The 121,393-nt window shown below is 41.1% G+C and overlaps 5 protein-coding genes across 10 annotated transcripts; 2 read left to right on the top strand and 3 right to left on the bottom strand.

Annotated features, from left to right (window-relative positions):
• Window positions 1–10,978: 10,978 nt before the first annotated feature.
• Window positions 10,979–37,578, top strand: NUP85 (nucleoporin 85). The gene is made up of 19 exons (XM_060764706.2): window positions 10,979–11,106; window positions 12,841–12,934; window positions 16,346–16,508; window positions 16,906–16,976; window positions 17,530–17,573; window positions 19,147–19,216; window positions 19,678–19,799; window positions 20,304–20,438; window positions 21,559–21,681; window positions 22,531–22,662; window positions 24,138–24,244; window positions 24,517–24,600; window positions 25,490–25,555; window positions 30,941–31,092; window positions 31,188–31,305; window positions 32,628–32,728; window positions 35,007–35,158; window positions 36,042–36,128; window positions 37,380–37,578. The coding sequence occupies exons 1-19, from the start codon at window positions 11,074–11,076 to the stop codon at window positions 37,479–37,481; spliced, it is 1,956 nt and encodes a 651-aa protein (XP_060620689.1). The 5' UTR covers window positions 10,979–11,073; the 3' UTR covers window positions 37,482–37,578.
• Window positions 37,579–38,340: 762 nt separating this feature from the next.
• On the bottom strand, window positions 38,341–67,598 carry GGA3 (golgi associated, gamma adaptin ear containing, ARF binding protein 3). Its single transcript, XM_060764705.2, has 17 exons — window positions 67,517–67,598; window positions 56,406–56,490; window positions 54,940–55,015; window positions 54,245–54,343; window positions 52,794–52,917; window positions 52,013–52,116; window positions 51,215–51,295; window positions 50,273–50,410; window positions 49,735–49,816; window positions 48,408–48,524; window positions 47,110–47,394; window positions 46,224–46,291; window positions 44,819–45,135; window positions 43,914–44,179; window positions 42,187–42,356; window positions 41,833–41,943; window positions 38,341–40,514 (listed from the first exon to the last, which is right to left on the bottom strand). The coding sequence occupies exons 1-17, from the start codon at window positions 67,554–67,556 to the stop codon at window positions 40,404–40,406; spliced, it is 2,274 nt and encodes a 757-aa protein (XP_060620688.2). The 5' UTR covers window positions 67,557–67,598; the 3' UTR covers window positions 38,341–40,403.
• Window positions 67,599–70,755: 3,157 nt separating this feature from the next.
• Window positions 70,756–78,953, top strand: MRPS7 (mitochondrial ribosomal protein S7). Its single transcript, XM_060764704.2, has 5 exons — window positions 70,756–70,869; window positions 72,865–73,056; window positions 76,754–76,817; window positions 77,939–78,106; window positions 78,387–78,953. Exons 1-5 carry the CDS (start codon window positions 70,793–70,795, stop codon window positions 78,606–78,608), a joined length of 723 nt encoding a protein of 240 aa, XP_060620687.2. The 5' UTR covers window positions 70,756–70,792; the 3' UTR covers window positions 78,609–78,953.
• Window positions 78,954–79,973: 1,020 nt separating this feature from the next.
• MIF4GD (MIF4G domain containing) lies at window positions 79,974–97,931 on the bottom strand. 6 transcript variants are annotated; one of them, XM_060764700.2, is made up of 7 exons: window positions 97,603–97,931; window positions 95,599–95,654; window positions 88,473–88,601; window positions 87,278–87,387; window positions 85,194–85,349; window positions 84,281–84,373; window positions 79,974–82,563 (listed from the first exon to the last, which is right to left on the bottom strand). In XM_060764700.2, exons 3-7 carry the CDS (start codon window positions 88,552–88,554, stop codon window positions 82,336–82,338), a joined length of 669 nt encoding a protein of 222 aa, XP_060620683.1. In that variant the 5' UTR covers window positions 88,555–88,601; window positions 95,599–95,654; window positions 97,603–97,931; the 3' UTR covers window positions 79,974–82,335. The 6 variants fall into 6 exon arrangements, with proteins under 6 accessions (XP_060620683.1, XP_060620684.1, XP_060620686.1 ...); XM_060764701.2 differs by lacking the exon at window positions 95,599–95,654; XM_060764703.2 differs by lacking the exons at window positions 95,599–95,654; window positions 97,603–97,931 and adding an exon at window positions 93,507–93,759.
• Window positions 97,932–101,653: 3,722 nt separating this feature from the next.
• Window positions 101,654–116,314, bottom strand: SLC25A19 (solute carrier family 25 member 19). Its single transcript, XM_060764697.2, has 7 exons — window positions 116,230–116,314; window positions 113,982–114,168; window positions 113,140–113,295; window positions 111,292–111,462; window positions 106,435–106,618; window positions 105,659–105,789; window positions 101,654–104,603 (listed from the first exon to the last, which is right to left on the bottom strand). The coding sequence occupies exons 2-7, from the start codon at window positions 114,111–114,113 to the stop codon at window positions 104,403–104,405; spliced, it is 975 nt and encodes a 324-aa protein (XP_060620680.2). The 5' UTR covers window positions 114,114–114,168; window positions 116,230–116,314; the 3' UTR covers window positions 101,654–104,402.
• Window positions 116,315–121,393: the final 5,079 nt, after the last annotated feature.

A 121,393-nucleotide genomic window follows, 5' to 3' on the forward strand; every position in this document is an offset into this window, starting at 1 on the left:
TCGATGAAAAGCCATCCAAGCAGCCTTGCATCTTCATGCCCTTTTGCCATTTGCCAAATTATTTGACTGTACTTGTTGACCAAGATAAACATATTCAGTCACTTCCTCAATTTCATCTCCATTTATAACGATCTGGCCCTGGACACACTGCTCATATTTCATCCATTTCGTTTTCTTCAAGTTCATTTCCAGTCATGTTGGAGTTCATGTTGTAAATCTTCTGGATTTTTGACAAAAAGGACACAATTGTCTATGAAGAGGAGATTAGAAAGTTGTCCACCATCAATATCCCACCATATTTGTAGATCTCTCCAGCTACTACAAAAATAACTACCCGAAGCTTAACTGCCAAGACACAAGTGTGTGCTTTCCACCTACATAACCATGAAGCCAATTAAAAGTTACCTGGGAAGGCCAAGAGCTCAAACATTGTTCCACCTTAGATCAAACACTAACATTTGGGAAATACTGTATGAACACCAAGCACAAAGTAGCTACATGCAATAACATTCTGTGGAAACTTACTGGTAGCACATGGCGTGCAGACCCAAAATTAATAAGAACATCAGCCCTTGTCTTGTCTTACTCAACTGCTGAGTATGCCTGCTCTGTTTGGCACAAGTCTACCCATGCAAAGCAGGTATAGCACTGAATAAAACATGTAGAATAATCACAGAATGTCTCAAATCTACACCTGTTGACAGACTATAAGGTAGTTGGCACTGCCCTCCACCCCACCACCACCACCACCAATGTGCAATGGGAAGTTGTTGTCAACTGTGAGAGAAATAAGGTTGAACACTGAAAGCCATCCACTGCATGGCTATCAGCCTCCACCCAGTAGACTCAAATCAAGAAAAAGTTTAATGAGAACCACCACTCCCCTTAATGTTTCCCCAGCAACAACAAGAGTATCCCTCTGGGCAGCTAAACTCGAAAATCCCAAATGGCCCCCCAAGAGGGTCTGCTTCCAGGGGCAAACCAAAAATGGGCAACTTGGAAGTCCCTGAACAGACTCAGAAGTGGTGTTGGGAGATCAAAATACAACTTGGCTAAATGGCACTTCTTAGAGGAATCCCCCAGGAGCAGAACAAACAACTCAACATCTGAATGCTTGCCCACAATGTCCTGCCTCATGCACAGAGGAAGAACTGTTTAAAGGTACAGATGATGCGGTTGCTGTTGCCTGTTTTTGGTCTAAAATTATTTAGCCGCTTGTGTTCCTTCTATTTTATCAGTTTTATGCTTGTTTATTTATGCAGTGCTTTTGACAATAAATAAATAAAGTTAGGGTCCAAATTCTAACGCCCCCTCCTTCAAGCCATTGGCTTATCAGAACAATTGGACCACAAGTGTCCCTACTGGTTTCCTATATTTTCCAGAATCAAGTGGCTCAGGGACATGGAGTGGCTGTCACTGTCCCCCAACATGCAATCAGGAAAGGGAGGGGAAAGGGAATTCTCTCCTTTCCCTCAATGCTCTGACCAACATCACTGCAGGCAACAGCTGACCCATAGGCCCTACGGAAGCTGGAGTCCCCACGCCTAGTGGTGTATAACATGGTTTGGTGATGCTGTCCCCCTGCCCACCCCGTGTTGCAGTGGCAGCTGGGGAGTCCCTGTGTAACCAATCTGACATACAGCATGCAGAACCAGTTCCAGCCACTGTAAATTCTCCTATTTGATCTTTGCCTTCCAAGGGTAGAGTCTTGGCGAAGGGTCCATAAGTCACTGTGGAGACCTGTTCTGGATCCACATGGTCTTTTGCAATTAGGAAATATATTTCCGGCTGGAGGGCAGTCCCAACAAGGGCTTTGTTGACACACTTTGCTTTTCGCACAATTTCTCCCTTTCGCCCTCCATTTGTGCCTCTTAAAAATTCAAGCACTGTTGGTAACAGCTGACCTCTAGTTAGAACACTCAAGTGTCAGGGCTTCCCAGTTTTCAGTTTTAATTACACATCATTTAAAGCTTAGCTTTAAGCTCATCTTTAAATCTCTTTTGCTGTCCACCAACATTCCTTTTTCCGTTCTTGTGCTGAGAATAAAGTAACTGCTTTGGTTGGGAGACAGTGATTGAGCAGTCAGATAATGTGGACAGTCCAGCAAAGTTGATGGCAGAGGATCATAGTTTTAATGTTGGTGGTGGTTGCTTCTTCCAGAATACTGTCGTTTGTCCACCTTTCTTCCAAAGAAATTCGCAGGATTTTTCAGAGGCCACACTGATGGAATCTTTCCAGAAGCTGAGAGTGACATTTGTAGATGATCCATGTTTAGGAGACATATAGTAGAGTTGGAAGGACAATGGCTTAACAAATTAGCATTTTGGTATCCATTTAAAGTATGCTCAGTATTATTTAGTAATTAATCAGAATGAAGACTGCAATCAAGAAATCAAAAGAAGATTAGGGGTCCATCTATGCTGTAGAATCAGTGCAATTTAACATCACTTTGACTGATGTGGTTCAGTACTATGGAATCATGGGATTTGTAGTTGTACAACATCTTCTATCTTCTCTGTCAAAGGGTGCTGGTATTGTTGTCGAGCACAGGCACCCTCCCCCGAGGCTAATTATTAATTAAGTTGAGACTGCAGTGGAGCGTTCCATAGATATCCACTGCTTGCCATGAATTATGTGAACGTCTGGAAGCTGGAAAACTAAATGGACCAGTACAACCAGAGATATATCGGTATGCCATTGGAAGATGGGACTCCCAGGTCGGAAGATGGCCAAAATGCTACTGGGGAGGAGCAGAGGATAAGTTCAACTAGCCCCAGATGTGATGACGCAGCTAGCTCAAAGCCGAAAGGAAGGCTAGCGGCCGACGGTACTGGAGGTGAACGACGAATCCGATGCTCTAAAGATCAACACACCATAGGAACCTGGAATGTAAGATCTATGAGCCAGGGCAAATTGGATGTTGTTATTGGTGAGATGTCAAGACTAAAGATAGACATTCTGGGGGTCAGCGAACTGAAATGGACTGGAATGGGCCACTTCACATCAGATGACCACCAGATCTACTACTGCGGACAAGAGGAACATCGAAGAAATGGAGTAGCCTTCATAATTAATAAGAAATTCGCTAAAGCGGTGCTTGGATACAACCCAAAAAATGACAGAATGATCTCAATTCGAGTGCAAGGAAAGCCTTTCAACATCAAAGTGATCCAAATATACGCCCCAACCACAGCTGCTGAAGAAGCAGAAGTAGATCAGTTCTATGAGGATCTGCAGGACCTACTGGATAATACACCAAAAAGAGACATTATTTTCATTACAGGAGACTGGAATGCCAAGGTGGGAAGTCAAATGACAACTGGGATCACAGGCAAGCATGGGCTGGGAGAACAAAATGAAGCGGGACGCAGGCTGATAGAATTTTGCCAGGAAAACTCACTGTGTATAACAAACACTTTCTTCCAACAACCTAAAAGACGGCTTTACACATGGACTTCACCAGATGGTCAGCACCGAAATCAGATTGACTACATCCTTTGCAGCCAAAGGTGGCGGACATCCATCCAGTCGGTGAAAACAAGACCTGGGGCTGACTGTAGCTCAGATCACGAACTTCTTATTGCTCAATTTAAAATAACACTAAAGAGATCAGGGAAAATACACAGACCAGTTAGATATGATCTCACTAACATTCCTAGCGAATATACAGTGGAAGTGAAGAACAGATTTGAAGGACTAGATTTAGTAAACAGAGTCCCAGAAGAACTATGGACAGAAGTCCGCAACATTGTTCAGGAGACGGCAACAAAGTACGCTCCAAAGAAAAAGAAAACCAAGAAGGCAAAATGGTTGTCTGCTGAGACACTGGAAGTAGCCCAAGAAAGGAGGAAAGCAAAAGGAAACAGTGATAGTAAGGGGAGATATGCCCAGTTAAATGCGCAATTCCAGAGGTTAGCTAGAAGAGATAAGGAACTATTTTTAAATAAGCAATGCATGGAAGTGGAAGAAGACAACAGAATAGGAAGGACAAGAGACCTCTTCCAGAAAATTAGAAACATTGGAGGTAAATTTCAGGCAAAAATTGGTATGATAAGAAACAAAGATGGCAGGGACCTAACAGAAGCTGAAGAGATCAAGAGAAGGTGGCGAGACTATACAGAAGATCTGTATAGGAAGGATAATAATATTGAGGATAGTTATGATGGTGTGGTGAATGAATTAGAACCAGACATCCTGAGGAGTGAGGTTGAATGGGCCTTAAGAAGCATTGCTAACAACAAGGCAGCAGGAGACGACGGGATCCCAGCTGAACTGTTTAAAATCTTAAAAGATGATGCTGTCAAGGTGATGCATGCCATTTGCCAGCAAATATGGAAAACACAAGAATGGCCATCAGACTGGAAAAAATCAACTTATATCCCCATACCAAAAAAGGGAAATGCGAAGGACTGCTCCAACTTCCGTACAGTGGCCCTTATTTCTCATGCCAGTAAGGTAATGCTCAAGATCCTGCAAGGAAGACTCCAGCAATACATGGAGCGAGAGTTGCCAGATGTTCAAGCTGGGTTTAGAAAAGGCAGAGGAACGAGAGACCAGATTGCCAATATCCGCTGGATAATGGAGAAAGGCAGGGAGTTTCAGAAAAACATCTACTTCTGCTTCATTGACTATTCTAAAGCCTTTGACTGTGTGGATCATAATAAATTGTGGCAAGTTCTTGGTGGGATGGGGATACCAAGTCACCTTGTCTCTCTCCTGAGGAATCTGTACAAGGACCAAGTAGCAACAGTCAGAACTGACCACAGAACAACAGACTGGTTCAAGATTGGGAAAGGCGTACGGCAAGGCTGCATCCTCTCACCCAACCTTTTTAACTTGTATGCAGAACACATCATGCGATGTGCGGGGCTGGATGAATGCAAAGCTGGGGTGAAAATTGCTGGAAGAAACATTAACAACCTCAGATATGCAGATGACACCACCCTGATGGCCGAAAGCGAGGAGGAGCTGAGGAGCCTTCTAATCAAGGTGAAAGAAGAGAGCGCAAAAGCCGGGTTGCAGCTAAACGTCAAAAAAACCAAGATTATGGCAACAAGAATGATTGACAACTGGAAAATAGAGGGAGAAACCGTGGAGGCTGTGACAGACTTTGTATTTCTAGGTGCAAAGATTACTGCAGATGCAGACTGTGGCCAGGAAATCAGAAGACGCTTACTTCTTGGGAGGAGAGCAATGTCCAGTCTCGAAAAAATAGTGAAGAGTAGAGACATCAGACTGGCAACAAAGATCCGCCTAGTCAAAGCCATGGTATTCCCTGTAGTCACCTACGGATGTGAGAGCTGGACCTTAGGGAAGGCTGAGCGAAGGAAGATCGATGCTTTTGAGCTGTGGTGTTGGAGGAAAGTGCTGAGAGTGCCTTGGACTGCAAGAAGATCCAACCAGTCCATCCTCCAGGAAATAAAGCCTGACTGCTCACTGGAGGGAAAGATACTAGAGACAAAGTTGAAGTACTTTGGCCACATCATGAGGAGACAGAAAAGCCTAGAGAAGACAATTATGCTTGGGAAAGTGGAAGGCAAAAGGAAGAGGGGCCGACCAAGGGCAAGATGGATGGATGGCATCCTTGAAGTGACTGGACTGACCTTGAGGGAGCTGGGGGTGGTAACGGCCGACAGGGAGCTCTGGCGTGGGCTGGTCCATGAGGTCACGAAGAGTCGGAGACGACTGAACGAATGAACAACAACAACAACTGGAAGCTCAGAGAAGCCCAGCAGCACCTACTAGCATCCAGGATACTTTTAAATCCATTTCTCCCTTTTCTGAATAATTATATTGTCTTTAACCCCCAATAAACTGTGTTATCCTTAACTTCTGCCTCTATGTATCTCCTTTTGCCTCTCTGAGTGCATTTTATTTATATGTTATTGTGAAACAAAGTTGTTTCTTGTCTTGATCTTCCCAAAAATAAAAGGAGATAGATAGATAGATAGATAGATAGATAGATAGATAGATAGATGAAAACTTTGGAGACTGAAGCCACTCAGCATGACCTTGGTGACCTTTCATCAGCACCTCTTGACCTGGGAACTCTTTCTAGCCATTTTTTCCAGTCATCACCTAAGACAATGGACTCAATCACCCATCATCTATGACCCATACCACTGGCTGTGCAAAGATAACAGGCTTCGGAGATGGACCACCTGTTTATTGTACAACCACATGGACATTTCAAAAGACACTAATCACCTGGCATGGCAGCTCCCGATGGGGAGAGAATCATGCCCTGTTTTCCACAATGACATCGCCCCTTTCTCAGGAATGGGTTCATAATCCTATTATCATGAACAATATTTGCTGTTTGGAAATATAAAGGACACTGGTGCAGAGTCATCAGCCCGTGAGGTCGGGGTTCATAAAAACAATCACCAAGACAATAAAACTCATGGGACCCAAGCGCCCACATTGTTTGTCCCTGATGTTGGGACAAGGTAATCCAATCATAAAACTATATCTTCCTTTTTTGGAGTTTCCCCTGCCAACAATTGGAGAGTGCTCCAGCTGCATTGGAAGCAGGGAATACTCTTCCATTGGCCAGTGGATGCCACAGTCCAACCTCTGCAGGGAATCCTCCCTGGTGTCATCAGAGCTCAGTCAATTATGGTGGTGCTGGCCCATCTGGGGCAGGTGCAGGAATTTCAAAACACTGTATTGTATAAAAAAGTCTGCTGTTCACCGTAATGGTGTCTCAGCTTACTTTGGCAGATAACCACAAGTTGGCATCACTTTCAGCTGATTGAATAAAATACCTCAGTGGCTTCTTCAACTTGGTGAGCTTTCTTCAGGAACGTTGAGCTTCACTTGCCAGGCACACAGACTAACAGGGCAACCTGCAGCAGGTACCAGTATCCACTTATTAGGACTCCACATTTCAGTTATCCACATTTCAGGTTTTGCTATCAGCTATCTCACTATTCGCAGCCATTCTAAATTGCTCTAGTTCAGTGACACCACCAAGCTTCAGCTCCCAAGATTGATTCTACAGTATTGAGCCATGGCAAAGTGGGGTCAAACTGCATTAATTCTACAGAGTAGACGCACCCTGGGTGTGAGAAGGGCAACTGTGAGAAAACTAGACAAGATTGTGAAGTGTAAAGGTGTATAATTTAATTGTTTTAAACATCTAGGGAAACGTGTCAAATTATTAATGGACTATGTCTGATTTTTCCAATGACAAATGTCTTGACTAATTCAGATTATGACTCAGAGACCAGAATTCCAGGAAGTAGGAGACACTTGATCAAAATGGGGCCTATAAATACACCAATCTCTACCTGAATTATTTTATCAACAAGCAGTTAAAGTGAACTTAAAGTGCAGTGATGTACTGCATTGTTCACCAAGACCACAGTGCATTAAATTAATCTTATGACTTTCATCAACCATGTATGAAATATCTTAGGGAGATTACAAGCAATCCTGTTAGAAAGCTGTCTAAACTAATATCACAGGCTCATAAGCTAATTATATATGAATTAACTCTCAGACCTCCACCTACTGCTAATCAGCATTGATGAATGGCTGAAGTTCTAGCATGTTGAAAAGAAGTACATTATAATTAACTTTATTGTAAAGCAGGGATATGGAACTTCTGATTTGCCAGCCTCTATGAGCCTTATTTCACAGGGTGCACATACTGTAAAAATAATGTAGTTTGACATCACTTTCACTGCCAAGACTGAAAGCTATAGAACAATGGAAGTTGTAGTTGGGTGAGATCCCCAGCACTCTTTGGCATAATAATAATATTATTATTAATAATAATAATAATAATAATAATAATATATTTATAACCTGCCCTCTCTCCCTGAAGGGACTCAGGGCAGTTTACAGAGAAGGCTAAAGACCTTGTAAAACTACAATTCTGATTATTCTATAACACTGAGCCATGGCAGTTAAAGTGGTGACAAACTGCATTATTTCTGCAGTGTTGATGTGCCCACAACGTGTTCTCTTTCCTCTAATGCTGTGTAGGCATTTGATTAGCTATAAGAATTGTGTCTCATCAGCACTGAAGTAGGACAATCTTATTCAATCTAATGCAAGAAACTATCTTCTATTAATGAAGACAAAAGGCATTTAAAGTTGTCACTTTTCTTGCATTGCTTTCATACAATGGTTGAATCTCTCTCTCTCTCTCTCTCTCTCTCTTGGTAACTAGTGTGTTAAAATCCAGTAAAAGGAGGATTCCCTATTGATGTTTGTGTTATGCATGGGAGGCTTAGGGGCAGCCAAACACACCCCGAAATAATTGCATCACCTGACAGGACACATTTTATGATGTATCGTATTTTCCAACATATAAGACGACTGGGCATATAAGACGACCCCCAACTTTTCCAGTTAAAATATAGAGTTTGGGATATACTCACTGTATAAGACTACCTGTCTTCCAATGCACACCAAATAAAAATTTAAAAATCAGATTCAATTTCAATATGGTAATTTTCCTATTACTGTATCTCCTTCTCTGCCTCTCAGATCTTGCACATGCGCACTTCACTGCAGTCTTCAGGAGCGAGATCTGAGAGGCAGAGGACTGGTACGATAATAGGATACAAGGGCGAGCCAGACAGGTAAAAGAGTTGTGTTTTTCTGGGCCCAGAGCCACTCTATCACTTTTTTCCATACCCCGGGCACCCTGGACGCCTGCAGCTTGCTCTGCCCTTCACTTACATCTTCCCGGTGAGGTGCCCCTTCACCTCACCATTGGGACCACATTAAGTCCACGAATCCTGATGAATGTATTTTCTTCTACTGTACTTGTACAGCGTCGCCCTTAATGCGTTCATACAGTCGCTGCATAAGACAGGGACGCAGCTACTGCCATTTTTGAGCCCCCCCCCCCCCCCCATATGCGGCAACCACAGATTCTCCAATCTGGATTGGAAGTTTCAGCACCCGCTCTATAAGATGACTCCCGGTGTATAAGATGACCCCTGACTTTTTGAGAAGTTTTTTTGGATTTAAAAGGAGTCTTATACACCAGAAAATACGGTAGTTGAAATATTCCACCTCTTTATTTAATTTTAACTCTGTAGTGTGATAAACTGACACAGCTATGAGATGGAGGATGAGGGCATTGTTCCTCCAAATGTTTCAGCCTCAATAAAATGTTCCTTCCTTTCCAAAAATTCTAGTAGGTAAATCTAGAACACCTAGAATTCTTAAATGTACTGAGTTAACAATAACGACAATATTTATACACCCATCAGTGAATTTACTGAGTTTGCATTATCTTTTCCTTTAATGCTTTAAAATCTACGGTATTTCTGAATGGTTGACTTAAGTTTTAAGTTACTACAAAAACAGAAAAAATAATTTAGGATATGGTTTCTAATGAGGGAGGCAACTGGACTCTGATCATGCAGACCGGAGGAGTTTTATTAGCAACCGCCTGTAGCAAAATCCTCTTCCTGTGAGATTTTGCCTTATGAAGATTTTGCCTTTTAAATCCAAAAAAACTTCAGATACTTATTATATTTACTTTGTGTTGTCAAAGGCTTTAATGGTCAGAATCACTGGGTTGCTGTGAGTTTTCCGGGCTGTATGCCCATGTTCCAGAAGCATTCCCTTCTGAAATTTTGCCCACGTCTATGGCAGGCATCCTCAGCGGCTATGACGTCTATTGGAAATTAGGCAAGTGAGGTTTATATATCTGTGGAGTGTCCAGGGTGGGAGAAAGAACTCTTGTCTGTTTGAGGCCAGTGTGAATGCTGCAATTGGCCACCTTAATTATTTAATGGCCCTGCAGCTTCAAAGCTTAGCTGGTTGCTGCCTGGGGGATCCTATCTTGGGAGGTATTAGCTGGCCCTGATTCATTCTTGCCCGGAATTCCCGTTTTTGTTTGTTTGTTTGTTTTTAGTGTTGCTCTGTGTAGTATGACATGGATCAGGACAATAAATAAAAAGCAACACTAAAAAAAAAAAAAAAACCAGGGGAATTTCAGGCAAGAATGAATCAGGGCCAGCTAATACCTCCCAACAAAGGATCCCCCAGGCAGCAACCAGCCAAGCTTTGAAGCTGCAAGGCCATGAAATGATAATTTAATGGCCTTGCAGCCACTGAAATCCACAAGCATGTGGATAATAGCCACGAAAATGAACAAGATCTGGCCACCAGTATTAAAAAAACTCTGAAATCAGGAAAGTAAGTAAACATCAGACAGAATCTGCTGCCTTTACGATATTCAGTGTGTTCAGCCGTCTTGACTTCTGGAGAGAGTTCAGACTTGATTTGCCCATGTAATCGGCTTTTTGGCAACTCATGGCATGCGTAGAATTCAGTGGCTGCAAGAACAATGATAATTTAATGGCCTTGCAGCTTCAAAGCTTGGCTGGTTGCTGCCTGGGGACCCTCTAGTCCAGTGGTTCTCAACCTGTGGGTCCCCAGGTGTTTTGGCCTTCAACTCCCTGAAATCCTAACAGGTGATAAATTGACTGGGATTTCTGGGAGTTGCAGGCCAAAACACCTGGGGACCTACAGGTTGAGAACCACTGCTCTAGAGATACAGATGGACCGATCTTGAAATGAGCATTACATGCAGCTTTCTGAATAAAAGGTGGGGGTCCTTTTATTTTGTCGACTAGCCGAGTGCCTGATTCTAAGGAACTGCATGTATCGAACCGAAGCTATTTTAGAAGGGACCGTGCCGGTTCCCCTTCTCCTGTTTTTCACGGTATGAGGAGAAAATTAGCCTTGGGAACTTCGTTTCAAGAATCTGAGAAGTATAATTCTAACAGGCAATTTGGAAGACAGCCTCAACGGCGGGGAAAGAAAGGGTCCATATCTATACGGTCACACCTTCCCGAGGAAGAAAGAAGGGGAATATCAAAGGAATAGTGTGAATAGGTCTATATTTTTTCCTACCTCTCTGGGCAGGAACGGGGAGAGGGAAGAATGCGCTTGCGCGGCGGAGAACGTCCTTACGTCAATGTGCGCGCGGCTGACCGAGAAGGACGGCGATTGGCTGGCTGCTTTCCAAGCCTCCTCGCGAGAGGGAGGAAGGCTTGAGCGGCGGAGAAGCGCGAAGGCAGGCGGCCGGGAAGGAGAGCGATGGAGGAGGTGGACGAGGAGCCCACGGTCACGGTGCGGAGCGGGGCCTGCGGGATAAGTGCATGCAGTGGGACACCACTTTAACGGGCGTGTCACTGCTGTGGAATCCTGGGAAGTGTCTTTTCTTAGGGTCTTTAGCCGCCTCTGCCGAACAGTGCTGGGGCCTCCCCAAACTACAAATCCCAGGGTTGCCATAGCACTGAGCCATGGCAGTTGAAGTCATGTCAAACTGCATTAAATTCTGTGGTATAGATCCCCTTTGAGACAGAGTTTTTAAGGAAACTTCTGGGCTGAAAATGATGATAACAATAATAATACTAATAGTTGAAGTAACAATGAATTGATAGGAATGTTTCATGCTGACTCAAGGGATGAAATGAGGACAAAACCAAGGTACTCCCAACTTTGGAATATCCTTCTAAACCCTGACAATTGGGAAAAGGAATCAAAGGATCACTCACACAACAAGCAAGTAAGCACTCATGAAATGTGGCAGGCAATTATGATGCATTGGAAATTTCATGGTAAGGTAAAGGTAAAAGTTTTCCCCTGACATAAAGCCTAGTCGTGCTCATCTCCATTTCTAAACCAAAGAGCAGGCGTTGTCCATAGATGCCTCCAAGGTCAGCATGACTGCATGAAGCGCCATTACCTTCCTGTCGAAGCAGTACCTATTGATCTACTAATATTTGCATGTTTTCAGACTGCTAGGTTGGCAGAAGCTGGGCTTAAACGTGGGAGCTCACCCCGCTCCCTGGATTTGAAACGCCAACCTTTTGGTCAGCAAGTTCAGCTGCTCAGTGGCTTAACCTGCTGTGCCACCAAGGGGCCCTTTCACAGTAACAACAGAAGAAATAATGGATGCATCTACACTGTAGAGTTCAGGCAGTTTGACACCACTTTGACTGCCAAGGCTCAATGCTGTGGGATCCTGGGAATTGTAGTTTGCTGATGCACCAGTCCTCTTTGGCAGAGAAGGCTGGAGGCCTTGTAAAGCTACAACTCCCAGGACTCCCTGGCATTGAGCCAGAGCAGTTATAGTGCTGTCAAACAACATCAGTACTATGATGGACACAGTTTAATATAATCATAGAAAGATAGAGTTGGAAGAGACCGCATGGGCCATCTAGTCCACCCCCTCCCATGTAGGAAAAGCACAATCAAAATATCCCTGACAAATAGCCACCAAAAAGGAGCTTCCACCATACCCCAAGGCAGATAGTGAATGACAGGAAAATAATTTTATGTTGGGATATTATTTATTTATTTATTTATTTACTGCATTTGTTGACCGCCGTTCTCAGCCCTAGGGCGACTCACGGCGGTGTACAACATATAGAAACAGTTTACAATAAGGGATATAAATGTTTCCCTTCATAAATTAAGTTAGTTTAATTCAGACCTGTGTGTGCTTGTGCCAGCTAGCCTTGTAAATGTCTGCATCTACAGTAGTGGGAAACTATTGGAGCCATTAGCCTTCCAGGAGGCTTCCTCCTTCAACAACAACAACCACCATCATCATGAAGAAGCTGGGGCTTACAGTGGGAGCTTACCCCACTCCCCAGATTCGAACCTGCAACCTTTCGGTCAGCAAGTTCAGCCACTCAGTTGTTTAACCCGCTGTGCCACCACAGTACTTCCCTCTTTTCTGATTTTGTTTCCACCATGTATGTATTTCCAGTACTTTTGAAAAGTATATTTTTGTATGTAAATATCCTATGTCACTATGTTTCCCTGTGCTATCCTCTCATTTTCTTTGAAAAACAGCTGATTCCTGGAGTAAACTCAGACAAGAAACAGTTATGCTTTTCGTGGGGACCTGGGGAGATGCTGGTGTGTGAAACCTTGTTTAGATCTGCAGGTTGGCATTATGTTACTATCTTACAAGCTTTTGTTGTGTTTTACAAATTCATGATAGCAAATACATTGCAATGGTGAGCTGTATTTTCTTTTTTGCTTGCAATAAGATTTGATGGGCTTTCTGGTTCAAAGGGATATCTAGGTCCCTTTCACACAGCCATATAACCCCGAATATAAAGGCAGATAATCCACAATATCTGCTTTGAACTGGGTTATCTGAGCCCACACTGCCATATAATCCAGTTCAATGTAGATTTTATACAGCTGTGTGGAAGGGGCCCTAGTCTCTGAAACTAGATAGGCTCAATATGATCCATACCTGGATGGGAAACTTTTTGGGACATCACTCACAATGCAACTGGAGATATACCGTATAAGCTTTCTTCAGTAGATGAATAATTGTATGAAGAACTCCATTAACGATCCTCAAGAGCTGCTTTTGTAGAGTTCCCAAACAGAACTTCACAAAATATCCATTGAAATTAAGTCCTTTAAGTATTTTGGTTCCAAGTTGTTTTCTTATGACTTAAACAAAAACATCAAACTCTTGAATTTGACCAAGTTGCACATTAGCAACCAGTATGAATCCTTGAGTGCATCCCTTGTGTCCAGTTGATCACCCTTTCTTGTCAGTCAGTGAGCAGCTGCATTCTGCACCAGCTGCAACGTCTGAAGCATTTTGAATGGTTGACTTACATAGGAGGCATTGCAGTAATCTGATTTGCGGTTACCAGTTTCTGAACCACCATGATCAGGTTGAATTATCTGAAGCTCCTAATTACTGAGCTCAGTGGGGATTCAAACAATTTCAGTGAATGCAGGCACACACCCCTGAGTATAGGTATGGGAACCACTCATCACAGCACCTCCATCTTGTCTGAATACAAGGCAAAACAATGTTATTGCTTTATTAAGTTTATCTCTTTTTTAAATAGATGTTTTTATTGCAGACACAGGTAGAATGATATCACAATTCATCACCATTTCCGAATATATATCAAATATTGTTTTCATAGTGTTCTTATTCTTATCTATTCCACCTTTATCTCCCACTTGTTTCTATTGATTTTACACCCCTCTACTACTCCCCCCACCCCCTGGGAACAGTACTTGTATTCATTCAAATATTATTTTAATTGAACAATCGTGGAAAGAGAATGGTTCAGCTCTTTATATCTTTCTTTTCCTTTGACCTTTTCTATCAGTCTTCCCCATTTCTGAACCCAGGTCTTTTTGATTCGGCATGATGTATCTTTGGCTCTTCTTTCAGAGATGTAGTCCTGAAGCATAAAATCTAGGTAACCATACCATTTTTAACTTCCCACTTTCTATGTTCTTTCCACCCCAAGGCCACAGTTGCTTGGGTGGCAACTATCATATATTTTATAATTTCCCCCCAAGCTTTGATGTTTTTGTTCTTGTCTGATATCTGGGTGAAACATTCTTTTTTTATTCAAAACCAATTTATGCCCTATTAATTCTTCCATTTCCTTCTTTACCTTATTATAAAAATCTTGTACTTTGTCGCATTCCCACCACATATGTATATAGGAGCCAATTTTTCGACATCTGTGCCAACACAATTTTGCGGTTATTTTAGTTATGTGAGCTAGTTTAATTGGGGTTCTATACTATTTAGTTAGTATTTTCCTTTGTGTTTCTCTAATCTTTATATACTTGATATTTTTGATTGATTTGATCCAGTGTTCAGTGTCTGAATCATTGTTATTTATATCCTCTTTCCATATTTCTACCAATGCTTGTTTCAAATTATATTGAATTCCAACTAATTTTTTGTATATGGACCCCTCCAGGCCTTTCTCCTTTTCTAGTTTCCACTTTAAAATTCGATCAAAATCTGTGTCTGGGCTTTCCTTTTTCCTCCACTTCATGATCCTTTGTTCCAATCCATTCCAAAGGAGCCAGTTACATTGACCACATTTTTCCTTTATCGTCTCCCAATCCTTAATGGTCCCATCTGGGTTTAGGAGATCTTTTATCAATTTCATTCCATTTTGTTTCACATTTGTTATCACTTTGCCAAATATCTGTTCTTTTTTATTGTCTAGAAATCCTACTGGGAGTATATCTACTTTATTTATTGGGAATTTACCTTGCCATTTTTTCCAGCACTCCAAGGATGATATCATTGGCCCCCCTTTAATTTCTGTTAGAGTTTTATTGTCCATCCACCCTTTTAAGCACAAACAATGATCCCATCCATTAATTGTTTTTTCAGTTCTGGCCCATCTTCTTGAATCATCAAAATCTAATTCTATCAATCTTGTTAACTGGCAGGCCTCATAATAATTTTGTAAATTAGGTGCACCCCATCCTCCGTTTCCTTCTGGAGAGTAAAATATTGAATTGGCAATTCTATTTTTATTTCTAACTGCTATCCAAGTTTTTATTGATATTTTCCATTTCTTGATTATTTTTCTGGGAACACTATATGGGAGAACTTGGAGCAAGAATAAAAGTTTGGGGATAATCATCATTTTGACAGTCTTAATTTTTTACTTGACATATCCCAATTTTCCAAATATATTTTTTAAAAGGCATATCCCAATTTTGCTTTTTCCAATTGCACATTTGATTGTTTACTCCCCCCCCCATAAATTATTATAGTTTGATTGAGTTATGTTGGTAAATTTTTAGGAATATAAACGCCTAAATATTTTAACTTCTTCTCCCCTAATTTTATGCCTGTGATGGTCTGTAGTTCTTTTAAGTTATTAAGTTTATCTCTGCATCTACAACGGCATCTACACCACAGAATGAATGCAATTTGACACTTTAACTATCATAACTCAGTGCTATGGAATCATAGAAGTTGAAGTTTGATGGGGCACTGCCCCTATTTGGCAGAGAAGACTAAAGACCTTTTTAAAACTACAGTGCCCATGATTCCATAGCATCGAGTCACAGCAATTAAAGTGGTGTCAAGCTGCATTAATTCTACAGTGTAGATGCACCTTAGAAACAGTTCCGGGGCTTGCATGTCATCACTTGATGGAGAAATATTTCCATATGTTACCATGATCTCTTGTCCCAAATTTATAGATAACCACTCATCATTTCCTTTCAGGTACATATGCTCCAAGATAATCTTAGAATCCTCGTTGTTCTGTGCCTTTTAGGCGAACCTGGCACAGAACAGGTTTCTCTGCCTTCCTGTGAGGCTGAGAGAGTGTAATTTAGCCAAGGTCATCCTGTGGATTTCTTTTGCCATACAGGAAATTCAGTCCTTGATATACAGAATCATAGTGCAAGGCTTAAACCATTACACTGAAACCCCTTATTTGAATATTTATTGTGGCTTAATTTAGAAATATGGAGGTCACCTTTTTGTTTCCCTTTTAATTCATGTTGGGCTCTGTTGTTACACTAAAACATCTCTCCTTTGTTTCAGAAAATAAAGATAAAAGCCCAGGCTGTCCTTATGTCTACATTGTTCGCAAAGATCAAGACATATACTCTCAGACTTTGAGAAAGCTTTTCAATGAATCACATGGAATCTTTGTTGGACTCCAGAAGGATGAGAAAGAAAAGGCTGGGAAATGTAGGACTGCCCAGTAAGTGGTCTTTAAGATCTTGATTCTGTGAAATTATCCAAACGGGATCAGGAATCTATACTAAATCACTCCGTTTGGAACCCAACTTTCTACTTGTTCAGTCACATTTACATTTGACTACTTTGGCTAGGTTTTATTTCCAGGTGAAAGGATAACGAATTGAAGCCTCAGCATATCATTAGTTTGCTTAATATTGATACCTATGTCTATCCATAATAAAATCAAAACTGGCAATGTTGTTATTAGGACCAGCAAATGTCTGTGTAGTGTTTAGGAGTATGTAGCAACTGAATGCAAGATTACTGCTGTTGAAGCACATGGATTATGGCAAATGATCTTCATGTGTTGATTATTTTTTAAACCTTCATTCTAATAATGCTTTTCTATTTTTTAAAAGATTGGTTCGAGTGAGCAAAAACTACCGTTCAGTCATAAGAGCCTGTATGGAAGATTCACACCAGATGGCTAGTAAGTCATTCAGCACTATTCATGTGGAACTCATTGGTTTTGAATCCAAGACAGACTATTTTAGAAATAATTTGAACAGCTCATGAAATTTAATTGGAGTCTTCCTACATGTCTTACAGAAGTTATCAACTTGTAAATCAGTTAGAGTGGATTACATTATCACTTCACATATTCATCCATTGATATTCTGATAGTTGAGATGAGAGTGAGTTCTATAGGTATAGCAAAAGTTATGGTAGCATTTTGAATGTAGCCTATAAAAGTGGTTGTTAAGTGAAAAAGAACTTTACCTACAGAAAAGATAAGGAATATGTGGCCCATACATACTGCTTCTGTAGGCTGTTTCTTCAGTGGGCCTCACAATGTGTTTTTGAAAAAAAATGCAAACATTCTCCCCAGAACATACAGAAGACTCTTTTCAAAGGATGGAATTTGAAATTTGCTGACAAATTCTGCTCTAGAATGTTGTAGATTAGGAATAAAATTTATTTTTGGCTCTGAATTTTCAAGAAGGAAAAGATCTTGACCTCTAGGATTTTTTTTCCTTTGCAAGTTTCCACACGGGACCCAGCAATGCACTTACATCACAGTACACAGGTAACTGAAATATTATGCTTTTTGTTAAATTACTTCTAGTACCTTCTGTATATTTAGTATTCTGATTACTGGACTTTTTGGATTCTGTTGGTCTATATATAGTATCATTTGTCTGATTACAGTGGGCATAGTTGCCCTAAAAAGAATTGCATGGTGCTTGTTGCAGAATTTCTTTGCTATTTTATTACTAACACACCAATTGTTTCATTATTTGGGGGCATGTTTATTGTTAAAATACAATAACAACCAATATTTTAATCCACCCAAACTCTTCTGCATCTGATGTTTCCAACAACTGATGCTTTCTCCAGATTCAATATGTATGTAATTCTGAAAAGTGTTATCTCAAAATGTTATTTCTGGAAACATTTCAGTCTTGTGAAAACAGTAAAAAAGGAACTTGAGAGAAGATTATGGAGTAAGAAGCAGTGGAAGATGAAGACTGCTTCACATTTTCCCATTTGCCAATTTTTCACTCTGAAACCCTGATTCCAGTTGTAGGGTGGCAGGTTGGTGTAGATCTTTCAAAACATGGATCTGGACCTGATAGCTCCTTTTTCACTGTCCCAAATTCCACTCCTAGAGTCAGTTTTCTTAAGGGAAAGCAACTGTTAGGCTTTTGCTAGATCGGTATTCTTCTCTCCTGGTCTTCCTGCACTAGTGAAATTTTCTAGAAGTAGGTCTGTGGGAAGGTCTTTCTGCTATTGTTGGCAGTGTGAATAGTTGCTTCCAGCCAATCATAATTCTTGTATTCCAAGGATTATGATACATTCTGTACTGTAGGGTTCAGCAGGTTGTGCACAGAGTACAGCCTCTGGAGTTATTGGGTTGTAGGAAGGACTGGAGCTGTCATCTGTGTCAGAAGCAGAATCTAATGTAAGTGGGAGAAGCAATTCCCTTTTCCCTGCCACAGGGCCCCTTTCCCTGTTCTCAAGGGCTGGAAAACTCTCAAAAGCATGTTTTCCAAAATATTGAGTAATGGCTGTGAAGGGAAGGAGCTGACAATCCTGATAAGCATCATGAATGCCATATTGGATTAAGACATATTTTGAAATATTGGAGGATTTATCCCAATTCTTCAAGAAAGAGAAAAATCTGATACATTCTAGTGAAATCTCTGAAAAAAATCTACACTTTTTTGGTTTACTACCATGTTCAAAGGTCCATAAATGTTCACTTTCCTTGACTGCCATCAAAACAAGTTCTTCCAACTAATATCACTTCTCTGCCAAGAAATGTGTGTTTGTCTCATCCAGCATTAAGTTGGGTCTGAAAAGGTATCAAGAACAGCACATGAAGCTGTTTGCAGAGGAGGGCAGGGGGATATTCAATACATGCACAACTAAGTGCCATGGTGGGATTATCCTCAGGCCTGAAATTTTCTGAACCCTCACCTGTAAATAAGACAAAAGTCTAAATCTCATATTTTAACAGCCTCTTCTTTATTCTACATTAAAAATCTCTCGAGCACTTTTTCACAATTTCAAAGCTGATATGACTACTTTGCCGTCATCTTCAAGCTCAAAATATTAGAATGACTGTTGCCCTTTTATTGGTGTCTGTTTTTCCTCAGGTCTCCATCCTGTCTGCGATGGAATTGATATGGAATCTGTGCGAAATTATGTTTATTGAAGCAGCACCAGGTAAAAAGTGGAGTGTGGTGAATAAAAAGGACTGCTGCTTTTCTTCTTTCTTTAGCTGATCTAAGATCACTTTTGGCAACCAGACTTTTAACAAATCAGGTACTACATATATATTTCCCAGCCCCAACTTGGCTTCAAGATAATGATCTGATTTTTAAGTATTCAACAAAGCTAAAATTGTGCACTTGGAGCTTTCTGTAGTATTCTGGCCAGCAGTTCTCTTGCTTTGCAGCTATCTATTTCACATAAATCAGAACAGTGCCATCATAATTTGTGAGTCTTCAGACCTACTATAGGAAGTTTTGCCTTCAGTGTCAGAAATGCATCCTCAGCTGTGCAGCCTTCTTTAGCGAACCAGTATAAGCAATGTGCCAAAATAGTGACATCTTCCAAGAATAATATGAAAGACCAGAAAAGTTTGTTGAAATATTTCTCCCCCCCCCCCCCCCCGCCCCCCTCAGCTGGGCCTCTCCTGTGTCATCTCCTTGACTGGGTTCGGCTTCACGTGTGTGATGTGGACAACATGGTTTGTGAAGTTCTGAGGAATGAAAGTCCAGCAAAACATGAAAACTTTTGGAACGTGGTAAGTGAGAAATGTTGTCCAGAAACACATGTAAATAGGGATAATGACTTTTCAGTCAACATGTGGTTTTTTACATCAGTGTAACATGTGCTTGTCAAAATTAATTTGCATTAACTATCCTGTTAAAAATGTTGCTCTGAATATTATATTTCAGAACAACATCTTTTGGGTCCTCCATATCTGTGGGGATTGTGTCATGGACTCTCCCCTCCCTCCCACCATGATCTTCTTGTGAAGTTGTCAGGCAAGGGGTGTCGCATGGTGCTATTTGAGGGGGGGGGTTATTTTGAAAACCATATGTTTTGAATATTTTAAAATATTTTAATACTAGAATATGATGGCGGTTGTGGTAGTGTGGTTATTGGAATCAGTGGATCCAGACTTGGGGATATGAATGACCCAGCTGTATGATGTATACAGTTTTGGTTGATAACCATTCATACCTAGGTGGTATCACTGGTTTCATTCCATAATTGTTCACAACGATGTTTTGTTTTGTTGCAGGTGACTATCTTTGTGCTTCAGGGTCGGATGGATGAGGCTCGACAGCTGCTTTCTAAGGAAGCCAATGCAAATCCTACTTCAGTGAACATGTGCAAAATTTTGGACGAGTTGATGAAGAAGATGCCTGTTCCCAGTGTATGTAGGCTGTAGCTCGCCCACACCGTTCTGACCAGGGGAATCAGTGATGGATTCGCAATAGTGTATTCTTTTCCTTTGACTGTATTGTTGTTCTGACTATTGATCCAGATATCACAGTTTTGATCCAGATATCACAGTCAGGAATTCTTTGAGGTCTTCAGCAAACATTTCTCTCCTATCACATTACCTTGGATGATTTTAAACATGAGGTGTTAGCAGTTTAAATTTAGGCATTCTGCAAGCAAAGCTGAAATGTGGATGATGATGAATAGTTCACTTTTTGTTCTGTTTTTAAAAATATAAAATAGCATAGTTCATTGCATAATAGTTGTACCTTCTATCCTTTGTTAATTGAAAAAAAAAAGAGGTGAGGTGCAACTATTACACAATGAAAAAAAATCTGCCTGGGATTCTCCCGTTTCTGGTTGCTTTGTATTTAAATAAACTGCATTATCTCTTGAGACAGGAAGAAGAGGAGGGATGAGCCAGCCTCAGACAAACAGCCCCATTTCTGTTTGTTTGTTTGTTTGTTTTAACTGCTTTGCCTTGGAGAAAAGAGAAATGAGGAGGGAAGATTCCCCTCCCTTCCTTCTTTCTCTGGTGAAAGGAGAGACAGTCTGAGTTCCAGAGACCTCCATTTCATAGTTAGTAAACTGCCTTGTCTTCGGAGAAAGAAAGAAGGGAAAATCAGCCCCAAATGGCTCTGTGACTATTATGCGAGGAACTCAAAACTACAATTTTGCCACCCCAAAAATGGGGAGTACGACTATTATGTGATGAGGACTATTATGCAATAAAATACAGTATACTTCTTTTTTTGTCTGAAGAATAAGCTATTAGATATCTGTGATACCGCCTTGAAAAATGTTTGCTCTTCTGGTTCCGCTATGATTGTAAAGACACATCTGTGGTTAGAAGTCCAATTAAATGAGTGGAATTCATTCTGCTGTCCTTTTATAAAGCTATTTTTTGAGAAAGGATGCATCAGATGCAGTTTTTCATTAGATAAAACCAAAACATCAAAATGTTGCTTCTTTCATGAGAAGTGATTGGAAAGTGCTGTCAACTGTGAATTTTGAGATGAAATGAACTTAGCTGCCTTTGCATCTTTTCCCAGCTTAATAGCATTCAGACTTTGACGGAGCTGGAGCTGAAATGGCAGCACTGGCATGAGGAGTGTCAGCGGTTCTTGAAAGATGGCACATTTGCTTCCAACCCTCACATGGAAACCCTTTGCAAGGTGCGTGGGATCTGAGAACGATGGGTCATGGGGGAGCCAGGGAAAGGGAATATTTGGAGTCTGAGGATTTGAAGCCCAAAACATCTGGAGAGCCGAAACTTCCCTACCGCAGTGTAGAATACATCTGTGGGAATGCCATTGGCCTCTCCTGGTTAACGCTAATAATACCCCTGATACTAATGTGTTACGCTGTCTTCCTTCTTTCCTTTCTGACCAGGGCCTGTGATGCCTTAGAAAGTACTGGGTTTTTTGTTTGTTTTGTTTTAAGAGGCTCCAGAACACTTGTGCTTTTTCTTAAGTTAATGGGAGTGGGCAGGGTGAGGATGAACTTTGTAAACATCAACATGTTGTTGTGTGAACCTTAAAAATTGATGTGCTTCATCATTGAGAAGTAGGAGGGAACAAAACAGAGTGAAGCTTTGAAGGAAAGAGAACTAATTGATTAATGGTTATGGCTATTTATGGAAGTTGCATGAGCATAAAACATACCAACAGGTTCTTCAAAGGCTAGGATGACAAAAACACATAGTGGCTCCAGCCCATCACATTTCCTGGATGAAAAGATTAGTGTTCTCTAGAGCAGGCCTGCACAACTTGGCAGTTGTACAGGCCAGTATTTTTGTAAACAAACTTTTATGAGTCACTTCTCTTTCCCTCCATGCTTACTCATTACTGGAACTTGTCACAGGACCACCAGTTTAGTCTGCCTCTTGTCTGCTTCCCCCTCTTTGCTGTGTGCAGCTGGTGAAGGGGCTGGGCTTTTCCACTGCCTGCCTCCGGGAAACCCTTTGCGGGCTGTATGTTGTGCAGGCCTGATCTCCTGTGGTTGTTTCTTGCTTTGTCAATCAGATCTTGCTGGGAGATGAGAAAACCATTTTGGAGAAGAAAGACCTCATGACGACCTGGTACCACTTCCTGGTGACCCGTTTGCTGTACTGCCATCCTACTGTGAAGCACGTGGAACTCCATGTCTATGCCCAGGTGATTTAAAACCCACTTCCAAACAACAGCCAGTCTCATTACCATCCACGCCAAAAAGGGAACCAGATGTGCTGCTCTCTTTGATTTGCTTTATCTTGTCAGAGATGATGCCATTTTAGAGGGATGGATTGCAGGCAGTGTGGAGGTGCATTTACCACATCTCCTCTTGCCACCAATATTCATAAGAAGTTTAAACAGCAGTACATTTAGGAAAGCTTATTTTGCATCAGAATTGCAAGCGATTTTATGCCTCTGCTAGCCTTAAATTTGGGAAACTCAGATGACTCTGTCAATTTTGTTGACAGTAAATTGGCAACTCAGTCTAGGAAAAAGAGGACCTAGTGTACACCTACTGTAGAATTAGTGCAGTTTGATAGGACTAAATGCTAAGAAAACTTGGCAGTTATAGTTTGTTGAAGCACCAGCATTCTTTGGCAACAGAGGCCAAAGATTCCCTTGCATGGAGCCACGGCACTTAAAATCATGTCAAACTGCATTCATTGTACACTGTGTAGACCAGCTGTACCCAACTGGGAGTCCATGGACCACCAGTGGTCCCCAAGAACTATAATATGATCTGTGGCCTCACTGTTACTACATCATTGCAATGAGAGCAACTGGTCTAGGGAACCCTCTTATAGTGCTGAGGCTTATTAAATATGGTTTTCTGTGGGCGAGCAGATGGCAACTACTGGATGGCATATGTTCTGAAACTATGAGCTGATGTGGTCTATCCAAAGCAATTTTCTTAATCAGTACCCCAAAAAAACAAGCCAAATCTAAAGTTGACCAAAAACTGATTCATAACCTTTTTGGTACTAACGTTGGAGAGTGTTCTCTGGTCAAAGTGCTCCCTGGTCAAACAAAGGTTGAGAACCACTGGTGTAGACACACCCCTAGTGTCACCATGGAAGAGTAAAACTTATTATTAAGCATAAACATTTGTCAGCTGAGCTCATTTTATCAGGTGCAAATCTAGGAAAGTAAACTGCTCACCATATAAACCAGATTATTCATTTAAAACAGCACTTTAAGGTATCTTAAGAGGATTTCCCCCCATGCCAGTGTCAGTAATGTTAAGGATTTTAGATAACAAAACTTAATAAGGAATACTCTGAGTAAAGTGTTACTTATTTTTCAGCAACTCAGTGAATAACAACATTTTTCTTTACACATAAGCTGTAATAGGTAACAGAAATTAATCACTTTTGCAACAGTAAATTCCCCAACTCTGCCCTTGTTGGCTAGGGCAGAGTGCATGGTAGTCTGACATTTCATGGCCACACATTGGCTATATTTTCTTTACTATGTGTGTGTGTGTGTGTATGGCCTCTGTTTGGCATTTCTCAGTATTTGTTTGTGTGTTCTTAAATAACATCTGTGCCATATGGTTTATAATGGCATAACCCAAGGTTGATGCTGCAGCACATATCCTTGGCACTGAATATATGCTACCTTTTTTGGGTCTTCAACAGTCCAGCCTGGACCTATTCCTAGGAGGAGAGAGCTCCCCTGAGCCTTTGGATAGCATCTTATTGGCAGCCTTTGAGTTTGATATCCATCAAGTGATTAAAGAATGCAGGTAACTAACTTTACAGAGGGCTTCTTTTTTACAACCTTAAATATAGGGAAAAGGAGATTTTTGTAAATGTTGTGCATAAAGAAAGAAAAATATACAATCAGTCTAAAACCAAAATGGATTCCTAGATTGGGTTCTGATAAAATGTGATTCTGTTAAATGGAATAGTTTGCTAAATTGGGTGGAGAAGGTTGCTGTTTTTTCCCACGTAAAGTTTTCAGGGGTGTATTGATTATGATGTTATTTCTCCTTCCTTTTGTTCCTTGTTTCTGCAGCATTGCCCTGAGCAACTGGTGGTTTGTAGCTCATTTGACAGACCTGCTGGACCACTGCAGTCTCCTCCAGTCTCACAATCTTTAGTGAGTTGTCTTACTTCGCATGGGGTTGTGTGCATGCCAAATATGGTTGTTAAAGGGCACTTCAGGGTCTGGTGATAACCAGGGATTAAAAGCAAAAAAAAAAAAAAAAGTTTGGTATCAGGAAGCATTCACCAAAAGATGGCACCATATAAAACTAAACGTGTACTTGTTTTTAAAGGCTACTCAGTTTAATCTCTTTTTGAAAAAGAATGCATATATGAAGCACTTCAGAGTGCTTAAATATTTCATGTGCATTATTTGTACAGTTCTGCAACAGTTCTGTAAGTTGGCCAGTATTTTCAACATTTACAGATTTAAAACTGCAGCTAAGAAGCAGAAGCTTGCCTTATTCCATTTGTGTTCATAACTTTGTTTTAAATTGTAATTAGATTGTATAGTTGGTTGTTCCCCGCCTTGAGTCCCATGGGGAGAAAGGTGAGGTATAAATAAAATTGCTACTACTATTACTACAAATAATAACTGACTTGATGTTTGAATTAGAAACAGACAGCTTATGGTAAGTGGATAGGAATTGCATGGCTCTTCAGATGTCATTGAACTGTAATTGCTGTGTTGGCTAAAGGCGGTGGAAGCTGCAATTCAACAGCCTATGGTGGACTGCACAGTTTCCATCCTTCTTGTGCTAACTTTTGGTGACAGTACAATTGTTCCCTGCTGTTTAACAAAAATGGAAGATGTTTTGCAGTAATTGATAGCTTAAGTTCAGTTTAGCTTTACCTGTCATTGATGAAATGAAACTATAAATCAGATATGAATTCAGATATAATGGTGACAGAAGAGGAAACTGGGTTTGTGTCTCATAAAAATGGTATTAACTGGAATTGCTGTACATTAAAAGGAAGCTTATTACAATGTGTTCTTTTTTTAGTTTTGGTTCCAATATGCGTGAATACCTCCTACTGGAATATGCTTCTGGGCTCTTCTCCCATCATAGGTAACAATAATTTTGTTTAAATACATTTCAGCACTGTAAGGGAGAAGAAAATTTGTATTTAGTTATATCCAAATGGTTTCTAGTTGAGTAATGATACCCAAAGCAAATTTATTTGCCTTTTGTTGATGTAACCTTTAGCATCTAAATGTTTTACTTGTAGATACTCTTTTCCTTGTTTTTGTGGAACATTTTGCATTTCAAACTGGTGGGAACTCCTAATGTTACTTACATAAGGGATTCCAAAGTAGAGAAGAAGAAAGCAAAAAGCCAATTTCATGTCACCTCCATGACAGGCTAAGCAAGAAAAAGGGAGGGAAGAGTGGTGCTTCCTTTTGTCCAAAGGCATTTCACAATCTTAATCACTTAATGGCCACAGATCATGAAAAAATATGGGAAACTCGCTGAAGTTCCCAGTCAACTGATATTACTGAGAAGCCTTAACTCTGGTCTAAGCCTCCTGACCATAATGCCTCCAATTTAGTTTCACATTATTTGTGACTAAGTCTCCATTGAAACAAATGCTTCAAGTTATGATTTAGCTCAATCCCATTTGTTTAATGGGACATAGGTCCGACTGTTTTTACATGGATGGGGGCACTATTTTTATATTTCAGGATTTAAACATTAACAACAAATACAGCTTCTTGTGGTTCTCAACAGGCTTCTAATTTTTCTTGGGTGTTTTGGGGGATGTGATGCTATCAAAACTTATTGTTTGTTGTAACCAATAAAGTTACAACAGGGAGGGGGGCAAAAAGGGTGAGAGGAGAAGAAAGGAAGCTGAAGAGACAAGGGGGAGATACAAAAATGAAATCAAACAAAACAAATGTGTGATATTTCTATTCTTGCACTAAATTTGAATGGAAATGCAGATCTCAAGATTCATAGATTGTTGAAATTGGCAAGGGACTGTAAAATAAATGTGATGATGTTATCGGAAACTCATAAAAAGAGGGGGAGGGATAAATTGATTAAGGATAAAACATGGAATAGAATTTTTGAATCTAGGGGGACAGGGAACTCACGAGGGGTAGCGATTCTTATTAATGAAAATGTTCCATTTGAGGTGCTTGATGTTCAAAAAGATAGGGAAGGCAGAACTGTATTCGTGAAAGGGAAGATAAATCAGGTTAAAATAACATTAGCTGTGATGTATGCACCTAACAGAAACACAAAACAGTATATACTGAATACAAAAAAGAAGCTGGATAATTATGCGGAAGGGACATTGATTTGGGCAGGTGATTTCAATTTGGACTTAACTACTAAAATTAATAAAGCAGTAAATGTAAATAAGCTTAATATGGTGGATGCACATGCAAATCAGAGTATTAGAGATACTTATTACTCAGCAAGACATAATAAATTTAGCTGTATAGATTATATTCTAATAAACAAAGCAAGTAAAGCTCAAATAAAGAAGGTAGAAAGGAAACCAATATTTTTGTCAGACCATAGTCCCCTGATTGCAACTGTGGGATTGAGCAATGAGATAAGACAAAGAATTTGGAGGTATAATTCGGTGGTAATAGGAAAAGATGAATATAAAAGGAAGCTTCAGGAGGAGATAAAAGAATATTACAGAATAAATGATACTGGAGAATTATCTAAAGATGTGGTATGGGACTCATTTAAAAGTGTATTACGAGGACAATGTATTAGTATTGAGTCCCATATAAGGAAAAGTTGGAGAGAGAAAAGAGAAAAATGTATAAAAGAAATCGAATTAATACAGGAACAACTGAGAATAACAAGGAGAAAAAATATAAATAGTATTCTAAAGCAGAAAAAGAAAGAATTGGAATTAATGGATGAGGTGCAATGGAATAAAATGAGACAGTGTGTGAGACAACGAATCAATGGATGGGGTACAAAATCAATGAAACAAATGGTGAGATATTTAAAGAGGAGAAAGGAAAAGTCATGCATAACAAAACTTAAAGACAAAAATGGATTGGTGAAAGAAGGGAGAAAGGAACTAGAAAACATAATGAGAGAATTTTACAGGGATTTGTACCAAAAAGAACAGGTGAAAAATGAAGAAATAAAAATTGGGAATAAAGTAAATGAGGAGGATAAAAGCATGCTAAACGAAGAAATTACACAGGAAGAAGTAATTCAGGTAATTAAAGGACTGAAACAATTTAAGGCACCGGGTATAGATGGATACACAGCAGAATTTTATAAGACCTTTATGCATGAGTTGGTACCATATATGACAGCAATGTTTAATGAGGTATATTTGAGAGGTATTGTCCCAGAAACATGGAAACTTTCAGAAATTATTCCAGTTTTGAAGCCAGATAGACAACCAGAGCTCCCAGAATCATATCGTCCGATCAGTTTAGCAAACCAAGATTATAAGATATTTATGAAAATTATAGCCAATAGATTGGAAGTTATTCTACCAAAGATTATAGGAGAAGACCAATATGGGTTCGTTAAAGGGCGGGGAATCAATGAGCCAATAAGGAATGTTGTCAACGCGATTTGCCATTCGACAAAAATGAAAAGAAAACTGTCAATTCTAAAGTTAGATGTGTACAAAGCTTTCGATAAAGTAAACCATGTATATTTGTACAGATTATGTAAAGAACTAAATTTGGGAAATAACTTTTGTGAAATGATCAAAAATGTATATAGGGAAAATACAGCTTGTATTAGAGTGAATGGACAAAGAACGGAAAACATTCAAATTGAAAATGGGACCAAACAGGGGTGTCCGTTATCTCCAATGTTATTTGCTCTGGCAATAGAACCCCTAGCACATAGAATAAGGACGGATGAAACATGGGAAGGGTATAAGATTGGGAGGAAGGAGGAATTGAGATTGAACCTGTATGCGGACGATGCAATAATTTTGACACAGAGACCAAGGGAAATGATTAAATCAATTCAATTAACTTTGAGGGAGTTTAAAAAAGAATCAGGGCTATCAGTTAATATGGAGAAATCAGAGATATTATTTATCAATACACCCCCAAGGGAACAATTGGAGATAAGGAAGGAATCAGGGTTAAAATTGGGTATTAAAAAGATTAAGTATTTGGGAATCTGGATATATAAGACACTTGATAAAATAATAGATGGAAATTACAGAATGGCATGGAAGAGAATGTTAAAACAATTGAGAAGGTGGAAGAATAAAAATTTGAGACAGATGTCTAGGATAAGGGCATTGAAAATATTGATAATTCCAAAAATTATATATCTATTTCAGGCTCTCCCAGGAATCCCTCCCTTGGCAAAATTAAAGGAATGGGATAGGAAACTAAATTATTGGGTTGAAGGGGGGAAAAGACCAAGAGTAAGGAAAAAATTGAGAATTGCAAAAGAAATGAAAGGGGGATGGGGCTGCCCATGCCTAGAGCTATATAGTGATGCCTTCCAAATTGAAAGAGCAATAGAATTACAAGTGACAAATAAAAATGGGTGAGATTTGAAAAGGAAATGAATGGAGTTAATTGTGAAGAAATAATTTTTAGAAAATGGGATAAGAGAAATATAGATAAATTAACAGGACCAATGAAAGGAACAATGCAAGTGTGGAAGAAATGGCAAGGGAGAATAAGTAGTTTAAAATCCAAAATGTCAACAGTATGGATAATTAACAAGGATAAGGAATCAAATATGAATAGAAATATCCAGATATTGAAGGAAAAAGGAATAGAGAGAGTAGAACAATTATATGACAGAGAGGGAAAGGTAAGGGAGAATAAAATTAAACAATGGCTTGGGCAAGAAAACTGGTTACAGATAAGAGCAATTTGTGCCTATTGCAAAACAAAAGAAAATATCAATATGGTTAAGAGAGAAGATACCGCCTTTGAAAAGATAATAAGAGAAAAAGGGGAAGGAAAGAAGGCACAGGCCAGCAAAATATACACAATGCTAATAGAGGCCGATGGATGTACAATACAGGACTTGAAAACTATGTGGGAAACAGAGTTACAAATCTCGGAACAAGAAATGAGAAATGTGGTAGAGATAATAGGGATGGAAAGGAATACTAAAGTACGAGAAACGAGGAGGAAAATATTGCACAAATGGTATCGCACACCCTGCCAATTAGCATACTACTATAAAGAGGGGAGTAGTCAGTGCTGGCATGGATGCCACCAGAAAGGGCACTTTATGCACATGATGTGGGAATGTGAATATGTACAAGACTTTTGGCAGACTATACAAAATGTGGCAAATCAAATATTAGGAAATGAGTGGGTCATAACAAAGGAATTAGCGGTATTATTTATTATTATTTATTATTTATTTATTTCTTGCACTTATTGACCGCCCCTCTCAGCCCGAGGGCGACTCGGGGCGGTGAACAACAACAAAAAAGACAATGTACAGTGAGCCGTGACGATACAAACCAGACAAATACAACATAACATATACTTATACTAAAAATCCGCTTCGTCAAGTCCTGGGGTCATAGCCAATTTCGTAGGGAAAAGAGAGGAAATGGGAAATAAAAGGGAAATAAAAGAAGCAATAATTGAATGTGCACAAGCAGTAATAGTATTAGGGTGGAAAGATAAATCAAAATGGACAATAAATAAATGGTACCATTATATGGTGGAGCAAATGGAATTCGAAATTATGAATGTGAAATTAAATGATTTAAAAATCAATGAAAATCGAATGAGAGAAATGGAAGATAGATGGACAAGGGTAATGAACTATATTATGAATCATTCTGGAGATCAGGTCATAAGAAATAAGATACAAATGCTATATAGCATACAGGATGGAAATGTATAAAGATAAAGAAATAATGATTGTCTCAAAAAGAAATGAATATGTGAAAGATAATAATCCTCATGTTGGTGGTGGGAATTGTAAATGTTTTGTGTGTGCAAGGTATGTATTTTCTGTATTGTAAAAATAAAAAGTTAAAAAAAAAACATTATTTGTGACTAAGTCTCCATTGAAACAAATGCTTCAAGTTATGATTTAGCTCAATCCCATTTGTTTAATGGGACATAGGTCCGACTGTTTTTACATGGATGGGGGCACTATTTTTATATTTCAGGATTTAAACATTAACAACAAATACAGCTTCTTGTGGTTCTCAACAGGCTTCTAATTTTTCTTGGGTGTTTTGGGGGATGTGATGCTATCAAAACTTATTGTTTGTTGTAACCAATAAAGTTTGAAAATACTTGCTTTTTATGGTCCACATGTGTGAAATGAGAATTGAATCAGTTATGAATCCATGAGCATGTAAACATCTACTGATTGAAGTTTTCTTTTAATGCAGACTGTATTTTCCTCTCTTGACCCTTGCCATGTGTGCTGGCTGCTTTAGCTTTGTATGTTCAAAAGGTCTAGGGAGAACTGGCTTCCAAAGAGAGCCCTTCAATCATTCTTTTCCCCCTGTAGTTTATGGCAGCTGGCAGTAGACTATTTTGACCATTGTCCAGAATATGGCAGAGCATACTTGGAGCACCATATCGAACGGATCCCCCTGGACACAGAACGTAAAGCCCTCAAAGTGCTGAGAATTTGTGAGCAAAGAATGATGAGCGAACAAGGTGAATCTTGCTTACGTTTTTTGAAGTATAATAATATGTCAGCGTTAAATACAAATCACTGACCGTATTTATTCCCCTTCATTTTCTCCTTCAAGTTCGTAGCATCTGTAAAATCATGGCCATGAAAGCTGTCCGGAATAATCGCCTTGGCTCCGCGCTGTCTTGGAGCATCCGGGCAAAAGATGCCGCATTTGCCACCCTGATATCAGATAGGTAAGATTTGGATAAGAAAGACCATTTTGACAAGACGTAGTAAGAGCAAAGGAGTCAGAAGAGGTCGGGGGTGGGGGGATATGGTGTTGGAGCGGGGAGAAACAACAGTGTTATGGTTATAAGGGAGAAGGCAAGATGCTCCAAAAATAAGCATTCTGCCCTCTAGTTTTTTTTAGTTCCCACATTTCTAGCACCATATAGTTGTTCACATCTAGACCTCATGTGTCTGTTGTGTTCTTACTTCCTTGGTCACTTTGCCTGCTCCTTTTTCTTTGGTTGCTGAAATTTCTAAATGCTCAGCTGAAGCCTGGAAGGGGACAGGATTCATCCTGGGGGCAAGGTCTTCATCCTCCTGCCCCCAGCCACCCATATGAAACACTTGATTCAGGATTGACCTCTGCAGTCCAGTAAAGGGTAGCATCACCAAGAGTGTGTTGTATATGATCACAACTAGGGGCCCTTCCACACAGCCATTTAACCCAGAATATCCAGGCAGAAAATCCCACAATATCTGCTTTGAACTGGGTTATCTGAGTCCATTCTGCCATATATTCCAGCTCAAAGCAGATAATGTAGGGATTTATTCAGCTGTGTGGAAGGGCCCTAGGATTCCCTGCACACAGCAGCGAAGAGAGACACAGCTGCTAACAAGATATGTTGCACATCACATGAAAACTCAGCCCTTGCCTTTTTAGGCTGCAGCGTCCCAATGAGGCAAAAGGCCTCTATCCTCAGGCATGCTACCTTTACAACAAAGCAGCAGTTGGCATTCAAACAGCAGACACAGGAAGAAGACTCACTCTCTGGAGCTCCTGCTTTAGCTTTAAAAATGAGAATAGCTCCATGTTGGAATTGCTCTGAATTAACTACAGAGAGAGGTTTCTCTGTTATCAGGCTACCTTTTGTAGTGCTTTGTTTAGTCAGGAGGAAACACAGTATCACATGGAGAAACACAGAGTAGGATTGAGTAAGAATTTCATTTCCATTTTGCTTTAGAATTTACCAAATTTTCACAAAATGTGAATGTGAGTAAAAACAAAACTGAAGGATTTGCCTATGCCTAACACAGGGCTGCAGTCCTTTGCCTGTTGGGTACTTTTCTACTTTTTCACACTTGTAAAAATGCATATGACAGTGAAATGTGCCTTCAACTTAGGCCAGTGAAAACACATCACTGGACAGTTAGAAGGTTTGAGATCACAGTCTTAGCTGTTAAAAGGCAATGCCCTTCAGAATGGCAGGCTTTGATTTCTTAGCATGGTTCCTTGGAATGAAGGGCAGCTATGATACTAACCTGGCTTCATACACATCCAATCTTCCAGATTCCTGAAGGAATACTGTGAAAGAGGCACCTTCTCAGACTTGGACCTCATCGATAACTTGGGACCATCTATGCTGCTCAGTGACCGACTGACATTTCTTGGTGAGAACTACAGCTTGCAGCTTTCTGATTTTATTTTAATGTACTGTAGTGTTGGATAAGGCAGTCTTGTGATGACACCACAACTTGTGGAAACCTGGCAGGGAGGTGCTTGCACATGGCAATAAAAGGTCCATGTTTAGGAAAACTAACAGCCCAGAGGCTATTATGAGTTGTTTTTTGAGGATGCAACTGTAATCTCTGCTTAAGTGAACTGGCAGGCTTTATATTTATGTAATTAAGGGGAAGTTTGTTTTTAAAACTCTATTATTGGAAATGTTTCCAGATGCACTACCAAAATACATATCCCTGGTTTGCTGCTTAAGTAACTACTGGAATCGATCTTACTGCTGCAGGCTTTGCCTTGGATTCATCCAACAGACGTTCTAGCACTTAAGGAAGCTGGTATTAAAATAGGATAATATAGATATGTATAATTGTAAAAGTATCTCTGTCCCTCTGAATAGAAATAGAGGGAACATGGCTTAGTAAAATAAGTTTGTTCCATCTTAAAGCCATTTGAAGGGAGAAATAAAGAAAATTAATTATATAAGAAATTTTATGTTTATTATGTCACACAGCTGTTACACCAAATCAGTGTGGCTTTGTTAGGGGCTGTGGCGCAATAGATGCAATAGATGCTGTCTGGTTACTCATGGAAAAACAGGAAAAGAAGAAACCACTGCACTTTGCATTCTCAAAAAAGCATTTGATCGTGTTCCCCATGACCTGATCTGGCGAGCACTGTGGTCACATGGAATACCAGAAGACTATGTAACATGGATAAAGCTACTATAGAAGAATACAACAAGTATGGTTCGCTGCCCTGCAGGGATTTCTCCACCCTTCAACATAACTGTTGGCGTGCATCAGGGATCAGCACTCTCACCATTACTATTCATACCCAGCATAGACACTGCCACAGTAGATTTGTAGACTATGCAACCCTGGACACTCCTAAATGCAGATGACATAGCATTTGGCCACCAAAAACATGCAGCCCTCCAACAACAGTTGCAGACATGGAGTGATAGACTCAGTGAAAATGGACTTCAATTGAACATACCCAAAACAGAGTACCTGGAATGTGGCCTTTAAACTGGAAAAACAAATTAATGGGCAGGCACTAAAGAAGGCCACCCAATTCAAATATCTAGGGTCACTGGTCTCAATAGGAGACACAGTGCCAGATGTATGGTCACGAATAAATGCAGTTTGGTTGAAATGGCAGCATACTGGCATTCTGTGTGACTCGAAAATGCCTGAACAACTCAAGGCTAAGATCTACACTATAGTTGTTCGCCCAGTAGCCCTCTATGGGGCAGAGTGCTGGCCAGCAATAAAGAAGCATGAACAAGCCTTAACACAATGGAAATGAAAATGCTGTGATGGACAATTGGCTTGACACTTCTTGACCATGTGCCAAATGATGACATCTGTTAAAGACTAGGAATAAAAGTGATCAGCAAGAAAATGCAGGAAGCAAGACTATGGTGGTACGGCCATGTTGTCAGAAGAGAACCAACATCAGTAGCACAAACAACACTACACTTGGAGATTGCAGGACAACGACCATGTGAATGGCCAAAGAAAAGATGGATGGACACCATCAACGAAGATATCCGTGCTGCCAGCTTGAGACCAGAGGATGCCAAAAACAAAGCCCTGTGGCAACCACTGTCACAATGTTAATCCCACTATTGGAAAAATAGCTTAGAAATAAGAAGTTTATTGTGTTTGTTTACACCCCACTTTTTCTCCCCCCCCCCCAAAAAAAAAAGACTCACAAAGTATGGTTTTATTCTTCACACGCTTAGAATTTATACTGAAGCTTTATGAAGCTATCATGACAATATAATTGCAAGTTAAAAAGACACCAGTTTTAAACCCACAAGTTCTTGCTTTCTCCCCATGTTTAACATTCCACACAACACTAAAGTCTTAGTAAAATAGATTTTGCTTCTAAATGAAAGCTGATATTTTCAGAACTCTCAAAGCTAGCTCTCCCATTTTCCAGAAACAATTGCAGATGATTACTTTGAGCCCTGTACATTACAAGCACCTTCTAGAGATTGCTCATGACTTGTCGTATTAAAATGAATGAGACTCTCCAATTCATTTAAATAGTTTTTTCTTGAAACTAATCTTCACTTAATTGTGCCCTGTACCGTCTGCTTTGTGCTAACCACAATGTTAGGTTACTTTGTTAAGTCAATGACTGATAACAGATAGCGTTGAGATTCTATAGAAGTGGCTGATCTAACTTGTCATTTGGCTACAGGAAAATACCGGGAATTTCATCGGCTGTATGGTGAGAAGCAGTTTTTTGCAGCAGCAAAGCTGCTGTTAATGTTGATGACCGCTCGTATTGCCCCATGCTCCTTCTGGATGACACTGTTAACTGATGCCCTTCCTCTCCTGGAACAGAAAGAGGCAAGTCTGGCATTTCTGAAAATTAGATAATCAGCCAATTTATAAAAATACTAAAACAGTACCAAGTTGGGGCATTCATGGGGGAAATAGATACCAAATTTACTTTCCTCATCATCTTCAAAGAAGCAGAGTTGTTCTTATAAGAATTGGGATTTGCTGCACATGGGTTCAGTCAAGCTTAATACTTGTAAAATGTAAAGTGCCTTTCCGCCTAGACCAGTGGTTCTCAACCTGTGGGTCCCCAGATGTTTTGGCCTTCAACTCCCAGAAATCCTAACAACTGGTAAACTGGCTGGGATTTCTGGGTATTGCAGGTCAAAACACCTGGGGACCCACAGGTTGAGAACAACTGTCCTATAAGTTCAATTTCCTCGTAATTTCTCAAGGGACAGGGCTATATACCTCTTTGAATTCTTTTCTGGCATACGCAGATAATGTAAACAGTGCTTTCCAGAAATCATTTCTCCTTGGTCCTAGTCCAGGGGAAGAAATGATGTAGTCCTCTATATGCTACTGGACTGCAACTCCCATTATCCTAGACAGCACAGCTATAATGAGAAATGCTAGGAGTGGCTATACAATCTCAGGGAGGGCTGCATGGTCCCTGCTCTAGTCCAGTTGCCCACAAGCTCCCAAATGCCAAATCATCGTATACCACACCTGCCCTCACACACACTTCCCTGCTCTTTTCTAGAGGCCAATGTTAGTTGAAGGGTTCTAAAAAGAGCATGAATGTTAAACCTTGGTTCCAGCAGCCATCTGCATTTGTGTTCATACTTGAAAGTGCCTGACCTACCAGAGAGTCAATGTTTATAAAAGCCAACCTCCAAGAAAAGAATAATGAGAAACTATAGCTGTATGAAAATTATTTGCTTTCCTCCAGGTGATATTCTCTGCCGATCAGACATACGAATTGATGAAATGCTTGGAAGATGTAACAGCAACAGAGTCCAAAAAACAGAAGCTCCAGGTAAAGGCTGAAGTACCAGAAGAGTGATAGTTTTAAGTAGTTTTTGATACATGACGGTTGTAAGGCATGTTTGCCCTACATGTTTAAATTTCCTGCTGACAATGGTTGGCAAAGTTGCCTACCTCTGCTGTAGACAATGCTTGGCAGAGGACTTGGGACTCACCATGCATTTTGTGTCCAGGTTGCATGTATGCAGAATGGGACACGTGTTTTGCCATTGTATAGTGCACAAAGGAGCCGTTAACTGGGACATGCCATGGTTTAGCAGAGTAAATTTAATCCCATGAGTGCACTGCACCCATAAACCCAGAATCTTTTTCTAAAACAATTTTGGGGGATATCAGAGACATACGAATTGATGAAATGCTTGGAAGATGTAACAGCAACAATATGTTGCACTGCTCTTTCTGAAATACCTGATTTGGATTTTAAGTGGAAGGGTCCATAAATGATAGCTTAATTTGCCAGTCTCCACTTGCCCATTCTTAGCCAACTCCTCCTTTACCCAGTTCTGTAGCCTAGGAAGAGGATTTTCAGAGAAATTTCTCTTCTGCATGGCAGTATTGGCAGAGCAAGGGACAGCAGGAAACTTTACCGGTTCCCTTAAGTTCTGCGCTTGCTGGAATGAAACCACTTCTTTGGATAAGTAGTATTCTAGATTTCCTAACATCACTCAATAATCTGAAAGGCTTGACCAAGGCTGCAAGCGCTTGTCTCAGCCTGCGGAAGGTTTATGAAACATCTCGTAGCAAGTTACAATATATATTTCTTTGTTTAGCAGAAACAACTTTATAAAGTATTCCATGAGCAATACTATTTCCTGTTCATTCCATAGAACACTGTGAGATGCACCCCAGGGCTGAATGCAAATTAACTCTGTTATTTGCTTTTTTGGCAGCTAAAAATGTGTACAATTTATTACAGTTTATTCATGTAAGGATATAGCATTTTAGTTAGACCCTGTAGCACAAAGCTCTAGGAAAACACCAAAACCTGTTTTTCATTTTTTTAAAAACTCACATTTTAAACAGAGACTGGATGGCGATCTGTTGGAGGTGCTTTGATTGTGATTTTCCTGCATGAAAGAATGGGGTTGGACTGGGTGGCCCTTGGGGTCTCTTCCAACCCTGTGATTGCATGATGCCATCCATGGGAATGAGAGGAAACATTACTCTGACTGCAAGTACGGATTATTCCTATCTAATGAGCTGAAGAGGGAAGTGAATTTCTGTGGTTTATTTTCATTTCTAGGATGATGATGCTGAGATGATGAAGGTAGAGATGCTGAGGCTGGCCATGGCACGGAACCTTGCCAAAGCCATTGTAAAAGAAGGGACAGTGGAAGAGCCATGAGCAAGGTTCAGTGGACCAGCACAAAACATCTACTTTGTTGACTTTCTGTACATACCAGGTTTTGAGTTTTTTATAGGAATAAACATTGGCTTTTGCATCTCTCTTGTAATTTCTTCATCAGGAAAAATTAGTTTGCAATGAATTCACTATCTTAGCACTATAATTCATTGCACTACTGGTACAATGCCATGGGATTTATGTGATGGGCGATTTTAGTAATAGAAAATGTCTTGCAGTAAGCACCTCTGTCTACTTAACCTGGCCATCTAAAACAAACCAAAATTATTTTCATTTTTGTATGCTAAAAGGAAGCATATCCTTTCTCCACTCAATATATATTTATGTACATATACATAAATACATAACCAGAGCAACTGTAATTTAGCTTACACCAGGCAGCAATAAATTATTCCCCTCAATCAGTTTGCAAGCTGGAGCCCCCGGCGGTGCAATGGGTTAAACCTTTGTGCCGGCAGGACTGCTGACCAAAAGATAGGCAGTTCAAAACCAGGGAGCAGGGTGAGCTCCTGCTTCTCCCACAGGATGGTAAAATAGAGAAGCCTCCCACAGGATGGTAAAATATCCGGGATATTGTAGATGGCCAATTATCTCACAACAGAAGCAACTTGCTGTTTCTCAAGTCGCTCCTGACACGAAATTTTTTTTTTTTTGCAAGCTGCTATAGAACTGGGCTTTAAAAGTAGTAATATTTCATGTAGGTTCCCCTCCTAACTTGATATCTCCCTTGCTCATGGAGCATTTAGCTACCAAGACTTTGTCTCCCAAAACTATTCACGAGAAGCAGGCAATCTAAATACAAAACACACTCCAGGATGAAGTGGCGACAAGGCAGCTGAAGTGGAGTAAAGAAAGCAGTTTTATTGAACGTGCAGAAAAACAAATGGTTCGGAGACATATTTACAGTCTTCAGTGTTTGGTAAGAAGCTGTAACTTCAGCCTATGAACAAGTAACATTCATAAATAATTTCTGAAGCTTTTAACAGTACATTTTCACACAGTGAGACTATGGGGACCTCTGGATTATACAGTATGGCATGACAGCACTGCTGACATTGAGAAAGCCATTATGTCAAAGCACTTGTGCCTTTCCATGGTTTCCTCTGTCACAGAGCAACTTGCTAGCTCTAGCAGTGAAACGTACTCTCTACACATAGGCAATGGCACTGAGGCAGACTTCAGCAGCCTAAGCAAAAACCTGACAGCAGAGAGATTAAAATGCTAGTAAGGACCAGATCAAGAGACAAAAAACTCATCCTGCACCCCATAGCCCCCAACAGTGCTCCCCTCGCAACTTATGGACACAAGCGGATCCTTCCAAAACATCCCTAACAGTTTACCTTGCAACAATACAATCTCAATCCCAGTGAGGGAGCAAGCCAGTGCACATATCTGGCTACTCTGGTGATTTTCAATTACTTCTGTGTAAAGTAAAAAATCCAGAAATAACTGGAGAGCTGCTGATTGTGGGGCCTTTTCAATGCCATTTACTTAGCTTCAGCAAAAATTCCGCTTTCAGTTATATAGTGCAAGCAAGGAGTGTTGGGAATCTACTCATCTAACAATTCATAACCTACATAGGTCCCACAAGTCTTCCTCTTCATAACCAAGTAAAATGATTGGCTCAGAACCAGAACATACATTTCATACTGGCAATCTCCCTGGTGTTTTTGAAAAATATTTAGACTGAGAAACAAAAGTTTGATAAATAGGAAGAAGCAACTACTTGACCCAAACCAGAGATACCCACTTTAGGGCAGATGTGCCTAATCATGAACACCTCATATATTTAGAAAGGTCATTTTGTCTCAACGCAGGGGTCTCTCCTCCTGAAGACAATTGCACTTAGCCACTTAACATTTGGAATGAATGAAACAGAATAATCAACTGAGCACATGCATTGTCATGGCTTCTGTTTTCCCTTATCTGTAGACCTGACACTTTCCTAGAGTTCTATGTACATCTTATTTTCTCAAGTAATAATACTGTCTTTAAAAAAAAGAATCAACATCCCAACTACACTAGTTCCCGCCTCTGATCCTGATTAACACTTGTATCAGAATGGATGCCTCTTTCTCACTATTAATTTATCTCTATGCTCCACACCTCAGGAATTCATAAACTGTCACTGTGACCCCTGTTTTAGCTCACAACAGAGAATGCAACTGTTGAATGCAGAAGAGCTGCCATAGAGTTGTGTGCATACAAAACCGAGCAGCTGCCTAGAAAGCACACTTTGCTGATCCAGTTTGAAGTAAAAAGGAAACAAAAAAACCGTAAAGGCAGCAACAGCTTGAGAAGTGTGCCTTAATATTTACCTGTGGGAAAGTGTAAATAAATAGTGATTATTCACCTTTAGGGACTGTGCTGGCTTTTAGGAGAGATGTTGCCTAAAAAAGAAAATGGAGTGTCAGATGATGGCAGAATCTTCCTCTTTTGGAGCCTGTGTTATTGCTCAGGAAGCCTCAAGATGCTCTGAATTCTGGCACCCAAGAGGTTAAAAATGGAGCATAAGAGCATCTACTAGGGCTCTGCCCCAAAGGAACATAGGAAGGCATCATAGCCCTTTATAGGCTTTGGACCAACAGAGTGACCGGTAAACTGCCCTTCTGCATACAGAGCTCTCCAGAAGTATCATATTTCAAGTTTCATCAAAGTGAAAGTTTGAACCAGATTGGCCAAGGTAGGGAAGCGAGTCGGGCCCCTGTTCTTGGCTCTCCCATTCAGGGTCATGCTCGGCGTTCATGCCCCAGACAACTTCATCCCAGAGTTCAGGGAACATTCTGGACTAAAGCTACAAGTGGAGCAGACGGGACATGTAAACAAAGCTAAATATCACTAACGGATACCGCATCTGCCCTTTCCACTTCACATTCCTTCCAGTCCCTTCTGGGTGCCGCTTGGTCATAGGTTGCCCCACTGTTCAATGGGGGGAAACTGATCTACTTCCCCAGCTTCTGTGTTGTGTTGGTCCCCCAGTGCAAAAGTCAGTCGGTACCTCAGCCTCATCTTCTCCTGCAACAAAAAAGAAGAGGAGGAGGAGCACAGTGCAGCATTCAATCACAGAACAGAGAGGAGAGGAATAATAATGGATGAGCCCATGTGATGCTAGACACAACCATTCTGAGTAACACGTGGGGACAAAGACTAAGATATGAGGTACAATAATTTATTTGCAAATGAGGCATCACTTTTTGGAAAAAAAATATTGATACGAAGGATTTTACTCCCTTTTTCAGCCTAAACATGTCTCATCAGTAACTTACAAAGACCAAAAACATGAAAAATAATTCAGATTATGACCAATAATGCTATATACTTTGTTTTCAGTGGAAGAGGAGGAGGAGTGGAGTACAAATTAATGAATGCAGTGGAGATACCACATCATTAACTGAATGAGAGGATGAATAGTGAAGTAAGCATTCATCCAATCGGAGCGCCCTTTGATTAAAGCTGCCATCAAACAAATGAAATTCTACTATCCTATGGGTGCTCTGCATTTTCAAGTGCTCCGTTGGTTATTCACCTTGACCAATTCTAAATACTATGCTTTTTTAAGTGCTGCCTAACTAACTAAGAGAAGGTGGCAGCTGGCTCTTGGAGAGATCAGTGGCCTTCCTGGCGTGAGTTCTCTCAGAGAGCAATACATCTAGCTCAAGCATGGGCAAACTTTGGCCCTCCAGGTGTTTTGGACTTCAAGTTCCACAATTCCTAACAGTCTATTGGCTGTTAGGAATTGTGGGAGTTGAGGTCCAAAGCACCTGGAGGGCCCAAGGTTGCCCATTCCTGTTCTGGTTGGATACAGGTGGTGGTGTTTGAAGTTTAGCCGAACAGGAAGGTGGAATGAAGAAGAAAAGTAACCATCATTACATTTTCTTCTACTCTTCCATGAATAGGGACTTCAAACTTGTGGTACGATACTAAAAAAATGAACTGAATTTGTTAGTCCCAAGTAGAGTACATTTACTGAAACACTGGCATTTTTCTATTTGTTAACTCATAAAGCAACACTCAAGTTCAACGGTTCTACTCTAGTTCTAGTGCTTTTAAGCCACTATATCACCACCACTGGCAACCAGCAGATGCTTCCAGAAGCTTACAAGAAGACAGGAAGTAGTACTGATCACTTTGGGTCAACTGCACTTGATAGCTGATAGATTGCCTTGTAACACAGAAACCCAGGCAAGCGGGCTGTGATGTGCATTCATTCCATCTCCAGCCAAAACAAGGAAGAGCAGAGGTGGAGCATTGGAGCACGTGGTCCAGACTGCAGACACATGATAGATGTAATCATCTTCTGAGACATGGGGCAACCAAACACAAGCAGTCTTACCTTTCTAGGATTTGCCAGCAGCATGACCTGGGTGATAGCAGCTGGAGGCTGGATGGGATTGAATGGTGCTAGCTCTGTCCCTGAAGGTGGCTGCAATTTCACCTTCATAGACTGCAAGTAAATAACAATGAAGGAAGGTTTGTGGAAAATACAAATAAAAAAACCCCAATTAACTGAGTTGTGTTATGTGACTGAATATATTGTTTACTTAAGTGTGTATCACCTCTCAGTCTGCCAGGGCCTCTGAAGCACAGCATATACAATCTGCTTGCTCCAGTGGCAAAACAAGATCTGTTTACTCCCCGCCAACCATCCAATTGTGGTGCATGGGAATTTCCACACTGACGTTCCTACCTTTGGCACTGCAGCTTGTAAAACAATGTTCTTGATAGGCAGAGGTGCTGTGTTTAACATGGAAACCACTACGACCAACACATCAGGTCTCCCAGGTGGACACTCCTTGGCAAAATGAAGCAAGATTCGCAAGCCATCTTTGTCATAGGCAGTCACAGGAAGAGCACTGCCTGCAAAAAGGAAAAACATTCCACATCTGAAGTCATGGCAGAACAGAGACTTACACCGGGAATGTTGACTCTTACACTGGGGAAGTGCCCAGCCATTAATTCCTTTTTTGGGTAACAAAGAAAACACGTACGTGCAAAATACAACAACACAAAATGAAATTAAAACTACATTTTTAATTATATACAAACTAACACATTTTTATCTGCAACACACAACCTATATACGTTCTAAACAAACACCTACTAAACCAATCTACAAGCCTCCAATTCATTGCCTGTTGTAACTTATTAGTTACTCCATTTAAGCTACACTTTATTTCTACTCTTCTACTTGTAATAACACTTTTCTATAGTAGAAAAACAATAATTCAAGACTGTCCCTATCTTTGCTGCATAAAAGTATTGTGTAATATGTGTTAAACAAATAGAGATGAAGACTTGTTGCAACAATGATAATATTGTAAAAGAACCCCTCATTCCTCAACAACCTTCACCCTCTTTGTTTTCACCTCGCAACATACCAGACATTTGTAAAGATGCAACTAACCAATAATTGATCTATTATCCCCACATTTTTTTTCCTTCCCTTGTCTCCCATTCCCTAATTTCCTAGTAAATGTTTAATCAAAAATATTTGGAAAAAATACTAAATATGTCCCAGTCTTTTTTTAATTTAATCAAGGATTCCTCCTTAATCAACACCATCAACTTGTCCATCTCCACTCCTTCGGATATTTTCATCAGCCAATCTTCTTCTGTCGGTATATCTGGTTATTTTCATCTCTGGGCATGGATGATTCTGGCTGCAGTAATCACATATAATAGTAATCTCCCACCATTAATTCTGAGTCAAATCTGCTTAACAGCAGCAGATTTTGAAGAGATCGCCACAGAAAAATGAATGGGGGAAACTGTCCCACTAGATTATATGTATTTCTATTGTGGGTAGATCTGTGCCAATGTGCCAAACTTCAGATGCCAATGCCTTCACTTGATAAATTAATTGTACAGCCTCCCTAGATATGATCTTTGCAAGGATGCCACTGATGAGGAGAATTCAGAATATTGCACTGCAATTTTAATCTCACAGAAAGGGAACTGCATAATTTTTCTTAATTTCCATTTCTCCCTAATGCTATAACGCCAATGCTTTGTAAGGGAAAAGGTGACAGAAGAAACATTCAGTAGAAACACTGCATGAAGTAACATAAGCCATATCTACATGGGCAGACAGAGGCAACAGTTAATACCCATTTTTCACGCATGAAGTGACAGAAGACTAAAAGGCACAAAGGAGAAGCATTATTTGGCTCCACTATCGAACATACACCAGACAACAACATGAACACCTCGTCCTCCAACCACAGAGTCTTTTTTTCAGTAAAGGGGGAAATGTCGACTGGAGGTTTCCCACATCCATGTCTGACAATATTCACAAAGCCTTGTTTCAGAACAGCAGCTTGAGTTAACAGTAAAGATTATTTGTTCTGCAATCTCCTGTTAAAAAGAGGCAACAAATGGAAATGCCTGAAGATGAAAAAGATTGGTAATGCCTACTAGGTTTGATGGATTCTAGAGGAACGTGGACATTGGCTAAAGAGATCTCAGATCCTTTCAGAGGACTTCCTTGCTGCTGGAATAACGCTGGCTGGAAGAGGGGACTTCCTGTCCCAGGGGTGCAGCTGCTGGGATGTGCAATTGCAGGGGCCCCCGGGGCAGTGCCTGGAAATCCTGCTGTGGTTCCCAAAGGTGCAGATGTGGCAGCTGGCAACACAACTCCTGCATGGAACACAGAGGCTCCTATATTGCCATGAACAGAAGTCCTACAATAGGATGGAGAACAAAACCACAGGCATAAAGGAAAGTAAACCTAGCCTCATACCCAAATCAAAATCTGCTCAGGCATTTTAACATTTAAAGCTTATATCTGATACTTAAATCATTTTTATGTCTATTGCATTTGTTGCTATTGTTAGCATTCAAGTCTTTTCAAACCTTTCGCAATCAAAGGCAACACTATGACAGGATTTATTTGGCAAAAAATTGTCCAGAGTGGGTTTGACATTGCTTCCATCTGGGGTTGAGAGAGTGTGACTTGCCCAAGGTCACCCAGTGACTGGAGATCTGAGTCCAAGTCCAGCACTCAAACAATTACACCATGGTGACCTTGTTTTTGCACCCTTGTCAAATATTACATTTTGCTTTTTTATATTGTATCTTTTGGAAGATGGAGGGTGGTCTAATCGTGCCCAGAACCACCTCTTCATTTCAAGAATAACACTTTTTTAAAAGTCTAGTATCAATCGCTCTAATGACTTAACATTTTAGTAAAAGCCTCAATACTACACAATGTAATGGAAACTCCTTCATTTTCTGTTTTTATCATAAGAGACAAAGTGGGGGGGGGGGAGGTATATAGCAGCCACAGTTAGCAAGCAGAGAAAGCAAGCAAATTCTCTTACCCTTTGCTTTCATCCAGAAGGTGTCTTAAGGGGTCCATCTTGTGCAGACCATTGCTTCCCAAAGCAGAACCAGGGTACCCAGGGGCAGCTGGCACTGTACTAGAAGGGCCCAAAGGCAGTCCAGCTGAGAACATGAAAGGGGCTGAGGTCGGGACAGGGACACTGGAAACAGGTGGCGGAGCCGTGAATGTGGAAGCAAGAGGTGCTGAAGTTGCACACATGGGTTGTGATGCAGAAAGATGAAGAGGGTTTGCAGCAGAGTTGCAGGCAACAGAAATTGGCTGTGGATTCAAGAAGTCCAGATCTACAGGCTCATTCTGAAACAAGACAAAGAAAATAAAATGCCGGTCTTTAACAGTAAGAAGTATTTAATTTTCAACCCATTATGTTTCTCTATGGCGCTGTGCAACTGGAGAAGGGTTTGGCAGATTTCCTGGACCACGAAAGACATCAATAAATAGGCCCAAGAGCAAATTGCACTTTAACACTTTGTTACATATTATCAGGGTGGTTTTTAATGTGTTTTATTGGGGTTTTAATTAGTGTTTCACAGCATTTGCTAATATTTATGGTTTTAACTTGTTTTAAATTTATATTGTATGTTTGCAAGTTTATTCGATGCTTAGACCATAGGTCTTTCACATATCAGTCAAACAAATTCATGAAAACCATTATTATTTAATACAATATAAAATACATCACTAAAATCCTATATAAATAATTAAAATATATTGCATGTTTGTGCCAGCTGTAAGCTGCCTGGGGGCCTTGACTGGAGAAAGGCGGGGTATAAATTTCATAAATAAATAAATATAATATACTGAGGCTATTGTACTTTGGACATACCATGAGAAAATATGACTAGCTGGGGGGGGGGGGGGGGGGGAGAGAGAGCAATGCTTGGTAAAGTGGAATGCAGTATGAAAGAAGGAAGCCTGCATTACAAACAGATAATTAATTCAAAGAAGACAACAATTCAGGGTTCATATACCTGAATTGGGCTGTTAATAAATGTGGTCTCCTGGAGGTCTCTTAATTGTGAAGTCACCATAGGTCAGAGCAAAACTGATGGTGAATAACAATGGTAACATTATATGTGATCAGGGCTACTCTAAAAAAATGAGAACTCAAAAGGGCTGATTCTAAAATGAAGAACCTTATTCCAGGCCAGCTATTTTCCCTTACATTTCAGATATAATACCCAGAGGATAGAGCTGATCTGTATCAAATGGGAAAGGAAGGCTGGTGTTTATCCTTTCCTTTGTCGTAACAGCTTAAGCCAGAACATGGAAGCAAAGCTCACCTCACAAAATCCCATGTAAATAAAGCATCCCTAGGTCCAAAGACCTTCCTGAATGGTAGCATCTTGGTTACAAAATCAGCCCTACAGCAAGAAGCGAAGTACCTGGAACAAGTTCCATTGGCTATTTTCCGTCAATTCTTTTGCTGGAATAGGTGGTGGGTCATTTAAGCCTAAGTATGAGAGATGATAATATGGATTTGAAAGAAGAGAAGTACAAAACATTTTAGCAGGAGTAAACCTATAGCTGAGCGTATGAAAGAACATCCTTCAACATTTGTGCTGAAGCTGCAAGAAGCTGACTATAAACTCACATTGAACCATGCATGCTTCACACTGAGTGACCTTGGGCAAATCATTCTTTTCAAGTGTGCTCCTAAGGAAGCTTTCTGTGGAAAATAATGTTAACCTTTCCCCTCTCTGCAACTGAAGTTGCTGCACCTTCAATATTACGTTCTTTTGGAAACTTGAAAGAAGGCACACATCGGGCCAATTCATATATGCATTTTTCCTGCTCCCCAAATGCAGGCAGACTTATTATTTAGATGACATTTCTCATGCAACAACCAAAGATAATGCCACTTACTGGAGATACTGTTCCCCATATATAGTTTTATCAGACCCAGCCCATTTAAACAACAAATGCTACGATATGCTGCAAGAGAAAAGCTTTAAAAACAAATACAAGGTTACTAGCTAATCGGCTATGGTAGGAGATCTTTCACACTCACAAGACATGGTTCTTGAGCTAAAAATATCTCATCTTTCCTTTGTACTACCCCATCCAGAAGAGGTAAGGTTGCATAAATCACCTTCTATCAATGTCAGTAATGATCCAGTCAAGTAAACTCAGAGAGACCTTTGATTTTTGGTCTGGGGAACAAAGCAATACTGGAGGGCCACAGCACAGCAGAAGTCACTGCAACCGATCCTATCAATAAGGTCTACATTAATGTCCACATTAAGCACCTCTGAAATGCTCCTGCCTTACCTAAGCACAGCAGTTCCTCATCAAGCAAGGAGAGGGAATGGGCCGCACTGGCCAACTGAGCAGCAGTGGCTTCAGCCTGGCTGGATGAACGACTCCGGGAGTGACCCACTGTCTGGGGAGGGGGTGGGAGGATGGGGATATCTGAGGAGGCCGGAGCGGGCGTTAGGGCTGGTGCTGGCGTCAGGGTGGCAGGAGGCATTGGTGGCGGCGGTGGCGGTGGAGTACTAGAAATGTCCAAACCCACCAAGTCAATAAGTGTATTGATGTTATTGGTCGTATCACTTCCTGCAAGGAGACAAGAAAGAAAATGACGAGAGATGCAGGAAACCGGAGCAGAGTTTCAGGGTTCCAATCAGAAAGAGGGGTAATGGTTCTAAACATTAAATGTGAAAAATAAATTATGGCTTTGCTGTCAAACAGAACACACATTCTCCAGTTTTTAGGGTGCTAGTCTGTTAGAAAGTGATGTAAACAAAAATCCTAGTTCTTCATGTTTCTGTGGGAACGCACACCAGTGTCTTATTCCAGCAAGCTAAGACTCTGAAAAGTGGACACCTTAACTCAATTTTTAAGAAGTTCCACCATTAAGCAATGCCCAGGTACAAACAAGTCTTTTGGTTGCTGTTTAAGCAACAACTGCACTAGGGAAAGGCATATGATTACTAATATGTATTTTTTTCCCAAAACCATGCACTGTATTTGGTACATTATAAATATTGTTAGGCTGCGGTCCTCAGTGACCTATTATCTAAAAATGGACACAACAGAGAATGGGAAGAAAGAAACAAGTGAACAAAGGATGCATTTGCATCAGACAGCTCTTGAGACAGACAAGCAGCGCTTTTTGTTGAAAGCATGGAAGAGCAGATTTCTTCAGCAAAGAGAGAAGGCGCATCCTTATCTTCCAACATTAAAGAAAACACTCTCTTGATTCCTACACTGGGGAAATTAAACTCATTGTAACTCTTTGCCAAATGCACCCATATGTACCAACACACTTCAAAATTGGGTTAATACACAAATCACAGCAACACTGTTTAAAAAAAAAAAACTTAGAAACTCCCAAAAAAATCACTTTCATGATATCTCATGTTTTCCAAACACACTGGCAAAGGGCAAAATGTGTGATATGAAAGACCTGTGCTGAAATACTCTGATGTACATCTTTTGCCTTTAAACTATCAAACAAGTATAAAGTACTCTATCCATTAGAAATGGCACAAAGTTTTCATATTGCGTAAAAGCTGGACACATGATTTTTAACACAGGGACCAGATGCGGGTGGAAATGTGACTCACTTTCTGTTGTAGGAAGGACAGACATATCCACTTCACCATTGATGACTTGCCCCTCAATAATTCTTTTATAGGAATTTATTACCCGTGATAAGTTGTCACTGGCTTGTAGGATTTCTCCTGTAAGAAACAAAAGACCACACTACAAATGTAAACAATGAAAATGATTCAACCACTGTCATTGGCAACATCTGGAAGACCATAGTATTCCTAGCAGTGACTTGAGTGTTAGAATCTATTCTTCAACTAAAGATTTTTAAAAGAATCTTAAAACACCCACAGAACCCAATGAGCAACAAATGGCTACGAAGGATACATCTCCTTAGCAATGTTGTGCTGTGGTCACTGAATCCTTAGACATGACTAGCACATTAAGTACTCAGGTGACTATGGAATACAGATTTCATTTTGGGAGGACATAGGGGGACCCCAGGCCTGGAAACCCCTATTCTGGACTCTCACAGCACCACACAAGAGTCCAGAATATAAGCAAACAGTTTATTGTAAAACATATCAAAAGTGTAGGAAAAATTCAGGAATAGGTATATCCAAAAAGGTTTAGCCGTAAGTAATAATCCAACAGGAATCCAAATGTCTCAATCAGATTCAAAGGTAATACATACAGTCCAGGAATAGTCAAAAATCAGAAGAACAGCTTAAGTCCACAAGTAAAAAGTAAAAAAGTAAAACTTGATCATGAATACAAAAACAGGAACAATGAAACTTCCAATGTCCTTAAATCCCAAAACCAAAAGGCTTGACTTGAAACATAAACCAGCAACTCGGGCCTAACTTCTTACTCCAAACGCTACATTGCCTAAACAAACTTTAAAGTAAACAACTTGCCAATTAAAAGCCATTCATGAAAGAATTTAATCTCTCCTGAAATCTCTCCCCAACTTTCCCACACAAACGCTCTGCCCTGTGATGCCTATTGTCTGCTTTGATCCATAAACGAAGGCCAGTGTCGATTTCTGAGCCTTCTGCATAACTTAATTCTCTGCTCAACTCCTCCATATCTAATGTCTCTGACTGTTTTGCCTGACCCTGAAAGCCTGCACTTTCCCAGTCAACGTTCTCAGTGAAGGAAGCATCATTTCCTTGATTTAAATCTTCATCACTTTGTGCCCCCGGAAATCCCACAGGCAATCCCACAATCCTTTCTAAAACATCAGTTAACCCATCAGCCTCAGGCTGATCAACAATTCTGCCCCTAGTCCTTTGAGACTGCTAATAACTCTGAAAACCTGGCCTCGACCATTACTACAACCATTAAAACCAGCATGGCTAGAACCACCTCTGGCCCTGCAAAGAACAAGTTTCTGTTTACCGAGGGTGCTGTCGTTATCCTCCGTCTCACTGGCCAGTTTAAATAAAGTCCGCCTCTTGGTTTCACATCTGTCATAGAGCTCCTGAAGGGATAAAAGACAGGAGAAAATAATAAGTCAAAAATACATGCGGTCCTTTATGCTTTAGCTTCATAGAATCATAAGAGTTGGAAGAGAACCCATGGCTCATTCCGTCCAACCCCCTGCCATGCAGAAAAAGCAGAATCAAAGCACTCCCAACAGATGGCCATCCAGTCTCTGTTTAAAAGCCTCCAGAGAAGTCTCCACCACACTCTGAGTCAGAGAGATCCACTGCTGAACATCTCTTATGGTAAGAAATGTCTTCATTTTACTCATTCATAAAAAACTGGATACACATTATAATTTCCTGATGTGTTATGCAGTGGATGGTGGAGAGAGCTATTTTTACATGGAAAACTGGTATATTTAATGTTTTTGCTTCCAAGGTTGGAAGTCAAAAGTTAAAAGTCAGATCATAACAAATAGTACATATCTTCTAAAAACAAAACTCATGCCCACCTTCATAAGTTCTTTGTCAGCCTCTGAGGAATCTTCTTTGCTGTAGTGAACCAACATCTCATTCAACAGTTTCACATTGTTGTTTACCTCCTCCAAAGTGTGCATGCGCTTTGTTACTTTCTGTATCCGTGCCTCATCCTTCAAGTTTAGAAGCAACAAGGATAAAGTGACTCTCTTGTTCTCTCATCCCAGGAGTGGCTAACCTGAAGACCTCAGAAGCATATATGGGGTCCCTCAAAATGTACACAACTTTTAACAACTAATACTAGCTATTGTGATTGTTCTGAGAGTTAAGTAAATACATGGTGACGTAATCAGAATTATAAATTCCAATCAAAATGACAATTATACGTAAGGTGTTCAAACAATTCCTGCCTGGGAATACACTGCTTGTAAGTCAAAGCACAGAGCTGTAGGCTTCATTTAAAGTTTATCTTGCAATTCTGTGACATTTCTCTACATTTGGGCATATACTGTATATTTTGAGGGTGACACCCTATATTTACAACCAGTGAACATCTATCAGGTTCCTGGCATCAAACAAGTAAAATGTAAGTTCAAGCAGTATCTATATTTAGATAAGTCTGTGTAGGTTTGTAGTCTTACTTATCTGTCTCACTCACCTTGAACTATTAAAGATAAAACCATTCAAACAGCCTTTTTAAAAGAGGAGTTAAGAAACAAAGAAAATGCTTCAAACTACAAAATAAACCACAAACAATAATCTCATATATGTACGCCCCTCCAAACCGCTGTCATTTATGGTGACCCTACATGGGATTTTCTTAAAGTGGCTTTGCCAGCTCCTATCTCTGAAATACAGCCTACAGTGCCTGTTATTCATTGCCAGTTTCCCATCCAAGCATTACCCAGGCCCAATCCTATTTAGCTTCAAAAATAAGAGACTTCTCTACTAATATATCATTAAGTGCTCAGACTCACCTCTTTCACCATTGATTTAATAAGTTTGTTTGCTTCTTGTAAATCATCTGGATTTTTGCTTTTTAACAGTTTAGCTAAAAGCTGCAAAAATAAAAATGTAGAAAAATTGTTTTTAAAAGTGTTCAAACACTAATTAATCTTTCTGGTTTTGTAAAATGTTGTTTTCAGCAAACAGTAAAGACAAGTGAACAAAGTGAATAGTTCTCCCAAATGAGGCAAGTGTTTGTGAGAGCTTCACAAAAGTCCCACTCTTCACTTATAGAAGGGGTGATCAATACCCACCCACACTTAGTCCCCAAAATGTGCCATTAAAACCCTTCAAAAAGGCATTTCCTGTTTGCTTTAAGGGCTGCAATGTGGGGAGAGATAAAGTCCACAGTGCCAGGGAGGAAATTAGCTCTTCAGCTGTACATCCCAATTTAAAAGATACAAAAATAAATTTGGAAGAAATATAATACACTTTGGAAAATGCATAACCATTTAAGTTTTGAAATCCAAGTTGCCGTACTATAGTACTTAAGAAAAAAGGAACTACTTGAAAAACCTTTAACATTTAAAAACTGTAATCGACTGAACATTTGGGAAGGAAAAGTACTAGACAAATGCTGTTAAACTGCATTTCCCAGCAGCCCTAGCCAGCATAGCCAATGGTGAGGAATGTTGGGAGTTGAAGTACAATGACAACTGGGCAGCAGCATTAATTTTACCATGAAGCAAACATTAACTTTACTCTCCTCTAAGGCAACACAACATGGCCTGGCAGTTGATTGTTATTCTAAGTTCTAGCTTCTATTTTACCTTGGATTTCTCCTCATCATCAAACACAGGGTTTTTCGGACGGGACGGAGGAGAAGGGATTAGCGTTCTCTCCATAGGAATTGCAGGGTCAGACAAAACGATGCCTGAAGCAGAAAAAAATGTAATCTTTTAAACATACAAGCTGTCTGGTCATTTTACAATGAACTGGTATCTCTTAATTCCCAACAAGTTCTCTGAAGTAATAATAATAATATTCCTCAAAATGGGTTCTAATCTGATCTACAGTGTTCAACATACTTATATTGCTCTTATTACACTTGTACATGAAGAAGCTGATAAAGACTACAACCTCTTGCCATCCTAAAAACTTGACATTGTTCTTAAAACTTGATTCCAAACAGCAGTAATCAGCTCATTTTCAGAGAAGTTATATTTTTATTATGTGGAATGAACTCCAGATATTATGTTGGGTAAGTTCTTCTCTTTAGATATCCTTCCTCTCAGAATCTAATCAATCCTTATCAATTAGTCTGCATGACTGCCTTCAATTCTACTAATTGCTTGAATTTAATTTCATGTGACCCAACTGAACAGCTAAGATAAATTAGCAGTCAATATATGAATTATCAATTAATCGTGAAGTCAGACCTGTATCACCACCATTCTGACCTCTATACAATAAAGCTTCTGCAGAAAGGCTGAACTAGTCTTCTCCTTCAGGCTGGAGTTGGAGTCTTGCCTCTGATGCCACCATATGACAAAAGTCCTAGCTACCAACAAGGAAGGATAAGGAAAGACAGAACAGGGAACTGTTTCCCACCTTGTCTTTTCAACATGTAATAGGCATCTTTGATTTTGGATTCATCAGGCAAAGCCACTGTCCAGCTGTAGAGGAGCTCAATTATTTTGGTTTTGACCTTCTCTGACACTCTGTCTCCCAGGTACTGCAAGAATAACCAACAAGTGAAAATATTTACATTTCACAGGCCTCAAATAAAATGATTTCTTCTGAGCCACTGGGTGCTGAGCTGTGTGTAAACTCTGCTACAGGATTTAGTTTTGCTGATATAAGACAGGAACACTCATTGCTATGTTCATCAAAAAATTCAAGATACAAATCTATTTTTCAAGGATGGCCTCCAAGACTGTAAGAAGTCCGGAATTTCAAAAATATTTTGACACCTGCCAACTCCATTTATCCAAAATAGAATGAAATATTTAACAGTATCTGAACAATTGTTATTTGGCACTGCAATCCTATGCATGTCTACTTAGATGTAAGTTTCATTGAGCTTAATGAGAATTACTCCCAGGTCAAAGTGCACAGAACTGTGGAGTAAAATTCCTTGCTACTCTGAATACAATTTATCTTCTTTGTATAACTCGTAACTATATGATATACATGTCTAACTATATAGCATGCTTATTTAATTAACATCTTGGACACTGTTTTCGTTGTGTGCCTTCAAGTCAATTCTGATTTATGGCATCCATATTGCATTATGTACACTGCTCTGGGTCCCCGCAAGGGTGAAAAAGGGCAGGACAGGAATAGAGTATTTTTATTTATTTATTTATTTATTTACAGTATTTATATCGCTTTTCTCACTCCTGGGGGGACTCAAAGCGGTTTACATAAAAATAACAGCAGAATTCAATTCTTTACATACATAAACCAAAACTCAAACCAACAACATATAACTAGGCATAAAATGAATAGGACAATTCACAATAAGGTAAGATAAAAGGACATTTAAAGCATGAAATATAAGAAACAAAACACCTAATAAAAGCATTAAAATTACATGAACCAACTCGTGCCCTTGACTACTTTGTCAAGATGGTCTGGCCTCCACTCATCCATGAACTATCTTTACTGCTGAATAATGTCTTTAGGGTATAATATGGAGTATGATAAAATAATATTATCCCAGAGTTTCCTTGGAAATATTTATATTCAGTGCCTTCTTCTTAAGCGGAGAGGGTATGATTTGTTTACTGTCACTCAGTGGATTTCATGGATGAATATGGATTCAAACCCAGGTCTCCCAATGTCATATTCAGCATTCAAACCACTACAGCTAGCTGGCTAAAGGACTACACATTATCCTCTGGCTATGCAAACAGATATCCAGACAGAGTAAGGTACCTTTTTTCCTCAAGTTTTAGTTTTTTGTTCAGTTACTTATTTACTTGTCAACAGTAATATTTTATGGATCCAAGGAAGCCACACACAAAGGAACGTGTGAGAAAAATAAACTTCATACTAACCTTGGGAGACACAACTTTGATCAGCTCATTTAAAAACCTAAACTTCCCCACTTCATTATGAAATCTTCGGCCACAGTTTTTCATACAAGCTTCTAATACCTGCAGTCAAGCAAACAAATAAACAAGACATAAATCGATTTTTCTGGTCTATCTCAATGTGTTACCTCACATAATGGAGACACAAGTTATACATGGTTTTTTTAAAGTATGGTCTAAACAAAACACTAAGATGAAGCTCTCTGCAAATCAGACCTATTCTCCCAGCAACTTTTCTCTGATACTGTAAACATTCATCATTCAATAAGAACAAAGGAGGAAAAAAAGTTTCTATGCTGATAACTATGTATAGGGAGGAGCATGAAACAGTGATGGTCCCACTGAACTGTTTCATATGGAAGGAATCATAAGTCATGAACACTATTTATTTTGGGAACATAGACTCAGGATTTATACAACCAGAATATCCTTTAAACAATGTGAATCACCTATTCTCATTTTATCTTACATTACAGACTAAGAGCAGGAGGAACCAAAGGTCATCTAATCTAAATTTTGCCAGGTGCCCAGCAACCACTTCAAAAATCATACCTATCTCCTTTAATCAAAAGAAGACTCAATCATTGGATTTGTACTTGGCGAAAACATTACGTTTGTATTTAAACACAGAATGTAGAAGTGAGATAAGGAGCACCTACTGTCAAGGCCTGGACTGCCTCCCATTCCTGTGGAGATTGGATTTTATGAGCCAGTAGCCTCACAGCTATCTGCGGACTAAAAGAGAGAGAGTATTTATTTATTCAGATAGCATTAGCCATGCAAATTAAGTTTACAACGAAAAGGAGACCATTGCCATCCCTGCTTACAGTCTAATTCTGGAATGAAGGAGGCAGCAGTGGAAGTGGAAGGAAATGGAAATAAGTAGGGGAAGACAGAGAAAACAACGTGATCACTGCAGGTTCCTGCTGTAGGGCAGAACTCTTCAACCTGCAGCTCTCCAAGTGTTTTGGACTTCAGCTCCCAGAATTTCTGATCATTAAACAAGTTCATGAGGGATTATGGGAGCTGGAGGCACAAAAACCTAGAGGGCTACAGTTTGAAGAGGCCTGTAGTAGAGCTACTGGGTGTGATCCAAGGCCTCATTTCCACATGAAGTAGTAACTGCATATGAAGTGGCAACGTTTTCAAGATTGTACCTACAAATGGACAGCTTACAAATTTGCTTTGGAAACTTCCAAGAATTTATGAGGGCCCCAAATGAAGGTATATATGGAGTGTCAGTTGCACATCCTTCTGTTTAATTTTATAAATCAAGAATGAAGCACATAAAAGGGTGAAATAAAAGGGGAGGGGAACAAGTGCCATACCTATAACCTGAAATCCCTTTATCAATATTTAACTGTCCTGTCCTCACCATTATTCTAGCATATCAAACAGAGAACTGGCAGTTTACTGGGGACACACCAAAGTTTACAGTGTAGTCCTGAGTAGACTGTAATTTTCTTGCCCTTCCATTTCGTCTAGGTGGGAGTGATAATACTCCCCAGTTTCACAGAAGTGTTATGTATTTTATGGTGTTGCTATTTTAATGTGTTTTGTTTTATGGATTGTTTTTGCTTTTATGTCTTGTGGACATTTTGTTCCATATGTAAGCCACCCTGAGTCTATTCGGGGAGATGGTGGCGAAGTTGAAGAATAAAGTTATTATTATTATCATCATTATTATCATTATTATTATTCATGGCGGTTTGTTATGAATATCTGCAAATTGTTTTAGAAACACAAAAGCCCTGTATAAATGTTAAAGTCTACAGGCATGGCAATGATGTCTGTTTTGCAGATGGATACCTGAACTGATGAATTAACAGTCTTCATATTCCAAAAGCACTTAAAACAAGAAATTAAGTTTACAAGATACATCTTGCTGAAACTTGGCCCTAGACTGAGCCATACCTATGTTCACTGGCTGCATTGTTACAGCTATAAAAAAGCCTGAACATTGTACATGCCTTGAAAGGGTCTGGAAGAGAAGCACGTATCAAGATTTATAAAACTCAAGTATTACATATCAAATCACTGAATGTTGAACTGTCACATAAAACACATTAAATGAAGCATAAAAACAGCAATTCTATAAATGCAGCTTTATGTTTTTGACACACACCCTTCAAGTTCTTTGTTGATCTGATCGCAGAAGCCAATGATATATTCCCAGTCTTCTTGTCTGTTCAGCGGGTTGGTGGCTTTGTCTGGATAAAAGAAACGAGAGCATTAATCCAAGATGTGAAGAAAAGTCTTCCTCTTCCTGAAAGACTGCACCCAGCTATTTTCTGTCTTCAAAAACAACGAGAAATAAATCTCGCTCATGTTCAGCACACTCCTTGCCTCTCACCATACATCAGATTTGTCAAAATTGAGGGCTAAAAGTTATACACCATAAAACTGTCATTAAAGCAATTTTAAAGCAGTTCATAACATTCCAAAGTGTACCGTTGCTTCTTATTGACCAAAGTTGCAAACCAGACAAAATTAGCCCTGTTTATTTCACTGATTTCAAAGGAACTTGAAATCTTTGTTGTGCTACTTTCACACTCTGGCTTCAGTATATTTGTAACCTCAGATGCTTGAGAAGACCATCAATGTTCCCACCTCAAAATGCAAAGCAATTCATCTACAAAGCACCACCACACCTTTTCACCCTTTTGGATGTTCCTAAAATATGTACTCAAAAGTAAACATATGAGATCATTTCTCATTAAAATTGCAACAATGTTGCCTCTTCATTCATATATATATATATATATATATATATATATATATATAAAAATTACTAGAAGGGTTTGAGAGTTCTTCCTCATTTGCCTTTTAAACCATTTTGTAGAGATTTTATGCAAAAAGTACATCTGATCTTCTTATGTCAGGCATTATTGTATGCCTAATACTGGGGACTTGACAGGCTTGTCCTTCCATAAGGCTTCCCCTATTTTCTATATTTCCCATGTTGGCTTATTTGCTAAGAAAAGCCCACATACCTGCCTATCCCTGACGAATCTGGAGGCATGTGCTAAAGAGACACATTCAATTTATACAGAATACAGTGTGCACCTTTTCTTTGTTGCTGAGCAGACTGTATGGTATGCCATGGAAGTCTACACATTTTTTTAATGGGAACAGGCATCAATTAAGGCCCATTATTTCAATGTCTGCTTCTTGATGTAATCTAGCTTTGAAAGCAATAGATTGCTGAAAATACAAAGACTTTGTGATGGATTTTTTGTTTCCCGTTTCAGCTGCTGTAGACAGATTAGTTTAGACACATAGCACTGGGTTGTGTGCAACAAGAGAGCCCATTTTAACCTGATTTTCAAAGTAAAACTGACCAGGACAACATGTGAGAGAATGTAATACTGTTTATGCTAAGGACAGAGCAATATGGGCATGCACTGTATTAAAAAAAGGCAACACATTATAAGCAAGTGATGATTAACTATGAACAAAGAACAAAGGACACAATGAATCAAATTGTTTTGAAGCCTTAACAATGTATGATGCAAGCATTTGGTAAAATAGGCACAGGCTGATCTGCACGCTCTATTTTCTTGTGTTTTGGTTTAACAATGCCAGAGGAGCCCCAAAATTCTTTGCAATTACACCACTAATTTGTGTATTGTAGAAAGAGTTCCTGGTGAACATAAACAGCACCTTGCTGGAAAAAGAACAAGGTCCAGGCAATCCAAGATCTCAACACCATGTACAGACAACCACCATGAGAAATTCTTTTTTATGTAAGGTAGCTAGGATTTATTTCCTGTCATATGGTAAATACTATATGAAGAAGATGCAAAAGGTATGATCAATATGTCCAAAAAGTGAACAATCAAAATTCTGACTCAGGTTGATCAAAATTCTATGTAATTCTCTATAAAACGCACATTAACATGTAAATTATTTTGCATCACTTATTCTGTTTTGTTATTTGGAAGAAAGAATGAGCATCAATAGAACACTGCCCTAGAAAGCTTGTTCACAGCTCCCACACTGGCAGTTTTCATATATTTTCAAACCTATTTCTAGGCCACAAAAGACTCCAAAAACAGGAAAACTTAAAAGATTCTCATGATACTGATTTCCATGGTAAGCATGGATCCCATACAACTCTGTCCATTGCACCCTATTTCAAACTGACCAAATTTCAATCTAGTTCTTTGTAACAAGCTTTCCTTGCATCCCACTGCTCTAAGTATCCTGAATACCATTTAGAAAATGAAGCTGACCTATATACCATACAAGAGGTGACAATACATTTTATGAGAATCTCAAGCAGCATGGCCCCAGAGACTTTCCACACTAAAGAAAATCTAAAACAAAGAGCAGTGATCATGCAGCTGTTTGATATTTTAAATATAGGGTATTCCCTGAAATTTGGTTCCAGAACACACTGTGGATAGCAAAGATGGATGCTCAAGTCCTATTACGTATAATGATTAGTAAGGTGGTGTCCCTTATATAAAATGGTGAATACATACATGGATGCAGAATCTGTGGATAAAGAGGGCTAACTATATAATTTTTACAATTTCGGGGGTGTCTAGAAATGACCTTTTGCGAGTTTTCATTCCCAAACTGGAGAAGACTTCATCAGCTCTAATCCAACTGCCTACATCCCACAACAGTTTGGCTGTTCATTCATTGAACAGCATGGAAGAATCTTTGATTGACATGATCAGCACCCTAGGTGGCTAATCTATTATTTAAAAACCCACAATTCTGCTACAATACCATCCAAGGGGATCTGTTGTCAAAGAAATCTAAATCACATGCTTTACTGGATCACAGCATCACATGGAAAACTTTGCTACCTCAAATCAAAATGCTGCTTAACAGATAATGGAATGCCCCCTTTCCCCAAACCATCTCTTTCATATATGAAATACAAGTTATTATAGGAACCGCTTCTGCGGGAAGGTAACGGCACCCCAAGCAGTCATGCTGGCCACATGACCCTGGAGGTGTCTATGGACAATTCTGGCTCTTTGACTTAGAAATGGAGATGAGCACCACCCCCCAGAGTCAGACATGACTAGACTTAATGTCAGGGGAAACCTTTACCTTTACTTATATACCTTCCAGGATCCTCTGAACTCAATATAAAAGTCAGGCCATTCTGTCTGTGGATTTAAAAAGATCTAACCTTATCATTTTTCTTAACACTTTGATATTTCTGTCTTTCATACAATTGTTGAATTACTTCCAACTGCTCTTTGCCATTTTGAGGGGTTTCTTCCTGATAAGTGGAACAATCTGGCCAACAATGGATGTGCCAGTTTTGCAGGAAATACTTAGTGCAGTGTTGAAGAAATTGCAAAGAAAGGAGGCAACTTTGTGAGAGCAAATTTGTAATACATTTTCAGTCACTTGATTTTAACTAAAGGGACACTTGGAAATTCAGATACAGAGGTTCAATGACTTTTAGTAGCAACAAACAGAAAGATTGATGTTATTGTTGCGTCATCATTTCTTTGGCTTGTGATTATGAAGCTTATATTCTATCAGAACACTAGTGAAGAGCAACAGGAAAGGATCGCTTTCATAAAGGATCTACCTCCAAAATCTCAAATACGCATTGTACTTCCTACTGCCTGTTCTGGGTACTTTATTCTTTGGTTTCAATGGAACGTCCACTCTAATATTATGCGATAGAGAAAAACTTTCAATCATCATAAATGTGCTGGCACAGCTGTGCCAGCAGATTTCAATTTCTTTTCTTGCACTCTTAGTTTGCATGAATCTATTAAAGCTTTTTGCAATTGGGTAGCTTTCCCCAGGTTGCAATCATAGGGCCAACAACATATCAATCATCATTAGAGCCTTTAGATCCGCCCCTTTCCCCAGGTTTTGGAGGGAAAAGGGGACTTTCAGTTCAGTTCTACGGTTGAAAGCCTTACAGAAGGACGTGCGGCTCTTTTCTCTCCCCACCTGTTAAAAGCTTCATTTCGCACAGCTTTGCTGGGGAAATACAGTCAGCTATGCTGAGGTTGAAGAAACAGCTTTGCTGAGGAGAACGGTTACAGCCAGCTTTTGCTGGGAAATACAGCCAGTTTTGCTGGACAAAGGGAATGGTTCCACAACCTGCATGGAAAATCTAAAGGACTCCAACTTGGCAGATTCACAAAAGACCTTATCTGGTAAGGGACACTCGGGCAATGCATAATGCAGATTGGAGTCAGGAGTAGGGGCCTCACGCCAGTAAGGAAAAAAAAGATTTGCCCAAGGAGGGGTCAGAAGGTTTCCCCAAGGAAAAGGGGCAGTTCATTAAGCAGTTGCCTGTCCCTTGTGGGCAGATTAAGAAAGTTACTAGTTTTCCAGAGTTATACAGTATTTAATACTTGTTAAGGATTTAAGCACCAATAAATAACTTTGTTGAACTTACTTTAAGCCTCTACAGAACTTTGTGGTGGGAAACCCAAGGGCCCTTTAGCTAAGGTAGCCCCGGCGTCCCACTGGGCATACAGAAAGCACGTCCTGCAAAATAGACATTGTCACAGCGTGCAACAGCACAATACAGGTTGCTACAATTTATGTTTTTGTATGACTTCAAGTCTTATGGCAGCCCTAAGGCAAACCTATTATGGGATTTTCTTATCAAGATTTGTTCAGAGGCCTGTTGCCCTCCCCTGAGGCTGAGGGAGTGTAACTTGCCCAAGGGCTCTTTAACTAAAAAGTACCATGCATCATATGATATGAGCAGCAGGAACAAAGAACAGCTCAGCAACAACACCCCCAGCAGAAATAAGACAGATAAAAGGCTGAGATTAATAGTCTTCACCAAACATCAGAGCAATAGCTATGTAGATACCAGTCACACTTCCCTAGAGAGGGAGCCACTACAGAGGTTTTCCTCCCAGCAGCAGCCAATGTACCTTTGAAGATAAGTAAAATTAGGGAAAGACTTCTTTTAAATATTTTTAGGCAGCCATTCTTCAACTTACAACCTTCAGATGTGTTGGACTACAACTGAATCATCTAAAGGCCACATTGACTAGCAAGGATGGATCTTGTAGCACAAAACACCAGGAAATATAGGCTGGGAATTGCTGTTTTAATGTGTGGGCAGGCACACATGGAGACAGGCCCGAGATTGGACTGGAGCCTTGTGCAATTGTTCACAAAGATGGAGTATGATGAAATATAATCCAAATGACTAGAAGCAGTCAGGAATCTAGCTGTTGCGTCCATTTTCAAATGCAGTACCACATGCATCACATCACAGGAGTCCTAGGATAGAAGAGCCTTTACTCTTCACTTGTTTTGCACCATAGCTCACCCAATCCCTTATCATTGATAAAATGGAATGGAGCTTCTGGGAATTGGTTCAAAAAACACTTTAAAAGTCAAATTTCCCTAACCTTAGTCTACACTGACTGGGCAGCTATTCTTAAACCACAATGGGAAGGATTAAGTCTGTATCCTATCTATGCAAGGTACAGGTATTCTACTTTGATGTTACAGCCCTTTCCCCTCATTCATTGATGGTGAATACCTTATGTATTGACTACAAATATACCCATGGCAGTCAACAGTTTGTACAACATTAAAGCCTCTACGTATTTTAATTACAGAAACATTAAGAATTAATCATAATCATAAACAACTTTGTAAAAAGAGTGCCAGTAAACCAGAGTTATTTCACCCCAACAATACTCCCCTAATCTCACAAAACTGTCTTGGAGGTGGTTAGAAAACAATTAATTAAACATTATGTGCGAAATTCAACAAAGCAGCACCTGGTCAAAAACAGTTTGTTTGAGTTTCAAGATAATCTGATGCAGGTTGAGCATTTCTTATCTCAAATTTCAAAATACAAAATTGTTGTAAAATAATGATACCTTTGTTTTCTGTTAGTAAAGTGCACACACATTTTGTATCATGCAAAATGTTCACAAGGTATACAATGAATATAAATTAATTTCATGTTTCGACGAGGGTCCCATCTCTAAGATATCTCATTGTACGTGCGTGTGTGTGTGTGTATACACACATAGACACATGCGTGCAAGTATTCCAAAACCCAATAAAATACTGAAATCCAAAACACTTCTGGTCCCAAGCATTTCAATTAAGAGATGCTCAACCTGAATTGATCTATTTTACTTCAATAAAGAAGAAAGATATGATATCGTTGTTATGCATGCATTCCATTCTGAAGATAATGCAATTGTTCATAATATAATCCATCTTTAATTCAGTATAAAGCAAAAGGTGGTGCAAACATTTGTGATCAAATAGTTCCTACAGTCAATCTACAAAAGGATGACTGAACAGTGTGTTATAGTAGTGTTCTCAAATATTATTGCCATCTTTTACCTGAATACATGGATATTCATACTATGTAGTAAATTACAAGAAACCCAGAATGGAAAAGAGCAACAGCTACAAAATATTACATTTTAGAGAGAACTAGCTCTGTAAAAGAAAACACTACAGTTACAGAGAGACTGACAAGGCTCTCTAAGGGGTCAGATATGGATAATCAGATACCCAATCAGAAGGAAAAGAAGCAAAGGTTGTATTTAGCCTGGAAAAGATTTTTTTTTAATTTAGTAGGAAAATGAAACTTTTTAAAAGAAAGGGGTTTTAAATTACACTGTCGTTAAAACTGCTTTTTGTCCTTTTCAAGTATGCTTCTAATTGTTTTAATAGTTAATTGCTTAATTCTGTTTTACTTTTTGTTGGTTTTAACTATTTACTTGCTGTTCTGTGCTTCTAAGACATTTCTGACTTATGGCACATCTAAAGCAAAATGATAACAGTGTTTTCTTGGCAAGATTTGTTCAAGGTGGGGGCTTCCTTTACCTTCCTCTGAGACTGAGAGAGTGTGATTTGTCTGGAGGCACCAGTGAATGTCTATGGCTAAGCATGGATTCAACCTTGGTCTCCAGAATTGTAATCTAACATTCATTCGAGAACACCACAGCAGCTCTCCCTATACTGTACTCATTTTAATTTGTAAATTGCCTTAGGTCCCAGTTTGGAGGGAAAGGCAGGATATAAATAAATTTTATTGTCACCTTCATCACTACCCTTTTTATCTGGAACACATACGCCCTTGATTTTTTGAGGTTGTATTAGGATGTGTAAAATCCGGAGTTCTATTGTTATTTGAAAATACTGTTTAAAAAATTGCTTCAATAATTAGCGCTAGATAATTGCATGTTAGCAGACTGCACTTAATATGTATTGTTGTGGAAATATTAAAACGCCGTATCTGTGATCATACCATAACAACCTCATTCACACATTAAATTTAACTATAATTCTTTCCCAGTGAAACTAATGTGACAGATTTTCCCATACAGTGTAGAATGAATGAAGTTTGGCTCCACCATAGCTCAATGCTGTCAAATCCTGGGAGTTGCCTGGGTGTAATTGTTGTTTACAAAGAATTTAGTCAAGGCTAAATACTTTGTAAAACCACAACACCTGTGATTCCATAGCACTGAACCATGAAAGTTAAAGTGGTGTTAAACTGCATTAACTCTACAGCATAGATGAACTCTTAGATCAGTGTTTCTCAACCTGTGGGTCCCCAGAACTCCCAGAAATCCTAACAGCTGGTAAACTGGCTGGGATTTCTGGGAGTTGTAGGTCAAAACACCTGGGGACTCACAGGTTGAGAACCACTGTCTTAGATGAACAACCTAATCTAGTAAATCATGTTGTCTATTACGTAGTGTGCTTCAAACAAAGTAGAAAAGTGCTGGTATAACTGGCAGGGAGACTGAGCTCTACATAAGGAAGTCCATAACTCCTTTTTTTCTCAACAGCATTCCTCCATCTACAATACAGCACTAACACCCGACGTACTCTGACTGTTTTAAGGGTCACAATGATATAATGCAAGTGTATGGAAAAGAGAGTGAAGGAGCTTTTAAAATGCTTCAAAGACTCTCAGCAATTACTGCTAATGTAAGCAGTATGACCTCCGTGTCATGTATTTGGGATTCCTGTAGACATCTGGTCAGCAGGATGTGGCACTATGTAAGGCTCTGGTCTGAACCTGTAGGACTCTTTCATCAGATTAAATCTGCAGGGCATTTGCCTCCTTTCGTTATACTGCATTATATCAGGATTTTTCTTCAACTGAACTATTTCACAGATTTTGGTATAGACTGAGGGGTACACCAGAATTATAGTTTGTTCTATAATGCGCAATGATGTTCATCACCTTCCTCTAGTTCAGGTATGGGTAAACCCAGACCGGGGGTGGATGCGACCCCTGGGCTCTTTTCTCAGGCCCTCCTCTCTCTCACCATCCTATCCTTTTCTTTCCTTCCTCCCTTCTTCCCTCTTTCTCCCTCCCTTCCTTCCCTTCCACCCTTTCCTCCCTTCTTCCCTCTCTCCCTCTTTTTCCTTCCTTCCCTTTTGTCTTTCCTTCCTACTCCCTTCCCTTCCATCCTTCTCTTTTTCCTTCCTCCTTTCATCCAAGTGAATGTATTGCTCGAAGAAGAGAAGGTAGACAGGGAACATGTGAACCAAGTTTCAAGATTTAAAAGATTATCCCATTTGGGGGAGGGGGGGTTTCTGCTGCTCTAGAGTCCAGGGAACAAGGGAGCAATGGTGTCAAATGGCAGGGAAGGGTATTCGACTGAAAGATTAGGAAGAACTTCCTGGAGTGTGGCATAAGCTGCCTTGGAGTGTGGTGGAGTCTTCTTCTCTGGAGGCTTTTCTGCAGAGGCTGTCTACAGGGAGTGCTGTAGACTGGATGGCCCTTGGAAGTCTCTTCCAATTCTAGGATTCTGTATCAGGAGCAGGCAATATAGAGTCTAATTGATATACTTTTTTTCTCCCATCCACCATCTCATACTGACCAAGGCTAATCCTTTTGGAATCCAAACATTTCTGGTCTTTCCTTCACTTTCTGCCTCCAAAAGAGAAGAGGAAGGGTAGGAAAGGGCAGGGAGGGGACTTGGGGAGAACACCCTCCCTCCCTGCCTGCCAACCCCACTCTCCCACCATGCGGCCCCCAAGTTAGAAAGTTTGCCCATGCCTGCTCTAGATAGAAAAGAATAATTAATTAATGGGGCCAGACATCAGACTGTCTGTGTTCACTGAAACTGCAACTCTGGGTTTCTGTTCAGATGTCTTGATCTCGGTGCACTGGTTATTTAGGGAAACAGGGTTTTCTTGGAGAAGGGGTCCCTTCTCTGCAAAGCCCTTGTTCTGATGGTCCCCCCGGAACTGTGAGAAAAAAAATATGTATCTTTCCTGTGTCAACTGCATTCTGAAAGAGGAACAGGACCAGGAGACTAGTGAGATGGAAGAATAAGCCAAAGAGAGAAGTAGCAGGAGGAAGTAGTAGAAGGGGGTAGGCACAAGGAAGCACTAAGCTTTTCTACACATAAGCTAAATGTGGGACTCATTTAGGCATTACCAGAAACAAAGAAAAGGAATAGTTGCATTACAGTGATTAGCGAATATCAAGAATAAGCAATACATGTTGCGTCAAATGTCAATAGACTAATCTGTATCAGCCTTGCACACCACTGTCAATGGTAAGGGATGACGGAATTCAGTACAGCTGTATCTGCAGATGTTCTCTAGTCCTGGTTAAAATTATCAATACGAATAAAAAGCTAAAACAGGAATAGAGCCTGTCACAATATATTAGCTTCAATAAAAGTAGTACAAAACATAACAAATTGCCATCTGGCTTCACCAGCAACAGGAAATGCCCCATTAACACCCAGGAAATGTACATTCCTAATTATGTTAGTATAATTAACTTTTAATGGTAGGTTGTTTTCATTACAGGGATAGTACTGATATATCTATATACTGAGAATATGAAAAAAAATGCAAAGAATGGGACACAGTTGATCAATACAGGAGATATGCATTTATCAGAGTATCATGAGCACCATGTGAATCATCCATACAACAGTCCTGTGAGATAGTGCAAGTGTCCTACCAATAACAGATATCAAATAAACTTATAAAGCAGCACCTTGCTTGAAAATACCGAGAGCATTAACTGCTGATAAATCTGAATCATGGTGTCCCTGTGTCATAATTTACATTACACTGCTTTGACTCTTATTGTTGTGGGCCCCAAACTCTAAAATCAGGGCAGTAAATAAAGAGCAACACTCAAAAAGTGGGGGAATTCCAGACAAGAATCAATCAGGAACAGCTAACACCTCCCAACAAAGGATTCCCCCAGGCAGCAACCAGCCAGGCTTTAAAGCTGCAAGACAATTAAATGCTAACCAAGGTGGCCATTTACAGCATTCACGCTTGCCTCAGGCAGACAAGAGTTCTTTCTCCCACCTTGGATATTCCACAGATATATAAACCCCACTTGCCTAGTTTCCAACAGACCTCACAACCTCTGAGCATGCCTGCTATAGATGTGGGCAAAACATCAGTAGAGACTGCTTCTGGAACATGGACATACAGCCAGAAAGCACAGCAATCCAGTGATTCCGGCCACGAAAGCCTCTGACAACACATATCTATAAGCTTTGGATAGCATAGGAAAGGGTTAAGACCCCTGTAGTGTTTTTATTGCTGTCTGTGCCCCTGTTCAGAAGACTTCATTTAACTTTCTGTCCCAGCTGGATTCTGAAAGAAATGGTTTGTTGTGGAAACAAGGATTGGGGATAAAGCTCCAGCTTTTGTAATGATAACTCTTTCCAGGAGTGAATTTCCCTTTCGAGGGGCAGATTTCCCTCACTTCCGGTTGTCTCACCCTCATTATTAACTATCAGTCGTATGTAAGTCGGATGTTTGTAACTCGAGGACCGCCTGTAATTCCAGTCATTGAGCCTGTGTGTTCCTATCAGTTGCCTGTTGACTTACAGCGACCCCGTGAGTTCCAGAGGGTTTTCTTGGGCAAGGAAGACTCTGGGGTGGTTTTGCCAGGCAGGCTATAGCCCACTGCAGCTGGCATGTGTTGGTGGTCTCCCCCCCAAGGGCTAACCAGGCCCGACCCTGCCTCTCTGCCAACATCAGACGAGGTTCAGCTCAGTGTGCGCGCCTGACACACCTGCCAAGGCTGCCTCCTCCTGGCAACGCGCTGTTGGCCGGCTCTCCCGCCCAGGGCTGCAGGTGGAGGGCCCCTGGGGCCACTCTCGGCCCTTCCCCGCCCCAGGCCCCGCCGGCTCCCTTCCCACCGAGGGCAAGCTGCCGCCCCGCTGCTTCTTCTCCGGCGAAAAGGGGGAGGAGAGGACGGGGCCGCAGAGGAAAGAGAGGCAGACAGACAGAGGAACTACTCACTCAGCCAGGACTCCAAGCTCTCCCCTTCCGCCTCCGCCATATTGCCGGCTGGCCTGGAAGCTCCGCCCCTCCTCGCTCGGGAGACGCCTCTCCCCGCCTCGCAGCAGCGCCCCCTGGCGCCCGGCAGTGCGCATGCTCGCCTGGGGGTCCCCATTGACCTCCTCTTAGGACTCAATTATCCCCTTCTCCTTCTCTTTCCCCTCCTCTTTCTCTTCTTCTGCTCTTGCGCCACCTTCTCTTTTTCTTCTTCCTTCTCTTACCATTATCACTCATTTCCCCCCAACCTAGGACTCAAGGCAGCTTACTATTTTTAAAAGGCCAATGCAGTTTGATTTATTTATTGTGTCAGCAGTGAAATTAGAATACAGTTATAATGTATTAAATTTAGAATACAGTTATAATGTATAAAAATACACAAATAAAGTTCAAAACTTGGCAGTGTACTAAATTTTCTTTAACCAGAAGCTGGCCACTTCAAGTGCCTCCGGTGTTGCTGTAAGAAGGTCCTCCATTGTGCATGTGGCAGGCAAGCATGTAGCCGGGGGGGGGGGGGGGCTCGGGGGGTTTCAGCCCCCCCCCCCGAAATTCTCATGGTGGTCCGCGAAAAGGCCTTACTGGTGCATTATTTAAACTGTTATGTTTATTCATATCATGATCTGATAACCACGAGAGATAGGGCCTTCTCGGTGGTGGCTCCTCGCCTGTGGAACACCCTTCCCGTGGACATCAGGCTAGCCCCCTCCCTGTTAATATTCCGCAGGAAGTTAAAGACATGGCTATTTAAGAAGGCATTTGATCAAGAAGTGCAATGACTGGTAATTGACCATAGGAATGGAACAACGGAAATGATATCGGATTGTGGCTTGACGATGAGACGATTCGGAATGTAGTAGTAATTTTGTAATAATGTTGTTGTTTTGATAAGATGTTTTTTATGATTATGATGAATTGTGGACTATTTTGCACTATGTTTTGTAAATTGCACTTGTTTTTTCATGTTGTACACCGCAATGAGTCGCCCTTGGGCTGAGAATTGCGGTATATAAGTGCAGTAAATAAATAAATAAACCATACTCAATATATCCCATATGCATAGGGGTATTGGGGTAATGATACAAAAGGTTTGCTAGGCTAGACCCTCTTTCACTCAGACTCAGCCCCCCCTGAAGCCCCCCCTGAAAAAAATTCAGCCCCCCCCCCCCCCAAAAAAAAAACGAAATCCTGGCTGCGGGCCTGGTGGCAGGTCTCAGACCGCATTGTAGTATGTGGTCTGTAGTTTGCTCTTATACACACTTACATTTTGTGAACTCCACTTTGTTGCCCCATTTCTTAAGGTTGACTCTGCATCTCGTAGTACCAGAACAGTGCAGTCTGTTCAGTGCCTTCCAGATCATCCACTCTTCTGTGTGCCCAGGAGGGAGTCTCTCATCTGCTATCAGCCACTGATTGAAGTTCTGGATTTTCTCCTGCCATTTTTGGACTCTCGCTTGCTGAGGTGTTCCTGCAAGTATCTCTGTAGATTTTAGAAAGCTATTCCTTGATTTAAGGCATTGGCATGCTGGCTGATATCTGAACAGGGGATGGGCCGGATGTCAATGCCTTGGTCCTAAAGAGACCAGTATCCACTAATTGCAGTAATGAAATTGTATCTAAACACACAGAAGCTCAATGTATGCATACAAATACAAATGTCAATAAAACATAGGACTGTTAAATTCACAATAAACAGAAATAATTTGTTCTTTTCTTGAAAGATGAAAAAAAATCTTCACGTATGTGGAAATAGTTTTTGTGTCTTTACTACAGATGAGTAGACTCTCAAGTCCTTGCACAGTAAATGTCCTATTTTTTATTACACGAGTAGACTCCAACATTCACAATAAATGTCCTATTTTCTTAATTACACAAAAGTAGACTCCAACATTCAACCGATTTTGACTCATAGGAGTTTTCATCAGGTAGTTGGGTTCGTTTATCAAAAAAGCTCAATATTTGAGGCAAGTGGTCTTAATGACAGTATTATTGAAAAGTGGATCAACAAGTCCTTGTTAGTATACTTTGCAAAGGCATTTTATTCTGTAGTGAGATGTATTCCACACTGGGCATGTGAACTCAGCAGTGGAGTAGCAAAGCGCAAGGGCAGATGTCTTCATTGTGTCATGTTGCAGATCAAAATATACAATAACTGAACATTACAATGGCCCTCCATATCTACTGACTCTGCCACCCATGGCTTGAAAACATGTATTTTTAAATAATCCAAAAAGCTTCCCTTGATTTTGTCATTTTATATATAGTGTTTTATTACACATTTGTATATAATGGGGCTTGGGCATCCATGGGTTTTGGCATCCATGGGCAATCCAAGAACCGAACCCTAGCAGACATCAAGAGCCTACTATATTCACAATATGTAGATTATTATTATACTCCTGACCACACGATTGTGTTAAAAGACAGAGTATGGATCGCCGATGCTGCAGTCCCAGGTGACAGCAGGATTGAAGAGAAACAACTGGAAAATCTGACATGATATGAGGATTTAAAGATCGAACTGCAAAGTCTCTGGCATAAACCATTACAGGTGGTCCCAGTGGTGATCGGCACACTGGGTGCCTTGCCAAAAGACCTCATTTGGAAACAATAAGCATTGACAAAATCACAATCTGTCAACTGCAAAAGACCACCTTACTTGGATCTGCGCTCATCACTTGAAAATACATCACACAGTCCTAGATGCTTGGAAAGTGTTCGACTTGTGATATGAAATCCAGCACACAGATCTCGTTAGCTGTGACATACTGTATTTTTGTGACAGTAAAATAATAATAACTTTATTTTTAAACCCTGCCTCCATTACCCCAAAGGGACTCGGGGCAGCTTACAAAGGGACAAGCCCGAAAAACACAGATTAAAACAAAGCACAATAAAGTAACATCAAAATAAAATCAACAAATAGAGATAAAATCAGCACATCACAATAATAGAACATAACATAAAAACAATCCCATGGATGAACAGTAATAAGTCACAATTGGCTTCTTATTCTTGGGAATCAAATGAGAAAAACCTGGCCTCTGATTTTGCCAGTTATAAAACTGACCATAGGAATACAAGGTGTGCTTGTTTAGTATCTGTGCCTGCCTCTACTCGCTCACAGCCATACACCCACTACCCAGGGCGCCGCAGAAGCCCGCTTCCGAGGCAACCAGAAGGGAACTCGTTCAGGCAATAGCGAAGGACAACCCTCTGCGGGGTCCTGAGGGCAGAAGCAAAATGGCGGCCCCCATGGTGGCGAAGTTCGGCGCCCTCGCAGGCGGAGTCTGCCCTCGGTGGAAGGCTTGGCTGCCCGGGTAAGAGGCAGAGGGGGCCCCACACAGGGCTCGCTGAGGTGGGGTGGAAGCTGTGTGTGTGTGTGAATTATCTTTCGCTGAAAGGCTCCAGTGCCACAGTTATTCTATTTGTGGCCTGGTTGGATATAGACCCAGATGTACACCTGGGGGTTCATCTACCAGTGGTTCTCAACCTGTGGGTCCCCAGATGTTTTGGCCTTCAACTCCCACAAATCCCAACAGCTAGTAAACTGGCAGGGGTTTCTAGGACGTTGTAGGTCAAAACATCTGAGAACCACTAAGTACAGTCAATGCATTTCATGAAATCATAGACTCATAGAGTCAGAAGAGACCTCGTGGGCCATCAAGTCCAGCCCCTTGCCAAGAAGCAGGAAAGTTGCATTCAAAGCACCCCCGACAGATGGCCATCCAGCCTCTGCTTAAAAGCCTTCAAAGATGGAGCCTCCACCACACTCCAGGGAAGAGAGTTCCACTGCTGAACAGCTCTGACAGTCAGGAAGTTCTTCCTCATGTTCAGGTGGAATCTCCTTTCCTGTTGTTTGAAGCCGTTGTTCTGCGTTCTAGTCTCCAGGGCAACAGAAAACAAGCTTGCTCTCTCCTCCCTCTGACTTCCCCTCACATATTTATACCTGGCCCTCATCATGTCTCCTCTCAGCCTTTTCTTTTGTGGGCTAAAGATGCCCAGCTCATTAAGCCACTCCTCATAGGGCTTGTTCTCCAAACCCTTGATCATTTTAGTCGCCCTCCTCCGGACACATTCCAGCTTGTCAGCATCTCCCTTCAACTGTTGTGCCCAGAATTGGACACAGTGTGATTCCAGGTGTGGTCTGACCAAGTCAGAATAGAGGGGTAGCATGACTTCCCTGGATCTAGACACTGTACTCCTATTTATGCAGGCCACCATCCCATTGGCTTTTTTTGCTGCTTCATGACATTGTTGGCTCATGTTTAATTTGTTGTCCAGAAGGACTCCAAAATCTTTTTCACATGTGCTGCTCTCGAGCCAGGTGTCTCCCATTCTGAGTGCTGTGGAATCCCGAGAATTGTCATTTGTGGAGATTCCAGGCACAAGTTGATACCACTTGAACTGCCATGGCTCAGTACTATGGAGTGAGGTAGTTTCACAAGGCCTTTATCCTTCCCTGACAAAGAACCTGCTGGGGCCTCCACAAACTGCAACTCCCACGATTCCGCAGCACTCATCAGTGGTATTCAAGGGGTATCAAACTGCTTTAATTTAACACTGTAGATCGGGCATGGGCAAACTTTGGCCCTTCAGGTGTTTTGGATGGCAACTCCCAGAATTCCTAACAGCCCCAGGCCCCTTCCTTTTCCCCCTCAGCTGCTTAAGCGTCTGAGAGGGAAAAGGAAAGGGCCTGAGGCTGTTAAGAAAGGGCCTGAAGCTGTTAAGCTTAAGCGACTGAGGGGGAAAAGGAAAGGGCCTGAGGCTATTAGGATTTCTGGGAATTGAAGTCCAAAACACCTGGAGGGCCAGAGTTTGCCCATGCCTGGTTTAGATGCAGCCTAAATTATAGCTGGGAAAATATACTTTGGCGGGGCACAGTTCCCAACATGGCTGTGGGCTGTATTCCATAAGGATGTTGATAGTTATATAGGAGCTCTGGCTAATAAATCAAATTGTGATGTGCCTCTCTGTCTTCCTTCTCAACTTTTTTACTGAAACAGGTTAATACAGCGGACAGTTAAAAGTATCATGTAATGGTTCACTTGGATATATTTATATGGGTAATTTAAAATGCTCAGTTCTTGATATTTATTTTGAAGGAAAACTGATTTTTTTTCCTACCTTTGAAAATGTTGTTTACATTGGTGTACCATGTTAGTTGAGTCAAAACTCTGCTTTTATTGGTTATAATAAATTATTTTTGTGGGGCTAAGTCATAAAATTGGATGTGGGGAAGTGGATTGTATACAGAATTCTATATATTCAGATGTTAGGGCTGAACATATTTGTGACTTTTCCCCTCTTTGCAGACTAACTCAAGTCAGGTGGAGTCGATATAGCCCTAGTTTCATTGAACCAGAAGTCAACAAAGAAGTCTACCAAAAACCACCAGAACAATTGTCAGAAGAAGAAAAGGCAGCATGGGATCTTAAAACAGTCCAACCTATAAAAGCCACCCCTTCCAATGTCAGCAGCTCTGTATTTTATGACCCACTGATCAGGTATGGATGCTGCTAAATCAACTTATTCCACTTATGTCAGGCAACAGTTTTCTCCAACTTATTCTGTGCAGTTGTTTTGGACTTCTATTATTTCCATCTGTGGATATGGTAGTGGAAATCCCATTCCCAAATATCATATAAAAATCCTGTTAACTGATTGGGGAAGGCTGATGGTATGGTTTATCAAAAACATCTACAGGCAGTCCCCAAGTTATGAACAAGATAGGTTCTGTAGGTTTGTTCTTAAGTCAATTTATATGTAAGAACAGGTACATTTTAAGTGTAATTCCAGCTCATTCAAATCTATATGCATATTTGTGTGTGTGCGCGTACGTGCATGCACGCATGTGCAAGATTTGGATAGGGAAGGGTTAACAGCCACGTGGTGTTTGTTTTACTCCCTGTGCCGCGTTCAAAAGATTTCACCTCAGTTCCTGTCCCTGTGATAATTGGCTGTTGAAAAATTTGGCTTGTTGTGGAAACAAGGATTGGTAAGAAAGCTTCAGTGGCAACACCTTTTCCCCATGATACTTTCAAGCGTGAATTTCCCTGTCTAGAGGTAGATTTCTCTCACTTCCTGTTGCCTCACCCCTGTTCTTAATTGCAAGTCATTTGTAAGTTGGATGTTTGTTGCTTGGGGACGCCTGTAAGTGATTTTGTAGAATAGTTTTAGTTGATCAAAGTATATCTAAAAGAAATATAAAACTTTTAGCTGAAAAAGTGGAGAAGTATAGCCAGATGTTTTACAGTCTCAGGCTTTAATTGTGTTGGTTTACCATGATATGAACCAATGCAGAATGTTCCATGAATTGTTTTCATACCTCAGTACAATAGCAGCTCCAGAATGTCAGAGCAATATGCCTTGTGAGGGTTTTCGCCTTCCTTTCTCAAATTTCCCTAGAACACAAACTGAACAGGAAAATATGAAAAAAGAATAACTTGTAGTGATAACTTGTCTGTATTCTCACTTTTATAGCCCAGTTTTGTTAGCATCTGCTAGCTGTTGTAAAAAAAAAAGGGATTCCTAGTTCTGAAATGTACTCAAATCTTCATTCATAGGCCCTTCATATTTTGCTGTTCAAGGTTATCAAATGGTGCAGTGATTTGTTTTTATCACCAAGTGCCCATACATGCTGGAAAAGGACATAACACCTTTAACCAGAGCACATTGTGCGGACTGCAGGATCACAGTGAAACTGCAGATGTCCCAGCCACCTGTGTCATCACTGGTGCTTCTACACCAGTCATGATACCAGGGTTGGTTCCTCAAGAGAGGAGATTCCATCTGAACATTAGGAAGAACTTCCTGACTGTGAGAGCCGTTCAGCAGTGGAACTCTCTGCCCCGGAGTGTGGTGGAGGCTCCTTCTTTGGAAGCTTTTAAGCAGAGGCTGGATGGCCATTTGTCAGGGGTGATTTGAGTGCAATATTCCTGCTTCTTGGCAGGGGGTTGGACTGGATGGCCCATGAGGTCTCTTCCAACTCTTTGATTCTATGATTCTATGATTCTATGATGCTTTTGTCCTTCTCCTTCAAAAACAAGCAGCCAGTGGCAGAAGCTGGCAACCTACCAGCAACCCTCTACAGCCATTGAACTGAGAATGTAGCAAATCTATATATATAAATTTGTTAGGGGCATCCAACGAGGAAACAAAACTCAAAAACCCCCCAACGAAACTTAACCAAAATCCCCGTGCCCATAGCACAACCCATAAGGTACAAACATACCTACTCAAAATGAAAAACAACACAACAACACACTCACAAAACGGCAAAACAACAAAACTCAAAAATCCCCCAACAAAACTTAACCAAAATCCCCGTACCCATAACACAACCAACAAGGTATAAACATATCTACTCAAAATGAAAAACAACACAACAACACACTCACAAAACGGCAAAACAACAAAACTCAAAAATCCCCCAACGAAACTTAACTAAAATCCCCGTGCCCATAACACAACCCACAAGGTACAAACATATCTACTCAAAATGAAAAACAACACAACAACACACTCACAAAACGGCAAAACAACAAAACTCAAAAATCCCCCAACGAAACTTAACCAAAATCCCCGTGCCCATAACACAACCCACAAGGTACAAACATACCTACTCAAAATGAAAAACAACACAACAACACACTCACAAAACGGCAAAACAACAAAACTCAAAAATCCCCCAACGAAACTTAAGTAAAATCCCCGTGCCCATAACACAACCCACAAGGTACAAACATATCTACTCAAAATGAAAAACAACACAGCAACACACTCACAAAACGGCAAAAGAACAAAACTCAAAAAAACCCCAACGAAACTTAACCACAATTCCCATGCCCATAACACAACCCACAAGGTACAAACATATCTACTCAAAATGAAAAACAACACAACACACTCACAAAACGGCAAAACAACTGAGCATGCGCATTGGCGCCCAGCCGCAAGTTCCATCGCGCGCGCACATGGCCTTCCGGCCAACGTTCCCTCTGCGGAAACCATGCCCACTCCAAGCCCCGCCACGCCGCTTCCCGCACACACACACACCCTGCTGCACACACACACGCAACCCCACGCTCCATCACTCCCCCCGCCGCCGCACACACACACACGCAACCCCACGCTCCATCACTCCCCCCACCGCCGCACACACACGCAACCCCACTCCCCCCGCCGCCGCACACACACACACAACCCCAGGCTCCATCACTCCCCCCGCCGCCGCACACACACACGCAACCCCACGCTCCATCACTCCCCTGCCCCAATCTTACCTCCTTTTACTTCAGGCCACCTCCAAACCCCACCCCGCCCCTTCCCGCCCTGTCAAAATCTAGGAAAGACAGGAAGGAAGGAAAGAAGGAAGAAAGAGAAAGGGAGGTAAAGAAAAAGGGGGAAGGAAGGAAAGTTAGAGGAAGAAGAAAAGGAAAGAAAAGGAAAGATGGAAGGAAAGAAAAGAGAGACAGCAGAAGAGAAAGAAAAGGGGGGAAGGAAGGAAAGAGATAGAGAAAGAAGAGGAGAAGGAAAGATGGGAAGGAAGGAAGGAAGGAAGGAGGGAGGGAGGGAGAGAGGGAGGGAAAGAAGGAGAGAAAGAGGGAAGATTGGCCACAGCAACACGTGGCGGGTAAAGGTTGTTATTTCTATTATTATGATGATGCTATTGTTCCTATGAGACCCTTTTAGGGGGAATGGGAGAGGTGTCAGGTCCCAGAGGCAATGCATTGCATTATTGTTATTGTTATGATGGTGGTGAAATAAAAGGAAATAAAAAGTGAAAGAAGGAAGCAAACAGGGAGGGAAGAAAGGCAAAGGAAGAAAGGGGGAGGGAATGAAGGAAAGAGAGAAGGATGAAACCAAGTAGTGAAAGAAGGAAAGAAAGAAAGAGGTAGAGAAGGAAGAAAGGAGAGAAAGGGGGAGGAAAAGGGGGAAGGAATAGTTAGGGACCTCTCTTTCATAATAGTCCAGATATCTACCTCAACTTTGATAAGTTTTACTATAGGCCACAGCAACGCGTGGCAGGGCACAGCTAGTGGATTATAAAAATAGATATATGTGACTGGAACTCTTCACCAAATATTGGTAAATACAATTTTGGCTGATTAGTGGAATGACAAAAGATTGATCATAGGGATCTTAATGTCACCGTGAGGATGTGTAGAATGCAATTACAACTGCATATGTATTCTGTTACAGCAAATTCACTAGTCTCATGATGAAGGGAGGAGATAAGATTTTGGCCCGATCCCTCATCAATCAGGTAAGAAGTTAACACTCTTTGGTTAGTGCCAGTGCTGCAGAAGAAAAAGCATTCCCATTTTAAGTTGCATGAGATAAGTTAGTGGGGGACATTCTTGTGGATGGAAATATTTTGTCCCCTTGAAACTCTTCAGGGACCATACCTAATCCCACAAAGCTGCTGCTTTAGAAATCCTTGCAGCTCTGTCTCTCCCTCATGAATGCCATCTTCCAGCAAATTACTCTTCTGACAACCCACCAAACAATGCCTAATTCTATCTGATACAGGATGCATGACAGGAAGCCATCTGCATGTGCCTTTTCTTGGAAAAAGTATTGGGCATGGAGTGAGAGATGTGAATTTGGGATTTCCCAGGTGGCTGCAGTGAGAAGCTGCAGACTGCTCTTGTCTCCTACATAGAAATTGTCTGTCTCTGGTATAATCACAATCATTATCTTCTTTATCTTCTTAGATGTTTCATTTGCCATCTTCTTACTAGATGCCTTGCAACCCAAAAAATTTGCAAGGCATAGAGACAAGAATAAATAATTGTTTTAGACAGAATTGCATTTGACTGTGAAATCTGTCTTTCAGCTCTCAGTCCAGTGTAGATTAAGAACCTCCATTAGGGTCAAAATCAAGGGCCCTGATTGTGGCCAGGAATACTTACAAGTTGGGTGTAGTATCTGCTAGTAGCTCTGAAACCTGAGAGAGCCAAGATCTATCAGATGTCCACTTACTGGAAAGTTCCTCAGAGACTATGATTTGCCCTTATAAGTACTGTCTGCCCAAAAGTTTGTTAGCCTGACTGTTATGTGTGTAAATAACTTTGTTATGGGATTGAGTAAATCTTGCTTGTAAGGGTATTTTTAATAGAAGAGCTTGTATTCTTTAAGAACTTGAAAAGTTACCTTATGTTAAGCGGGTTTACAGGTCCAATATCAGTTCTGCCAGGCAGTGCCTTGCACAATAAGCAAGTGATTTTTTCCCCCTAGTCATAGGTTTCTAACTTAAAGATCTTGCGATAGTCTCCCATTCATAAAAGAGCCAGGCCTGATCCTGCTCAGCATCTGAAATAAGAGGAGATCAGATGCAGCCAAACTGGTATTGTTGATACACTTTTATATTTCTTTGAAATTTAGACTTTGGAAACTATTAAGAGGAAGCAGCTTGAAAAGTACCATAAAGCAGATGAGAAGGATAAAGAAAACATTGAGTGCAACCCTTACACAATCTTCCACCAAGCGTTAAAAAACTGTGAACCTGTCATTGGACTTGTGGGTGTCCAGAAAGGAGGCAGAACCTACCAGGTAATCTATGAAAGAAATAGAAAGCATATCCATTCAAAACTGCAATTATGATGGCATGATGACTCAGCCACAATCAGAATGGGATAATCGCCCCTCGTCACCCCCCCCCCCAAATACAGCCATTATTATAATTGTGAAGGCACATTAAAGAGGCCTCAATAGCATCATTTTCTTTAAACTGAAATTCTGGAGGGGAATGCACTTTTGGTTCCATCTACGTTGGCCTGGGAAAGCCATGTTTGCATCTGACTGTTTGTTTGGGTTTTTTTGCACCACATAGGTCCCAACCCCACTGACAGACAGTCGGCGGCGCTTCTTAGCAATGAAGTGGATGATAACAGAATGCAGGGAGAACAAGCACAGGAGGACACTTATGCCTGAAAAGCTTTCCAAAGAGCTGCTGGAAGCCTTTGACAACCAAGGTGCTGTAATAAAGAAAAAGCATGAGCTTCACAAAATGGCTGAGTCTAACCGGGCCTTTGCTCACTTTCGGTGGTGGTAGGAAGTGCGCTAGCTTGCCAAATAAACCTTCTGAAGATGGCAACTTCGTTACAAGACAAGGATTCTTACTTTTAAAAATTCTGTATAGCTTTCTTTGCATAACACTCTTCTGGGAGGGCCATTGCGAGCTTCACATCTGCCTCTTCTCTAATAGTATGGTAAAGAAGATATGAGCTAAAATAAAATATCCTCTTTTTTACACTCCCATGAGGTAAACTTCTGCTTACTTTATGGTTTAGGTGACTCAATTGGTACAGGCCTCTGCGTGTATGGTTTCTGTTTTGTTCCATTCTGGACTCTTTCAAGTCAGATTTATCTTTAATAAAAGTACAAGCTGTCTTCTGGAGTTCTGTAAAAAACAGCTTAGATATTTTTTGTCAAGCATAATTTTTGCCAATATTCAAGATCAGAGAACTCTAACACAGATGGAAGTCACTTGTGGGTGTTCTACAAATATCTATAGTGTATTCTGTCCCTCTTTAAAATGATGTTCGTTACAATAGCATATCGATAGGAACACACATACTGAATACAATCAAGTTCTTATAGGGAGGTCAGCTTCCCTTCCTTTTTCAGCATGGTTTGCACATGCCTTTTTATTGTTAACTTTCTGTGCTGTCATACCTAAATTGCTGAATTTTAGACTATATTCAGAAGGACTGCTGTATATTCAAGTTTATGTGAAAACAACTGGTCTAGCATTTCATCGGTAGTGGCCAATTCAGCTATGTAGGCAATCATTTGATAGTACGGGCATCCAAAGTGAGGAGGATGCTTGACTAAACTACCCCTAACTTATACTTGGATGCTGATCTGCAGATTTCTTAATTCCTTCACTTGTAGAATATCATGAGATTGACCTACTGTACAATATTTATTTGAGAATGATGGCTCCTTGCTGGTACATCTGTAGAATGAATCTGTACAATGTGCCACTGATATCCGTCAAATGAATTGTTGCCCTGTGCCGTGAAGCAGCCCTACAAATACATTCATTGGAGTTTCTAGCTTGTCCGCCATATTGGTTATGACAATCCTTATGTAGCCATGTTGTACTCTTCATGTAAAAGAAAGAAGAGCTATATGCTTGGAGGAACCCCAAGGTTTAACTATGTATTTTTTAAGCGGGTGGGGCAACCTGAATGGGATGGGGACTATAAAGTATATATAGGTATATCTCAAAGCACATTGAGGGCTGAACATACTCAGTTGCTAGAGTGGTGACAGAACTGCAAAGTGAGGAGTGCATAGGATCCTGAATAGCAACACCCCAGATTACATTATGGTGTACCTGTAATACCTGTTATTCATTTGAACTTAAAAACAAGTTTAAAATGTTTTGTAATGCAGATACAAAACTACAGTAGACAGTGGTGTAAAATGTTTATTTTTTAAAAAGTTCCAAAGAGAGCCACAACCTTCTTAGTAGAAATGTACAATACTGTACTTCAAAATAATTGTATAAAAGTTATAAAACTGGTTTGTTGTTGTATCTTCTCAGTGGAATAATTTTGCCAGAGTAAGGCTCTGGAAGTCCATTGGCATTATGTATCCTCCAGTGGGGCCCTCCTGATGTTTCTACCATGCCCAGCAGTGTATAGGATTGTGAGTTGTGCTCTCGAACATCATGGAGAAGCAGCAAATCTCAGCAAATCCTGCCCATCTTAGAGGAAGAAGGCACTGCCTTAGCTGTTAGCTATACCTGAGCTGGCAGGGAGTGGGTTAAAAAGGAAAAGCATATATTGGGGCTGTAGGTTGAAAGCATTTGCGGAGCACCCTCCTGCAACTATAGCAGGATCAATCCACTCATAGTGACATCCTGTATAAGAAATGAAAGTGCTGTTGTGGAAGCATTAAGTGTCATCTGTGTGGCTAAAAATTGAACGGCTTCTGTAGTATGACACGCCTTTAATGATTATGCCACACAATAGTGATGTCTGTCCCTTGATGCCAGGAGGCTATTGTGCAGGATCTTTGGCCCTCTAAATATTTTGAGAGTTGAGTCCTTACAGTTTTCATTACTCTGGGAGTGGTAAACCAGCACATTTGAAGGGCCAAACAGTTCTCACAACTGCTATAATCTTTCAATGTAAAAATAAAAATTCAAGGAACAGAGAGGGAGACAATCATTGTCCCAAATGTGTTCTGCTGGAAATAAGGGCCTCTTGATTTCGATGGAACATACTTACATACGAGAGAATGTCAAGTTTTTCCACCTTCCTTGGAGTATCCCACACAGACGCAACTCAATGTCCTATATGAAAGTCCCCTCGCTTGTGACCCTATTGTATAGCAAGGTAAAAGGCCCTAGGCTAATTTTGTTCTACTAAAATAATTTTCTGTATTCAAAAACCTGTTTTAATTGGAAAATGAAGTGTTTAGGCTTGCAGTCAAAATAGTACAATCCTGGCAAGTTTGAACAATATATTGCTGAATTTTATGCTCCCTGTATACTTAGAATGTCAGTTTTTAGACAGCATACCTTTCTGTGACAAAAAAAGGATGCGAACCTGCCATTCCAATGATGCCATTTGTTTATGGAAACAATACTGCAGAATTTTAATCTCATGAGAATCTGATAGGAAGATGTGGCCACTTTCCCTTTCATATTAGAAAGCCGCAAACAGTTTTTCAAAACCTGACTGCCTTTTTGGACAGAAGCAGGAAAGATGTTAAAAACTTTGCCATTAATAGCTATTTAGTACAGGCACTCTAAATGAAGCATTTATTTTGCTTCACCCCAATTATGAATTTTATCAAAAAGCAGAGCAATTAAACATTGACTTCAATGTGTTTACACTGATTTAGCAGGTCTACTTCATTAAGACTAGCAACTTAACTTTGGCCATTGATTTCAGAATATCATATATGCTTCCCAATGACTGCTAGTAGCAGCGGCATAAATGAGACTCCTAAAATCATAAGCAGGTCTCCACTGGATGATATGAGAGGCCTATCTAGTTGAGAATTCACTTCCCTTGGTGGTCAATCACAGTATCCATAGGAAGCCCATATGGGAAAAGTGAATTAAATGCTGCCCCCAGCAAGTGATTTTTAGAGTATTTAGAGTAGGCTACAAGGACACATACTAAAATTCAAGGCTTGTGCTTTGATTACAGGATTACTTTCCTTGATAAAATTGAAATCAGTTACAAAAACAGAAGAGCATGAAAAGCAACAAGCTGCCAAATACAAACTGGAGAGTAGGGCTCCATCTACATTGCCATCTAATGCAATTTCAAACTGCATTAGATGACAGGGTAGTTTGGGCTTAAGACACAGTTTGCTGTCTACCTCCAGAGTAAACAAGGTTATTACTAGATAGACTTTAAATCATTGCCAAATTATTTTTTAGATTGCATACTTCCAAAATTAGCATATGCAACATATGCAAGTAAGGAAAGTACAACCCTGTTCACAATGTCAGTCTACCTTGCAGTGATGATTAGAACAGGTCCCTATTTAGTGCAACACATTAGGAGCAACAGTTCTGAAAAGATACCTTCTCCCCACTAAATGCAACTGCCCGCCTACCTCCTTGGTTTCAGCTGGCAGCTACCAGCGCAAAAGAGCTATTGAGGGAACCTGTTATATATTCTATATACAAAAAGTGCTAGAAAAAAAGCATTGAAAATAATTGCAGCTTTTGTTTTCCTTTGAATGGAAGTTGCTGGTGAAAATAGGTCAGTGGAAACGCAAACTCTCCCTGTGAGTTGATGGTTAACGGTTCAGTCGGTGACCTCACTGTAATAGTACTTCTGGGCTGCATCTGTCATTTTCCAGTCAGCAGCCCGGAACTCAATGATCTCCAGCAGCAGCAACTGGGAGAGGGAGCTGAGGCCCTCCTGCAGAAGGAAGCCATCACGCAGGAGAGAAAAGAGTTCATCCATCCGCTGAGAGTTCATCTTCTCCAGCTGTTCCCCAATGCGGTGTAGTTGCAGTACCAGGCAGTCCACCTTGATAGAAAGACTTTTCTGTAAGAACTCAAGTTTTGCCAGGGGGCACCTGGTGCACAGAAACTCAACATGTTTGCATTTTAACCCTAAGACAGTGGTTCTCAACCTCTGGGTCCCCAGATGTTTTGGCCTTCAACTCCCAGAAATCCTAACAGCTGGTAAATGGCTGGGATTTCTGGGAGTTGTAGGCCAAGACACCTGGGGACCCACAGGTTGAGAACCACTGCCCTAAGAGAAAATGGAGCTGCTTCCCCTGTGAGCCCCCCCCCCTCCCCAAGATATCCATGAACTACTACAAACCAAAAACAGACTGATGGGAACTACATCTAGAAACTTGAACACTGACCATATTTGTCCAAAGTAAAGTTGCCATTTGCTTTAGGATATTATACTATGAATGTATGTAATACTTTGCATACACAAAAAAGAGCTTACAATCTAAAATTCAACAAAACAGGAAACCATGCCGTTTTTAAATTGTCTAGCTTAAATTGGAAGGTAAGCTCTAGCTTTTGAAAACAAAGAGTTATATGCCCCAAATACATGCTTGACTCCATTTGCAATCGTACTAAGTACAGTAAGAATTGACCACAAAGAGCACCATGATGGTTTGTTCCATCAGAACCAAACAATACCTAATGCAAAGCACCATCCATTCTGCTTTTGGCAAAGCTGTCATATCCTGAGTCATATCATTTAGTCCTACTACAGTACAGCCATCATTCGGTGATACATAAAACCGTGGATAATAGCAAACCCTATTATTTTCAATGGGGAAATGATGGAGGTAACGAGAAGAGTGCACCTTGTACAGGAAACTGAATAACTGAATCAATGGATAAGTGAAATTACATATATCGGTTCCACAGAGATGAGGGTTGTACTGTATTGTCAACTCTGTCTGGCAGTGAAGGCTTGCTTCAGAAAGGATTCTTTCCTAGCTTTACCAGAAGACACTGTGGATTTGTACCCAGTGTCTCTTCTGGTAAAGCTAGGAAAGAATATTTGTACTGTACTAATTTAGGAGGAGTAATGGTCTGACTTGCGATAAGGCTGCTCCCTATGCCTTAAAGGGCCCTGATAGGTGCCTCCAGGTACTAACCAGATCTTTATATTGCTTAGCTTCCAAAATAAAAGGTCAGGTGTGCCCAGGGCAATATTGTGGTTACTCTGTGAAAAACATAAAGGTTACTTGAAGATGAAGAAATAATCAGCCTCTGTAAATGATCTTGATAACAGACCAAGGACAGCCCATGTTTCTGGCCTACCACTCCCTTTAGCTCCAGCCAGTGTAGCCACAACTAGTAGGCGGTACCGTTCAAAACCATTTCAAGAGTCATATGTTGCCCATTTTGTAATGTAAGCCATCAGATTTCCTGACTCCACTCTTCTCACCATGCCTGAGTATAATGAGGTATAATCAATCTGGAGGATGCCAGAATAGAAAAGACTAATTTGTTGCAAAGTTTTAAAAAACACCACTGTGAGATGACAGGTCATTCCTAAAGAATCAACAATACCTAAATGCTAGGTGGTATTAGAACCCAGAAAAAACAACTTTCACAAGTCTCTGGTATCTTTAGATCTTGCCATAATGTTCAGGATGAAATGGCAAATAATCATTTTTTTCCCTTACCAGAGTCCCCAAACTTAGTCTTTTGTTCCCAACTTCCCTACATCCTAACTATTGGCCCTACTGTGTCCCTATAGCACTCACCTCTTCCTCTTTTCGCATGCTATCAGGTTGTGCCAGCTGAAACAGGCAATCATAAACTGGATTCACCAATGCCATCATGGGCATGTTGTTGACCTGTCAGTGAAAGTGTACTTGTCAAATGATATTTATAACCCAGGTGGCATGCTTAAATACCTCCCTTCCTCACTTGGTTGGCCCTAAGAGATCCAGAAGAATAGCTGTGACAAGCGTGGAAAGAAGAACAATAAAGAGCTGTGCAGTGACTTCAATCCAAATCAATATATTGAGGCATGAGCTTTCTTTTTCCTGAAAGCACTACTGACTCAGATGCATGATAAAGCAGGTGCTTTCTTTAAAAACTCAAATCAAAATACATGTGTTAAATGTGAAACAATCTTCCTCAAACTAGGTTTCATGTAGGTGTTCTGGACTACAATGTCTATCATCTCCAGATACTGGAGTGTTGCTGGGAATGAGGGATAATATAGTCCAAAACATCTGAAAAAAACAATGGCTGGAGATGCTGAATTAAGAGAGTGAAGGTGGCTCCTGCCATCTGAACTGAAATGTCTGCTGGGAAAAGTGTCTTCTTTATTAGTTCCATTCCTCAAAAAGACAGCAAGATAAACATCCATTGTTTCTCTTGCTGTCTTTTAGAGGAGTGCATTCTAAAAATTCCCAAACTTTTCAGCCTTGCCAAATTACAATCTTGTCATCTTTTGGCTTGTTATGGGACCTCAACAGAGCTTACAGTGGAAGAAACATACTTAGACCTCCATTATTAACTGATTGGTCCTTTCATCTTTGGAATATGATTGGGCAGCATAAAAACATTATATAAACGAGCCAGAATTATACCAATCCTGAATTTCTGGCCTGGAGATTCAACGGAAGAGGGACAAGCTGATCACAGCAGCTCAGCCCCATTACTTACTCTCAGATAATCAAAGATGCTACAGATGAAGGTGACGTAGCCAATCCAAGCCTGGAGAGAACGAGCTCGCAACTCATCACGGTCCTTATACTCCTGCTGAAGGCGGTTGAGGAGGCCCCGCCGGAAGACACTCTGGCCCACCTGCTTGCTTTCTGCCTGTGCACAAAGTTTACAGAGAAGCAAAACGGAGGTCGGTAAATATTTTTGTTCACAAAATCTAGGTTGTTCTTGAACAAGCAGATGCACTTTCTACCCCCTCAGCAGAGCTTAATATCCAAAATGTACAAGCAGATTCGACCAAACCAAATTGAGCTGTAGCAAAGAAACATGGCTGGAAATAGGCTGGAACCAAGGTGAACAGCATGGTTTCATCCAGAATCCTATATGAGCTCCAATGCACACATACATGTCATCTATAATTTTATTTAATTTTACGTTATTTTGCTTTGTTTGAAATAGGGAACAGGACAAATAGTTTTTACCTGCTTTCATTACTTACTTACTTACTTATCTTTCATCAGTTACAAAGGAATACAGAATAGCCAGAAGAAACAAGGATGGTACCAGGATGTTTCATAAGGAGGCAATTATGTATCCTTCCAGATGTCATTGGATTAGAATTCCCAGCAGTACTAGCCAATAGAGAACGCATTCCCATAACATCTTGGAGGGCTACACAGCACCTATTCTGGCCGGGGTGGTCCACGCCTTGGTCACCTCTAGAATAGATTACTGCAATGCGCTCTACGTGGGGCTGCCCTTGAAGACGGCTCGGAAACTTCAATTGGTCCAGCGGGCAGCAGCCAGGATGTTAACCGGGGCCCACTATCAAGAGAGGTCTACCCCTCTGTTTAAGGAGCTCCACTGGCTGCCATTTATTTTCCGAGCCCAATTCAAGGTGCAGGTGCTCACCTACAAAGCCCTGAACTGTTTGGGACCACCCTACCTGCGTGACCGCATCTCCATCTACGAACCCACACGCTCACTCCGATCATCTGGGGAGGCCCTGCTCGTGATCCCACCCACGTCGCAAGCGCGTTTGGTGGGGACACGGGACAGGGCCTTCTCTGTGGCGGCCCCCCGACTTTGGAATGCCCTCCCAAAAGATCTCCGACAGGCCCCTACTTTAGCAGTTTTCAGAAGGAACCTAAAAACCTGGCTGTTCCGATGTGCCTTCCCAGATTAGGAATTTCCCCCTTCCCAAGTCCTAGAAGCACCTTAGCACAACCGATGTTACTGCACACCGCACCTTTTATTCCATGTTCCTCCTGCCATCTCAGCATTTTAACCTCTGTACCCCATTGCGCCGGCCGAACCAGTTTTAATTGTGTCCTGAGGTAGTTATTGTTGTTATTTTGCTTGATTGTTTTGGTTTGCTTTGCTTATTATTGTGTTATGTTTTATTGTATTGTGTTTTGAGGCTCTGGCCTGTGTAAGCCGCATCGAGTCCTGTGGGAGATGCTAGCGGGGTACAAATAAAGATAATAATAATAATAATAATACTCATGTTTTAGAATATTTAGGGCCCCAATTAACATCTCAAAGCAAGTTTCAAAGGGCTCTTCCAGACAGGCCCTATATCCCAGGATCTGATCCCAGGTTTTCTGCTTTAAACCAGATTAAATGAGTCCCTGCTGCCAGATAATCTGGGATAAACAGAAAACCTGGGATAATATCCTGGGATATAGGGCCTGTCTGGAAAGGCCCTAACTCTCACAGTAGTGTAATAATGTTGAAGACATTATGGCACCATACTGAAAAGATCCAAATGACCAAAAAAAGAAAAAAAAGAAAAAAAGAAAAGAAACCTGCATTTAGTTTGTTTTCAAATCTCATGATTTCCACAACCATATCAAGTTTTTATAGGGCTGTTCTCAGGTTTACATTTTGACTTTAACACAAGGGATTATTGAACCAATTAGGAAAACTATGGCCAAATACCATGCATACTGATCACATACAGAGATACATTATTAAAAATGAAACCGTGTACATATAAACATAATCTACAGAATACATAGATGTGACCGACACACACCAAAGAAGAGAGCAATTCTGAAAATGCGGGATGCTCAAACTCCTACCTGGATGATGGTGTAGCAGATACGCCCTGCTTCTTTACTGAACACACAGTCTTTGAGGGACTGGTCCACAATGACATTGGCCACCTTCTCCAAATCCACACTGTTGGGGTCTACAGAAGAAGAGGCAACATTGTTATCCTTGAGGTGAAGCAAACAGAGGTTTGTATGGTTCTGGGTGTTTAGAACTCTCCTGCCATATATAATTTCTAGATTCTTTAATTTTTGGTGTGATGGGCAAAGTTCCTCTTCCCAACTCTCTGGTCAGAAATATTGCTTTCTATTCCACCTGAAACAGGGAAGGAACCCAAAGACCTGAGATATGTGATCGATGTTTAAGACTACACAAGAAAATCCACTGCTAAGTTATATGCAGCCTATAATTTCAGTCCAGTTTCAAACTGCATGAAGTGTCACAGCCCCTGGGAAAGGAAACCTGGACCTTTCTTTCTATGAAGTAGGTAAAGGTTTCCCCTTGACATTAAATCTAATTTGTGTCTGACTCTGTGGGGTGGTGCTTATCTCCATTTCTAAGCCAAAGAGCTGGCGTCCACAGACACCTCCAAGGTCATGTGGCCAGCATGACTGCATGGAGCGTCATTACCTTCCCATCGGAGTGGGAACATTTGCATGTTTTCGAACTGCCAGGTTGGCAGAAGCTGGGGTTAACAGCAGGAGCTCACCCTGCTCCTTTGATTTGAACCGCCAACCTTTTGGTCAGCAAGTTCAGCAGCTCAATTGTTTCACCTGCTGTGCTACTGAGGGCTCCCTCTATGAAGTAGTTTACAATTTCAATAATAACATTCTCAAGATACAAAAGGAAGGAAGAAAGGCAACAATGAACTAATTCCACACCAGATTTCATTTACAAAGAAACCACCACTGATATGGCATCTTTCAGTTCAGATGAACATTACAACAGCATTGTCACTGACTGCACACTGCAGTGAAAGTGAATGTCAGAGGTGGGAAGACTGTGAACTTGAAAGGAGGCCTAAACTGAATGCACCATACCTCTTTACTATTTTGAAAATTGATTTTCTACTTTGCTATGGATTGGGGCTTATGGATTCTGCCTGATTCATAGAGGTGTTCAACTCCATACCTAACGTAGTCAATGGAGGTGAGGAGAAAGAATAGAGGGAGAGAAGATGAGAGGGGAAAAAAGAGAAAGAGAGGCAGAGAGAGAGATGCTGACCTTTGAGAGCTGTCTTCAGCAAGTGCTGAATCTCTGTATCAAATGAGTGTATCTTATAGTCTTCTTTGCCTGAGTCTCCCATCTCTTTCCCCCTTTCAGTGGTCAAGGAAGCAGCTGCGTTAGTAGTAACTGTGGGGAAAAGAAGAGATCACACACTGTTTACTCGGGGCGGGGACAGTATTAGTCCTAGTTGGCGTAAGCACTAACAGGGGACTGCCAGACACACTGAAGCTACCAAATCACAAATAAGCCCCTCATTAACAAAATGGGAAACATTGGAACAAAAGCTCTTCTCGCCCAGCATATCCTTCCTGTTCTCCAAGGATCCCAGGACCTTGACTTGTTCTGCTTACTTGAGAGGTGGAGGAGAGATTTGTTCTGATTAAAAAGCCACCCTCATCTGCCTACCTTGTTCAGTGCCAGGCCAATGGATTGTTGCAAGGCTTGCGAAAGCTGGATTGACGCAGGGCCAAATGCATTGCTCACTCATCAAAATTCCAGAGCTCTGACAGGCCCTTTCACTGACATCAGCCAAAAACTAATTGACTAAACAAAGTGTGTTTCCAGAGAAAAGACCCAACACACTGGGGTTTATCTTTAAAAAAAGTATTAAATATATTTATATGCCACTGAATTTGTGATCAGTTTCTGGTCCTCACAACCTCTGAGCATGCCTGCCATAGATGCAGGTGAAATGTCTGGAGAGCATGCTTCTGGAATATGGCCATACAGCCCGAAAAACTCACAACAACCCAGTGATTCTGGCCATGAAAGCCTTCGACAATACTATATATTTGTTTATTTAATTCATGGAAACCTTGATCTTGTAAATAGATCAACCATATTATTTTGTTACAAAGAAAAAGCCTTCTATGGAAGATATAACATTGGTCTGTGTGTTTTTCTTCTTTTTATCATTTTGGGCTACTGGTGCTGAGTCACGCTGCTGTTGATAAGTTACTCTGCTGTACATTTATCAGGAGGGTCTTTTGTTATTAAGCCCACTCGCCCAACATGGTTAAATAATGATGCAAGGAAACAATGGCTCTTAGTTTGCAAGGTCCCAGCAAGGCACTTGATGGCCTGGGTTCTTGGAATCATATGTTGAAGTTGATTTGTAGGCAGATAGCTGGATAAACAAGTCTCACCACATACAAAACCAGTCACACAAGCATTCTTGTACACAGAGAATGAAGGCTATAATATGCAGGAGAAAAACATAATGGTTTCAGAGCGAATGGCTTCTATCTGTGGCATTCAATCCCCTCACCACATAAAGAAATGGTTGAAGCAGTAGTTCTCAACCTGTGGGTCCCTAGATGTTTTGGCCTTCAACTCCCAGAAATCCTAACAGCTGGTAAAGTTGCTGGGATTTCTGGGAGTTGAAGGGCAAAACACCTGGGGACCCATAGAACCACTGAATTAAAGGATTGTCCTGGAACCCACACACATTGGATTTCCACATTAGGTTTTCCAGTTGAATAGGAGAACACTTCCTTTTCATGTAGCAGTTGCTCAAAATGGAACAATTCTGAGTATCTCCATCTGAAAAAAATCTTGGCTGACAAAGACTAGAAAATATTTTCACATATGGAGTTATGATGCTGGTCAGAACAAACAATACTGTTCTGATTTGGTGCAAAGACCTTGATAAGAAGATCTTAGTGAGAAGACACTTTGGTTATGGAAACTATCTCATGTGCAGGAAACATGTACGTAGTTCTCCAGATGTTGCTGGGCTGCAGCTCCCATCAGCCCTACATAATCAATAGTGAAGGACTGTAAGAACTGTAGCACAACAATATTTGGAGACCCATGAGTTCCCTATTCCTATACTACAGATAAAGAACTATGCAGATATAAAATAGGTCTCCACCATCACTAATGGACCCACCACCAAAACCAGACCTCTGGAAGACAATCACACTTGGCCATAAGGGATCTATCATTCATGATGATTGTGGTTCTATTCACTGTTTCAGAGTGTGGCAACTTCAGTCTGATGGATTCAAAAATGGTAAAGGAGCTTCCTCCACTATCACTCTTTCCATTTCATATTACTGCTGGCCAAAATCTCTGAACAGTACAACCCCAGTATCTACAGGACTGGTATCTAAAGTTTCATATATCCTCGCTAGACATTTTCTAGATATCCAGCATGATTTTCAAGGAATCAGAGTTGGAAGAGAACACAAGGGCCATACTGTCCAATCCATTCAGCCATGCAGGAAAAAAACAATCAAAGCACTCCTGACAGATGGCCATCCAGCCTTAAAAACCTCCAAGGAAGGAGCTTCCACCACAATCCAAAGCAGAGAGTTCCTCTTGAACAGCTCCTGTGGTCAGGAGGTTCTTTCTAATGTTCAGGTGGCATGTCATCTCCTGTAATTTGAACCTATTGCTCCGAGTCCTAGTCTCAAAGGAAGCAGAAAACAAGCCTGTTCCCTCTTCTTTATGACACTCTTTTCACATATTTATACACAAATACCATATCTTCTCTCAACCTTCTCTTCTGCAGGCTAAACATTCCCAGCTCTTTAAGGCGCTCCTCATAGGACATGGTCTCCAGACCTCTGATCATTTAAGTTACCCTCCTATGGACACCTTCCAGCTTGTCAAAATCCTAATGGCATTCTCTATGACAGTGGTTCTCAACCTGTGGGTCCCCAGGTGTTTTGGCTTACAACTCCCAGAAATCCCAGTCAGATTACCAGTTTCCAGCAGACCTCACAACCTTTGAGAATGTCTGTCATACTGAAAGGGAACTCCTAAAACATCTCGGTCCCACAGAGCAGATGCAATCAACCAGCCTCCTTAGGTGAAGCATTTTTTTTTTTCTTCAGTGTGGCCATGCAGAGACGAAACAGCCAAAGACCAGAGTGTGCCTTCAAAGAAATGGCTTTCCGTCCTGTTACAATCTTCCTGTTATCTTTTATGCAATTTTTACTGTGTCAAGGAGTAATCCCTCAACCCATCTCCATTCTCCAATCAGATTATTAAAAACATGCTTTTCTCATTATTTGGCCATTTCGACCCTTCTAACTGATAAGCGCCAGCATAGATAAACATATAATTTTTTGTATATAGGTAAGCATTGAAATGTCAGGTCATCCTGTGTTTTTAGACATCTTGAACATCTTGTATAATCAAAACATATAATCTCCCCTTTGGCCTCCAATTTCCCGTACCCTTTTGCCGAGAAGGGTAAGTTAGCATTTCAGCATTTTAGCATTATTAAGCTCATTAACTCCTTCAATACGATGCAGGCAAAACGTCAGGAGATAATGTTTCTGGAACACAGCCATACAGCCCGGAAAACACACAACCCATTTTACCAGCTGTTAGGATTTCTGGGAGTTGAAGGCCAAAACACCTGGGGACCCACAGGCTGAGAACCACAGCTCTATGATATTCTTAAACCAGAGTTTCTTCGTTTCAATATGGTTTGCTATTATCCACGGCTTCACGTGCCCCTCGTGGACATAGGGTTTGTACTGTCTAAGTAGTGAGGGCTTCCAATTTTGCCCACTCTCACAACATATAAAATGCTCATCAATATCTGTGGGCCCAATCTCCTTTTTTTTTATTTTTCCTTTACTTTTTGTTAATTATTTAACACTATCTCATATATAATCAGAAAATATACATTCAGAAATAATGAAACATGTCTAGATCTGTATGCAGATGGCAACTTGTACAAAATAAGTATAACATACTTTACGATCTCCTTAATTCTCCTATTTTAGCAAGGGGAAGGAGCCCTCAGTGGCACAATGGGTTAAGCCCTTGTGCCAGCAGGACCGCTGACTGGAAGGTCTGTGGTTTGAATCCAGGGAGTGGGATGAGCTCCCATCTGTCAGCTCCAGCTTCTCATGCAGGGACATGAGATAAGTCTCCCACAGGATGGTAAAACATCCAGGCATCCCCTGGGCAACGTCCTTGCAGATGGCCAATTCTCTTACACCAGAAACTACTTACAGTTTCTCAAGAAAAAGGTAAGGGAAAAGTCAAGATATAACCTGTGTACAAGTTACCTTGCATATTCCCTGTACTGAACTGGGGACACACATACATATGATACTCAGCTATGTGTATGCTCACCATATTTATTGGAGCTAGGCTCCCACCTCACCTTTCCTCCAAGGAGGACAAGGGAAAGCACACCATCTCCAAAACAGCAGCCCTGAGGAGTAAGTTAGGCTAAGGAAGCAGAGAAAAGGAGTGGCTTTTAAGGTCTGCCAGAGGATAACATGGCTCAGTGGTGTCTGGGAAATAAGTTTTCCAATTCCCAGTCCAACACTCGCCCACGAATCACAGCTGCCTAGGGAGGGAACCAGAAGGGCTGGGAGTATTTCCGACGCCGGAAACTGGTTGTCTGCCTGCACTGACACGTTGGCAGAACTCAGTATTTTAGGCAAAACAAGACGGCAAGAATATGCTGAGGCATCTCTGAAGGAAGACATTGTTTGGCTAAGCTCAGACTTATGGGGATGCATCTACGCTGGAGAATTAATGCAGTTGAAGGCACTTCAACTGCCAGGGTTCAATGCTATGGAATTGTGGGAGTTGCAGTTTAGTGTGGCAATAGTGTAAAGATCTTATAAAGCTCTAAAACTCCCAGAATCCCATAGCATACAGCCATGGCAATTGAAGGAGGGTCCAAGTACATTCATTGTGTAATGTTGGAAAGCTCATGCTACAATTTAGTTGGCCTCAAAAGTAATACAAGATGTTGCAAATTGACATTCCAGACTCAAACGCCTGTGCCTTTGAGTACATCCACTTTAACTGCCATGGCTTAATGATATGGAATCCCAGAAATTATAATTTGGGGAGGCACCCAGAGAAGGTTCAAGGCGTCACTTCCCAGGATTCCATAGCACTAGCCCGTGCTAAGTCAAAGTGGGTACCAAACTGGGCTAACTCTGCCGTGTAGACGCGCCCTTGGGATGGAAATACATGGAAGCAGAGCCAAGGGAGCAAGGCAGCGCCCCGAGGCAGGCCACCCGCCCACCTACCCACCCACCTACCTACCTGCGTGGGGCTGGTGGGGCCCGGCATCTTCCAGCAGCCCGGCGCCTAGTTCTGCTTGTTCTCCGGGGGAGGCCTCTGGAGGAAGAGGAGGAGGAAGCCCACGGCCGAGCAGAGCAGCAGGAGGAGCAGGAAGGGCAGCAGCTCCAGCATGGAGTGCAAGTGCAGGAGGGGCATCCTCCTCCTCCTCCTTCTCTCCTCGGCTCCTGCTCTCTCCCAGGACCGGCCAGGCACCGCGGGGCTCCTTCCTCTTTGGTCATTTCCTCGCAAGGCTGGGCCAAGGCCGTGGCGGGTGGGGAGAAGTGTGGAGCGCCACAGCGCCACCTGCTGGGAAGTTGAGACTCTCCTCTGGCTCAGAAAAAGAGGGAAGGGGGAAATAGAGGGCGCCCCCTTCCCCAAATTGCTACCAGTGGTTCTCAACCTGTAGGTCCCCAGATGTTTTGGCCTTCAACTCTCAGAAATCCTGACAGCTGGTAAACTGGCTGGGATTTCTGGGAGTTGTAGACCAATACACCTGGGGACCCACAGGTTGAGAACCGCTGTTGCTAGTCGGTTGGCTTCTTTGAGAGGGGGGGGGGGGGCTCACTATCCAATAAAGGCAGTGGTTCCCAACCCTTTTTTTTTTTTTACCAGAGACCACTTTGACTGAGGACCACTTTGACCAGGGACAGTTTTGACTCAGGACCACTTTGACCAGGAACCACTCTCCAACATTAGTACCAAAAGTGTTACAAATCAGTTTTTGGTCAAATTTAGATTTGGTTTGGTTATTTGGGGTGCTGATTCAGAAAACTGCATTGGGTAGACCACATCAGCTCTAGTTTCTGATACAGAACATATGCTATCAAGTAGTCGCCATCTGCTCACCCACGGAAAACCATATTTAATAATCCAGAGCTGATGTGGTCTAACCAATTCAGTTTTCCGAATCAGCACCCCAAATAACCCCGGAAGAAGCTTAAAAATGAAAACGCTGAAATGTCCCTGCTTCCAGGGGTCACATGGAATGGCTCCGCTCAGGGGGAGGGAGGAGGAGGAGGAGGAGGAGAAGAAAAAGCAGCAGTCCGGAGGCCGGTTGTCACACCTTTTGTGGGTAGTCTGCCTCTCCCCTCCTGTCATCCCCATTGTCTCAACACAATAGGGTTTCGCAAGACCAGTCGCTCTCATTGCAACGGTATATTTCTGAGGAAGGAGCTGGCCAGACCACCTCTGTGTACACCTTGACTTGAAGGCACACAAGAGCCACTATGTAACACAACATAATCTATGCAGGTGAGCCAGTTTCACTACATCTGCTGCCTTCTACACCATGCAGTTCACTCCATATACAGAAGCCAAGCCATCTGCTCTAGTATCTGAATTGCTTCCACCATCAGAAAACCAGCCCCGTCTCCATGCAAGGGAGAAGGCCAGCTCAGGGGACACAAGCCACGCATGAGAAGGAAACTGGAATGGCTGCCGTGGCTACTCCCTCCTATTAAACTAGACTCTGTTGCATGAAGTAGCTGCCTTATTCTGCCTTAAGACAAGCCTGCCTCTTCTGCAGGTGGACAAATCGATGCGGTGAGCAATTGTCAAACCAAACCAGAGTTGCCAGTTGCCGGGAATGTAGGAGTTGTAGTCAACAAAAATAGAAGATCATAATGTGAAATTGCACCAGGAAGAAGCAGGGCAACACAGACCCAGCCAAAAGCAATCGGGGAGGCCCATTATAATCTGAAACACCCTCCAACCCCACAGTCAACACAAAATCATTCATCGCAGCCAACTTATTTCTTGCTCTATTTGCAGTTTTAAGAAACAGATGGTTAAGAAAACATTTCCTTAAGGAGAGTACTATTTTACTGTGCCTGGCTCTGAAGTTCATAAATACAAACTTGTCTATGGGTCAGAAAAATAAATGAGCAGAGAAATGTAACTGAGACTGGTTTGCTCAATAGTACACAGGCTGTAAATATTTTAATCTACCTTTCTTTGTTCAGTCTCTCATTATCGTCTGAATTTAAACAAATAACTTTAAACTACATTGCAACCTGAGAGAAGTAAGTCATTTGTAAGGATCTTAGCCCGCTATAAGAGAAACATAAATACTAACTTTCACCTGCTGCCTCTCTGATCCCAGACTTTTGTTGCCACCATGTCTTCTAGGACCTTGCTCAAACAAGGAAGAATGGAGACTTGTTAATCATTACCTATGATGGGAGGATCCAAAGGTGATTTAATAATGCTTTCTTTAAGGACACATAGACGCAGCTGTGCTCAGAAAAATCTGTTACACTTGTTATGCCACTGATTCGTCTTCTACTAGCCGCTTCTACAGCTAAAATAACTTTGCTGGACAACAGACTAGTGATACAATTTATTTCCTGCCTCTGCCACTATAGAATAGGCCCTAAAATAGGCTCTAAGTGGTGCAGTTAGATTCATGCATACATTGCCTTGAGCAATGATAACAATGCTTAATGCTGCTAATGACTTTATGTTTCACATTTAATATTTCCTGTGGTTTAAAAACCTATCCTCACAGTAACCTTTAACTGTGTTATCATAATTATAACAGTGCTATAAAACTACAGATCAACCAACCATGAGTATCCTAATATGAGGGTTTATGGGATCTTGTTGATTTTTTGATGAACATTACAAAGTTAAAACATGCATGAAGAATAGTGTTAATTCTAAAGTGATAGATTGGTTTCACTGTTTTTATTACACGAACCCATTTAATTGCTTACAATAGCAGACAGCGTGAAAAATTAATTTAATTGTGATGGGTATAATCCCGAAGAAGAATAGCTGTATTTGAATATACGCACATATCTCGTATATCATACCAACTTAACTGCTAAATATTTTCAGAATTTGGCATGTTCTACAAATACAAGCTGATTAGGTGCCAAAAGGAGGAAAGAAATATTCCACTGGCTACATAGTTGATATGGTTGTAATATGTCCTGCTGTTAGATGGAAATCAATTTGTTAGCAATAAGAAGTTATAGATCAGGCATGGGCAGACTTAGGCCCTCCAGGTGTTTTGGGCTTCAACTCCCACAATTCCTAACAGTCTACCGGCTATTAGGAATTGAGGGAGTTGAAGTCCAAAACACCTGGAGGGTCTAAGTTTGCCCATGCCTGTTATAGATGGACACAGAACATTATCAAGGCCAGGAATGCTGTGTCACCGCAAACACTAAATAGAGTGCACTTCATTAGACTTACGATTTTGACATTACATGTTGAACACAGATTTCAGCAAGAGCATAACTTCATGACTATACAGTAGCACTGCATACAGCTTGCACGTACAAGGAGCGTACAGCAATGTGATACCTGAGATTGCAGTTTGATGAGCTACTGGCATTCTCTGCTTGAGACAGAATTAGTCAATTCCCAGATCTACAGCACTAGAACTCTCTAGCAAAGAATTCGGAGTACCTTATTAAACTACATATCCCTGGACTTCATAGCATGGGGTCATAGCAGTTAAAGTGGCACCCAACTGTGGCAATCATTTAATGTAGGTCAACCCAAGGAGCCAGCAAGAAGTAGTTGAGGATAGTCTGTAACCACCAACAGCCAAAACAGCCAACAATGGGCTGGATGTGCAACATGTTACAGCAAGTCATAACAGGATCAAGTATGTGTGTGTGTTAAAAAAAACTTATGCTTTTAATTATTATGTGCAGCTACTAATGTAGGTCAACTAGTAAGTTTGGACCACAACCGGTGGGGTATAACTGTATGGTTTTTAGAATACAGTTCAGCTTTTGCTCTGAGGAGGCTTTACTCAGGCATTTTGCTCAACCATTTCTACTGCTCTCACATTTGGATGAAGAAGCCTTATTCTGTATTGCTTACAAAGACTATGTAAGTTTGTTGCACTGTTTGTAACATCGCAAGTTTATGTTTTAACTCTGCTGATAAGAGTAAAGTTTTTCTGTACTTTTTCCTCTTGCCTGGGTGCAATGTTATTGTGGCTTCAGCATTGGACTTGACTGAGATACGCTTAGCGCAACACAACACTCTGAATCAATGTAAGACAGCTACGTAAATTCAAAATGGACTAAATATGTAGTTCAAACAAACTATGTTCACTTACCTTTGTGAAGCAGTAAAACTTTACTCCACTGCCTCCTTAAATTAAGGGGCAGTTGCTTTGCTTTCTTCAGGCATTCCCTGCCAATGGGAGGAGGCCTCTCTGTGCATCAAGCCACATCCAAGCGAGGCATGTCACTTATCTCCAGGAGGCGGTCTGCAGCTCTCCAAATAGCTCCCAGCTTATTTTATCAACACCCATCCCATGAGCAAACAGTATTAAAACAATAACAGCACTATCTTTCTAGATAACACTTTGGTTTGTGTTTGAAAGGATGGGGGGAAATCGCTGTTCTGCTGCCTGCCCTGGATGCATCAATTAGGTCAACCATCTGTTGTTTTAATAGTTCTTTCGTGCCTCCTGGACTAACCCAGCTTAACACCAATCTAATTAAGATGCCACTGTTTGCAGACAAAGTGAACATAGCAGTGTTCCTCCCTTGCATGGAGCAACAGCACCGCCTTGCGAACTGCACTGTGAACTGAGGCACACATTAGAGTAAAATGCGCCCATGTGACATGGGGACCGCAACCTATGCTGCCCCAATAGATTCCAACTAATTAGCTGGTGTGGTTTTTTCCACTCCACAACAGACCTGCTAGTTTTTAAGACATTTCTTGCCTCTGTGCTTTTAACAGAAGCTGCATGTGCAGATCACATTATTTTATATGCTATGCGAAGTTAAAGAACAGATAAGAAGTGGCGTGCCTATGTTCTGGACAACTGGAAAACCTACCTTAAATGTCAGTTAACAAAGGAACATTTACACAAGACATCTCACACTTTGTAAAAGAGCTCAAATACAGTAGAGTCTCACTTATCCAATTCCAAATTGGGAAACAAGTCGTACAGGAATACCTGGCTGCTCTAAATGAGTTCAAGTCCCCAGGGCCAGAACAACTACACCCAAGAGTATTGAAGGAACTAGCGGAAGTCATTTCGGAACCATTGGCAACCATCTTGGAGTTCTTGGAGAACAGGAGAAGTTCCAGCAGATTGGAGGAGGGCCAATGTGGTCCCAATCTTCAAGAAGGGAAAAAAGGATGACCCAAACAACTACCGTCCGGTCAGCCTCACGTCGATACCAGGCAAGATTCTGGAAAAGATTGTTAAGGAAGTGGTCTGCAAACACTTAGAAACAAATGCAGTCATTGCTAATAGTCAACATGGATTTATCAAAAACAAGTCATGCCAGACTAATCTGATCTCTTTTTTCGATAGAGTTACAAGCTGGGTAGATGCGGGAAATGCCGTGGATGTAGCGTACCTGGATTTCAGTAAGGCCTTCGACAAGGTCCCCCATGATCTTCTGGCAAACAAACTAGTCCAATGTGGGCTAGGCAAAACTACGGTGAGGTGGATCTGTAATTGGTTAAATGGACGAACCCAGAGGGTGCTCACCAATGCTTCCTCTTCATCTTGGAAAGAAGTGATGAGCGGAGTGCCGCAGGGTTCCGTCCTGGGCCCGGTCCTGTTCAACATCTTTATTAATGACTTAGATGAAGGGCTAGAAGGCAGGATCATCAAGTTTGCAGACGACACCAAATTGGGAGGGATAGCCAATAGTCCAGAGGACAGGAGCAGGATTCAAAACGATCTTGACAGATTAGAGAGATGGGCCAAAACTAACAAAATGAAGTTCAACAGTGACAAATGCAAGATACTCCACTTTGGCAGGAAAAACGAAATGCAAAGATACAGAATGGGGAATGCTTGGCTTGAGAGCAGTATGTGTGAAAAAGATCTTGGAGTCCTCGTGGACAACAAATTAAACATGAGCCAACAATGTGATGTGGCGGCAAAAAAAGCCAATGGGATTTTGGCCTGCATCAATAGGAGCATAGTGTCTAGATGTAGGGAAGTAATGCTACCCCTCTATTCTGCTTTGGTTAGACCACACCTGGAATATTGTGTCCAATTCTGGGCACCACAATTCAAGAGAGATATTGACAAGCTGGAATGTGTCCAGAGGAGAGCGACTAAAATGATAAAAGGTCTGGAGAACAAGCCTATGAGGAGCGGCTTAAGGAGCTGGGCATGTTTAGCCTGAAGAAGAGAAGGTTGAGAGGGGATATGATAGCCATGTATAAATATGTGAGAGGAAGCCACAGGGAGGAGGGAGCAAACTTGTTTTCTGCTTCCCTGGAGACTAGGATGCGGAACAATGGCTTCAAACTACAAGAGGGGAGATTCCATCTGAACATGAGGAAGAACTTCCTGACTGTGAGAGCTGTTCAGCAGTGGAACTCTCTGCCTTGGAGTGTGGTGGAGGCTCCTTCTTTGGCAGCTTTTAAACAGAGGCTGGATGGCCATCTGTCAGGGGTGACTTGAATGCAAGATTCCTGCTTCTTGGCAGGGGGTTGGACTGGATGGCCCATGAGGTCTCTTCCAACTCTTTGATTCTATGATCTCACCTTCGCTCATCCAATGTTTTGTATTATCCAACGCAGATCCACAGCTGTTTCAATACATTGTGATGTTTTGCTGCTAAATTCATAAATACAGTAATTACTGCATAACATTACTGTGTATTGAACCGCTTTTTCTGTCGATTTGTTGTAAAACATGATGTTTTGGTGCTTAATTTGTAAAATCATAACATAATTTCACATTTAATAGGATTTTTCTTAATCCCTCCTTATTATCCAACGTTTTCACTTATCTGATGTTCTGCTAGCCCGTTTATGTTGGATAAGCAAGACTATACTGTACAAACAACACATTGATAGAGTAGATTAGAAGACGTTGTTGTATGTCCTCAAATAGCTTTTGACTATAGTGATTCTCTGCAGCGGTTCTCACCCTGTGGGTCCCCAGATGTTTGGGCCTTCAACTCCCAGAAACCCTAACAGCTGGTAAACTGGCTGGGATTTCTGCGAGATGTAGGCCAAAACACCTGGGGACCCACAGGTTGAGAACCACTGGTCTAAGGTGACCCTATTGCAGGATTTCCAGGTAAGATTTGTTCAGAAGACAGTTGCCATTGCTTTTTGCTGAGGCTGTGAAAATGTAACTTGCCCAAAGCCACCCAGTGGGTTTAATGGATAAGTGAGGATGCAAACCTTGGCTTCGAGAGTCATACTTCAATGCTCAACCCATTAAAACACTAATTACGTTATATAAATTGGCTTAAGACTTAAGACTCGAGACTCAGTCTTTTCTAGGCTCGCGCAAGGCCAGATTAAGATGGCTGAACAGTCCACAAAATAGGACCCACAATAGTGTATGTGAACTCTTCTAATCATTAACGAATCTTCCTTTGTAAATATAGTGTTTAACTTTGCAGTTTTGATGAGATAAACAAACTGATGTCATGTATTTTTACTAACACAGATAACTCACAAAATTGGCAACAGAAAGTGGGAGCTACAGGAAACAACTGGGGAAGGAAGAGGAAGCAAGCGAATACTTTTATTTCTCCACCTGGTCCCTAAGCCTTTGAAGGACCTAGAGCAGTAGTTCCCAACCTTTTTTGACCAAGGACAACTTTGACCAAAAATCACTTGACCAGGGACCACTCCAACATTAGTACCAAGAGGGTTATGAATCAGTTTTGAGTCAACTTTAGATCAATTTGGTTATTTGGTGTGCTGATTCAGAAAGTTGCATGGGATAGACCACATCAGCTCTAGTTTCTGATACAGAACATATGCCATCCAGTAGTTGCTATCTGCTCACCCACATAAAATCATATTTAATAATATAGAGCTGGTGTGGTAGTAGGAATCTTCTGTGGGTAGTCAGCCTTTCCTTCTCCCGACATCCCTGTTGTCTCGGCACTATAAGAGGGTTTTGTGAGATCAATCGCTCTCGTTGCTGTGTGGCTTTGAGGCAACAATGTAGTAATGGTGAGGCTGCGGACCATATGTTTGTTCTTGTGGACCACTGGTGGTCTATGGACCACAGGTTGGGAACCACTGTCCTAGAGCAAATGAATCAGTGGAACCACTGGTAATCTGATCCTTGCAATGCTTGTATTTTCAACGTGCTTTGCAATGTTCAGGGCAAAAGTGGATTGGCTTGCAAAATAAAGAATGTATATTCATGAGACAGATTCACATTAAATACATTTGTTTATTTATTTATTTTTCAAGCAGAAACATGTGTTTCATACAGGCTGGTCCAAATCCTTATAGGTCCTGCCCTTGAAAAATAACTCTTCATATGAAAAATGGAAAAACCATAATGGATTAGACTCTAATAAAACAATGAGAGTCAAAAAATAAAAGTCACCACAGTCATTAACCCTGAACTATTTCTCTCTTGTGTTTCTTCCCTACACATCAAGGGTTCCCAACAAGTACTGTGATAGATATGGTCCTATAAGATACTTTCTTTGCAAGAAATCAAAAGGTGACACTGGATATATTAGGCATAAAGTGCTGCTGAATAATCTGTATCTGGATATGTGATTAATATAAGGCACAAGATTATTTTGAATAATGACAAGGCGTAGGCAATGGAGGGAGGGGAAAAGGCTGAGGGCTTTATCATGAGGCTACTAAATTGCAATTGCAGCGAGCATCTGTAGCTAGTTCTTATGATATGAAAGTGTGCCTCTCCCATTGTTATTTTGCATTTAAATCATTGATGGAGTGCATTTTTTTAATTGATGAGAACAACTCATTGATAGTTTTCTGTTTTGCAGCTTGAGAGGGCTTGATTCGCTCCCTATACTCTTCCTAAGCAGACTGAGGTTGGTGAGCCCCAAGGAAGGAAGAGAGAGGCTGAGTAAAGTTAGCTCTGATTTCTCTCCTTCCCTATCCCAGGAAATATCCCTCCATTTAATCTTACACCCCTTTCCCTTTGGGTTAGTCGCCACTCTCCTCCCCTGCAGAACTGTAACAGGACTGTAACTATACTCTCAAACAGAGTAAGAAGTATTTAAATAAAGAGACAAAAAGAAAGGAATCCACACCCGTTCCTATCATAAAACATTTTTTTCAGGGCCATTCTGCAAAGCCTGTGGAAAGGGAGAGCAAGGGGTAATGTTAAAAGGTAAGTCAGGAAAGGAGAAGACCAGGAGATGAGAAACAAAAGGCAGGGGCATAATAGCACAATCATTGGTAATGATTTTTGAGCTGGTGTGTTGTCCCTGTTTGCTTCCACAACATGATTGTTGAGAGACGTAAGGCTGGTGTAGTGAAGTCCTGAAAGAGGACAACCGCTTCTAATTTCAATAGCAAACCAAGCTTCAAAAGCACAGCCATATCTAATTTATTAGAACATAGCCTTTCTATTTGTAAACAAAAACCCTGTATGCCCAAATTACTCCTCTGTGCCATTCCAAAAGTACAATAGGAATTGACCAGCATGTTTCCGGGCTAATTCTACAGTCAGCCCCCACATTTGCGCCTTTGACTTTTGCAGCTTTGATTATTAATGGATTTAATTAATATAGTTCATTTCTAGATCCTGCAGCAGAATTCTATGGTCAACTTCTGGCAGATGTTGACCAAAATTTCAATGAACTATAGATTCATAGAGAAGTATTATCTCAGGGTTTTTAAAAGTGTTTGTTATTTGTGATTTTCCACTTTCATGAGGGTCCTGTGCCCCTAGCCCCAGCAAATGTGGGTGGCTGACTGTACTTGCATGCTGCTTTATGCATAAGAACAGCAGGCAAATGTACCAGATTAGTTCTCTGTCTCCACAATATTTGCTCCAAATAAAGTATCTGTTTTACCTGCATTGGGATGAAATTTATTCCAGGGGTTGTAAATATATAGTAATCAATATACAAATATTGATTAAAGAGACTCAAAGTTAGAAAATTACAGTTCGTGTGTTTTAACATTGACAGGCCTTTTTTGCATTATTGAACAAAACCAGAAGAACCAACATGTTCCAAAGGCCACTATCTCAAGATAGATTCATCAATTGTGCATTAAGATAGCAGTGCAGTGTTGTAAAAATGAAAAACAGCTTGTTTCTGGGTCTGCTGCATAACTACAATGTTAGCTTCTGCCATTTCACAGGCAGTAACAGTACAGAGGCATGAGTGTGTCTAGGTGTGCAAGTAAAATACAAACAGTAATGCGACTGTTGGCACAGAAGACAAATAGGCAGTGGATGTAGTGCCACTCCCACTAGTCATAGCTGGATGCATCTGAAAGAAAGCTTTGTAGGCTTTCCTTTCTTTAGTAGCATGCTATTTAGTCTATTTGTTTTTGTTTTACACAGTGGGCTCCACCACTGGAAAAACACTAGGGTGTCACAATGCCTTTTAAGACCATGGGCCTTAAACAGGGGTCAAAACCTGACACAGTCCAGTTTGAGGCACTACGCTTTCATTCCCTGAACTGAATGCACCATACTATTAAGATGACACTTCCAGCAAAGAAATGTCCACTCCTGGCTTATTGTCAGTCTTGGAGAAGCTTGGTCAGCAAATTTTGGAGGCGCAGTGTCTTTAGGGTGGGGGGAAAGTTAGAATAGTTCCAGTAAAGGGACTGGGGAAAAGAGACCAACAGGGCAAGAACTTTCCCCATCATTTGAGCAAACTTTATAGCATTAGAGGTTGCTCACTTTGATATTGGTACAACTCCTCCAGGAATCCAGGCTTGTTCCACAGGAGAAAGAAGAGGAAGTGCACAGGGCAGAAGTTGTTGGCAGAAAGGACAGGCCCACAATGTCGCAAGCTCCTTCTGTATGCGCCAAATGGATAAGAAATATGCATTTGGGGCTTTGACAAAAAAGACAAAAGCAGCTCTGCAACCCTTTCCGCACTCCCTCCGCATACAATGGCAAGGCTGATAGAACATTTCAGCAAGAAGTATTGCAGGCCGAGACTCTTGTGGGCATCAGCCTTTCGGCATCTTTAAGGCACCTGAATCCTTCAGGGTGCTAAGGAGGCTGCAAAAGAACTCATACCAGAAAAAGGTGAAGCCTGTTGAAAAAGCAGCTTTCAGCAAGCTTGGGGAAAGGCCCTTGAAGAATCCCCGGGGGCCTTCATCCCGTGCAATCTGTTGGGCGCAGTCCAACAAACCCGCATAAGTCCGCACCTGGAGAAACAGAGAGGCACCTGAGTCACAGCACCAGGAAGGCTTCATTTATGAACGAGGTACAAACACTTTGAACCAGCAAGTATGGCTCAGCATACAACAGGTGTAATTTGTTGAGGTGGAAGGAAGCATCATAATATTCTGCCAGAAGTTGGACATTTTGCTTTTTTTTTAGAGTACAGCACCTGGGACAGCTCTCCACAGTTTGAACCGAAAGTAGCTATTTATAAAGGTAAAGGTTTCCCAATGACATTAAGTCTAGTCTTGTCTGACTTGGGGGGGGGGGGGGGGAGGTGGTGGTGCTAATTTCCATTTCTAAGCTGAGGAGCCAGCACTGTCCACAGACACCTTCAAGGTCATGTAACCGGCATGGCTGCATGGAGCACCATTTCCTTTCTACTGGAGCAGTTCCTATTAATCTACTCACATTTGCATGTTTTCAAACTGCTAGGTTGGCAGAAACTGGGGCTCACCCTGCCCCCCAGATTTGAACTGCTGACCTATTGACCAGCAAGTTAAGCACCTCAATGGTTTAACCCACTGTGCCACTGGGGGCTCCGTAGCTACTTATACCGAATCAACACAGGTAAGAATGGGAGGAAACATATAGGCAAAAGGAAAGTTGATACAGTATGTCCTTCCTCCAGATCTGTGGGCACCTGATCTGTGCTTTCAACCAACTGTGGACCATCATGGCTCATATAATGAAATGGTGGTGATTTAAACACAGACATTCTAAAGTGTGTGTGTTCACATTGATATCATTTAATAAAATGGACTGTGATGATTTACATTTTTTTTATCTGTGCAGAAACCTGAACTGAATCTCCACAGTTATGGATGTCCCACTGTACTATGCTGCACTTATATTCCAGGATAGCTGACTTATTATAAGTCATTCATGTATGGCTATATTATTTGAGCTATTTTGTCCCTCTCTGGTTTAGATAATGGATGGTTCGTATCTAATTTAGATGATATGCTGTCTATTTTAGGCACACAGAAAAATAAGGTGGACAAAAAGCACAGTTCCTCAGGTCTGGGATTCCTCTCACCTGCCCAAAAGATGCACGGGCTTGTTCAAAGCCGCCCACCTGCAGCCGTTTCTTGAACAGGTCAAAAGGATAAGTGAGGGTTTTGCTGAGGACGCCAGCACAGCTTCCACACACAAAGTTTTTAATATTTCCTGAAAAGCACAGAAGTGAGAGGATGAGAAGAACACGCATGGGAGCTACTTTATAAAGGAAGTATGCCATAATTAAGAAAACCTGGTACAAGGCTTGGAAAGACAACAACAAAATATTAGGCAGTGCAGGAAACTAATAAACTTTGGAAGAACAATCACTCTTTCAATGGCATTGACTAGTATGTCTCTTCAAGTCACCTGTAGACTTATGGCAACCCCATCAATCCCACAAGGTTGTTTTAGGCAATTATATAAATAAATAAATAAAAATCAGAAGTTTTCTTAGGCAAGGAAGATCCTGAAGTATAGCCTAGAGCGCCTGGTATTTGCCGTTGATCTTCCATCCAAGTGTTAATCAGAACTGAGCTTGTTTAGCTTCCAAAATAAGTTGGGATCTGGTGCCTTTAGGGTTTTTAGTTCATGACATTACTATTAGCTGTCTACAGAACACTTTTATTGTGCAGGGATTTGCAACATGAACAGAGTGTTTGTAGCAACTTTCTAAGTGGATCTACACACTAGTCAGAAATAGGAGTTTTCCTAGAGTAACAAAATCATTACCAAACACTGAATTATTCTAGCCACAGACATTCATATACACACGTGCATGCATACACACATTCACACACACCAGAAACGACTAACCTTTTTTCATTTCTTCACTTGGGACAATCCAGTTATACAGATTCTTCAAAAGACCATAAAAAGAAAACTGGAAGCCAGCATAGGGGACAACAGCAATGACGGTAGGAGTGAGCCCCCTATAAAATGTCCGCAGCCCTTCTCTTTGATACATGCTTACCACAGCATGGCGGAGATTCCTGTAAATCTAAAAGAAAACCTTGAACGGTGAATATGTTTTCTTGTGTGACCAGTCTATATTGGCTCACAATGCAAATATGGCTATCTATGCAATTAACAAAGAAATCACATTTCAGCAATGCTCACAAAAATCTCTATAGTTTAAGGACTGTAGCTCTCTCATGCACCTTATATGGCAGTTTTGTACTGGTGACATTATTTCTAGTCAGCTTAGCTAATCCTGTCTCTTTGGACAATGCCTGGACAATAAATATCCTTAAATTGTGCAAGCACAATGATGGAATTGAATCAAATGTGGCACACAGGACTCCCATGACCAACAGAAAACACTAGAAGGGTTCGGTAGGCATTGGCCTTTAATTTAGGAGTTGAGGTTCACCTACATCCAGAGAGCACAGTGGACTCAAACAATGATAGATCTGCACCAAACTTGGCATGAATATTCCATATGCCCAGATATGAACACAGATGGAGTTTGAGGGAAATAGACATTGACATTTGGGAGTTGTAGTTGCTGGGATTTATAGTTCACTTACAATCAAAGAGCATTCTGAACCACAGCAATGACAGAATTGAGGCAAACTTCCCACACTCAACCCCCATGACCAACAGAAAACACTTAAGGTCATCCAGTCCAACTCCCTTCATCAGGACATGAAAACGTAATCAAAACCCTCCTGACAAAGGGCCATCCAGCTGTAGGTATAGATAGATATATATGATTCACACACACAGATATAGTATGATAGATTTAAAAGGGACCCCTAAAGAAGGACAATTATATGTTGCATGTTCCAGAGTAGGCAAACCAGACAAAGAAGCAGCAAGAAATACTGTTTACCCACAAGTATAAAGAAGTTACATATATTAGAAACCAACACTTTCTCATTACTTAATTTTCCAGATCACCAGACTGGGCCACAGCAACGCGTGGCAGGGGATGGCTAGTAATACCATAAAATGCAATCAGCCTGAAGTCTATAAATATCTGGGCATACTACGGTTGGACAATATCAAGAGTGAGCATGTGAAAAATGTGGTCAGCAAAGAATATATCCAAAGAGTCAGAAAGGTTTTGAAGAGCAAATTAAATGGCAGAAATACGATCAAGACTATCAACACCTGGGCCATCCCCGTCATTAGATACACTTCTGGAATTGTGAACTGGACACAAGCAGAGCTAGATGATCTGCACAGAAGAACAAGAAAACTAATGGCGACCCACTACTCATTACACCCGTGTAGTGATGTCGACAGACTTTACCTGCCCAGAAAATCAGGAGGCAGGGGGCTTTTGCAAGTGAAACGAACGGTAGAAGAAGAGAAACATGCACTGGCAGATTATGTGAAAGGCAGTCAAGAACCAACATTGAGGGAAGTCAATAGTAGTAAACTGCTTGAAGTGCAAAAGACAAAGACACAATCCAGAGCAGAAGAGAAAAATGGCAAAAGAAGGCTCTCCATGGATAATTCCTGGCAAAAACTGAGAGCCAAATTGACAAAGAAAAAACATGGCCATGGCTCACAAATGGGACTTAGAAAAAGGAGAAGGAGGGCCTGATTCTGGCAGCCCAAGAACAAGCCATTAGTACCATTGCCATCAAAGCCAGAATTGAAAAGTCGACAACAGATCCCAAATGTAGACTCTGCAAGGAAACAGATGAAACAATAGATACATCCTCAGCTGATGCAAGAAGATCGCACAGACGGATTACAAGCAGAGGCATAACACTGTTGCTCAGATGATCCATTGGAACCTATGCTACAAATGCCATCTGCTTGCGACAAAGAACTGGTGGGATCACAAGCCGGAAAAAGTTACAGAAAATGAACACGTCAAAATCCTCTGGGACTTCTGGATTCAGACAGACAGAGTTTTGGAGCACAATACTCCTGACCTCACGATTGTGATAAAAAACAAAGTATGGATTGTCAATGTTGCAATCCCAGGTGACAGCAGGATTGAAGAGAAACAACTGGAAAAGATGACACGATGAGAGGATTTAAAGATCGAATTGCAAAGACTCTGGCACAAACCAGTCAAGGTGGTGATCGGCGCACTGGGTGCAGTGCCTAAAGACCTTGGCCTGCACTTAAACACAATCAACGTTGACAAGATTACCATCTGCCAGCTGCAAAAGGTCACCTTACTGGGATCTGCACGCATTATTCGCTGATACATCACACAGTCCTAGATACTTGGGAAGTATCCAACGTGTGATCCAATACAACAGCCAGCAGAGTGTCTGCTGTGGACTCATCTTGTGATGTTTCAAATAATAATAATAATAATATATTTTTACCCCGCCATCATCTCCCCGAAGGGACTTGGGGTGGCTAACAAAGCACTCAAAGTGCCACAGATAAAACAGAATTACATATCATCAATACAATACACAATTTGACTGAATACAAACAATGGACAACGTCAATCGATAAAATTAAAAGTTTTAAAAATTGTAAAACACAGTCACATACAACTTTCTGAATAGGGAATCTTCACCTTCTTTGGATACAAGGGAGGAGATCTGAGCACAGAAAGTATGCTTGTATGAGGTAGGGACACAGATTAATTGTACATGCGGAGCCTCAGCTATTTAGAAATCCAAAAAACTCCAGAACCTAACACTTTTTGCCATCAGCCATCTGATTCTGCTGTGGCACTCCTGATTGTTTGTTTCTCAGATCCTCAGTCTCTGTGAGATGAAGCAGAGATGTTACTACCACCTCAGAGGCAAAAGTGGGTGGCTGAAGGCAAAAGAGAACGAATCTTAGGGATATCTATACATGCAAATACAAATATTTAATACACACATACACACACCCCAAAATCCAAAACATGGAACACTTCTGATCTCACACATTTTGGATGAGGCATACATAACGTGTACCTTCAAACATTTAGTACTACATGTGAGCTTTACCCTATATAAAAAGTGTGGTACATACGTATGTGTGTTGCATCACATTCTAACTAAATATGTATGACCAGACAATCGTGTGGCAGAAAACTAGAACTAGGAAATGTTATTTCTTTGAACTACAACACTCAGAAGTCCTAAGCCAACAAAGGTACAACCATATTGTACTGTACTGTGTTGTACTATTTTAATACCTGTGGTTCTTTTATATGATTGTACTTTATATGTGCTGTAAACCGACCTGAGTCCCTCGTCGAGGTTGAGAAGGCCGGTATAGAAAACCTCTAAATAAATAAATAAATAAATAATCTTATCAGAATTTCCTCAGATTCCTCCTCACATCTTTCCTCAACTCTTCCACCAGGAATTAAGTTTTGTAGATGTCTACTTTGTCTCCAAGATCTTTCTCTTTTATCCTGTTACCTATGCTCAGAAGGTCACTCCCCTGTTCTATTTTGTCATGCTTTTTCCCCTTCGCATTTCAAGACTCTCTCTCAAACCCAGTTCTTTAACAGGGGCTGTTTTCCAGACAGAGAACACCGAGAACAATGAGTAAAAAGATGATTTATTTGTATTATTTTATTTTGCCTTGAGTCTTTATATTAGAGAAAGGTGGGATAAAAACAAAGTAAGAAAATAAACAAAAATATAAATAAATAGTTGGGCGAGTGGGCTCATTATTAAAAGACCCCTCCATAACTGCACAGCTGAGTAACTTATCAGCAACAGTGTGGCTCAGCGCCAGTATCCCAAAGTATCCCAAAGTGATAAAAACCCATAGGAGGGTTTTCTTTGCAGTAAAATAATATAGTTGCACTATCTACAATACAAGGTTTCTACAACACAAATAAAATCCTTTATACTTCCTTATTTCCTTATTTGCTTCCGTGTTGGGCTTCTTTCTTATGCAGATAACCAGCTTCACTCTCACAGAGCCTCCTCTCACACCGAAATTACACAGGAGCTTCACATAGTAGCTTTACACACAGCTTTACACACTAGGCCTTTAACCTGGGGCTTCTTTCACTGACGCTTCTCACACACAGAGGTTTACCTCACACTCCTCAGGGCCACCCTAACTCTAACAGGCTTCAGCCTACTCACTCTCCTAAGGACAACACTAGCTTTCGCCCAATGACTCTAATAGGCTTTGGCCTACTAACTCCTTCAGTGCTTGACTCTCACTTTCAGTGCTTGACTCACATTGCCTAGCCAATATTTAATATTTATGACATAAATAAACCCGATTACTCTTTCTGTCTTCTCCAACAATTGTAGACAGGAACCTTTCATTTCTGTGTTCTGGCTAAGACTTCTACACTTCTTCCAATAAATAAAGATTAGGTAGAGCAGAGCTTTCCAGATTATGCGTTGCAACATGTTTGGTGTGTATGTGTGTTATATGAACATAATGAGAAACCTTTAAATGTATATGAAATAAGCAATACATCATATTTTTAAATATATATAAATGAAAGACTTTCATGAAGTATGTTGTGTCCCCATACATTTTATTACTACAGTTTCTGTATGTGTCCGTATCTCTTGTAAGGGGTTAGTTTAACCTGTGCAAAACTGAATTACTGTGTTGCAAAATGATACATGTCTCAAAAGTGTGTCATCAACGAAATGTTTTGACATAAACACCATAGTCCTCCTCCAGGGTCACTGTGAGACCATCCTTTACCTGGGCAGATACAGAATGAAACAGAATACAGAATGAAACCGAAAGAAAGAAGCTTTCCTCCTCCTGGCTTACCTTTGGCTCCCCCTGGGCAGCAAGGCGGGTGCGCAGTGTGTCCAGAGGCTGAACTGTCACAGTGGCAGCACAAGCAGACACTCCACCACAAACAAAGTGCACGCTGAAGTCACGAGCATCGTAAGATGTGGCATGGTGCACCAACTTCGTCAGAAGTTCAAAGCTTACAAACTTGAAAAGAAAAACAAACAAAACCCAAAATGAAATCAGTAGGCTGGATGCAATACACAGTTTCACACCTATAGTCCAACAACTATCTAGCTGGGTCCAACAACCCAGTATGGGAGGCTGAATTATGACGCTCCCCAGTGGTTGTTAAGACAGCAAGTCCTAGCAGGCTGAGCTGCCATTGGTATTGATGAGGAATGTTGAGTGCTGTAATCCAACAACATTTGCAGGTTCCTGCCCTAGCACCAGCACCATAAGGAGATTTTTAAAGTTTTTAAAAATATTTTTTACACAAATACTGAAAAAAAAAATACAAATGGCAAGTCTCTTCGGTGATCAAGGAAACTAAAATAACATTTTGAAGCAGTGGCTTTAACACACTGGAAACAGGGAGTCACAACAGCCTTGCAAGAGATAATATCTAGCCATCTGGATTTAATAAGTATTGAGTCAATCCTATATGTGTTGTCGAAGGCTTTCATGGCTGGAATTACTGGGTTGCTTTGAGTTTTCCGGGCTGTATGGCCATGGTCCAAAAGCACTGCAGACTAACTCAACCTGAGAAGTCAGCCATAGCAGAGCACTTGATGACCCAACCTGGACACAGCATATTATTTGAGAACACTGAAATGCTGGAGCACTCTCACAACCACCAGACAACATGTCAGACAACACAGAGAAGCCAATGAAATCCACAAGCATGTGGACAATTTCAACAGAAAAGAGGAAACCATGAAAACGAACAAAATCTGGCTACCAGTACTGAAAAACCCTAAAATCAGGACAGCAAATAAAGAGCAACACTCAAAAAACAGGGGAATTCCAGACAAGAATCAATTAGGATCAGCTAATACCTCCCAACAAAGGATTCCCCTAGACAGGAAACACCCAAGTTTTGAAGCTGCAAGGCATTCAAGGCTATTTAAGGTGGCCAATTGCAACATTCACACTTGCCTTGAGCAGACAAGAGTTCTTTCTCCTACCCGGGACATTCCACAGGTATATAAACCTCCCTTGCCTAGTTTCCAACAGACCTCACAGCCTTTGAGGATGCCGGCCACAGATGTGGGTAAAACATCAGGAGAGAATGCTTCTGGAAAATGATAATAATAATAATAATAATAATAATAATAATAATAATAATAATAATAACAATCTTTATTTATACCCTGCCACCATCTCCTCAATGGGGACTTGGGGCAGCTTACATGAGGCCAAGCCCAGACAACATATTACAGCAAAATAAAACCAAAAACATAAACAACAAACAACAGCATCATAATTACATAAAAACATATGAATACAATAACAATATAACATTACAATAAACACAATCATGGTCATACAGCCCAGAAAACTCACAGCAACCCAATCCTATATGTGTTAATTCAATAATTTACTGAATACAATAATATAAAATCTGACTTACACAGTACTATAATTATATTGAACTTCAGCATATCCAGACCCAACATGGGTGGAAAGATTTGGAAAGGAATATTAGGTGCATTTTTTACATGTTGCAACTTTGCAAAAATAGATTAAATAGCAAAAAAAAGTGTGTCAATTTCATAGCTATGGCGAAGTGACCACAGGAAAACAGAATTGATGGGGAAAATAACAAAGAAGCCATAAAATTCCAGGGCAAACACCTAAGCCACAGTGTTTCCCAATCCTTACTTGGACAGCTCCATAGCATATTGAGAGGAGCTGAGCAGGGACGTGGCCCTTCCAGAAAGCTCTTGGCCCTTCCTCTTGTTGAATTGTCCAAAATGCCTGCCAAATACCATGATACTTGGCCTGTGGGTTTCTGGATGACAGTTGCTCTATCTGAAGCTGAAGGAAGACAAGAGATGGTTGTAAAACACATTGGTACATCAGCAAGATTCAAAACAAATTAGAGTTGTGAAGTTTCTGACAGATCCTTCACTTTAGTTTCTTATAAAAGTTAGAATTGTATACACCAGTATTGAATGGATCCAGTACTGCAGCTGAAACAATGGGTTTATATCCATGAAAGCCCATGCAAGAAAAAAACCTGATTAGTCTCAAAGGTCCTGCCACATTTCTTTTCTTATTTTTTCCCCTCCCCCTCCTTTCACCCTTTTATGTTACAAGTGGCTAATACAGCTACTTATTTGGAAACTTGCACCTCAAGACCTTGTACCCTGTTTCCCTGAAAATAAGACCTAGTAGAGGTTTTGCTGAATTGCTAAATATAAGGCCTCCCCCAAAAGTAAAACCCAGCAAGGTTTTTGTTTGGAAGGTCCCATATGACAATATGGCTTATGTTTAATTGCAATTTTTACTTTCTTAACGTTTTTAACTTTATTGTAATAGCTATATTTTTAAGGTGGCTTGAATTCCAATCTGGGAGGAAATCAAAATTACTTATCAAGGGTTGTATTTTTTTTTAAAAAAATCTGATTTTTTTCCCCAAAAAATAATTTCTGCCATGAATTCAAAATTTCCAGAAGTTTTACTGTCTCTGGACTGGCACACGAATTTCCCCAAAACAATACCTGAAAACGGATCTTCAAGACATCAAAGGGGCTAATAAGTGCTCGAGTGACCAACCCAGATGCAGATCCACCTGCTGCGATTTCCACCGTAGAAAGGGATGAGCACTTGGAATCTGGGTCATAGCCAACCATCCCTCCGGGGCCCACAGGCAGCTTCAATATCCATTCAGTCCTTTGGCCACTGATGCTAAAGGGGAAAAAAAAAGAGGAAGAGGCTTGAAATTATGCTTCCAAGTGTCTGGGTGGCAGCTGCAATCAAGGAAAGAGACCAGACACTGAACTCTGTATGTGAACTGCTTCTAACAGCTTTTTCAAACCAGAAATGAGTCCAGAACTTACAAGCTGCAAACTTCTATTAATAGAGGTTGAGCAGCTTTTATTCAAAATGCTTAGGATTAGTTTTTCCCCTCCAAATTCGGATTTTGGAATATTTGCATGTACACAATGAGATATCTTGGACATGTGACTCAAGCCTCAACATACAATTTATTTATGTTTCATATACACCTTATACAGATAGTGTGAAGGCAATTTTAAAACACAATACAATTCTTTAAATAATGTTGTGCATGAAATGTAGATTCCGTACACTGAACTATCTGAAAGCAAAGGTGTCACTGTGTCAGTCAAACATGTGAAACAACCTGTAGTTTAATTATATTTTAATGTTATATTTTGGTATTTTTAAACATATAGAATAATAGAATCCTAGAATCATAGTCATAGAGTCATAGAATCATAGAGTTGGAAGAGACCTTGTGGACCATCCAGTCCAACCCCCTGCCAAGAAGCAGGAAAATCGCATTCAAAGCATCCCTGACAGATGACCATCCAGCCTCTGGGATTCTTTTCTTGGGGGAAACAGTGACTGAATAAATGAAGTTAATTAGAGCTGGATTTAGATCTACTCCCAAAATAAGTGTGTTGTCTGCATTGGAACAATACTGTGTCCAGTTCTGGGCACAATTCAAGAGGGATATTGGCAAGCTGGAAAGTGTCCAGAGAAGGGTGACCAAAATGGTCAAAAGGTTTGGAAGTCAAGCCTGAAGAGGAAGCTGACTTTGGAAAAAAGAAGGAAGAGAGGATAGTCAGGTTGAAATATTAGAAAGGATGTCCCATTAAAAAGGCGGACACCTTGTTTTCTGGTGCTCTAGAGCAGGGGTCCTCAAACTAAGGCCTGGGGGCCAGATGCGGCCCTCCAAGGTAATTTACCTGGCCCTTGCTCAGGGTCAACCTAAGTCTGTAACGACTCAAAAGCACACAATTCTATCTCAACAATCCTATCTCATCAGCCAAAAACAGGACCACACTTCCCATTGAAATACTAATAAATTTATATTTGTTAAAATTGTTTTTCATTTTACTTATTGTATTGTTCTTAAGTGGCTTTTGAACTACAAATAAGATATGTGCAGTGTGCATAGGAATTCAATCATGTTTTTTTCAAATTATAATCCGGTCCTCCAACAGTTTGAGGGACTGTGACCTGGCCCTCTGTTTAAAAGGTTTGAGGACCCCTGCTCTAGAGACTAGATCACAATCAGTTCAAACTTCAGGAAAAAAGTTTCCATCCTAAACATTAAGAACTTCATGATGGTAAGAGCCGTTCAGTGTGGAATATGCTGTTTCATAGTGGGGTTTCCTTCTCTGGAGATTTGAAGGCAGAGTCTGGGTGGCCATCTGCCAGGAGTGCTTTGATTGTGTTTTCCTGCATGGACTGGATGGCCATGAGGTTTCTGGTGACATGATCCCCTCCCAGTGATAGGGTGCATTTAGACAGGCCTGGGCAAACTTGGGCCCTCCCTCCAGGTGTTTTGGACTTCAACTCACACCATTCCTAACAGCCTCAGGCCCTTTCCTTTTCCCCTTCAGCCGCGGCTGAAGGGGAAAAGGAAAGGGCCTGAGGCTGTTAGGAATGGTGGGAGTTGAAGTCCAAAACACCTGGAGGGAGGGCCCAAGTTTGCCCAGGCCTAGTTGTTCCTTCAAGGCAGAACTGGATGGGACTGGATGGCCTCTTCCAACTCTAAAGGTTTCTGAGGGGAAAGCGTTGCCCCTGAGCACGTCCAGAGTGCTCTAAATCCCCAAGGTCGAAGAGGAGGCTTCCTTCAGGCAGATCCCGCCTATCTGTGATGAGGGGGAAGGGGCTTCCGTGACAGAGCCCTCCTCCCTATGAGCCCCACTTCCCTGCAGCTAAGGCAACGGAAGGAGAGAGAAGGAAGCGCGACCCCAAGCACGCGCCGCGACTCACCCGTCCTGCGGGTCCGTCGGCCAAGGAAGGCAACCGCCAATCGCGGGCCACGCCGCCAAGCATGACGTCACAGCCGCCCGGCCTTCTGGGAAATGTAGTCCGCAAGATGACGAGGTGGTGGGCAGACCATCCAGGAAGTCGGGCAGATTGGGGAAGCTCGCGCGGCCACTCTTGGTATTGCGTTTGTGTTGAGATCAAGGCTGTGGGTATCTCGGGAGTAGAACCTTTTTTTGCAGAGAGGGCTGGTGCCGGGCTACAACCCCCATGATTCCATGGAGCCAAGGCAGCTCAGAGTGGAATTAACTGTGCTATTATCCGGGCGGAGGCCACTAGGGGGCGCTAGGCAGAGAAGGATACTCCATTTTAAGGGGGAGGGGGGTTTGGAGGGGGAAAACCACTCCCCCCTGCTTTCCTGTTATTTCCCCCACCCATGTGGTCCTGGTGGAAACAACCCTAGTGTATGAATTAGGAAATAGGGAAGGGGAACAACCAGCAAAAACGGGGGAACTCCTTCAGCTCCCCCTTACATAAATCATAGAATCATAGAGTTGGAAGAGACCTCATAAGCCATCCAGTCCCACCCTCTGCCAAGAAGCAGGAATATTGCATTCAAAGCACCCCTGACAGATGGCCATCCAGCCTCTGTTTAAAAGCCTCCATAGAAGGAGCCTCCACCACACTCCGGGGCAGAGAGTTCCACTGCTGAACGGCTCTCACAGTCAGGATGTTCTTCATAAAATTCAGATGGAATCTCCTTTCTTGTAGTTTAAAGCCATTGTTCCGTCTCTGAGGCAGCAAAAAACAAGCTTGCTCCTTCCTCCCTGTGGCTTCCTCTCACATATTTATTATACATGGCTATCATGTCTCCTCTCAGCCTTCTCTTCTTCAGGCTAAACATGCCCAGCTCTTTAAGCTGCTCCTCATAGGGCTTGTTCTCCAGACCCTTGATCATTTCAGTCGCCCTTCTCTGGACACATTCCAACTCGTCAATATCTCCCTTCAATTGTGGTGCCCAGAATTGGACACAATATTTCAGGTTTGGTGTAACCAAGGCATAATAGAGGGGTAGCATGACTTCCCTGGATCTAGACACTATGCTGCTTTTGATGCATGGCAAAATCCCATTGGCTTTTTTTGCCGCTGCATCACATTGTTGGCTCATGTTTAACTTGTTGTCCACTAGGACCCCAAGATCTTTTTCACACATACTGCTCTCAAGCTACGTGTCCCCCATTCTGTATCTTCGCATTTTATTTTTCTGCCTAAGGGGAGTACCTTGCATTTTTCCTTGTTGAACTTCATTTTGTTATGGACTATCCTCTGTCTTGCGCCCCCTTGTGGCATCGCCTGGAAAATGGAACAGTACCCACCTGGGGAACATATTCTGCGATATGTACTGATTTGTACTTGGCTAGCCTTGGGTTATACTGAGCTATACTGGGGCCATATCCCATGTTCTATTGCGCTATACTGGGGCCATAACCCTTGTTGGGAAAGTGGGCTTATTAAAAAAAGACCTTCCCCATTTTTTGTATCAGGAGTGACTTGAGAACCACTGCCATAATTGCTATTGTAGTTAGCCATCCCTTTCTTTCCCTTTCATGCTATCATAGCATGTAACAACCTGTAGATATGGGGGATATAGGAAGTTGCAGCCTACTGAGTCAAACCATTGGCCCTTCTAGCTCTACATGGAGTGGCACAAACACTCAAAAGGGGTCCCCCCTCCCATCCTACCTCTCTTTTGAACCAGAATACCCCACCATCTGTCCTCAACCATCGCTTTTCCTGTGCTTGCAGCTGAGCAGGTATTTTTTCTTTAACAGCAATGTAACTGAGTGTCGTCCCCCAGTGGTGCAATGGGTTAAACCCTTGTGCCAGCAGAACCGCTGACCAAAAGGTCAGCGGTTCAAATCCAGGGAGAGCAGGTTGAGTTCCCTCTGTCATCTCCAGTTCCCCATGTGGGGACATGAGTGAAGCCTGGGCAACGTCCTTGCCAATTCTCTCACACTAGAAGAGACCCTCCCCATGAATGTATGGCAGAATAACTTATTAGTAGCAGCGTGACACAGCACCTGAATCCTAAAGTAATAAAAAGAACAAAAACACACAGACAAATGTTATCTCTTCCATAAAAAGCTTTTCTTTCTAATAAGATAATATCATTGCACTATTTACAGTAAGAAGGTTTCCATTACACAAATAAAGATATTTATACTTTCTTCTTGCTTCCATGCTGGGCTTCTTTCTCCTGCAGATAAACAGCTTTGCTTGCGCAGAGCCTCCTCTCACACCAAAGTTACACAGGAGCTTCACACAGTAGTTTTTTACACACAGTCTTCACACTGGAGCTTCATTTCATGATGGCCTCCAACCTGGGGATCTCTCACCAAAACTTCTCACACCAGGCCCACTCACATTGAGGCCTACTAATACTGAGGCCTGCTTCACATTGAGGTCTTCTCACACTGAGGGCAATCTCAGACTGACACCTTCTAAAACACTGAGGCGAACTAACACTGAGGCCTTTTCAGCTACAGGCCCACCTGCTTATATTGAACTGCAGCTTTTGCCGAGATTGCATCCATTTGACCCTTTCAGTGCTTAACTCACATTTTTGTAATTAAAAATACCTAGTTAATTTTTAGTATTTCTGACAAGATGCGAGCTGGGGACAGATGGGTCTAAGAGCTGTCAAAAGGCCTACTGCCCCTGCTCTTCTTGACAGTCTCCTGTCCAAGTGCCAATCGGAGTTGGCTCTGCTTAGCTTCCAAGATCCAGTGAGATCTGATACTTCAGTACTTAGGCTGCATCACACTTCATTATAAAGCCTTGTTAAACGTATCTCTCATGTCTCATGAACTTGATGTCTCATAGCAATATGTTGGGACACATTCATGTCATTTCCTCCTGCACATTAAGTAGTTTTTTGCATAAACTGCTCATTGCATATTGTTTTTTCTCTCCATGTTCACAGTGAGAACCAGGAAACGCAGCTACCTTCAGGCTATGCAAATACATTTCTATACTCTCTATTGATTCCCCTAACACTGTCACAGAGAGGAGGTGATCTTAAGTTACAGGAAGGTCGATTGTGGTTGAACATTAGAACAAACTTCTTGTCATGAAAAGCAATTCTGCAAGGAAATCAGTTACAGTACCTGGAAAGGTGGTGGGTGGGCCCTCCTTCTCTGATCATCATCAGAATCAAGCTGGACAAGTTACCTGCCAGGAATGCTTTAGCACTGAGCAAGATGTTGGACCGTGGCCCATGCGCTTCCCTCCAACTCTATAGGTTTTTTGAGGAGTTTGTCTTTGCTTTCCTTTGAGACTGAGGGCCCATCCACACAGCCATATAACCCAGAATATCAAGCCAGATAATCCACAATATCTTCTTTGAACTGGGTTATCTGAGTCCACACTGCCATATAATCCAGTTCAATGTGGATTTTATACAGCTGTGTGGAAGGGGCCTAAGAGACTATGACAGAGTGTTTTCATAGCCAAGCAGGGATCTGAATCCTGATCTCAAGAGTTGTGGGGCTCAAACCACTTCACTACACTGTCTACGAATTTCTTAAGCCAAGATAAAACACAGTTCACAATGTCATATGTTCTCAAGATGTACGCGGGTGGATCAAAAAGTAATGCCTCAATCATTCTTTTATTTCTTTCATAGCTACTGGACTATCTATGCATGGCATGATAGAGGTAACCTTAATCTACTGATATAGTCTTTTCTTGTTCAGATTGACTGATTAGAACCATGAATCTGAAGTTAAAAGAAAGAGTTGTCATTGAATTTCTGGCAAAAGAAAGTGGTGCACCTAAGGAAATCCATACTTGCTTGAAGAATGTTTATGGGGACACTGTAACAGACATCAATACGCAGCGTTGGGTGAAGAAGTTTAAAAGCTGCAGATTCTATTAACTGAATGACGTTAAAACAGCTTTAGAATCATGAGTCACGAAGCAAAACCCTGAATTTTTCCACAATTGTTTTGATGCCTGGATTAAATGATGATGTAAATGTGTACAAATTGATGGTGAGTATGTTGAATGGTAGTTTTGTGTAGAGGATAGCTCAGGCTATGATCTGTAGCAACTTCTGCTGTAGTGTGTTCATTCACAACATTTTTATGAGATACAGGAGGCAAAACTTTTTGACCCACCCTCGTATAATACATAATGGGAGGAGGAGAGTAGATATAGTTGGCAAAACTGGAGAACTGTTACTTTAAAACTTCAAAATGAAAACATTTACTTAACAGCTATTTCTTACATTTAAAAAAAAACTCACCAGATTTTAAAATAGAGATCAAATTTAAATTCATTGACCACTTGCATAAAGATTAATTTTGTGCCTAAACCAATTGCTACACATTGCCTCAATACTGAATAAGGATATACAGCGAGAGTGTTGTTGCTGTGGTTACTTGCTGGCTAAATTTAGAGCTTTGGAAATACAAGCTCACAGACAGCCAAGATTTAAAATTTGAGCCATATGTGTTTTGATAGCTGATGGCTTGCCAGCAATCTGCACGACAAGTAGGTATGTAGATTTCTTTCTTAAATAGAAACTTAGGTGGAATGTGACATCCAGAGAGGCTATATTTGTCTCAGAAAGTACATTTGGATGCAAAGCGGAGCACTATTTGTGGAAAGAACAGAGGCGGAGATGACATCAGCCAATGAGCTCTTTAGTGAACAAGGGAACATGCTCAAAGTAACTTTTTCCCCTTCCAATATCTTTTTTTTCTTCCAGAGATTTAGGTAGGCAATAGTTCAATTGATCTTGTGCTAAAATTTTCCTGCACACATTTCTGTTTTGGAGGGGAGGTGGGGAAAGATTACCTCTAACAGTATGAGGTCAGTGGGTTTGCAGTGATCCCTCCACATGTGCAGAGGTTAGGGCTGCAGAACTCCCTTGAAAGTGGAAAACTGGCAGAAATTGACCACAGAGTTGTGCTGAAAGATCTAGTTTTCTGGATATACCATTATTAATCAAATCCACGATTCATCAAATCTGCAAATATGGAGGACCAACCGTACTGAGAAAAGCACTGCAGTCCCAGCCAGTAGAATGGATAACATTTTAAAAAATACAAATGGCAATGCTCACATTGTGCAATATTAGCCATAACCACCAGCGCCGCAGTTCAGC

The sequence above is a fragment of the Anolis sagrei genome, chromosome 2 (assembly GCF_037176765.1).
Source record: "Anolis sagrei isolate rAnoSag1 chromosome 2, rAnoSag1.mat, whole genome shotgun sequence".
Lineage (NCBI taxonomy): Eukaryota > Metazoa > Chordata > Lepidosauria > Squamata > Dactyloidae > Anolis > Anolis sagrei.

Coding starts and splice junctions, on each gene's coding strand:
- NUP85 (XM_060764706.2), top strand. CDS start 11,074: ATGGAGGAGGTGGACGAGGAGCCCACGGTCACG. Junction 22,663..24,137: donor AACTCCATGTCTATGCCCAG/GTGATTTAAAAC, acceptor GGTCTTCAACAG/TCCAGCCTGGACCTATTCCT. Junction 25,556..30,940: donor GGGCTCTTCTCCCATCATAG/GTAACAATAATT, acceptor TTCCCCCTGTAG/TTTATGGCAGCTGGCAGTAG.
- MIF4GD (XM_060764701.2), bottom strand. CDS start 88,554: ATGGGAGACTCAGGCAAAGAAGACTATAAGATACACTCATTTGATACA. Junction 84,374..85,193: donor GCATCTTTGATTATCTGAGA/GTAAGTAATGGG, acceptor TTTCACTGACAG/GTCAACAACATGCCCATGAT. Junction 82,564..84,280: donor GCATGCGAAAAGAGGAAGAG/GTGAGTGCTATA, acceptor CTTTCTATCAAG/GTGGACTGCCTGGTACTGCA.
- SLC25A19 (XM_060764697.2), bottom strand. CDS start 114,113: ATGGTTGGCTATGACCCAGATTCCAAGTGCTCATCCCTTTCTACGGTG. Junction 111,463..113,139: donor TATGCTATGGAGCTGTCCAA/GTAAGGATTGGG, acceptor TTTCTTTTCAAG/TTTGTAAGCTTTGAACTTCT. Junction 104,604..105,658: donor CCCGTGCATCTTTTGGGCAG/GTGAGAGGAATC, acceptor CTGTTTCTCCAG/GTGCGGACTTATGCGGGTTT.
- GGA3 (XM_060764705.2), bottom strand. CDS start 67,556: ATGGCGGAGGCGGAAGGGGAGAGCTTGGAGTCCTGGCTGA. Junction 51,296..52,012: donor ATGATGAGGAGAAATCCAAG/GTAAAATAGAAG, acceptor TTATTTTTGCAG/CTTTTAGCTAAACTGTTAAA. Junction 50,411..51,214: donor TTAAATCAATGGTGAAAGAG/GTGAGTCTGAGC, acceptor CTAAACTTGAAG/GATGAGGCACGGATACAGAA.
- MRPS7 (XM_060764704.2), top strand. CDS start 70,793: ATGGCGGCCCCCATGGTGGCGAAGTTCGGCGCCCTCGCAGGCGGAGTC. Junction 70,870..72,864: donor TGGAAGGCTTGGCTGCCCGG/GTAAGAGGCAGA, acceptor CCCTCTTTGCAG/ACTAACTCAAGTCAGGTGGA. Junction 73,057..76,753: donor TTTTATGACCCACTGATCAG/GTATGGATGCTG, acceptor ATTCTGTTACAG/CAAATTCACTAGTCTCATGA.